At 41.7% G+C, this 123,189-nt stretch overlaps 3 protein-coding genes and 1 long non-coding RNA gene across 5 annotated transcripts in view; 1 reads left to right on the top strand and 3 right to left on the bottom strand.

Moving 5' to 3' along the window:
• Nucleotides 9,938-17,839, top strand: VIM (vimentin). Its single transcript, XM_021387803.1, has 9 exons — nt 9,938-10,575; nt 10,667-10,727; nt 14,255-14,350; nt 14,491-14,652; nt 15,121-15,246; nt 15,873-16,093; nt 16,188-16,231; nt 16,645-16,730; nt 17,218-17,839. Exons 1-9 carry the CDS (start codon nt 10,031-10,033, stop codon nt 17,257-17,259), a joined length of 1,383 nt encoding a protein of 460 aa, XP_021243478.1. The 5' UTR covers nt 9,938-10,030; the 3' UTR covers nt 17,260-17,839.
• Nucleotides 28,809-81,607, bottom strand: ST8SIA6 (ST8 alpha-N-acetyl-neuraminide alpha-2,8-sialyltransferase 6). 2 transcript variants are annotated; one of them, XM_021387852.1, is made up of 9 exons: nt 81,321-81,607; nt 81,017-81,112; nt 71,490-71,588; nt 65,830-65,916; nt 57,774-57,918; nt 53,684-53,796; nt 51,329-51,421; nt 47,821-48,293; nt 28,809-34,764 (listed from the first exon to the last, which is right to left on the bottom strand). In XM_021387852.1, exons 1-8 carry the CDS (start codon nt 81,413-81,415, stop codon nt 47,825-47,827), a joined length of 1,197 nt encoding a protein of 398 aa, XP_021243527.1. In that variant the 5' UTR covers nt 81,416-81,607; the 3' UTR covers nt 28,809-34,764; nt 47,821-47,824. The 2 variants fall into 2 exon arrangements, with proteins under 2 accessions (XP_021243527.1, XP_021243526.1); XM_021387851.1 differs by lacking the exon at nt 28,809-34,764 and adding an exon at nt 41,952-43,394 and having other exon boundaries at nt 81,321-81,605.
• LOC110394145 lies at nt 81,668-87,341 on the bottom strand. Its single transcript, XR_002435388.1, has 3 exons — nt 87,285-87,341; nt 86,019-86,106; nt 81,668-85,242 (listed from the first exon to the last, which is right to left on the bottom strand). It is a non-coding gene; the product is annotated as an uncharacterized LOC110394145 (long non-coding RNA).
• Nucleotides 115,413-123,189, bottom strand: part of HACD1 (3-hydroxyacyl-CoA dehydratase 1) — a 16,946-nt gene continuing 9,169 nt past the window's right edge. The window contains exons 6-7 of the mRNA XM_021388201.1: nt 122,005-122,183; nt 115,413-120,843 (exon numbers count right to left, since the gene is read on the bottom strand). Of these exons, the coding sequence (XP_021243876.1) occupies nt 120,761-120,843; nt 122,005-122,183 (262 nt within the window). The 3' untranslated portion in view covers nt 115,413-120,760. The remainder of the gene's footprint in view (nt 120,844-122,004; nt 122,184-123,189) is intronic.

Below are 123,189 nucleotides of genomic sequence, written 5' to 3'. Positions count from 1 at the left end.
CTCCTCATAAGGCCTGTGCTCCAGACCCCTCACCAGCTTCGTCGCCCTCAATTTTCTTAACTTGAATGTATTCAGAGTAAAATATGCATTAAGTAAACTGATCATTTAAAGAAATTCTTTTAAAGCCAGTGACATCAGCATATGATATCAGCATTTTCACTGAGACAGTTTTGAGAGCTCCTGCCTCCTAGCAACTGGCAGCATTTCCTCAGTTTAGAAGTTTCCGAAGTTTGCCCACATCTCTGATGGTTGTTATGATACAGGTAATCATGTCAGATCTGAAACTGTTGTCCTGGTAACTAGTAAACACATCCAGTGAAATAGATGCATGTGGTAAGAGGAACATGCAAGTGAAACCACTGCAGTTTTCTCTTATTACAATGCTTTAGAAATGTTAAAAATGTTACAGTTACCAATGGTGCAAAATAGTATCATGAAAACATTCAAGAAATACTACCCTGAGATTTCTGTATTTCACTGTATTGGCAGCCGAAACATAAAATTACAAACTGTGGCATCTTAGACCTTCTGCAGTTAGAGCCAGCTGCAGGGAGCACTGACTAACAGGCCAGCCAGGTGGCTGTCCACACCCGTCTGTGGGCAGAAGGCTGCCGCTCCGCAGTGCATGTCACCGGGTTCTACAGATGCCAAAATGCTGGAGCCATATGAATTACAAGTTTCCTTTGAATCTAATCCCCCACTGTGAGACATGGTGGAAACTAGTAGATCTATACTATGAAGTGTTTGTGAGCATTTCCTCTATGAGCAAAAAATGAAGAGAACAAGAAAAATCTCTCTCTGCTGACATACCAAATGTTTAAAACTGCATTTACAGTCATCATCCAAAGCTGTAGTTGATGCAAACATTATTGTTGATGGCTGAACAAACAAGGCTTTTCGTGTCCTAATGTCTCATATAACCTACTAAATACTTAAATGTGGGTCAGGAAAAGTACACAGGCATCTCAGCTGTCTATAGGAGAGGCTCATGTTCTGGATCAGAAATCACTGTGGCTAGGAAGGAATGCAAGGCATGACATACCCTTGAGATGCAATCATTTAATTGAAAAAAATTCACAGAGAGCATCTAGCATAGATTATTGTTTCCATAACCATTGGCCCAATATGTTACTCATACTGAAAACCTTTTGCAGTTAGTTGAAATCGAGCTTTCTAGAGGTAATATTTTGGGAGGGACTTTATCAGACTTGGTTTCTGAAGAAGTGATGCTCGGTAAAGTTTGCTTCAGCTACTGATGTGGTGGAACCCCGCTGGGCTGTGCCAGTATGGCAGTGAAGCCCGCGGTTTGCATTTATAATCTCACACGTCTGCAAGACTAGAAATGAAACCCACATTGAACTAGATTTGTTAGACACTCTCTACCCACTTCTGAAAACTCTATACAGGGGAAATTTATGTAACTGAAATTATTTAGAAAAGTCATCAAACACAAATATTTTTAACCCTTCTATTTTCAAATATATTAATGTCTACATTTCAAGATTTTATTTTCAGGCTCTGGAGATATGCACGTACTCTATAGGGAATAAAAAAGTAATTGCTTCTCCAATGAATTCTTTGCTTTTCTGGTGAAATAAATATAAATAAATCCAGCCTGTTTGTTATGGTTGGCCTGCAGTGGTAACCTTGGATGGATGAGAGGCATTATGTCAACAGAGCGTTGTTGACTTTCTTGTTGTACTTACACATTCCAACACTCTACAAAAAATAAACGTTAAAAAAAAAGGATAAAAAAAGGCCAGTAAGCAATATACATATATTGAAATCAATATATATCGAAAACTCTGAGCTCTACCAGGCCCACAGGGTCACAGTAGCTGGAGACAGCAGGCGCAGTGCCAGGCATTGGTGAGCAGGGAGTCAGTTCAGCTGCCCCCTCAGGTTGAGCTCATAGCAAGGGAAACCACAGCTTACTTGTGGGGCAAGAGGAGATGGCAGCAGCATGCCCGCTGCTTTCTCACAGGAAAATGGATGAGGGACAGAGGTAGATGAGTGCAGATGTGCTTCTTACCTTTTTGCTTAGGGTGGGAGTTTTAATCTCCAGCATCCCCACATGGTGTGCATAGTATATAGCGTACAGACTGACAAACTGAGAAAGACTTATAGCTCTAAGTTGATCACGCCTTTGGTCTCAAACCCATCTGGTGTCACTAGAGCTTTTGTATACCACAGCCTTGACTTTTTTAAAGAGTTCTCCCCTGCCACAACTTCATTTTTTCATTCATCCCCAGGTGAGGAGATCTGTGACTAAGCCCATAGCTGGCAGAGGCACGGGAAATGAGATGTCTTATGCTAGTCACCATGGCAGTAGGATTTCAGTAGTAGGGTGTTTCCTTCAGAGAGGAAGAAAATCTTTCATGCAGCCACAGCAGAGCTGTAACTGCGAACTTGAAACCACAAATGCACTCACTGACGACCGACTCCAAAACCTGCTCAAGAAGCTGAGCACTTGGTGCCTCAGCAGCACTGAGGTGTCTCCCACCCTTCTTACATTATTGGCACTTTGCAAACGAGTTACTCCAAAGCTGTTTAAAAGCAATTACAGGAATGATTGCAGTGTAAATATTCTCTTTCTCACTACATCTGTGTCTACAAATGTCTGTCAAGCATGCCAACAACTGGGTCATAGTTCTGTTCTAACAGAAAGCCTCTTAGAAAATAGCCTATAGATAAGAACTCGTTTGAAGAAACTGTGAGATTCTACAAATGTTAACTGAAATGAAGTATAAATTGAAAAGTTATTCCAACTAAATTATAAAAGTATCTCTTTTGGCTGCTATGTTTTTTGGATCCCTTTTTCCAATGCCTCAACTAAGAAGAAAAAGCTTTCGGTTTCCCTAAAGTTTGAAAAAAAAAAAAACAACAACATTTTTTAGATAAAGGGTTATGAGTTTAAAATGTTAATTTTGCTGAGACAGTCTGGAGACAGCAGTTCAAATAAGCCTAACCTAAATGGATCATGTCTAAATTATTTCTTTTTGATGAAGAGAAATCTTCTTGAACAACACACATGCCAGTATAGACTGGAAGAGTCAATTTTCAGCTGAAGGGAGTTGGGCTGATTTAAGGCTCCAGCAAACATGTTTCACATAATTCATGAGAGAAACACAATGGGATATTGTTGGAATTGTCTGTCAGGGACCCTGCACAGCAGCTGAAGTTCCTGAGGGTGACTTCATTGCACTAACAGTGCCAAGTCATACATAGCACTCATCTCCTATGGTTAGTACAAAGTTGTTCAAAAGTTAGAAAAGTAATGAATTTAAACTCAAGACATTACACTGTGCATAAATCCTATTGTCAGTACCAGTCCAAGCATCATGTATATTGCAGTACAAGAGCATTATTGAGAGAACTGATTTTAAGGATATATCTCAAGATTTCTCTTGACACCACAGGAGTTCGTTATTTTTGGAATACAACCATTGGCCAATGGCATTATTACCATATTCTGAGTAATCAGTCTTTGGAAGAGCCTGTCATCTTACCTATATCTTGTTTCATTATCTAGAAGGCTCTTTCATTATGCAGAGAGTTATCTTGTCGTGGTGTGCTTTGGACTTAGATTGTAGACTTGGTAACCTCCATGTCCTGGAGCTTATGGGAAATGTCTATTCCATGTCAAATAAGAAGCCACAAATGCTTGCAAAATTTAAGAGTCAACACAAATAAAACATCTACAAAGCAAAATAGTTGCCAGACCATCCTGCACAGGTATAATAACTCCATAATAATAATCATATACATGAGATGAATTACAAAAAATTTCAGATAGACATTGAATCTGTGTTTGTAATGGAAAGCAGGACACCTTTACACCCCCCAAAAATGGACTTCTCCACTTCTCGAGATACTTTATCTTTTCCTTCTACAGCTATATGAGTCTTCTTTAAACGTTTAATAAATTTTCTACTCCAGCCCTATAGCCCACAATATTTTTTTTTGCATACCATCAACTTAAATTTGGATCATCTTCCATCCTCAACCCCAGCCAGCCAGAGTGTATTGATATTTGATGATTAGACATAGAACTGGCACATAAAAACAACTCTTCTTAGAAACTTGGTCTCCTCTGCTTTGGGGTGTGTGAGCCACATCCTCCTCCTTTTTGTAAAAAGCTAACTAATCCCAGAGTGGCTAACACAATGTACAGTCAGTTTATGAGACTCATTGGAACCAACGATTTGGCACAAGAACTCGGACTGAGGAATCCAGCAAAAACTTGGCCCTCAGCTAGTAATGTTCTGCTTGTTCTGGGCATCTCAAAGGAAGAACTGAACAATTGCTGCATGTAATTAATAATTCCATTGCTGTGTCCTGCCCCTTCCTCATAAAAAAAAAATCACCATTTCCTGGTATATCATGGCAAGAAAACATTATGCTATTTATGCTTTTTGTAAGTGATGGACCTGGAAGAGAGAAAAGAATGAAACCACTGCCAAATTTAATTGTATTTTTTGGTGGTTTTTTTTTTTTTTTTTTTTTTGGCTGGAGGAGTCCTTTAAGCAGTTTCTTTTGAAATAGCTTGGACAGAAAGAAGTAGCAAATGTGTAAGTGACAGGGTTCATTAATGACACACTAGAATCACTTCTTTCAGCCTTTTCCAAAAGAGAGAATGGATGGATGAATGGATGACTCATCTTTGAAAAGGTTTGCAATCTCAAATTTAGAACAGACAAATCCATATGTATGGCTTCCCATTCCAAAGGGACAAATGAATGTTCATTCATGCTGTTGACTTCTCCCTGTGCCAACAGCTGACCACAGGGGTAACAACTGAGCACCATTCTTGATAGTAAGGTGAAGACATCAAAGTCAACAACGTGCCAAAGGACAGAAAGAAACCCCACACATTGTACAGTGTTATACAAATATTCTACTGAAGCTAAACAAAACTAAAAAGGCTTTATAAAGGGCCCATCATAACTTGAGTAGTTTCTTGGGAAAAAGAAATGCCTATATAATCAATAAAATGTACTTCAAAATTGTTTGCATTGATATCGATAGAAAACAAGTTATTATAGAAAAATCATCTTCACACAAACATTTACAATAGTCCTTCATTCAATTTGTGGTGCTCAATTATAACGAAAGATACATGAACAAGTTCCAATATTAGGTATAGGGGTGTCATGTGAACAGTGCAGAAAGCATTTCTCCCCATTCCTTCCTCAACTAATTTGTGATGAGCTAGGCAAGCTGTGCACCATAGGAGAACACTTAGCAGATGCTAGCTCTATCAAATCAAAGAATTTGAGGCTACAAGACCTGCTAATAAGCATTAGGTGGCAGAGACTGACAGAGTGGTCTTTCAGCAAAAGATTGCTGTTCTTGTCAGCAATCTGTAGCTCCTCTAGTTTTGTGTCAGTCTTGAGAATGAGTAAGGAAGAAAGAGCAATAATAATTATTCTCTGTCTTTCCTGTACTTTCTCCTGAACGCCTTAATGTTTCTTCAGGCTCTGAAAGCATAAAGTGAAATTCATTTTCTTCTCCTCAAGCCTTTCCTTTCTGTGCTCTTGGAATTATTATACGAGTATTCAACACGTCCTATGTCTTCTCTTGTCCCCACTTTCTGATTTGCTATACTGTAATTTAACCACAGTGCAGATTTCATTACCATATTCCTTATTTTCCACTGAGTGTGATTTGGGAATTTACATCTTTCTGCTACTGAATTTGGTGCCTTTTTCTCTCTCACAAAAAATAGGAAGATATGGGCCCTGATTATACCATGTTCATTTATTCTGATGTCTTCCTCAGTCTATGATTTCTGTTGCCCTTTCCATTGCCAAAATTTCTCAGTTGTGTGCTTTGTTTATTTCTGCACCTGTATCTACATGGCCATCCAAATACCTATTCTCTCATTCCTACTGCAATAAAACTCTTCTAAAAATCCAGTTTCTCAGAGCAAAAAGGACTTTCAAGTCTACAAAAATTAATTGGATCAAAATAACAGTATAACTACTCTAATTTAGACTTAAAATCCTCATGCATCTCTCCTGTTCTTTTGTCCTCTAAGTGAGAATTTTGCCTGATTTGTCTTTGGCAAAATGCAAGCTTCATAAAACAAGGAAAGCAAATAGCTGAAATTTCAAATTACTTTTTTTTTTTTTTTTTTTTTTGGAGACTCAAATCAAGACCGAAACACTTGGCATGTTCTGGGAATTAGTTCTGCTTAGAGTTTGAGGTTGAGTATTGAGCCTCAGAATATGCCACGCCTTTTGTCTGCTTGGAAAATCTTGGTCTTTATGTCCCAGTCATTGCTAAAGATACTGCTGAGAGTCATCAGTTAGTGCTATTACCATTAAATGCAGTGAGTCAGAGCATTCCAGTTGATTTCTTCTCTTTAAGGGACGGATGACATTAATTGTTATACCTATGAAAGAGCAGAAAAACTTCCAGTTCTCTGCTCTGTGCTGCTAGAATTGTGCATGCTATTTGAGACAACCCCAGGACTTGGGCAGAGGTGCACTGGCTTTGGAAATGATCACCTGATTTGGTAAAAGAGGGACAAAAGGATACAGAAAATACCCTGCTCTGCCAACCAGAAACCATAATAGAGGGGAATTTTATGCACAACAGTAATAATATCATGCAAGTGGGTGGCACAAGTCATAATCAGAACACTTCCCTAGTGATGAAAGACCCACCAGTTTCATATCATTCATCTGACATTAACATACAGTATTGCAGAGAGACGTGGTTGGTTTTGAGTATGTAACAGTCACTTCCTTGAAAAAAGCAGTGGATACTCATAGACATTTGCCGTGTTTTGTAACAATGACAACTACCATAGGCAATACAATTTTAAAAATAAATTTCATAAAAGAATTTTCAATTTACTTCCTGAGACCATAAGTTGTCAAAGAAGTTACACAGAAAGGGAGGGTTACGGGCCTGAACACTTAGGTGTTGGCAAATTTTTGAGTTCACAAACCCAAATCAGCTTCTTGGGGTTCTCACGGTTCAGAAAAAGCAGCTTTTCTCTGGGCTCCGCGGAGGTGTCCTCAGAACAATGTACAAAGTGCTGGATCAGGCTGCAGGGAGCACCGTCCTTTCCCGGGCCCAGCTACACCCAGCTCCCAGCCAGAGGAAGGGAACGCCCCAGCAGAACTGTTACAACCAGAATTTACAACTATTTATTTGGAAATAGGAACCTAGGGCCTTTCTGCTTTCAAAACCAGAGGAGCCTGAATATTCTCAAACCACAGCTGAAGGAGGAACTGCTCTTTTCACCAGAAGTTACCGCATTCAGTCAAGCAGCAGTCCCAGCACTTGTGTGTCTGAATATTATGGAGATTCCCTATTCAGCTGCTGCAGGACATTAACCCCCTTTCATATTCTCCTGTTGAAGCAGTCCCTCTTGTACAGAGCACGTTCAATATTCATGAACCCAGGGGAAGTGTGAAGGAATACCTCTGTAGGCCAGTGCCTTCCAGTCTTTGCTCCTGAAAGGACTCTGGGCTGCTTTATGGAACTCACAACAAAGGGGACTGCATTTGCATCGCAGGATGTTTTGGCTGGATGTCCTAGGTTTACAGGTCCTTATATACTTTCTGGGAGGAAAAGAATCATTTCACACTTTAAAACAGAACCCTCACTAAAAGTACAGGAGTCTGATTAATGAAATGATTCAAATCAGTTCAGTCGAGGTCTAGGATAATTGGAAAGCACATTCCAAAATGTGCTAAAAGGACTAAATTTCATTAGTTTCTTACTGCCTAAATCAAATTGAAAATTTTAAAAAACTGTGAATGCTATTATTTTCAGTAATGTTTTCAGAAAGAGATTTTCCAGAGAAATTTGTACTATCACAAGGATTTTTTCATTCTTAGTGTAACAGATTTTCAGTATAAAGCAATATATCTGCAGCCCCTCGGCTGCAGTTATCACCTCCCCTCTGCCCTCCCTCCTCAGCTCTCCATGATTCCTGCAGCTATGGTGAGATGCAGTCTTTCCTGACAAGTGCTGTGGAGATCCTTCTGCATTCAGAGAGGCAGGTTCTTATTCCCCATCAGGCTTGGGATGCAAATATGGACTACAATTACTGCAGCTGTACAAGGAACTTCCTCCATTTCTGTGTAAGTGACCTCCATTACCTGTGTAAGTGGCCACCAGAAAAGGTACTGTGGGGTTTACTATAGTCCTTATAACTGAATATCTTGCATATTTAGGAAAATTTCACAGAGAGAAACAGCAGTGAGGCAGGTGGCCAAGAGTACATATGGCAGCACTGACATAAACATACGAATATTATATCCAAAACAAATGGGATCGAGGTCCTGTTTCTTTACCAGAACAAACACCTCCCCGAATTTTAGGGGCAGAGCACTGTTGGAGTGAAGGATGGTAGTTGCATGTGTGTGCCATAAAGGTTTTGTGCAGCATAAACAAGTTGTGGGCCAATAAGCGAAGCAAATTGAGCCAAGTGCACCTTTAACAGCCCAGCAATCTGTGAGAGCTCCCGGCGCGCTGAGCGCAGCGTCTTCCCTTGGGGAGCTGCTTGCTGCCTGCCGCTGTACTTTTTGCCTGTGTTCCTTTACTTCTCATTGCCATCAGAACCAAACTACAGCAGAGAAAGGAACACAGCTGCCGACCAACCAACCAAAAATCTCCCACCACAACCTTAATAAAATACATGAGCTCCAATTCCTCCCATGAGGTACAATACCTGAAGGGCAATAGCCGACCCTACTGTGAGTTGGGGTATGGACATCACCTCACTCCCTGCCTGCTGCTTGTGCTCGGGTTTATCAGAACTCCCTGTGCAGGCACTGCTTCTGCAGGACTGCAAGTTAGAAAGAACTAAACCAGTGGTAGGATTACATCTCATCAGCACTGAAGGATACATCGCAGATAATATCATTGCATTGGGTCAGTCACTTTCTAGAGCAAGGAGGAAAATGGTGTCACCGATGAGATGCATCAGAGTGGGATTGTTCCCCGGGAACACATCTTGGGCTTTGGGCAACCTGGCTTTATGTTCCCTAAGAGACAGCGATCCCACCACCTCCCTTACACCGCTTCTGCATTCACGCTGGAAATGGTCTTGGGGGGGGATTTTACTGCTGCTCAGGTTTTTCCCTGCCCAATGTTATGCCATCGCTATTGGTCCTTATGTCTCACTGACAGCCCACTGATAGCACAGTTGCAGTAGAAGCACGAGGATTTCCGTCCGGCCTTTGAGGCTCTTTGGGGATCGCATCTAATGAGCAGTTTTCTTTGTATGAAATCTTTCCTCAGCCGGTGACCGTGTGCCTACAGAAACTAAAAGCAAAAAGACCGGTGGTTAAAACCGCTCCTGCCGCACCCCCAGTGCCCATGAGCACCGTGCCAGAAGGCAGAGCGCGGCCCCGGCTGCAGCCGTGGCAGTGCCGCAGCGCCCATTCGCACCGAGCGCAGCTCCGTCGGCACCGATGGCGCTGGGCGGGGCCCCGGGGCGCTGCGGGGAGAGCGCTGAGCCCTGAGCACAGGACGGATTGTGGGGGTGCCGTCGGAGGCAGCTAACCCAAACCCACAGACAGTTCATGTTTCTATCCGTCCGCTTTGGACGTTCGGCAGCCCTTCGTGAATAGGGAGCGCCTCTCCTCCCTGATGTCGGCGCCTTTCAGCAAGCTAAGAAGGAAGGGACGGATCTCGCACAAAGTTGCACAGACGCGTTTTTAAGCACTCGGCCCACGCTGGGAGCGCTGGCCGTGGCGGAGCAGCGCAGCCCGTCCCGACCTCGGAATCACTGCGCTGTCGGAGGGGCGTAGGGCCCCAGGGAACCTCGGCAGCCGTTCCGCGTCCCGCCGCCTTTGTCCCCACACCGCCGCCGCGGGCCCCCTCCCTCCGCCCCTCCCCGGGCCCGGACGCGGCCATTGGCGGCGGGCGGTGCGGGGCGGGGCGGTGCGGGGCGGCGGCGCCCCGTAAGAGGGGCCCCGGGGTAGGGCCGACGCCCTTCTTCGCCCGCCGCGCTCCGAGCTCCGCTCTGCTCCCGGATTACAAAGCCGCTCCGTTCCGCGCCGCCATGAGCTTCAGCAGCAGCAAGAACTCCTCGTACCGCCGCATGTTCGGCGGGGGCAGCCGGCCCAGCAGCGGCACTCGCTACATCACGTCCAGCACCCGCTATTCCCTGGGCAGCGCCCTGCGGCCCAGCAGCGCCCGCTATGTGTCCGCCTCGCCCGGCGGCGTGTACGCCACCAAGGCGACGTCGGTGCGGCTGCGGAGCAGCATGCCGCCCATGCGGATGCACGACGCCGTGGATTTCACCCTGGCGGACGCCATCAACACGGAGTTCAAGGCGAACCGCACCAACGAGAAGGTGGAGCTGCAGGAGCTCAACGACCGCTTCGCCAACTACATCGACAAGGTGCGCTTCCTGGAGCAGCAGAACAAGATCCTGCTGGCCGAGCTGGAGCAGCTCAAGGGCAAGGGCACGTCCCGCCTGGGCGACTTGTACGAGGAGGAGATGCGGGAGTTGCGGCGCCAGGTGGACCAGCTGACCAACGACAAGGCGCGCGTCGAGGTGGAGCGCGACAACCTGGCCGACGACATCATGCGCCTGCGGGAGAAGTGAGTGCGGGGCCGGCGCGGGGCTGGGGGCCGGGCGCGGGGAGGGCTCCCATCCCCCTCCCTCCCCTCACCCGTGTGTCGCTGCTTGCAGGTTGCAGGAGGAGATGCTGCAGCGGGAGGAGGCCGAGAACACTCTGCAGTCCTTCCGACAGGTGGGCGCGGCCGCCGCGGGGCGGTGGGGGGGCGGTGGGTCGGGGCTGGGGGCTGGCTTTGCCCGGACAAAGGGCGCCCGGCGCTGCCCCTTGTTCTTCCCGTTGTTTTCTTTAGAGGGGTGCCGCAGTCCGGGGCGGGGGGTGAGGCTATTGTCCCGCTTTATCCCGATCTGGCCGGCTCCACAAAAGCGCTCCGACGTGGAATCGCATTCTGATCCAATAGTTGTGAAAAGGCGCAGCCATCTGCGCGTCCGGCTGAAGGGTATTAATGGTTTCTATGGGATTCACCGAGGAATGCAGATCCAGGCATTATGGCCGGTGTGGTGGCAGCAGATTGAAATAATGGATCCCTTTGTGTCGGAGGGGAGGGTGCCGTGGGCTGCATTCCTACCAAATGTGTAATGGTGGGGGCATATTCCTAGGGGAGAGTTTCTCTTAAATACAGGCTCCTTCTCGATGAACCACATCGCTCTGCACTCTCAGAAAACTGTCAACTGTCCTAGATTTGAAGTGTTCATATCGGCAGTGTCTGCTGATCAGAAGCAGACAGTGGGTTCCTTGGGATGAGCTCACAGCAGCTGTCTGTATCCCCTTGATGTGCATTAAGAATGTTGAATTTAATCCTATGTAAGCAAAGATGTTAATGTAGGAAACTGCATCAGAATTCAGTCTCTGTAGGAAGCTGCGGTGTCACACGAACAAACCAAAGCCGATGTGACAGCCAGAACCAACTGTGCAGCCTGCGGAAAGTTCTGAGCTCAGGTTTTGATTTGTGCAAAAACAGCTCTCGGCTTGGATTGAGCGCTGTTTGGACTAGCAGATGTTTAGGAATGTGCCTTCTCAAAACAAAATAACTGCCTGAAAACTGCTGGTGTGAAACAACATTGCTATCACTCCTCTGAGCTGGAAGCAGCTGCTCTGTATCTCCAGACAGCTGGGCGCAGGCTGACGATCCCAGAGCTCTCCATAGGCAATAGTAGGTGTCACCATGCAGGAAGCTGTCGTTTGATTTTCAGCATTTCCCTAGGCAAAGGCTTCAGTGGTCTCTGAATGAGAGCGGGTGTCTTAGTGAGCGTGGGAACAGACACCTAGCAGGGTCTGGGAATGAGGTGTCCGCTGACATTTTGGGGGGCTGAAGGTTGAAACAGCAGTTCCAGGAACTGCCTTAACCTAGGCTGCTGCGTTACTAAGGCTGAGCCAATCAAAGTAGTTGTGAAGTCAATGCAGAAGCATTCATAGAATCATAGAATTAGCTAGGTTGGAGAAGACCTACAAGATCATCCAGTCCAACCATCCACCTACCACCAATAACCCCACTAAACCATGTCTCTCAATGCTATCTCTAAATGTTTCTTGAACACCTCCAGGGATGGTGACTCAACCACCTCCCTGGGCAGTCCCTTCCAATTTCCCTTTTTTGTTTTAAATTGCTAGAGTTCAAGCACAAGCTCCTTTGACTTAAAGCTAGTTTAGTTGTGCATGCTTCTCTAGTGCACTTCAAGGCATGTTTTTCTCTCCCTCCATCCGATGAAGCTTTGCAAAGGCTGCAGGCTGTTACGTGAGCTCTTTGCGCGTGCATCACGTTCATTGTCTGCTTCCCTGCCCATGCACTGTGGCTGTGTAACCCCTCAGGTTTACATGTAGAAACTGCAGATCATTGTTTAAATCAACTTGTAGCACAAATAGTACATGCTGCTGAGTTTGGTTTGAACAAGAGTATACCAATTTTTCCCTGCCGCAAAGGAGTAGTTCTAACATGCTGATTTTGAAGAGAAAGTATGCTTGAGAGTTACTGAATTTTGTTCTCTAAACAAGAGATGCATGTGACTGTCCTCACATGCTGTGGGGTGTCCTACATCAAATAAGCCTAGGGATTTGGTGACTACTTTGTGCAACAAAAGAGGCATCATAATTGGTGAGAAAGTTATGTACTGCAGCTTTGTCAGATGCTCTGACAGCGGGGAACAGATCTGAGCCCATGACAAGGCAAACAGGTCAGCTCCTGCCTAACAAGGGGTTTCCTGAAATAAGCGAGGATGTTCAGCCCTCCTATGTGGCTGCCATTAAAGAATCTCTTCAGATAAAATCAATACATAGTCCAATTACTCACATGCATGACTTAATCTTCTTTGCTCAGACTGTTAATAGCTTATTCATTTACGTGGCTCTAGAGAGTGCAGAATAAGTGCACTTAAGTAAAGTATAGTAAAATACACATTATGTATTGAACAAGCCTCCAGTTTAAGATGCTTTCGGTACATTAGAAGTTGCTAAAACTTCTGTAGCTCTTTGGTTCTGGAGGAAAAAAAAAATCCCCGTTAGTATTCAGACATGTAAAATCCAGTGGAAACACTCTGGATTTCTCAGTAGTCATGTAAACATGTTAGGTCATAGTTGTGTAACTTCCTTCTAGAATGGTCGTTGAGTTTTTTTGGGAGGAGAACAAATGAGTTAAGGAATTTTTTTTTTCTCTGAACTGGAAAACAGAGCCAAGATGAACTATGGGTGTGCAGCTAGAGTTGATAGGAAACTTTCATAACACATCAAAGGGGCATTTTGCTGGATAAAGAACGCTGCAGAATTCTTCTGGTGCAAAAAATCTGAATCCCTGAATTGGAATAATCCAAAGGGAGGCTTCCTAGTAGTCTAAAGAAAACTTTTTCTGTTTCGGAGGCGCTGTAATAGTGAGCACTGCTGATTAGGAATGTTTATGTTCTGGACAAAATACAGAACGGCTGTAAAGCAAGTTGTGAGAACATGATGCTTACGTTAATACCATATGAACATAACCAAGCAGCTGTGTGTGCGCCCAGGGCGAAAGGACCAGTCTTCCCCTTTATAAACTGCTTTACTTGTGTCTTTAAAATGAAAGAAGTTACTGATCAGTGGTTAATTTTCAGTTGTTTTTTGAACAAATTAACACTGCTCCCATGTAACATTCATGGCATATCATCTGCTGTGCCTTAAATGAATTTTTGTTGTTGATTAAGGCTATCTCTGTCCAGCAAAAGGTGGATGGAGTCTTTGCCAGCTAATGTGAGGGTGTAGGCAGCAGTGACTGACTCCATTTGCATTTATGCTCATGCCTTTTCCTCCAGGGACATCTGTCAAACTGCTTGGGGTAGTCTGCTAGACTTAACAGGGTGCTTTCAAGTTGTGGTCTGTGGAGCCAAGGGGCTCTGTGGTTCATCACTGAGGAGTCCATAGGAGATGAACAAGAAATTAAGCCCACTCGTGGGTACGTGGGTTACACTTTTAAGCCCCAGTGGTGTTTTTGGTATTGTCAAGCCACAAGAGCTTAGCACTGTCTTGTAAACTAAGTATGTGCTTTTGTCTTTGAGCAGGGTTTATACCCACCATGATGTGTGTTCTTGGTCATGGTCAGCAATATCTTAGCAAAGATGACATCTTCATATGCTGTGTAGTTCACAAAATTGTGATAAAGCTGCATGTAATGATTGATCTCCGAGGCCGGGGTAGGAAGTGGCAAAAATAAGGTTGCTAATTGTTCTTTTCTCTCTGATCAGGATGTTGACAATGCCTCTCTGGCACGTCTTGATCTTGAGCGCAAAGTTGAGTCCTTGCAAGAAGAAATTGTCTTCTTGAAGAAGCTTCATGATGAGGTAAGCTGAATAATGAGGTCTGTGTTTGGGCACTATCAGTCTAGTGAGCAAGTAAACTCTTCTGGTTCTGGTCCCAGGTCCTCACCTGTGCATGTTCTGTGTAGTGTTGTTTATTAACTCTGAGTGTCTATTTCTCTAAGGAAATCCGGGAACTGCAGGCCCAACTCCAGGAACAGCACATCCAAATTGATATGGATGTTTCTAAGCCTGATCTTACTGCTGCCCTGCGGGATGTTCGTCAACAATATGAAAGCGTTGCTGCTAAGAATCTTCAGGAAGCTGAAGAGTGGTACAAGTCCAAAGTAAGTAAAATGTGTTGTAGGATTATACAGGTGCAGCAAGCATTCAAGTGAATTTTAGGTAACAGCTTTGCTGTAGCACTCAGTGTTCCTTCTGTACTGAATGTTAGCACAGCCACAGAATAGGGTAGTCTTTAAACTCCTGGTCTGGGAAGAATACAGTTGGAAAAATCATTTGTGCCCTAAATGCGGCATCAAACTAATGGGCTCATTTCCTGTTCTTCCCTATTCTTGTAGCTGGAGGCAGTCAGTAAGTATGTACTTAAGAAAGGAATGAAAGAATGCGTGAAAAGATCTGAAACATAACAACTGGATAGGAATAGAAAAGTTGAGTGTAATGTTCATGTTCAAATATTTCAGGTATTAGAAATTCCCTGTAATGCCTTCAATTGCCTCCAAATTCTGAGTCTAGAATTAGTCTGCTATACCATTTTTGTGAAGTGTTATGCTGACCAAACTGGGTGTTTCCAGTTTGCAGATCTCTCTGAAGCTGCTAACAGGAACAATGATGCCCTGCGCCAGGCCAAACAAGAAGCTAATGAATACCGCAGACAGATTCAGTCTCTCACCTGTGAAGTTGATGCCCTTAAAGGAAGCGTAAGTAGACGATGTTCCTCCTGATGCAGCTTTTTAAGCACTATGCTGTAGTTCAGTGGATAGGTGTGGCTGCAGCTGATCTCCCATACAAGACAGCAGTGTACCCATACTTCCTGGAAAAGACTCTCTGGGCTCCACTTGTCTGCATGTACTGTGTAGTTCACTCGTCAGATTGCTATACTGAAGTGGTCTTTCTCAAGGTGTGAACAATACAGAATGCGCTATATGAACCCTGAGGGAACAGTGGAAATGTGCAGATCTTGCACTTTCTAGAATCCAATTGCCTGAAAGGCTGGCTTGAAATGGAGGTAACTGTGTATAGTACACCTGCAGATCCCCTCACCAAGTGCTGTCTGCGTGCTGACTTGTACTGTGTGTTTGGCTTACTGTGGGGGTTTGCTTTGCTATCTGGTAGAATAAACGTGAATCCTGTCTCATCAGACATCAGAGTACCACACCTTGACTTTGCAAGGGGAGGATAAGGAGATGACAAACTGGGGATATGTCTGGGCATTTTCAGAAAGGACACTGTCATTCAACTTCCTTTTTCTCTTTAAGTTATAAAGGGCCTTGACATTGGAAAGAGTGGGTGAACTGCAGTTGTACTTGACTTTATTCTCTTCCAGAATGAATCCCTGGAGCGCCAGATGCGTGAGATGGAGGAGAATTTCGCTGTTGAAGCTGCTAACTACCAAGACACTATTGGCCGCCTGCAGGATGAGATTCAGAACATGAAGGAAGAAATGGCTCGCCATCTTCGTGAGTACCAGGACCTGCTGAATGTAAAGATGGCTCTTGATATTGAGATTGCTACCTACAGGAAACTGCTGGAGGGAGAAGAGAGCAGGTAAAAATCACATGCAGACACTTACCTCCTTGCAGTTATTGTTTAGAGATTCTGTACCCTTGTTTGACTTCATCCATTTCTTCTGTTCCTTCAGGATTAACATGCCTATTCCCACCTTTGCTTCTTTGAACCTGAGAGGTAAGTTGTTTGATTTGGGTCAGTGTAGGCCGCTGTTTTTAATCTTTAGCAAAAAGATCATGGATAGTTCCTTTTACTGTAGTATTTGAACTGCTGTAAATGCAGTTGTATATGAAAGTCATTCTTACACACAACTACAGTATTTGCAGTTACTTAATTTTGGATGGGAGGTGGTACTTTGTTCCTGGGCATACACAAGGAAGTATCAATACATAACAAGTAATTGTTTTGGACTTCTGAAGCTGCTTTAAGAGGAATAATAAGAAGAAAGCTAGTTTATCGTTCATGATCATTCAAAGAGAAAAGGACTTTGTATACTAAACTGGGATTCTGAAAGTAGATACTGACATTCATCAGTTCTTTGAGGAGGCACTTCATCTAGACTTTTGGTAATAATACATTTTCTTCTGCAGAAACCAACATTGAGTCTCAGCCAATGGTTGACACTCACTCAAAGAGGACGCTTCTAATTAAGACTGTGGAAACTAGAGATGGACAGGTTGGTGGTAACTTTGATTTTTTTATTTCTGTCTCAGCTGGTTACTTTGCCCAGTGGCATAGCCTGGGCTACTGATTGGTGCAGCCTGTATATGGTAGACAGCATCTGGCAGTCCAAGCTGCATGGCAGAACACGCAGATGTAGAAAATATACTTCTGTGGAACAGACCACAAAGCAGCCTTAAGAATAGCTTGAGTGGCTGACAGCCTCTGTTTACAGGAGACTTTGTTTAGTTCAGTTGCAAGTTCTCAAGATTTCTCCCATCACATAAGAAAAATGTTGGAGGAGAAGCATTTATTAGGGGCGAGATACTGTATTTGGACTAAATTGAAGTTTAAATGGTACCTGCACAAGATTAACATCGAAACTTCTCATTTATAAGCAAATGCTGATATCTTTGTTCACTTCTGTGCTACTATTTGTTCCAGTTCTAACTCTTCATAACAACTGTCTCAAGCTTAATGCAAGTGTGTCTCTTTTTCAACAGGTTATTAATGAAACTTCCCAGCATCACGATGACTTGGAGTAAAGCTGAAGTGAAGATGCAAACTTAATGCAGGAGAAATTCTTACCAGCAAGGTTTTAAAAAGTTCATGTCTTAAAGGAAGAAACAGCTTTCAAGTGCCTTTCTCCAGTTTTTCCATGAGCGCAAGATTATTATGCTAGGAAATAGGTCTTAGATCTTGCAAACTGACTCTCCCCGAAGGATTAGAGTTTACAATGGAGTCTAGTTTACAAATAGCAATATCTTGTGCTGCAATACTGTTTTTAAGTATCTGAATTTAATAAAACCGCTTTTTCCAGCACAGTATGAGCAACCTGTCGCTACTTCAATAAATCTTTGGAAAATGGCTCTTGATGTGTTCTAATTTAACTTCATGACTTTCTGCAAAGCCATAACTTAATGCTGGAATTACTATACGGTTGACAACTCCAGTACTGATTGTGTGGAATATTGTTTTCAGATTAACTAGACAAACTGTCTTCCCATTTACTGCTTAGGTTTTGGAACCAATTAAAATGGAATATAACTGGCAGATGCATAATGTATTGATACTTCTTACCAGTTGAATAAAATGATACTTCAAGCTAATAAAAACTAATCTTGCTTTCATGTATCAGTTATCCAGTTGATGAGCTAAGAGTACTCAAAATACTTTAGAGCTAGGCTGGATAAAATATGGTAGATAAGTGAGACAGGCGTAGCTCATACACCCCCTTATCTGAGACAGCACCTTTGCAAAATAAACAGCTGACCTGATGTACTGACTTCACTTTCCAGGAAAGATCAGTTCCCAAAGGCTTGTCTGCATTTTAGAAGCTAAAATGAAGGCTTGAGCTGGAATGGTGCTTTACGGAGATAGTTGAAGGGAAAACAAGGAAAACAGCTTTCCTTTGCTGTGCTCTTTCTGGCCGCATAAGAGAGAGGAGAGCCTCCCTGATCAGTGTTTTCTGCTGCATATCAGCCCCCATGCAGCAGAATGGAAGCAATGACATAGCCTTTTGAGAGGCAGAAAGAGGTTTAAGTCCTCTGTGAACGGTATTAGAGGAAAATCTCTTCTGCAGAGCAAGATGCTTTTCCATTTAATGCAGTCAAGCTCCAAAAGTAACTTTTGTTCTGCATTACTTCTGTAAATTATTCTTTTTGTAAGCGTTGTCAGATCTCATGGTTTAGGGGATGAGTAAATAAGGATTGGAATTGTTCAATAAATACGAGTTGAGTTGCATTCATTGCTTTTTCAAGGTGAAGGTACAAAGGTTAAGTCCAGTGTTGTGCAGATGCTTTCATAAGAGCGTGGGAGCTGATCTTTATGAAAGATTATCCAGGCAAAAAAATAACACACAACATTTTTTCATTGGAATTAATTAGTTCTTTCCTTTGTTTCAGTGCATGACTAAAGCAGTGCAAGGGCTGGTGGGAGGGGGCAGTAGGAGTCTGTATTTTTATGCCATTGTCTGCAGCACCCAGCCAGGAGCTATGCAGTAACCAATATACTAAAGGGGAAGTTAGCCAGGGACAGCCTGGTGAACAGGATATTCTCATTGAAAAGTGAGAGTGAACCCAGCACCTCTCACGCTGTAGAGGTTACAGACACCAGACTGACTGTGTTACATACAGCTACAGTTAGGAGATGCCCTTTGTGATAGTGGTAGCTCTGGGAGTGTATGACAGCTCATTGTGAACACTTAACAGACATGAGTGCCTGCAGCCTTTACGGATTAGAGCACAGTAAGGCACTTACTTGCATCCTGCCCCTGGCAGCTTTGGGCACTGAAGAGCCCCTTTCTGCTGAAGCGCTGGGGAGCACCGAGGAGTGGCACTGCTGGGCAGGAGGAGCGGGCTCTGCCTGGGGACAGCAGGGACCTGTGGCACACGCTGCTGGAGGTCACCTGAGTTGTGAGAGCCTTTCAGATGCTGCTTTTGTCCCTGCCACCAGTTGCCCGGCTCACTTCTTTCTCTTGCCTTTGTTTCCTCACCAACCAGATAAAAGAAGCGACAGCATCAAGCCTGACAGCAAAGCAAAGGAGTTATTCCTGACTTTTTTGTGTTCAGGGTTACTCACAGCCCAGAGAAATATGCAATAGAGCTTTCAAGCCTGTAAATAAAAAAAAAAAAAAAAGAGAGAGAAATAAAAATAAAATCTGGTTGCTATGGGGATAGGAAGGCTGCAGGAGGCTATTCCAAAGCCTGCAGTCTGTGCGAGCGCAGTGTTCTCACGGCAGAAAGGAGAGTGTGTGGTGGCTGTGTAAACTTCAGTTTGACTGGGGCATGCCAGGCTTACGCTCATATATAACTGCTGTAAGCACCTAAGTGCTGAGCCAGCAGCTAACCTCAGACCTGTGTTCTCATCCTAGTGACCTCACTATGGCTGTGGGTCACCACCACTGCAGCTGTGCACAGACCCTGTAACGAGCATCAGGATGCTGCTCCCACAGCCAAGCCGCAGCGTGGACAGGCAGATTTTCCTCCCTCACTGAGTTGTTGTGAATGGAAGTCACCAGGTCGATGTGTGATAAGTAACAGCAGTTACTGCTAAAGGCTATATAAACATATATATTTGTAAATGTTGATATCTAACAAGAATTTCTGACACCACGTCCTTTCCAGTTAACCCAGGCAAAACTGATCCTGCCTGTCACTTCTGTTGCATTAGGAAACCCACACAGTGTCTAACTCCACCCTGTGAGGTGTACTCAATAAATAATATTAATCCTCCAGATAACCTTGGTAAAATAATCTTTAGTCCTTGTATTTAATTTATTTTACTTGATGTGGCCAAGAGCTTCTTGCCTTCTTCCCCTATCGTGCTGTTAGCACAGTCCCCATTCCAAGCCTATGGTAACATGTAACTAATGCACAAAAGCATGGTACAGAGCTGCTGAGGAGGGGTGATATTCAGTTAGTGGCATTGCTGGGCAACCCCTGCAGTGGGGCACCCGTGGCCCCCTGCTCTTCACAAAAGCCACAAAAGCTCCCAAGGAACCAAGATCTTCAGAAAACCATTTATAGGAGACCGCTCATCCTCAGCTGTGGTGAGAGTTCTGCCAAGGGGTCTCCATACCAGACACGGTACCCAGTTCTGACTGTGATTAGAGCAGTCACAGGGCTCATGCTCAGAGTCCAAGGTAAAAGTCATGGAACAGAATCATAGAATCCTTTGAGCTGGAAGGGGCCCTTAAAAGCCATCTAGTTCAACTCCTCTGCAATAAACAGGGGCACCTACAGCTAGATCAGGTGCACAGAGCCCCATCCAGCCTGACCTTAAATACGTCTCCAAAGACAAGGCATCCACCACCTCTCTGGACAACCTGTTCCAGTGCCTCACCACTCTTATTGTAACAAGCATCTTCCTTATTTCCAATCTAAGTCCCCCCTCCTTTAGTTTGAAACCATTTCCCCTTGTCCTCTCACAGCAGATCCTGCTAAAGAGTCTGTCCCCTTCTTTCTTACAGCCTCATTTTAGATACCAAAAGGCCATCCTCAGGTCTCCCCGGAGCCTTCTCTTCTCCAGGCTGCACAGTCCCAGCTCTCTCAGCCTGTCCTCATAGGGACGTGTTCCATCCCCCAGATCATTTTTGTGGCCCTCCTCTGTATGAACTCCAACAGGTCCACATCTCTCCTGCGCTGAGGACTCCACATCTAGACGTGGTACTCCAGACAAGGTCTCACAGTGCAGGGGTTGCTTATGCCAGCTGGTGTGAAGGGAGATGCCCGGGAGTGCAAATCCCCACATTCAAAGATGTGGAGTGGTTGGATAGAGGAGATCACTGATGCCCTAATTGCAGGTAAACATCAGACACTTTAATTGCAAATCAATTTACAAGGGAAAGGAAGAGAAGCTTGGATATCATTGAAATTTCTAAAGTCATTTGCATATAATTAACTGCTTTAATAGACATTTTCTTGAGTGCAGTCATGTATGCAGAACTAGGAAGTGCTAAAAATAAAAATCATATTTTTAATCTTCATTTGGTCCCTTTGTGCTCATGCAGAATAGTACAGATTTCAGCTGCAAACTCATGGGCCTTGTCTCATACCACACCACACTTCAGCAACCACTGAAGTGAGCGTTCAATAACTCAGTGAGGTGATGTTACAGCTCTGTTCCACGCATGGGACCACACAGAACAGCCACCAAAGCCACTCCTGGGGTCCTGGCTACTCCATGAAGAGCCCACAGGTGAAAGCTGGTTTTGAACTTTGGTCTACAGCAGCCAAACTTGTTGCCTCAGAAAAGGGCAAGCCCATAGGAGCCCAGTCTCTGCACAATGGTGTGTAATAGTTTCCATACAAACTCCTCAGCCTGACATTTTCTGCCCATCTCATTTTCAGAGACGTATTGCAGCTGTCTCCCTGTGGTGGGTTACACGAACTGCAGCCTGTGGAAATGTTCCTCTTGTCTGACGGATCCTTACCTCTAGTGCACTGTACAGGATCGTACAACAACAAATGGAAGCGATATGATTCTGAAGATGTCTCAGATTTAGTAGGCACCAAACAAAGAAGAAAAAAAAATAACTTTCAGGATGGAAAATCATGGAGGATTGACTCCAGCCAGCAGCCAAGCACCCACACAGCTGCTTTTTCCCTCCCTCACCCCAAGAGGGAGAAAATAGGAGGAATACAAGTGAGGGAAATTGTGGATTGAGATCAAGACAACTGAATTGGTGAAGAAAGAGAGGAAGAACCATGAGCAAAGCAGAGGAAATCATACAGCACCGCTACAGACAGCTTGATACTCGGTCTGTCAAGGGGCAGCTTGGAAGCCAAACGCCTTTCTACTCTCTTATCTCAGTTTTTATTGCTGGGCATAGAATCATAGAATCACCAAGGCTGGAAAAGACATCCTAGATCATCCAGTCCAACCATTCACATATCACCAATATTTCCCACTAAACCATGTCCCTCAGTACAACACCTAAATGTTTCTTGAACACTCCAGGGACAGTGATTTCACCACCTTCTCCCTGGGCAGCCTGTTCCAGTGCCTGACCACATGCCTGAAGAAGTTTTTCCTAACATCCTACCTGAATCACCCCAGCGCAACTTGAGGCCATTCCCTCTAGCCCTATCACTAGTTACAAGGGAGAAGAGACTAACCCCACCCCACTACAACCTCCTTTCAGGCAGTTGTAGAGATCAATAATGTCACCCCTGAGCCTCCTCTTCTCCAGACTAAATAATTCCAGTTCCCTCAGCCAATCCCCATAAGACTTTTGCTCCAGACCCCTCACCAGCTTTGTTGCCCTTCTCTGAACATGCTCCAGGACCCCAATGTCTTCCTTGCAGTGAGGGGCCCAAAACTGAACACAGTGCTTGAGGTGCAACCTCACCAGGGTTGAGTACAGAGGGATGATCACTTCCTTGCTTCAGCTGGCAACACTATTTCTGATACAAGCCAGGCCACCTGGGCACACTGCTGCCTCACATTCAGCTGAGCATCAACCAACACCCCAAGTCCATTTCTTGTACGGTGTTCCAGCCACTCTGCCCCAAGACTGTAGCATTGCCTGGGGTTGCTGTGGCCAAAGTGCAGGACCTGGCACTTGATCATGTTGAACTTCATCCCTTTGGCCCCAGCCTAGTGATCGAGCCTGTCCAGATCACTCTGTAGGGCCTTCCCACTCCCTGGCAGATCAACACTTCCTGCCAGCTTGGTGTCATCTGCAAACTACTGAGTGCGCACTCAATGCCTTCATCCAGGCCATCAATAAAGATATTGAACAGAACAGATCCCAAAACTGACCCCTGGAGAGCCCCACTCATGACCAGTCATCAGCTGGATTTATCTCCATTCACCACTACTCTCTGGGCCCAGACATCCAGCCAGTTCTTTACTCTGCAAAAGTGTATAAAAGTCCAAGCCATGGACTGCCAGCTACTCCAGGAAAATACTGTGGGAGACAGTGTCAAAGGCTTTGCTGGAGTCTATGTAAACCAGATCAACAGCCTTCCCGTCATCCACCATGTGTGTCACTCAGTCAAGGAAGGAGATTAGATTAGTCAAGCAGGACCTGCCTTTCATGAATCCATGCTGGCTAGGCTCGGTCCTCCAGTTTTCCCAAACATGCCGTGTGATCTCCCTCAAGATGATCTGCTCTATAACCTCTTCTGGCATGATGCTGTACAATATGGGATATCCTTTGGCCCATTTGGATCAGCTGTTGCAGCTGTGCCCCCTCCCAGCATTTTCCTTCTAAGCTTTCTTCTCTCCAGGCTGAACAGTCCCAGCTATCTTGGTCTATTCTGCTGTGTCAGATGCTTCAGACCCTTCTGCTGGACTTGCTCTGGTATGTCCATGCCTCTCGCAGTGGGGAGCCCAAAGCACTGGCAGTGAGGAAACCCAAGCACTGCAGATGGGCCTCACTAGGGCTGAGTAGAGGTGACTGTGCTCCTCAGAAAGTGTAGCTTCACTGTGCAATTGCACTGACTGGTCATGGAAAGGATCTATAGGCAGGGGTGACCTGGCAGATGGGAGGGTAGGTAAAGGCCAGAGCTCTGCAGTTAACTTACAAACAGGCATAACAGGTCAGACCAACTATCCAACTAGTCTGCTCAAGTGCTTGCTGAAAGCACTGGCTTAAGAAACAGGACCCCAATTCCTAAAATAGCCTTCATTTTTGGGAAGTCTTAACCCAGAGGCTTCATCCAGATAGTTTATAAGCTTGTCTGATCTATTTTGAAACATTCAATATTTTTTTCTTCTAACATCCTGTACTTTATAATTTGACAGTGAACCAAAGAAAAAAAATTTTGATGATTTTATCCTCACTTTCTAATCATTTTGTTGACTTGCCAGTAGTTCTTGTATTATGAAACATAGTAATCATTCATTTTGCATTCAATCCCTCCATGCCAACCGCCATTTGGCAGACTTCTCCAGCAGATCCCTGAGGCACCTCTGTGTGCTTCTACTGTTCACAGTGTCTTGTCATCTATGAGCTCTCATCTAGGAACCCTAAAATCCTCATCTTCTTATTTTAGTTTTGCTATAACCTATTTAAAACATGGTGACCAAGATAACAAGTAGTCTTCAAGACACATGCATCAGAGCAACACAGAATGACATAATGGGAACTCCTGCTTTGTGCTTAGTTATTTTTAAGGTAAGTAAAAATATCCCATCTAGAGTTTTGATCATTGCTCAGTACCGCACTGACATTTTCAGGAAGTTATTCACAGTGACTTGAAGTTCTATTTCCTAAGAACTAATAGCTAATTCATAACTCCAGCTACATAGAGTTATTTTTTCCCCTGTGCTTTGCAGTCTTTGACATTAAATTTACATCTGCTGTTTGATCGCCCAGTCAGCAAGCCAACTGCAATATCCTTCTGGAGCTTTGAGCTTGGCATTAATACTGACTGTGCTTCATAAATTCACAAAATCAGAAAACTTCATTAACTTACTATTCATTCTTTGCTAGGTCACCAAGGAATATACTGAATGGTAAAATCTAAAGAGCAAATGCTTGTGGGAGCACATCAACAGCTTCCCTCCTCAGTGAAGGCTGTCTATTACTGTAATGCTAAAATGCAACTGAAAGCAAAACAATGATAGCAGGGTAGCAAAGTCGTAGCAAAATCCTAGGCTGCAGCAACTGAGGATAAGCGCAAATACAGCAGCCATGAACACAGAAACAAAAGAAAGAATCTACCCACCCTTAAAAGGCCTCAGATACACAGGGATCTCCCTTTCTTCCACTTCCAACCCTTAAATGAGGTCTGGGAAGGAGTTGATCCTGGCTCCACCCCTTCCGGTCACTCAGGTACATTGCATGCACTTGGTTCAAGCCATGACTCAGCATTTCCACTCCAATTATTTGTGTCTTTTTTCCCACTTTCTGACTTGAAGTGGAGAGGATCTTCTCCCTGGATCTTCCCTCCTTAGAAATCTGCAAAAACTTCCGGCAAAATCTTCCATTTGTCTCACCCTTACCCACAAAGAATCACAGAACCATAGAACATCTCTGAGTTGTAAGGGAGGCACAAGGATCAAGTCCAACCGCTGGCTCAACACGGAACCACTAAAAATCCAAACCCAGTGACTGAGAGTGCTGTCCGAATGCTCCTTCAACTCTGGCACTTGAGGCCATGCCCACTCCCCTGGGCAGCCAGTTCCATGCCCTGACCAACCCCTGGTGCAGAACCATTCCCTGACCCCCACCTGCCCCTCCCCTGACACAGCTCCATGCCGTTCCCTCTGGCCCTGTTGCTGCCCCCAGGGAGCAGAGCTCAGCACTGCCCCTCCACTTCCTGTGAGAGCTGCAGCCGCCATGAGGCCTCCCCTCAGCTCCTCTGCTCTGGGCTGAGCAAACCCAGGGACCTCACCTCCTCATATGTCTTGCCCTTTATACCCTTCACCACTGTCATAGCCCTTCTTTGGACACTCTGTAATAGTTTTATGTCCTCTTTGTACTGTGGCACCCAAACTGCTCCCAGTGCTGGAGGTGAGGCCGCACAGAGCAGAGCAGACAACCCCTCCCTCACCCAGTGGCAGTGCTGGGCCTGGTGCACCCCAGGGCACAGTTGGCCCTTCTGGCTGCCAGGGCACACTGCTAGCTCACATTCACCTTGCTGTCAGCCAGAATTGCCTGACCCCTCTCCATGGGGTTGCTGTCTAGCCTCTCATCCCCCTAAACTGTAAACGCATCCAGGATTGCACTGACCCAAGTGCAGAATTCAGCAATTGCTCTTGTAAAACTCCACGCAGTTGGTGGTTGCCCAGCCCTCTGGTATGTCAAGATCGCTCTGTAAGGCCTCTCTACCCTTGAGGGACTCAATGGCTCCTACCAAAGCTTGTAAAATCCTCGCGGACATTTCCACTAGATTCATGAGGCATGACTTCCTCAGGAAAAAATGCATATGGAATTTTACACAGTATAGTTGCTCTTACAGTTTCTTCTGATGTTACGAGGTAAAAATATTAGATTTATCACTCTATAGATTTTGGCATTGCCCTGGAGCCTTATCAGAGTCTGAAGTTTTACTGGCCATTGACTATTCCTCCAACACTGGATGCATTGCAATGAGCAATTAGCACTTTCATGTTGAGGCACTTCAGACTTATTTGATGTTTGTCATCCCCTGTTTTTCTTACCTCTCTGTCCCTAAACCTCTTCAGTTTGAGATTCTTCATCTGTGACATGGGACTTCCTGACCTTATTATTAACAAGCTGTAATCATGCAGTATTTCTCCTATAGCCTTACCTTTATTGAGTAATCCTTCTGCCTCTTCACTCTTTCATTTGAAGCTGCACCAAGTTTCTAGTAGGCATAATGTTTTGGATGTGTGTGAAAGTACTTTTTATTAGCAACTTGCCTCTTGAGCTGGTATTTGATCTGGAAATTTACTTTTCATTTACTTTCCAGAATTTTCTGCTTTTCTCGTTGGAACATGATTTTTGTCAAATTTAATAGTTCACCTCATTTTTTAAGTTGAGCTGTTTTGCTGGGGTTTTTTGTTTGCTTTTAAGAGGGTTTTCAGCAAGATAAGAGGCAGTGTTCAGTGTTTAATATGGTATCAAAATGTCTCTTTGTGGCTTATCAACTTTCAGCCTTTCAGTTTCTTTTTTCTTTTTAATTTTTTTTTTTTTTTTTTTTTTTTTTTTTTTTTTTTTTTTAGAATTTGTGCTTATGTTTGATAAAAGCTTCCTTTTGAAGTTCAGCTTGATTGAAGTGGACTTCCAGGGCATTTTTCCTTCCTGGTTGGATATTAAATATCAGTACCTGCAACTGCTATGCCCTCGTCACCACTAACCTTTCACTTTTCACACAGGGTATAAATTACACATCTCTCTTTCCTTTGCAAGATGTATTCTTAGCATTTCTCGCCTTTTATCCATAAGTATCTAACCACCTTTTCTTTCATGCAGTGCAGCTCCAATGTATATAATTGAACTTGAAGCAACTGCTTTGAACATTGTGTCACCTATTTTAGACTTGAAAAAGGGCTTTCAGATGAAAGCTTATTAATTCTCTTCCCCAAATTTATTAGATTGTCTAGTAAAATACAGGGCCTCTGTCCACCCACCTTGTCTCAGGGTCCAGCATGGCAAGGCCTACCCACTGGAGACCCTCCTGCCCCCCATCTACCTGGCACTCAGCTCTCTGAGGGGAATGTGGGAGCTCTGGCTTTGAGCAAGTGTGAGGCCTGGCCAAGAGCCTTGCTTATGCCTTCACAGGTTGATACCTTAAGCACCAGGAAAGCAGCACTAGCTACAATGCAGATGGGTAACATGATGCCACCACTGACCTATTGAGTCAGCGTAACGTAGCTTAAGTCCATAGATACACCTCTCTACCTGGCAAACTCCTGAAGGACTGGGTAGTGATATCCCTACTGACTGCATGGTTACACACACTGTATGAAAATTTCATTTTTCCTCTCACAGGTGGGTCTCTACAGGAGGTTGCATTGCTTTGAAGGTGCCAGTGAGGTGGACCACATAAAGATGGCAAGTTTGGAGCATGGACTGGCACATTTTTGGGCCCCTTGCTACAAGAAAGACATTGAGGCTCTCTGGAGTGTGTCCAGAGAAGGGCAACAAAGCTGGTGAGGGGTCTGGAGCACAAGTCTTATGTGGAGCAGCTGAGGGAACTGGGATTGTTCAATCTGGAGAAGAGGAGCTCAGGGGAGACCTTTAACTCTACAACTGCCTGAAAGGAGGTTGTAGCGAGGTGGCAGTTGGCCTCTTCTTCCATGTAACTAGTGATAGGACTAGAGGGAATGGCCTCAGGTAACTCCCAGGGAATAACCTCCCAGGTAACTAGCGACAGGACAAAAAGGTAATGGCCTCAAGTTGAACTGGAAGAGGTTCAGGTTGGGTAGAAGGAAAGATTTCTTCTCCAAAAGAGTGGTGAGGCACTGGAACAAACTGCCCAGGGAGGCAGTGGAGTCACCATCACTGGAGGTGTTCAAGAAAAGGGTAGATGTGGCACTGAGTGACATAGTTTAGTGGTATAGTGGTGATGGGTTGATGATTGATCAAGATGATCTTAGAGGTCTTTTCCAAACTTAATGATTCTATGATTCTGTGATCTCAGCTGCCTGTGCTACTGCCCTACACTGCAGTGACAGCAAGATGCACAGCACCTGGTAGAGCACCAAGGCAGCGTGTCAGTAACTCAGCCTGAATCACTTTCCCCAGGAACTGAAAGGCTTTCCTTAGCTCCACCAAAAACATCACAGACATCTGCAGACTGAACCCAAACAGTATACCACAGTAATATGGTAGCTTCAGAATATGCACTAGCTGCAGTGTAAATAGGGAATATAAAGCTATATCTGGACATAAAAAGAGGCATAAAAGCATAAGGAAAACTGTTATAGTGCTACTGGTAGAAAGCATTTGACTAACTCCTAGACTGAACACAAAGAACCAACTATATTAGCTATTTTTCTCTTGAGGAACATTAGAGGCTGAGGCATGAAGTCAGTCTTCCAAGGGAGGTGAGTAAAACTTCCACCTGATATTCCACATCATCAGCCTCCATTCAGAGAGATGCACTTCATTACTTTGCACTTTGAGATATGTTGCCATTAAGGTGAGGTATTATGTGGGTAAAAGCCTACATGAATAAATCCTGCAGGGTTTATTTGCCTGTAGTCTGAACTGAGCCCTCTGGAGCTGTTAAGGGGATGAGAAGGAGGCAGCAGCAATCTGAGCTGAGGAGGTAGAAGTGCTGCAGGACTAAGAAAAGACTGGAGTAAGCTTACACATAAAAGGCTTGGAAAATCATTATTTTATATTAAGTTTATGCAAGAGACAAAGAAAAATACTTGGCTGGCTTTCCAGCTTTGTTCAATTTCCTTTCCACGTACACAAAGAAATTTCAAGTGGAGGATTTGCTTTTCAACACTCAAATATTATTTCCATTCGTCCAAGAAGCCCTCCCCCAAATGCACCATATATCACCAGGGACCTGCTCCACACTCCAAATGTTTTTTTCATGTAATAAATACTTGACATTTAGAAAAATCGCTTCAAAATTTACAGAGTGCAGTGCTCACAGTTTGAGATTACCCTCTAAACACCCTGAAGTGCCAGGCACATAAATACATATCTTTGCAAATAGATTCACATTTATTAGTTTTGCAAGTGTATTTTCACTTCTTGGAGATGGATGATTACTGCAAGAAGAAACAGCTCTGGTTTAAATTAAATAGTAAGTGCAGGAGAAAAGCTGATCAAAAGTGTTTAATTCTCTCCTTGTTCTTTTGATTTGTTTTCTGTCTTTGTAATTCAAGTTTCATAATCATGGCACTATACATCTAAACCATTCAGCTGTGCTTTATATCATGGTCCAACCAAACACTGATCAAGCTGTGAAACAGCAGCAATAAATGAAGTTTTAAGAGAGAAAGAAAGCTGTCTATCTGCAGTTCATGCATAGATTTCATCAGACAGAACAGAAATGATTCTCAAGATGTAGACATTACTGGGAGAGGACCAAACATCACTTTTCCCGTTTAAAGAGGGAATAACATGGGACAAAGTGTTTGGCCATCAAGAAATCAAGAGACTGCTTACTACTATTACTACATGGAAATTAAAAGATCCTTACAAAGGCATCCTTCCCTCTGAACAGCAAAGTTATGCCTCATTTCCAGGGACATGTGTGGAAAGGAAAGATAGAAAAGATTTCTGGTGGCCACAAAGTGCTTAGCGTCTCTTCTCACCAACAGGCCTGCAGATGGTGCACGTATTGCAGAGGTTAGAGTATTGATGCAGTTCATGGTGCCATAAAAGGATACAGCCTTAATCAATGAGCAAGATGATCCTTTCATCTACATTATCTGTCAAAAAGTTAAACCGCTTGTCCGAGTTGGATGTTTGTTGTCAGAGGTACATCAGCACCATGGTGGATGAGACAAAGGGCTCATTTCCAAAAGTTCACTGACAGCTGATGAGGGTCAGGTGCACCCAGACTTCTAGCTTTTCAGAGGACAGACTCCACTGGCCAGTCTTCTCTTCAGTACAGGCTGAGCCTTAACAGCTGAAAATACAAGTGTCCAGGGATCCTCAAGCATGTGCTCTGAGCCTATGAGTCAAAGGCTTCCAGCTCAGGAACTGCCTGTGTTTAGCCCCGTAGAGTCTGAGTCAGTAACCATGATGGCCATGCTGATTACAGATTTTTATTTTCATTTCATTTGGATGTGACAAAGCATTGTTTCTTGGCCAAATCAACACTTCAGTCAAACAAAAGTAGCTTGTCTTTTTTTTCTTCTGGCAGATGACAGATGAAGTTGTGTGGAATGGATCGAGGATGGAGGTCCTTGTTAGCACAGAATTATGCTGCTGCCTACCTCGCCCTCTGAGCATAGATAATCAGACTCAAGGAATATGCCACCCAAACAAGCTTCATGACAACCTCTTCATTAATGCTGTGTTACACTGAGAACTGGCACCCACCTATCACTGGTTTTGGTTCTCTGGGGAAGATTTAGCCCATGTCCCAAAGCCCCTCAGATTCACTCAGTTTATGTCTTGCTAATTAATTCATTCAAGTGAAGCAGTGACAATCCCTAAGTGAAAGCAGTATTACTTGCACTGCTAGATTGCCAAACTAAGCAAAAGCCGAAGTACAATAGGATTAAACTACTTTTAATGTATCTATTCAGGGATGCATAACAGTTTAACTACACAAATTCAGTAGTGATTTCAACAGTGAACATTTCACAGTGAAAAGCTTTTAAATTCTTATTAACTTCTCATGACTGTGACAATTGTTTTAAAGATCAAAGAAATTAAGTTGACTATGTTATTGACAAAGGTCCTGATCAACTTGTTCTCATTATATGCTGTCTCTACTTAGCTACAATTTCCATGGTCATGAAGTCTAATGTCACAGGTGTAGTGATCAGACAAGCTCATGACTACACACAGATAAGGCAGGTGGTGGCTCATTTTAGGTTTGTACCTACCTACCCTTCACCAACCCTGTGGGCCGTGGGAGTGAAGTATCTAACTGCAGAAATCATGCCTGAGTTTTATAAACCCGTGAGTCTACGGCATAATTTACCACATCCCAATGTAGATATCTAAAATAAGCCAGATGAATTATGCTCCCCTTCTCTCCATAGACCATGACCATAGTCACATGAAGATCACCTTTGGTGTCAAAATGCATCTGCTACGGTTCACTGCTAGGCTATACAGCACTGAATTCCTTCTCTGAACCATATATTCCTCTTCTCCTTTTCCTTTCCCCTGGTCTGAGGTCACTTTGCAAAGATCTTTCATCTCAGTTGATCTCTTGCTGTCTGGCTTTTGAAATTAATATCCTCAGCAAATCACTCAGCTCCTGCAGAGCACATACAACACAATCAGTATAATTACTTCACGTCACACCTCACTTGTCACTTCACTCTAATGCACTGCAAGTAAGATGAACTTGAAAAGTGCTCTAAGTTAATGTTCTTAGAGTTTCTATTTTAGACTCTTATAAAAGATGTTAAATATATTCAGAGATTTCATCCTAGAAATTATTATCCATATTATAGAACAGCGAGCAGGGCCAACAGAGTTCAGAGCTCTGTAATTAAAGCACTGTTAAAAACCATTCAATGTAGACATGAAAACTGTTGGACAGGAACAATGGGACTCATCTAATAAGTGTAGGAATTTGTAATGTAGAAATTTACATACCAAGTAGTTACTCTGGCTATGAAGTAGCATCTGGTCATTACAGACCATATTGTCTAGCACACAAGTCATCCTGCCTTGAAGTGGAGACTGCAGTTGGTGAGACAAATCTCAGACTGTTTCCCTCTACTGCCTCACTTGTCTTTATGGCAAAGTGAGGTGCCCAAAGACAGCCACAGTGTCACAGCTGTTAGATCTGCCTCCTGCAGCTGCCATCCAGAATTTCAATGTTTGTCTCTTTGAAAGGAAGTTATTCTACACTAGCTTTTGATGAAGAACAGTGTATTTAACATTAAAGTACCATAATCTTCCATTTTAGGTCATTACCCATGTCACTTAATAATGATCCCTCATCTTTCCTTCGTCACATTTCTCTGTGATGTGTTGTGCATGAGCATATCCAAAGGATATTAAATCTGGTCTCTTTTACTTCTGTTCCAGTGTCTCAGAGAATATTTTTGTCTTCTCGGCAACCAGCTTTCAACCCTTTCCTGACAATGTAACTTAAAATTCACTTAAAATCCAGCTAGGATAAGACTCCTTCATTCCTCTTTTATATCATAACCCAGTTTTAGGATGTTTACCAAGGCAGCATGGTTCCAGCCCAACTCCTTCCTCTCCTATTGGCAACTCACATTGGCAATTTCTGCCTTTCTGAAAGGAGCTTTAGGCACCCAGCTGCTGACCAGTCTGGGCAGGAGTTGGTGACAGCCCTCAAGAAGAGGCTGGGCCAGCACAGTGTTAGATGGCAGAGAAAGCACAGGGCTGCCTCCCCTGCAAACAGCAAATTTTGCATAATGTATATTTATTTGTTCATGGCGAAGCTCGAATTGAGGGACCATTACTGAGTGTTTTTTCTCTGGTAAAACTCCGTACATAGTAAAAGAGCAATTTTCTTTCTTACAAAGGAGATAAAAAGCTAAACAAAAGAACTAATGCCACTGCAGGTTTAGAGTTACAGAAGCAGCACTGCTTTTACAATAAAGTCCAATTATTTCTGCCCCTAAAGTCTCCCAAAATGCCTAATAAAGTAATTTAGAAGATGAAAGTTTTTCCATTTCTAATACTCATATCTTTTTCCCAGCACACCCAGTATTTCTTCCTCCAGTAACAGCAGCAGGATGTGACCTTCAGGACTAATTCAACTTTGATTCGCTATACTGCAGAAAACAGGCAACAGCTTAAATGCAGTCCTTGCTGGGCTTTCTCTTTTTACACTTATATGATAAAAGAGTTTCATCTGCATTTATATACTTGAGAGCTAAGGCTTTCATTACGGCATCTCCATTTACCAGATGGTTCCATCTATCAGTCCACACAGTCTGTGAGACCCTACCGCTCCCATCTGCTATGAATTGATTGGCTCTGGCCACAGAGAGAGGATGGTACAGATACTTCATGCAGGATGCAAGAGACAAGCTAAAACATGTATGTGTATCTCAAATCCCAGGCACATTCAGACACTACATCAAGGGTCCCCAAAGAAGAGGCTCTCTTCACACTCTTTTTAAAATACTGATAGTCTTCTTTAGCCCATATACGTATTTTTGCAGCTGAGGGCTGCGGTACGGCCATGACCCTAGGTATGCTAGCCCACGGCCATGTCTTTCATTGTGTGGACGGGCTTTTAGCCATTCTCTTCTCCTGGACTAACCCAATGAACGTAAGTGTCTTTATATTGCACCATCTTAATGTGACACTTTTTACCTGACAGTATTTTGAGGGCGGAGGAAAACCTAGCCTGGTTTTGGCCAATCTTGCTGCACAAAGAAAAATTCTGTCTTAAGTCTTTTTAGCACCAATGACTGTGTGTTTCTGATAGCAGGACTGCCATCTTCATGTGAGATGCCCTCTCCGCAGGAGGATGGTTTCTGCTTGCTGTGAACTAGAAGCAAACTGTCTGACTATCTGACTCCAGGGCACAGCCACTTCCTTCCTGCTCTCCCCTTGCCCAGCCAGCTTTTTGCAGACTGCTCCCTGTCTGAGCAGAGGATGAGGAAGAGGCAATGCCTTGGCTAGGGCAGCACTCACTTGTTCTGTACCTGGACCAAGCAGCCCCCACCACCAGTCAGTGCTGCTCTTTTGGCAAGGAATGGCTCATCAGCAAAATATTTGAGATGGTTAAGATTATTTTGAGATTACTTCTTTCCACAGCAGAAATTACACTTCTGCTTTAGAAATATTTTGGTTTATGTGGACATATTTGCATCTGTATACTCATATACGCAATTCCAGCAAAACTCTTTGTTTTTGTTCATCTATGTAAGTCTGACACACTCCAGGAAGGAGAGAGGTGACAACCACCTAGATCTTCATCTTTGGACAGAAGCCACTTGGTGGTCTGTGATGTCAAATAAAATCTTTCAGTTCTAATCCTCTCTTCTGGCTGTAATAAAATTTGGCAATTACAGTTCAGTCCCTAGAGGGCCCTACAGGATAATACTCCACATCACAAAACAGCTGTATGTATATATTTGCCTTGAGTTGATGAGACAGACAGCTTCTATTTGGAGAAGTCACAGTAAGTAGCACAGAAGCTATCTGGTCATATTTTGCCTTGAAGAAAAAGTAACTGCAGTGAAGGAAAAGACTTTCTTCTGAAACTCGTATGTTCAAAATTCACTCACTACAGGTATCTGTGTATGTGCTCTATGAGCAAAACCTTGAGGTCTACTAGATATGTGTCTACTACGTGTGTACTTGTGATCAGTACTATCTATGAAAATCTTTTACGTGACTGCTTTTAACATTTTCAGATTATCACATTTCAAAGTGTTCAGTCACTTTTAGGGATATTCTTCAAAACTGATGGCTCATTTTAGAGAAAAATTGTAATTTTTTTCTTGTTTAGTTCCTTTTCTTGTTTGATTTTTCTTCAATTCATTTGCTGAAATAAAAAAAAAAAAAAAAATTATTTCCAGTCATTAGAAGTAACAAAAGAAGATGGTTAACTGTGCTGCCATACAGGAACAGAGAAGACTGGTGTGACATGAAGGAATTATTTAAAGAATGTAAATTTGTAGATGTATCCCCACCCCTTCCACCTCTCTTTAAGCATAGCTTGCTTTTTTCCTTGGATGTTTTTAACAAACTGTCCATATTTATACTGACAGTTGCTAACACTTCTGTGGAGAAAAAGACATCTTTAAATTTTTAAGACTCAGGAATTCAAGAAGGAAAAAATAAAATCACAATTATGCCTAAGTCTTTATTTCCAAACAGAAACTGCAAAAATATTCTATTACAGAGCAAGTAACAAGTGCAGAATTCCAAGTATGCATTATAACAGTGAAACCATTGCCTCCTTGACAAAAAAATCATTAGGCACTTAAAACATGAAAACAAAGCATAACTTAAACCAGCTAACAGATGTCTCAACAATACAACTTTATCTTGGTTTTCTGTAATAAAAGCACACACACATTTGAGGGGCTTTCCATGCCTCCTCCTAAATCCTGTGTAGACACTTCTATGTTAGGCTGTACACATGCTACCAATGTCCAAACAGACAATATCAAGCTAACATCTGAAAACATAAATAATTCAGCATTGAGAGAATTTTAGGGTACCTTTTTGGAAATAGCAGCTGCAGAGCCTGTGCTAGCAGCTCTACACAGAGTTTGGTGCTCAAGGAACACAACGATACCAGCTCCGTATCGTATCCGTATACCAGCCACAGGTAAGCTCTGCTTGGACAATGGCATTGAAGTGATTGGAACAGAAATGAATGCAAACAGTGCACCTTTTGAGAGACAAAGAAACCTCTGGGGGAAAAAAAGAAGCTACTGTGGAAATTACATTTTGACACGTCTCTGAAAAGAAGTAAACATGCACTTGGCATCCCTTAGCAATAGTTCCACGTAGAACCTTGCCATTTACCAGTCTCCTTGCTTGTATTTCTTGATCTAAATCAGAAGCAGAGGTGGTCTCTTAGCCTTGTCTTAGAAAGGTAAATCTAAGAAAAACTGTCCAAAAGACTAATGAAAATACCCTTCTAGAAGTCAGTCAGAAAGCCTTACAAATGACTTCGAGTTGCATCATTGCTATTTTAGGGTTGCATTAAGAAAACCATTGCAAATAAGTTGAGGGAGGTGATCTTCCCTTTCTACTCAGTCCCGGGGAGGCCACACCAGGAGTGCTGTGTCCAGTTCTGGGCCTCCAGTACGGAGGCATGGAGCTACTGGAGAGAGTCCAGCAGAGAGCTACAGGGATGAGTAGGAGACTGGAGCATCTCTCAGGAGGAAAAGCTGAGGGAGCTGAGCCTGTTTAGCCCGAAGAAAAGGGGATCTTATCTAAACTTATAAATATCTTAAGGGAGGGTGTCAAGAAGATGGGACCAGACTCTCTTCAGTGGTGCCCAGCAACAGGACAAGAGGCTACAGGCACAAACTGAAATACAGCAAGTTCCACATAAATACGAGGAAACATTCTGTACTGTGAGGGTACAGAGCACTGGAACACGCTGCCAGGGGGTTGTGGAGTCTCTTTCTCTGGAGATATTCAAAACCTGCCTAGACATGATCCTGTGCAATGTATTCTAGGCATCCCTGCTTGAGAAGGGGGCTTGGACCACATGATCTGTGAGGTCCCTTGCACCCTCAGCCATTCTCTGTCTGTGTGAGTGATTATATAAATTTCCCTGCAGCTTACTCTGGTAGAATAAAATGCAGTGAATATTTTAAAATAAATTTAATGCTAGAAGAAAAGAACATAAAGAATATTAACATAAAGAATAGATCTGAAGCTACTATATAAAATGTGCATACAAAACACACAGAAAATTCAGCTACTGCATTTCAATTTCACAGTAATTTAGGAATTATTCTGTACCATAAGCACTACCAATAAACACAATAAGAAGTAGAAAGGTTTTTTTAGGGAAACAGCTCACAGCTGAGCCAAGAGCTGAAAAACCTAACAGGATGCTTACTTGCTGTGACAAAATCTCCCTTTGTCAGGGACTAAAGTGAACACTGAAGAACTAAAAATCCATAATCTTGTCTTAGACTAGAATATCCTGTCCCAGCCATTAGCATTATTCATTCTGATGGCCTCTTGCCATGGAACCATGAATTAATGGTGCAATCATTAAAATACTTCCATCACTCAGTTTTCTGAGATGTCTCCCTCAGTGGAAAGAAGCAAGAAGAAATAGGAAGAAAAAGAAACCAGAAGACAAAACAGTGTCAGGTGCAGCAACTTATGTGGCATATTATTCTGCTAAATCTACCTCAGAATTTAGCAAAAGGCTAAATTATTGATTATTTATTTGATGGCAATGCAAAAATGACATTCCTTTGTGTATTAGACGAGGAATAAAAGAAGCTCCAGCAGTTCTGGTATCTGCAATAGAGAAGCACTGCTGGAGTGTTTTCATCCTTAAATCAGTGTGTGCCAACACTGGGCACTGAAGGGCAGTTACTACTCACACACAGGGATGTTAGCTCAGTAAATTGTCATACATCACAGTAATAAGTTTAATTAATGCATGAAGCTCCTTGGTCTACAGCAAATTCAGACTGATGTAATCCTGATGGTTTAAGCTCTTGGCATATTGCTCAAATTTGCTTGACATGAAGAGCGTGCTGAGACCACTGTCCTGGCTGGACTGGTGCATGGCCACCCCAAAACAATGGGTAGTTCCCTTGTGAGCCAAGGCTCAGGAATAGGAAAGCATTCTGCAATGTGACTTGAGGAAAGAGACTACTAAATAACAGTAATAGTGCCTTTGTTTTGTGGTATGCTGCAGATCTTTTTATGCTCTGTTTAGCCATTATTATAATTTAGAGCCAATTAAGAAACACTTAATATGAGCCTGATGAAAACCTGGAACAAAGCTTAATATAAATTTCCCACTCATTGTGCCTTGTAGCTGAAAGCCTCAAATGATTTCTCCAGAGTATCCCAAGCGATGAGCAGCCTTTAGAACTTTGAAACTTTGAAACTCAGAGAAGGATGACTTTCCTCCCTAAAATGATACGATCTGAAATCAAGAGAGCCAGGCTTTATGGAGTAAAAGCACAGCTTCGGTGCTATTCTTGACTAGCAGACCTGGAGAGGAGAAAGACCAGCTGCTGAAGCATGGTCTTTCTTTTACATGAAGATAAAGGATTACCTGGCTGTGAATATTTGCAGCTAAGATGTATTTAATCAGCAAATTCATGTGTAAGAAATTTACTGCTTCCAAGGATTACAGCACACAAGTGACTAATCAGCTGTTTGAAATAAAGCTGTTTCAGAATAAAGCACTCCACAGGATAGTTCTTGGGCTTGATCTTGCACATATCTGTGCACACAAGTGGACATGGTCTTTACAGACCTGAGATCCCCTGGAGGCACAGCTGTGTGCATCTTCAGGATCTCACTCCACAGATTTGTCACAGGAGAGTGACAGGACAGAGAAAGATTTCCAGATCAAACATTCTATGAACATGGCCATTTCTGGCTGCAGTTCTACTACTGAGTCCACAATGGGTCAAGGTCTATGTGATTAATTAACCCAGACCAACTAACAGATCCAAACATTTGCACTGTTCAAAATCAAATACCACATAGCAACAGGATTCTTTTATTTTTATCTGGCAGTGTGGGGAGGCCACAGAAGGTGCTGGGCCATCTGGATCACTAAGTTTCTCTTCCTGAATCACATAGGATAGAGAACTTTGTCAAGAAGGGCAAGCTGCCAGATGTCTCACTATCATCCAAAGGATGGGAAATCAAAGTGAGATTAACTGCTCTCAAAACTGCCAGCCTTGCTCAGCCCTGATCTCTGCAGATGTTGTTTGAGATGAGCAGAGACTGAAAGCACAGGTGTGCTGAATTGCATGCAAGGTTGTGCAAGCTTACTGCCAGTGAACTGAGAAATACTATTTCCAGCCAAAGTTCTTCATTTCTGAACACACTAATGGTGGGTGACCACTCTGTGCTGCCGTCCTGCCCCCCAGAAGCCTGTCACATCCCCAGCAGTGCCACCTCCCAGCTTGGCTGAGGCTTCAGGGGACGGCTGGGCCTACTCAAGAGCTGTCTGGCACCAAAAGGGCCCCGCTGCGTTCCCCTCCTTTGCTTTGACTCTGAAATTCCCATGGCTCTGTTGGCATGAGACAACTGTCTTTGTTGCCAGGTTAGGTTTTGCCAGCTTGAAGTGCCAAAACGGCTCAGTGCAGGAGCAAGCCAGTGCCAGAGGCCACATGGAGGAAGGGCTGAAGCACAAGGGGACTGGGCCACAGAGCCAGCCATCACTGTTTGAGTTGCCATGGAGCTACAGCCCAGATTTTAGCAGCTCAGGTCAGGCAAGGTGAATATCCCACCACTCTGCCTTCTCCGAGACTGAAAACCAAGCAATCTTAAATGCATTTTGCTGTGCTGTGTGCATAGCAGCTTTTGATTCCTGGCCATACAGAACCACTGCAAACACCACACAGAACTACATAATGTTCCCCTGAGGGAGATGAAGTAACCAGCTCCTGGCAGCACAGGATCCTAGAGGAAAACGCAACACTACAGATTTGGAGGAGAAAAAGGAATAAAAGTAGACAAGCAGGATGTAATCTAAGGATGCTGCGAACTTGTCATGTGCAAGGACACTGTCAGCCTCTGCAAAGGTACAGTGGAAATATTAGCACATTGTTGGTGCTTCTATCTTTAGAAAACTATTTAATCTCTGTATTCACTCCACAGTGTGTGACCACACGGGAGGCTCACAAACCTGAGAAATGATTATTCCTCAAATGGAGGAGAGGAGCTGAAAAGCCCTTCCTAACCCTTGGTCAAGAGTCCTCAATCAAAACTGCTCTCGGCTCATTCTTGCAAAAATGTCACAAACATTCCCAGCCAGGTACAAATCCTATTTATTCATCATTAACCTGGCACAGATGTAAAATAAATGAGAAATAATTTGTTCAGCTGTCAGAGAAAACATCTTTTACCGCAGTGACTGGGATTCAGCAAGTCTTGATTAATCTAACTGGACCTTGTCACAGAGAGACGCTGCTGTTAGCTGCCCAGACTGTGCACAAATTAACAAGAAGTAGCCATCAAGCACACAGCAGCAAGGGCTGTAATAAAACCAAGTGTGAGATCTGCACTCCTCTGATGGGAAGTGGATGAGATGAACATCACATAATAGCTTCGTGTCTGGAGCAAGGCCTGAGAAAGCTACATTAAAAACACATTCTGTACTCCACATAAATCGCTGGCAGCTTAGAGACCATAAAGGAGCGTGCCTTCAGGTCACTGGCAAGTTTAAACTTTGCTAAAAACACAAAAAAGTCAAGGTGTCTGTCCATGTCATGGAACTTTGTTTTCTCTCATTTGTGACTGATCCATTAAATCCTTCAGTTTAGACATGTTTTGTCGAGGAAACTGGAAAAAGTTTCTTCTTTTCAGCTACATCTCTCTTAAAATATATTCCAGTAAACTTTCGACTATGTGGTACGAATATCACAGCTGCACAGAAATGTTCCAGACACACGGTAACTCCAACTCTTCGTGGTGTGTCATGGTACACTGTATAGATTTAATCACTGAGATAAGGTAATACAGTGCTATCAAATACCTTTGCAAAAAATTGTTTCTCAACTTCTCTACTTATACAAAATCAGGTTTTCCACTATACTTATGCTGAGTAGTTCATCAGATTTAGTCTGAGCACCTCTTGTGATGAAAGGCTGAGGGAGCATCACCCCTAAGTACATACAAAGGTGAGTGCCATGCTGCGTACTGTCCTCTTCCTACACAAAGCACAGCAAGAGTCCAGGGCTATAAAGACTGATCAGGGATCTACCACTACTGCCTAGCTGCAACCACAACATCCACATTACTAAACTAAGGCTCCGACAGGTGCTTATTACAGCTTAAAAATTTCAGCATTTCAGAAAATGGAGCTCTTGCCTGGACATAAAGTCTGCTCTGATTTACATGGCAAGAAACATTCTCAAGCACAGAGGACAGCTGTATGCCTCTGTTAGCAAACCCTCCTTGTCTCCAAACAGAACAGTAGTTCTGACTCTGAAACTCTTTAATGCTCTGCTGCACATGTGGCACTGATATCTCCCTGGGCTGAGCTCAAGAAAATGGAGCCAGCCAGGACAGAAGAAAAGAAACAGTTTTGGGAAGGAATGAAAAAAATCTTTGGAGTCCTCTGAGATAATAATCCACAGGCTGAACAGAACACAACAAGAGGGGAAATGCTACACAGTCGAGATCACCTCACTGCATGACACTAGGCAGGAATAAGTTACAGTCTTCGCCTGAGTACAGGTATTTTGTCTCCTGGATGAAATATCAGGTGGTTCTCAATCTCCGTTGTTTCTATCACTCAAAGTACGAGTACACCACTTTTCACAGCTTCATTACACTCAGGTACAGTCTACGTGAGTGATTTATAGCATAGAAGAGCTCTTCTTGGAGTAAATTTATGTTCCATGTGTAATTGGGGTCTTGCAGCAGGCAATCATCCACCACACTCGTAATGTGGATGCAAAGTCTAACAGCAGCTAGCTCTGCGTGAGTGGCAGATGCCGTGGCCAGAAACTGGCACAAATTCCACTGCTAGTGAGGACAAAACATGGACGTGTGGTGCTGGAACCAGAACGGTCTCAGTGAATCAAGCCCTTGTGCTCGCCTCTTCCAGCCACCAGCTGGTAAGGCAGCTGTGCCCATCAGCTCAATTATGACATCTTTGCTTCTCTTAAAAGCCCTACCAATATTCAATGGTCCACTTGTGTATCGGTGGTGTCATTCAACACCCCAAAGAACTACCTTTTTTTTAAGTCTTGTTTTGCAAAAAAATGAACTTGGTGCTGATATACGTAGCTGGGTTTAGGGACACTTTTGGGTAGGGGTAGTGAGATTCTGATATCATCTTGGAAATGGATCAAAATGCTGAACATTTCTCAGCTAACAGACCTGCAACAGTAATGACTGATTCAAACATTTTTAGAAATATTTATGTGATTATAAAACTGCTGCAAGTTAAGCTTTCAAATATTACAGCAATATAGAAATGCTCTTATAAGATATCAGTCTAAAAGATATTTTATAAGGTTCAATACATTTAAGTAGGTTTTTTGAGTGTTTTTTTTTTTTTTTGCAGAAATAATCCTCAATGAGTGGAATACTGAATGCTCTGTAAACTATCAGTTGATTGGGGATTTAGTGCTACTGTAGTAAGATGAGTTTTAGTAAGGAAAAACCTGATAGTATCTGACTAAAAGGATAGGAAGGACACTTTATCTTTGATTTGATCATTAAGTAGACTCAAAAAAAAAAAAAGCCTCTTGCAACAGAAACTGGTTACTACAATTCTTTTTTCTGCAGTAAAAAAATGTAAGCAGTAATATACCAGCAGCCACAGCTAGAGGAACAAGTGTCTGTAGCTCCCATTAACGTTAATGTGATTCTTTATTTCACTTGTGCTCATTGCAGAATGTTGTTCCACTGGACCACATGGAAACTTTAAGCACAAGAACTGCATGGGGTTTTAATTAAGCGACTGTGGTTTTCTTTCTCATATGTCCCAGAATAGGAGAAGAGTTTGGGGTTGGCTCTAAAAGAAATGCTCTCCTAACGATGCTCAGTGCAGTTTCTTTATCTGTAGTCACATAGGGAAAGGTGTTATGCTAGGTGAAAAAGAAATAGAAAAAATGGTAGGTCTGGTACAGATCATTTTTTCTAGTGAATAGTCCATCTCGTATGTCAGCACAGATATGGATCTGGGATTGTAGGAATGTGTGCAAAGTCATGCCCTACCAGGACTTTGGGGAATGCAGCATGAAACCCAGTTAACTGTCCTCATTTGGAGTTGAACTGGAGCTTATACAGGAATACAAGCAAGAAGAGGGGTTTAAAAATAATTATACAGCTCTGGTTCCTTAAACACTTCTTCACAAAATTAACATAATTCACAGGAGTGATCCCATTGCATCTACAGCATTACTCACTGGCCACAGAATTAAAGCACATGAACTACTTGACTATCTCTAACCTGAGGGATTTTTTTTTTTTTTTCATTTGTGCACCCTGGGACAAGCTAAGAGTGACTTAGCTCTGAATTAATTACTCCACTGTAGCTCTTTTCATCATCTTTCTCATGTATACAAACACTAGTGTGAGTAAAGCATTCACTGCCAACTTGGGCAGCTACCACACAGCAGCTATTGCCCATGTTCCATGATACTGATTAAAACAGAGACCTTACATCAAAATAATTTAATGATACTTTAAGAAGAAAAACATTATGAACATCATATATTGCCACCATCCTGAGATTGTGCTTTGCTACAATTAAAACCACAGTCAGAAGTTTCAGAATTTACACATAAATGTTATTTTGTATTAAAAAAAGAATACTTAAGAATCAGAAATGTAGCAGTCAATGTGTGAAAAATCCTTTTCTCCCCAAATGTAAAATATTTATCTATTGTAATGACGCAGTTTACAGCTCACAAAATCACATCAGATCAAATCCAACATCGAGTTGCTAAGATATACACAAATTGTCTCCTTTGGATCATCACCCTGGAATTAAAACAATAAAACATGTTACTGATATTATTAGTACAGTAGGAAAAGCACTTTTTATATTCAAAACCAGCCAATAGCTTATTCTTCTGTGTATGTATCTCACCTTCTTCATGTGCTTTTTCAGCTTTATTACAAACTGGAGGTTGCTGACATTTATTACACAGGCTCACAAAAGTCTCCTGGCTAAGCTGGGCTGCCAGTGCCCAATCCAGCTCAAGCATCTGCTCTTTCTAAAGGAGGAACGCTTCTTTCCAGCACCCCACCTGCACCACCCTCTGCAGCTTTCTAACATGAACAGGGCTGGGCGCAACCACATCCACTGCTAATCTGAACACGGGTAGCCTTTAAATTGTATTATCTTAATCATACTTTGAAACAGCTAGAGAATGAATTTATTCTGTTTATTCAACAGGCTAGTTCTGCTGCTATAAAACACAATAAAACCCTCCTAAATCTGTACAGATTTTTTTTCCATTTGATTTAACATCTAATGTAAATTCTAATCTGATTTAATCTTTTTTTTTTTTATAATCTGGTGGGGTTTAAATAAACAGAAGCAACTAATCTCCACTTGTTTCGTTACTGACATTATTCTTATTGCACTTAGCTCAGTGGCTGAACACATGAGCAAAATGTATACTTTAAAGCTATGTGGCAGGGGCACTAAAGCAGAAGACCTTTTTTTTAATGCTGCACACATCTAATAATTTGATGCTGGATAATATTTGGGGAGGCTGAAATTTAGCTGCCTGGCAGGAATCCAGATGTGTCCTTATTTTCAAAATGTGATATTTTTCTCCTTAAAAGTAAACTGCGATGTAGCTCACGTGTCTCCAGCTACACTGAGACACTGCAAGGATAAAAGAATTCCAGTAGAATTTAAGCTCATATTGGTATCCTACAACTATAAATGGGCTTTTTATAACAATTATATTTATAAATAGATTATTTATAATGGTATTTATAACTGATTTGCATTTCCAGGAACTTTTAATATTAACAAAATACTACATGCTGGCAGGGTGGCATAACCCGGTTATGTTTGATGAGAAGAGGATCACGACTAAGGAGGCAGGCAGCCACCTGCTTTGCACGATGCTGCCCAGCTAGCTCCACCTCAACTGGAAGGCTGCATGACTTCTCTCCCTGTTACAAATAGATGGCTTTTCTTCATCTGCTTGCAATTAAAAACCCAGACCCAGCTGTTACTTTCCAGGTAACACACAGTCACACTCAGCTGAAGGTTCAGCAGCCCTTACGCTCTAGCCACCAGCATTTCCCTGCTCAGCCTCTCCTCCTGCAGCACCTTCTGCTCAGACAGTTGAGCACTATTCCCTGCCCCGGGCTCAGGGAGTCTCAGTTCCATTCTTATTCACCATGGTTCTTTTCTGCTGCTTAACGCTGCCGTGCTGTATGTCAAAGCAATACATACTCATCTTCCCCACTGTCTCTCTCTAGCAAGCAGAAAACCTGATGGTTTCTTGGTCAGATATTGTTTGCATTTTAACCAGGCTTCTGAGCCATCAAATTTTTGCCAGTCTGATTAATTTATCATCTGGCATTTTTTCTAATCAGATTTTTCTCTCTATTTTTAAACAGGATTCAGGCCATTTCCCCGCCCTGAGCCCATGTTTACTTGAAGCTAATGACATGCCTTTCAGGCTTATCAGGTTAAAGCAATGAACAAACAAGACTTCTTCCTTCAGCTGCAGGGCCATAGCAAAAATGATTCTGTAATTTAATAAAAAATAATAAAGATCATTATTTTAATTACATTTTGAGATTTTGCTGATGTCCCATTTCCCATCTTACAATCTGCGATAGGTATGCATCTACTTTTGCGAAGACATGCATTTCTGTTGAGCACAATCTTAACAGTGCGGGAGCGGATATTAAGGCTGATGGAGTTTCCCACATTGTTCAGAACCAGTTCTAAAGGACTCTCACACCTGACAGTCCCTTCTATCCAACAAGCAAAGTGCACCTCTGCAATGGCAAGAATGGCAAGCAACACTGCAGAAAATATTCATTGGGATGCAGGTATGCTCTCCCTGTGGTGTTCCCTCCCTGCTATCTGCTTGCAATGCAGGTGCTTGTAGCACAGCACTTCTTATTCATCTACTTCTTATTTACAGCAGCAGACTTGTGTTCCAGTAACATGTGAGGGAAATTCTGCCTGAGACCTTCGTGGACACCCAGTGATATAAGGAAGCTTCAGCTACCCACTAACAAGGAAGTGTGGGGAGCAAGAGTAACATTAAAGAGAAATTGAAAAGAGAAATGAGATTGTTCAGTTTTTAGAAAAAGTCATCTTCTGCAAAATATACTCTTTATAGGATTTCAATTATCTTGTATATTTGATAATAGTAGCAGAACGATAGCTCATACTGAAAGCATTTAATTTCTTTTTATTAAAGCACTAACTTTTCTCTTTGTAAATAGAAGCGATTAACACAGTGGAAAAAAATCTCAAGGCAGCACAACTTATCCTTCTGGTTGCTTTTTCCTTTACAGCTCATTTTGCAAATTTGACCACAAAAATCATTTTCAGTCTGCAAAGCATGGACAGCATTTAATTAACCCATACAGATGCTTAAACATTTTTGTGGCTTCTATCTACTTCTCTCTGGATGAAAAATTCATAAGGAGCTGCGTTTCATTTTGCTATTTGGTGTAGTTACTACAATTAAAATTACATGGAATGTCTCCAGTGATTTATATTGCAGAAATAATAAATACAATGGAAACTGCAGGATATAAACAGCTTGGCCACTAAGAAAAATACATTATGTATTTCTTAACCTTTCCAAGATGCTGCAACCTTTTGCAAGCAAAAAAGCTTACCTTAGCCACATGAAACCTCATGCACATACACCTCCTTTTAAATAATCTCCTACCATGGACTAGAGACAAGAACGGACTCCCCAGATAGGCTAGAAGGGACTTAGAAACTATTTTATTTTATGCTAATAATACATGAAAGCAGTTTATTTTTCTATTTCTTCAAAGAAACTTACACCATAAAAGGTTGTGCCTTTTTGGTATTAGCAATCAGCTAGTTTAAAACTTAGCAGTCTCTGACTACAAACCAACTGCGAATGTATCTTTGACAGCATGTTTTCTAAATAGCATCAAAAGGTACTTTCAAACATATTTCACAACTGAGCCATGAAAAAAAAAAAGCCTTTAGCTTTCAAACTTTCTGGCTTGAGCAAGATGATGCTATTTTAGCTTACTGAAATAGAAATACAGTAGTAGGATTACATCGGTCCAATTAAAGTCCACTGCATGTGGTGGTTTTACTGTACAGTTCACTTACTGTTATATTAACTTGAACCCTCTGGGAAAACAGAGTTGAAAGGCAAATCTGATGACAGTATTCTGAACTGGGGAATTTCTGAGTTAGCTTAGAAAATGAAGAAGTACAGGCACAGAAACAAGCTACCCAGGGCAGTGGTCACAGCCACAGGCCTGCTGGAGTTCAAGAAGCTTTTGGACAATGCTCCTAGACATTGGGTTTGCATTTCAGGTGGTCCTGTGCGGAGCCAGGAGTTGGACTCAGGGACCCCTGTGGGTCCCTTCCCTTGAGACATTCTATGGTTCTATTCTAAGTGTCTACACAAATAGGGAAAATCAAGATTGAAAACATGCAGACAAATATTTTCAAAGTCATCTGTAACCTGTACGTGGTAAAATGGGTGAAGGTCAGGGGCCAGACTGTTTGCTGTATTTCTTTAAGGAAGTGCACAGAAGGCAGAGGACCAAGGGGAATGGAACAGTTTGAAAGAACAGAGAGGGTATGACACTTCACCCTGTATTTGTAACTCCCAGATTCCAGGTTCCTTCAAGGTAAAATGCTCAGCAAGATCTGCTGTAGTGTACGGCAGCTTCTTCACTGCTGTCCACAAGCTGCTCTCCAGCCCAGGGCTGAGACAGCATACTGCTCTAAACAGATCTTTCCCTAATAAGAGGGAATGAGAGGGAATAAGAGTGCATACACATGCTAGTCCTACATGGGGCCAACTTAATCCTTACTTTGGCCTCTGTATATACCTGGAAATACTATGTCAGGATTAGATGTCTTCTCTTGTTGATTACAGTACAGGACTGCCTTAAATAAAGTGATTCACAAAGGACGTTGGTTCAAACCAAACATAGGTTGATGGAAACATTTATCTGAGATGAGGAGACACTACTGACTGACTGTGAATTGCAGTGATACTGCGTGTTTAGCTATCCTCCCATCTAAAGTTCACACTTAGAAAGCATTTCTCAGCTCTGCAGTATATTATATATATCCAATCTTTTTCATGAACTCAACATTTGTTGATTGTAAGGTAGAAACATCTCCTTAAGGAGATGTTTTGCTTTGATACATGACTTAAATAAAGACATTTAATGTCATAGGAATGTGACCTACCTTTTTAGTCTGATTCACATTTACCAAACTGCAACTTCAAAATGCCTTTGCCATGAAGCTGAAGGATCTGGTTGTATTCTTTGGGCATTGCATGGAAACCTGGTTTGGGCAGCTGATTGTCGTAATAGTGGTGGCTGATTGGCATCTTTTCTGTGGATTTTGAGAAAGGCCAGAAGCCGTAAAGCTTCACATTCTCACACAGCTCAACAGCAGCACTAGTGATCATAAAACCAGATGACAACCGGTAGGCTTTCACACCCTTAGTTCTCCAGAACTGGGCAAGACTTTTCAGATAGGTGGGGTGAAAAAATATTGCCCTTTGGGTTGCTTTGAACTCTTGCAGAGTGTGATAGACTTTAAAAGAAGTAGCTGTGTTGCTTCTGAAGGAAAATGCTGGCAATAAAAGGAAAGCATCTCCATAGACCGCAACGTTCTCCACAAATTCCGTCTTCTTTTCATTTAGTTTGTTGTATCTGCCAAGTACAACATTTTAGGAAAAGAGTGAATGGAATACACTATGAAGTAAATATATTACAGACCAAGACTGTATAACGGCACTTGCATATAGGAGTTGTAAACTCTTGTGTACCAGCTCAGCTTGTCTACATTGTGAGTTTATGATAATCTGTTATATCTTGTCACATGCTGTAAGGAAAAATCTGGCTCTTTTGTATAATAAGAACATATTTCATATGATTGATTTGGCAACACAGGGGTTACTTGAGAAGAAAAATTCACTGCTAATGAGACTAGGACCTGTTTACAGAAGTGGTTGATTCAAAAAATTTTGAAGGAGGATTCAAAAAAAAATTATATATCCTCTGCTTAAGGATACTTCCCTAATGGTACGTACTACATGTATCTGTGAAAAGTGTTTCTTCCACCAGCATGTATACAATAACCCCTCTTCAAACCTTGGGTGTCTGCCTTGTGTGGAAATACTATTATGCACATGAGCAGTCTTGAAGCATTAAAGATGAGCTGGTGCTCAAGTTTTGCAGGGTTTTAGTTGCTTTTGACATGCTTTTAAAACAGCTGAAATATAGGTGTGTCTATTTATCTCCTTTGACAACAAAGGGAGCAATGGTGTTCTAATTTAACAGATGAAGAAGATTTATCCTCAGTTGCTTTGGTTCCCCAGCAGTCAGCAAAGAGACATTTTTCCCACCATTGAATAATGCAGTGCTTCCAAATACTGAACTTTTCAGAGTGATACAAGACACAAGGCTGCCTCTCAATTAATTTTATAGATCTTAGTTGTCTGAATCGTCTGAACACATGGCACTTGCAAAAAGTCCTCTTTTTCTGGCAGCTGCCCAAGTGAGCAGTGTGCTTTCACCTTTTATGGGTTACCAGAGATCACTGTTCATGAATGGCTCTATTTCCAGAAAATGGAAAAAGTATTTTCATTTCTCTTAGCAACTTGAGCTTGTTCAAACTCTCTTCTCATGCAGAACTTCCACACAGAGGACAGCAGCTACTGCTATTTTCATTCAAAACTCTCACTGTAGTTAACAATTGCCTCTTGCACAATTGAACCCGTGCAAAGAGAGATAGAACCAGTCTCAGTCTGAAGGGATTTAAACTTACAGCTTCTGCTTCTCAGAAAAATCCCATTATCAGCAGGCTCTGAAACAGAATGAATGAGAGACTCTCAGCCCTTCCTGCTCAACCTAGTCCCCTGTGTATCTAAGAGCTATGTAGTGAAAGCAAGCAAGAGTCCTGAGCTTATTGCTAAGGGTGAACTTCTGCCCTCTCTTCCCAGAATTATCTTTGTTTCTACTCAGTGTAATATGTATAAAAAGCCTTCAGGTCAGAATCGAGATGTCTGTACTTCCTTCTTAGCTAGAAGCCTGAACTTACTTTCCTTTCAAGTGTTGCTGCTATAAGGTGCGGTGTAGCCCAGCTTCATTAGGACACACAAGAACTGTGTTTGTTTCCTGCAAGAGAGTCTGTTAACTTTTTGGCTTGCCTGGCCCACACTGAGTGAAGAGGAATTGTCCTGGGCTGATGTTTTGGTTGTTGCTGTGCAAGGAGTGCACACCCAGGGCCAGGCCTGGTTGCTCTGCGTGGAAGAGATGCTACCATGATGGCATGGGGTGAGCTGCCGGACAGGCTGGGCTGGACAGAATGCAGTCTGGGGGCCAAGGGTTGGACAGGCCTGGAGTACAAGAGGTAACATCAAACTAACTCAGTACTGAAACACAGAATTAGAAATCAAAATGAGTTAAGTAAGAACAGGACTCTTAGATGAGAAAACAAAGATAGCTCTGCTAATTGCAGGTTGCTTCCTTGTCCTTTCCTCCTTCAAAAGCTTTAAAAGTCTTCTCTGACTATTTAAATAATCATTTTTTTCAAATCCTAAAGGCCTCTCATAATCTTATATCATCCTCACACAGGCTTAATTCCTATTTCCTTCAGTGCAAGTCCTATTAACTTCAAGGTGGCTTAATCTGGCTAAAAAAATGAGTGTACCTGTGGCAGGGGACTATGGTCAAGGTCACAGAAATCATGCACTAGGTCAGCAGTCACCAGTCACCAGTGAAGCGGAGTCACTGGACCAACTTTTCTTTTCTCAGATTTTAGTGCACCCCCACTAACATCAATGGGCTAAATCTATTTTGGGGCAAGCTATAATTCATATTCATTTGTGTTAAAAAGGGCTTGGTAGCCATCGAAGCAGTTAACTTATAGCAAAAAAAATCATTTTATATCTTGAAACAATGGCAAATGCCTATTAGTCATTTCTATGCTTACTGTACCTTTTCTTCTGTCTTCTAAGAAAGCAGAAAAAATCAAAACAAGCTTTGCCTGATGTCTATTTGACAAATACTGACACGACAGACAATGAGACACAGTAAGATCAGTAAGCAGTATATAACATGCCACGGCAGTCCTTTTCATAGATAAGCTGCAGCTCCAGACTGCTGAAGATGTCTGAAGACGTTGGATTAGTCAGTCTGGATGTATTAGATTTTCTTTTCATCAAGGAAGTAAAAAAAAAGTGACCAGCATGGATTGAGTAAACAGATTGCAGAAGTTGGGTGTCTGTTTAGGAAATATCCTTCATCAGAACAGCTCTTCAGCACATTAACTAGGAGCACGTGTTTACAGTCCTACTGATAGAGCTGGACACACATTTCCAAGCTTTCCTGATTTATTATTGTAATTCCTTTCTTACACTGGGGGGTCATAAAGGTCATGGAAGGAAAGGAAGCAGCTTGGGCTTGCAATCATCAGTTTTGCTTGGTCATAAAGTTTAGACTGGTGCCAATGAAGTAACTTGCTAATCTGGGTATTGCTGACTCCTTTCTGCTACAAAAAGGCCAAGCTTAATAGATTTCTATTTAGAATGGTACATATTTTACATGGGAACTAAAGCTCATTAATGAAGTAATTGGTATGCACTGTTCTCTGTGTTGGTATCTCAATGGATTTTTAACAAAGTCTAAATCACGTCAAGCAATTATACAATATTGCACAGAAACAGAATTTCAGTATTACTTACTTCTGAGCTATGATACTTGGATTAACCGTCACAAGGTTTGTTTTATTGCCGACATCTTTGCTAATGCTTCCCATTGTTGGAGGGAGGTTACACCTGAAATTGAGAAACATTTATTTAAGCAGATGCCCATTAGAAATGCTTCACAGTATTTATTTGCAAATTCCTCTCTTGTGCAGTGACACTTTGATGTCAGCTCCCAGGGATCCCGAAGTACTTTACAAATATTAAATAAGGCTTACAGCACTAGCACTTTTGGTAAAAAAATAATAATAATAATAATCTACCTTACAGATGGTGAAAATAGGGCATAGAGAGCTCATTTTCATAAATCATCTCACAAATCAGAGGCACAGTTAAAATCCCATAAGGAGACAGTCTATGAATGCCCTATGTTAGCTGTCTGAAAATATTGCACCTCTTACCTAAACAATGCATTTAATCTGCAAAGTTTTCTATTATTTTCTGTCTAAAAGACTGATTGATACCAATCCCTCAGTTGGCACAGCAATGCTGATGGCTGCTTCATGAGATAATAGCGGAACTTGCCCAACTGCAGAAAGAGTGGTTTCGGTTATAAGGTAAAGGAGATATTCTTTTGAAGTCACACATTTAGGTTTAGCATGTTAGCATACAGAATTCCCACTTGTATTAAGATCAGTTCTCTAATTGGAAAGATTTTTTTTTAATTATTTGAAAAGCCCATATATTACTCAAAGACAGGAAAGGAAACAAAGTCAGCGAGACCATGTGATTGGTCATCATTGAGAGAAGTATTTTGGTTAGTGTTTCCTTGCAGAAACAATAATCTCTCACTTGCACTGGAAGAGTGGGCCAAACTTTGCTCTGAATTTGCCTATTTTTCTCCACATTCTACAGAGAGAGCTGAGGAAACAGGATGAGGCTCTGAACAACCTGATCTAACCATAGACATCATAGAATGACTTGGGTTGGAAGGAACCTTAAATATCATCCAGTTTCAACCCCCTGCTGTGGATGGGATTGCCATCCACCAGATGAGGCTGTCCATGGCCCCATCCAGGCTGGCCTTGAGTGCCTCCAGGGATGGGCACCCACAACTCTAGACAGCCATGCCAGTGACTCACCACCCTCCGAGTAAAAAATTTCAACATATCTATCCTAAATCTCTCCTCTTTTAGTTTAAAGCCATTTCTCCTTGTCCTGTCATTATCAGACCACATAAAATGGAGGTCTCCCTCCTACTTTTAAACTCCCCTCAATTTCTGGAAGACCACAATGAGGTCTCCCCAGAGCCTTCTCCATGCTAAACAAGCTCAGCTCCCTCAACCTTTGTTCATAGGAGAGGTGCTCCAGCCTTCTAATCATATTTGTAGCCTCCTCTGGATCCACTCCAACAGCTCCACATCTTTCTTGTGTTAGGGACTCCAGGCCTGGAGGCAGTACTCCAGATGGGGCCTCACAAGGGCAGAGTGAAGGAGGACAATCCCCTCTCTCTCCCCGCTGGCCACCCCTCTTATGAAGCAGCCCAGGATACAGTTGGCCCTCTGGGTTGCCTGCACACACTGCTGGCTTGCATCTAGCTTTTCATCCACCAGAACCACCAAGTCTTTCTCTGCAGGGCTGCTCTCAATGAGTTCTTCTCCCAGTCCGTATGCATATCTGGGATTGCCTTGGACCACGTGCAACACCTTGCACCACTTTGCAAGCCTTTCCAGGTTCCTCTGGGTGGCATTCCTTCCTTCTGTTGTGTCAAACGAACCACCCAGCTTGGTGTCATCAGCAAACTTACTGAAAGTGCACTTGATCCCACTGGGTGTTGATCACACCTGTTCATTGCAGGGCAGTTGGACTAGATGATGTTTAAAGGCCACAGATCCCTTCCAACTCAAACAATTCAATGATTCTATGAAAAATTTCTTAAATCTGATGCTCACAGAAGACAAATACTGGGGCAGTTAAGTAACTGCATTAGTGACCCAACCTATGACTAGGTAAACCCACTGGCAAAAATAAACATGGTATTTAACAACAGACTTGTTTTTATTTCAGAGGTTTTCTTTTACTCTCTTCTCCTTATTACAAAAAAAAAAAAAAGTTCCCTCTCCTTAAGAGAGTTAATTGAAAAGAAATATCACTTTCTCAGATAATCAAGTTTCACATTATTGGAAAGGTATCCTTGTAATTCTGGATCATATATGTATCCACAAAATCCCTTCTTTACTAAGGAAGCAGAGTCCTTAAATCTATAAAGCTGAAGGAGTATCCTTTGAGAGGTAGATCTCTCCTCATTGCTACAAACTGGCATTGGCATGCTTCCAAGCCTGCCAAACTTGTAGAAATGCCCAACAGCCTTCAGAGAGATGAAGCAGCTCTTACCTAAACACAAAGTCAGAACGATCGATTTCAGCTCCACAGCTGGAATTTTTCAGAATGCCTCCATTTCCAACCACTGCACAGTTCTTGAAGGGATAAACTGAAAGAGGAGAGGACTGCAAACAAATAAAAAGACACAGTGTATGCTTAATAAATTTTTTGATTGTTTCTTTGTGTCTTCAGTCATTTGTCCTTGCAGCTTTAATCTCGTAAATCCCAGTGAAAGCATTCACCATTTAGCAGACAGCATTGCCAGGCACAGACGACCAAAAGCCAAAAATAGTCACCAACAGACTGAAAACCGCTACTTCTGTCTTCAGTATTTTGATGGTACAGTATTAGACCATTAAAACAGGATGAATATAATTTAAATTTGTATAATGAAAAAAAAAAAAAACAGTACCTGATTGAATCTTTGAAAAGCTAAGGAACTAGCTCCTAATGAAGATAGCTTAAATTCTCCCATTTTCCATTACGCTGAAACAGACCGGGAGTTGTCACATAGTCATCGACTGTGTCAGCTAATAGAAAGTTACCTTGCAAATGCTTATTACTTTGTCATCACTCAATTATATTTGAGGTAAAATTATGAATTTACTGGAACCTGAGGGTGCTGCAATGGCTAAGCATGTGCCCTGTCTTAACTCACAGCGAATCTGACTGCTAAGTGAAGCAGCTACTGTTTCTGGCTGTTCATCCTCCCTATTTCTCTTCTTGTTACAGGTTGCCATCTTACCCCGGGGAAGCTGAATGAGACATAAGTGCATCCACTTGTGAATGAGCACAGATCACAATTTAGCAAATTAATGTAAACTGTTGATTATTTCAGTTGATATTAATTTAGTTGGTTTTATCCCAGGGTCTCCAAAACATCTCATACATCTCATTCAGTCTCTCCTGCTATGGGAGCACAGACATTCAATAGAGAAGGCCAACGGCAGGGCTATTTCAACTGCAGAAACTGAATCTACATGCAAAAGTGAGTCAAAACTTGCTTACACAAAGCATTATCCCTCTTCATAGTCTCAACAACTTGCTTTAAGAAAGGCACAAAGGGGAGCTGTAATCAACAAGGTAAAAAGAGCAGGGAAAATGGCAGATGTCATGTTGCCTGGCAACGTATCATTAAACATGTTCAAATATCTTGTTTAATTCTGAAAAGACAGTAGGAGAACACACAGGACAGGCAATTGTGGCTACCCTAGCAAACATACATTAAAAAATCCTACACTTTTTCTTTCATTTGGAACCACTGTCACCTCCTCCATTTCTTTAGTGATTCACAGCAGCATAAGAAAGCACTAGGCTCATCACACAAATCAGGATTGCCAAAGAGGGGTAAGAGGGCTCCCATTCACTGCTAGTTTGCAAAATTAAGTACATCTTTATGCCCCTCTGTTGTGGTTCCTCATATCTTCTCTGTGGCCATACAAGTAAAATCAAAGGATGGCACGTGGTGTGTACCCACTAAATCCTCTCTCCTGAGCAGGGGAATGCTTACTCCTAATAGCTAAGATACTGGTCTGTACAGGTTAGGAATAGGACATTCTGTCTTTGAATTCCCAGAACAGTTTCTCCACTGCTGAGACACAGGCCCATAAGGAGGAAGTGAGATTTTCTCCGTATTGTTGAAGGAGGGTAGCCACTTCATCCATCACTGTTTTCTTCATTATCTTTCCAGAGCACTGCTGTAAGTGTGCTGGGATATGATGATGGTGTGCTCCATACAAATTTCTGCCACAGATTGCCAGCACCTGACATCATCTGGATCTTGGGATAACTGATCCTTGTCCAGGTCAATATTATACATCACCTCCAGCATGGCTAATTCCCTCAGGTACTAGATACGTTTCTCCACAGTGGTCCATTTGCCTGGGAAATGTACCATGTCTTCCCTAGGGTGAAGGCTTGAGTCCCTTTTCCAATTACTTTGTTAATGACCCCTTCTCTAGAAAGGGTTCCCAGCTGCCTGGCTTTTATGCCCGCTAAGACCAGGCTACTGGCCCCATTATTCCACAATTGGAGCAGCCAGGTGACAATACGATCGCCTGAATGACAGCTGAGGTCTTTTCACATATCTCACAGTTCACCCACAGTTAGGAGGTCAGACTTTTATTGTCTCCTTTATGAATGCTGATTCTTTCTCCTCCTGTCCTTATGATAGCCCTGCTTCATCTTCTTCCACCCTTGTTTTATTAGGATTTTCTTTCCTTACTGAATGAGTTGACTTTTGCCATTTTTTTGCCTTTTGTATAGGGGCAACTGATACTGGCACAGGTTGGTTCTCCAGTTGAACTAGAAGGCCTGTCAGAGAGGTTGGAGTAATAGCTGGGCCTACTGCATTGTCATCAAATCCAGAGACCTCTTTCCCTTTAGGGTGCTGTATAGCGTTGAACACGTTTCAGTAAGAATGGACCAGGTCCCAGCACACTGCAGTGATTTTTGCCTCTCTAGGATTGCCAAGGCAATGGCATACCTCTTCCAAATTTTTCAGGATTCTGCAGTTGTTCAGAGGTGAAATTCCAAAACACTGAGGGTGCCCACTGCTTTAGGTACCCACCCATATCAACCCACACTCCCAGCCACTCATAACTATCCAGCCTTGGGGCAGACCTCTGGAGGATATTCATAAATAGTTGTTTAACCTTAAACAAAATCTGAAACACGTTAAGTAGGCATAGCATTAGGAGCATACTGATTTGAACATTACCACTTGTCTCCACCATAGCCTGGCTCCCTGAGGAGACCAAGTAAAGAGTGAAATTATTAATAGTTTCCAAGATACGGTTTCCAAAGCATGAAGATTACTGAAATATCAAATACAAATATCAGGTTAGTTTCCCAATCAGTGTTACAGAAAACGATAACCTTAGTCCAGCCCCCAGAGATGGCAAACAGTGTGACAAGGATCATATATAGCAAGTAATATGGTTCCATGAAAAAACTCAGACACCTCTCCAAAAATAATAAAACAATAACACTGTGACCAGCAACTATTAAATTACTGTCACAATTGTTACAATTTTGTTTCAACAAGCTCTCATCAAATCTGTTGTCATCTCAACCCTTCAACCCTCACACTGGTTGCCAAAAGAACTGTTGAAATTTAATCCAGCAAGTTGCTCAACACCACATAGTCATTTGTTCACTCCTACCCAGGTAGAATAAGGAGAGGACTAGAAACAAAATAGAACTTGGGGATTGAGATAAAAACTATCCAGAAAAACAGAAAAAGAAACTGAAAACAAAAATGCAACAATAACTAAATATACATATATGCAATTACCCAACAACCAGCGCTCCACCAACAACACATAGTCTCACCACTTGCCAACCAACACACAGCCAATCCCCATGCAGCAACCACCCCATGAGCCAACCCTGCACCCATGCTACAAAATAATCCCAGGCCTAATTCTGGTCCCCTGTTCTGCCTCTGTCCCACTCTCCTCTGCTGCACCATAAAGGCAGTGGCTCTTCCCCACTGAGTAGCTCAGCTCAGCCCTGGTTGTACTCTTAGCACTCAGCAACATCAAAAGCAGCAGTGCAATATTAACAATTTCAGCTGAAACCGGGACACCTTTGTCTGGTCTAGATCTTACATGTCTGCTAAAAGACCCTAGCTCCAAAATCTAATTCCTTTGCTCAGTCTGTATTTCTGGCAGCAAAGGCTTCATCTCATCATCAGATTTATCCCCAAAACAGCCTCCACAAGTGACAAGCCTTAGCCTTCAGGAGAAATGGCATGGGAATACAAGGAATATGAAACGTAGCTCAAAACTGAAATGTATTTAAAAATAGGAATGGAAAAAATGCAACCTTCCTCAGTTCTTCAGCCCTGAATTCAGCTGACTGCCAAGACAGGCAGCAGCGTGGGTTCTGTAGTAACTCTACCTACAACCAGATCTATGATGTGCTGTTCATGCCTATACCACTGCAAAGGAAGGCTAAACAAAAGTCACACAAAGTGAATGAGGAAGTGCATACAGGGTGAAGGGGCTCTTCCAGAGAAATAAAAGAAAGCAACTCTATTACTATTCCAAAGTATATATGATACTGTAATTATAGTAACAGGCAAGGATACAGTTCTTACCACAGGCAGCATTCTAAAAATGTCTTCCGTAATGAGGATGGTCTTTTTACTGTCCACTTCATAACTCATGTTACTTCCCAGTGGGGTGTTGTTTTGAGAAGCAATAAAATTGTGAACTGCATTACAGCAGGAAGCTAACTCTGACCTGAAAAAAAAACACAAAACAAACCTCCTCAAAGACAGGCAAATAAATAGAGACAAAGTGGTAGAGAGCTAGATGACTTAAAACCAGTTCTAACTAAGCACCAGAAGCGTGTATGAGCCCTCTATAGCAACGTCATTTCCCTTGACTTGCTTTGGAAAGCAAGTCCAATTTCACAGCAAATATTCAGAAACTAATCAGTTCAAGAGAACCTTCTCTTGAATGGCAATTATTTAAAGCTGTAATTCCTGTAAGCTAGGTGCATTTCACAACATGTTTTTTAACGTCATTCAAATAAAGGACAAAGTATTTCAAGCAACAAGTGTCTGTAGATTACTAATAACCAGAGAAAATCTTTATTTTCCCAGCAGTTGTTCAGGTGTCATCTAGCTTGGGTATTTGCAGTCATCAGTTTATATGAGCTGTTGTACTGAAGACAACAAAGGCTGTGAAATTTCAAAGTGAGAACACTGTCATGACAGTTCAAAGAACCTACAAAATACCTGCAATATACCAGTAAAATTTAAAGGATTCAGCCACAAACAGTGGGGGGTATTTTATCTATGCTTCCTTATGTAATCTTTTATAATGGGCAAGCAATTACCTTACAGTACTGCATCGGGGGCTCTAGAACAATGGGTTTCTCCAGGCTTTTGACAATCCAAGTCAGTAGCATCAAAGTGCAACAAGGCATATTAAGACTTATTGCAATCTTTTAGAAAAGAGTGGTTAAATATAGCTGAAACAGAATGTGGTGAAGGGATATACTACACTGGTGAGCCCTTGAACTCTTCATAAATGAAGTATGTCATATATGTCTAAGACAATGAAATACAAGGCTGAACCTGAAACCCAGGCTGAATACACAAAAAAATGTAATAGATTTTTCAAACAAAACATTTGGAAAGAGTCAATCATAAAAACATAACAAAATCTGACCCAAAATTAGTTTTCCCTTACAGGAATTCGTCCATCTTTAGGAAAGTATAAGGTCTGCAAAGCAATTAAAAGATTCATCCGCTTCTCCACACTCTCACCAATTCCCATCTCTTGACCAAGCCTTTTTATCTTTTCTGAAATTGAATTAAGTCTCTGATTTTACATGTGGTCAATTAAACATGCAGCAAATGTATTCTTAAATCACACTATAATCTCGGAGTTCTATGTTTTTTCATGTATACTGGAATGGAAGATTTCAGAGAGTACAGCAGAGTTATCGATCTGTTTAGTGTTAGGAAAGCTATTGATTATGTGCTGGTGTGAGATTATGTAAGAATAAATTGACCTTGCAGGGTATTTCATTTGTGTTTTGGCTACGTTTTGTTGTAGTACACAAATGTGTTAAGCAATACTGTTACATATGTTTGGGTAACATTCTAAAAATTGTTCCTTCCAAGCAAGAGTGGGATTTCATATAATCTGCGAGAATGTTTTACTCCCTTTTCTGAAGAGATATTAAAGCAGGAAAAGGGTAATAGAGTTCGAGTGAAATACAAAGCAGGAGGGTAAACTACAGGACTAGGTAAATGGGCTGATTTCAACTGTTTCTTTCAAGATCTAGGGTTGAGGGTTTTTTTTAAATAAAAACTTACAAATATATTGGTAGGACTGAAATGGTGTGCTGGCTATATTGTGATATAACATCCAGATTTTTAAAATCATATTTTATACCTAGGGGTTTCCCTTTCTCTTCATTTTCAGATGCCAATACGGTTTGTCAGGAATGGTATTCCCATGAGGAGGCAGGGCAGAGCCTACAGCTACCACAGTACGAGACTGCTCATGAAGAACTGTTGTATCACTTTGCCAGGCTCCAAGCTATGCAAGATAGCCCCGAAACACAGTGCCCAGAGGCTTCTTTGAAACACAGCATCTACTCAGCCCTTCTCCATATCCCCTTTCCCTTCCTCCCCAGCCATTTTGAGGGCTTTTTTAGCTATTTGCTAGCTTCCAGCAAAAAAAGGACTTGCAACTATTTGGAAGAACGGCAGATTATTTGCCACCATGGGACTATAGCCCAAATTAGAATAAATCAAGCTTAGAAATCTGTAAAGCAAAGGGATGTGGAGGTGTAAAAACAATTACAGCTTGCGCCCGATTGGGCTCTGTAATTTGTTGCACTAATGAAACATTTCTTTTAAGTAGAAAACCTTTGAAGAATACTAATATAATAATTAATATTCAAGTTACCTAGGGAACCTGAGACTCTACTGACTGCAGCTAGGAGAGCCTTTGCAGAGGAAGCCACCCAACACAGATTTTTTTCTGGAGCTTTAAGAACAGCGCTTCCAGGCAGCTGTGAGATTTTCTCTGTTGGTATCCCTTTTTCATGCAAAGTCATTATCAGCCTTCTCCTTATTATTAATTGTTATGATTATTACAGAAACAATGAGAATCTTCAGCCCTCCAAAGAATTAGCAAAGATTTCAATCAACATAGAACAAGTGATTGTAAGAAACTGATGAAAGAAAGAGCCAAGGAGATGAAAGGAATCATGATGAGAAGTACTGGATACAGCACTCAGTGAACAAATGGGCGGTTGTAAGTCCATTAAATAATAATTCATTTCTGCAACTGTTCAGCACAGTTTTCTTGTGCACAATATCACAAGCATTAAGTTAATCATATCACAGCTTCCAAACAAGAGGACAGCTATCTTCTCTGAGGTACAGACAGCCCAGCTACACTCCAGAATACTTTTAGAAGTCCTTAAAAATTTTGTTGGAGTCTCTATCACTCACCTTACAACTTTTGTTGCCTCCAAGTCTATAAAAAGATATACATACGTAAACGTCCTATTTTGTTAACTGTGAAAAGCAATGGTTAGCCCCATCAGAACTCTGAAATCAGACACAAAACCCTATAATGCATTCAGTTTAGAGAACAGTGATCTCTGCTGTCACCGAACCAAATTTTCAGATTGTAAATCTGAATATTTATTCATGGCCAGGCATTGTGTATCGATAGGATATACCTACCTAATCAGGTGTGACACAAAGAGAACTATTAAGCATTTAGAGAAGAAAACTGATTGATGATGAAGTTGCCCGGAGTTTTGAAAAATATAACACAGTAGGGAAAAAAATGGAGATGGCCATTGTAAAAGTATTAAAAAATGCAAAACATTGTTCTAAGTCAGGCATGTCCAACCCTTCGGCCATGGGCTGCATGCAGGCCATCACTCAGCAACAGCCACACATTGGTGTGTGACTGCACTGGGCTGAAACCAGGACAAGGGGAGGGTGCAGCACAGCACTAACTCAGGTTATGGCAAATCACTGTATGCATTTTGATACATTGGCTAAGCAGCGTTGTGAATAGTGAAAAATATGCAGCCATGCCTTCTGTTTTGATAAAAGAATTTGAGATTAGATTTCAAGATTGCCAAAAAAAATCATAAATTACATGTGAATTTTCAAATGGAATGTATAGATTTGGAATCAGATAATCAACTCAAACTTTTGATCATGTCTCTATCCTAGAATTTTATAAGCCCTCTCTTAACAGAGAAAGACTCCTCACACACAGTCACACCTTATTCATGTCATTGCTTTCCGGCAGTATGTACATTTGTGAACAACTATTTTCAAGGGTGAAGCACAGGAAGAGTAAAATTTTATCAAAAATCACTGACGAACACCTTGAGAACTCACTAAGAATGGCAACCACTGTCATCAAAACAGCCCGATGCATCAATTTCACAAAAACAAGGTCAAATATCCCACTAGTTTTATGCTTTTGTCACTACCTTTTTATGTTTTAATACAAAAATATTAAAAGAATAAGTTTTGTTACTTATATACATTAACTATATTATATATTTTGTATGCAGCCCAAGCTGATTTCTCTTCACTCAAAGCGGACCAAGCAAGCCAAAAGGTTGACCACTCATGTTCTAAGCAGTAGGTGTCCAACAAACATCTGTACAAATGCATGTTTGTTTGCAGAAAGAGTATCATATCACTCCTGTTATATAGCGTTTGCACATTATCCATGTCATATCTATTCATGGATCTTCAGCTATACTTAGTCAGGAATTGAAAGACCACATAGAATAGATAACCAAACACAAAGTAAGAATGGCAAGTATGAAAAGCCTGATGCTAAGAATACTTCACACCATGGTTTTTAATATCATTTGAAAAAAGGACAAAGTGTTTCAAGCAACAAATGCCTGTAGATTACTAATAACGGAAGAAAATCTTTCTTTTCATAATAGCTTGTTTTATTTGTCACCAACCTTGGGTATCTGTAACCATTAGTTAATTTAAATATTTCTCTATATGTCAGTAGCATGTATATAAATGTTGAAGAATATCCCTAAATCACTTAGTAGGATGCCGTTAATACCAGTAAACTAACAGCATTGCTAGGTCTTCTGCTATAAATACACCACCTTTTCTAGCATTCATTTTTAGGTTAGATTGGAGCTCTTTAGCAGTGGCTGGCAATTATATATGGGGCACTCTGAATCTTAACTGGATTGTGGGAACAATGAACCATGTGTTTCCATGGGCTTCTCTAAGGGCAACCCAAATCTAGCCATTCAGATATCAGCATTACAGGTACTGAATTAACTGTAGGTCTGAGAGCCAACAGAGGCTGGACAAAATCCACCACAGAAGAGAGATATTAAAGGTATTGAAGAGGAAGTCATGATTTGTACTTGCCTCATGATTCTTTTTGACTTTGAAAAATACATGGGTAAACAGCACACAGATGCCAAGAACCACTGACCACTGCCAGATAGCAGTGTCTAATGCATGGGAGCACGCATGCTGGAGCAGCTTATTAGACAACATTTGGAAAGAGAGAAAGACAGCTCTCTGACAACAAAAGGAAACAGTTTGCACAGCTGCATGGCAGAGCTGAGCTGAGCTAGGTAGGGGAGTGTCAACCTGAAATCTCACACACTGCTTTTTGTACAATGCCACAGCACAAACACTGTGCCTTGTGAGGACCAGAGCTCTCAGCTCCATCCTTTCTGCCAATACATAAAGGCAAGTATTTCTTCCCTTTCCTGTATTGCAGTTCTAGTTCATATTCTGGATTTTTTTTTTTTTTGGCTTGGATCTACTGGGAGTTCGGTTTACAAGGAGAAATGATGTGTATTTGTTGGCAAACAACAATGTCTTGTAGGAACACAAGAGTTTCTGCATTGGATCACATATTCATTCACCCCACTACTACTGTGATAGTAGCCAACAGCAAAAGCTGCAAAGGAAAACACAAGGAAGCTTCTTTGAGAAATTCGCTACCCCTGGGGAGCTTCTTTTAAACCTTATAAATTAGAGGTTAGTTTATGCCCTGGAGCATAAAATATTAAGTCCCTTATAAATATTCACATCTCTCCCTTAAAACTTCAGCATAATACCAAAATGTTCTGCAATTGACACCACACCTGAGAAGCATGTAAGTGTTCACTCCATTTAACAGATGGGCAAACAGGGAAAGAAGTCAAGCAGCTTCTCTGCAGTCTAGTCAGCAGGCAGATTTCTGGTGGCATTGCAGGTGAATAATGTGACAGGCAGCTTCACGCACCCCTCCTGAAGGTGGCTAGCTGTATTACTCAATTCCTGCTGCACAGCCCCTTTGAGATTAATTTCCTCTTCTGCAAAAAGTGTGTGTTTATCTACCCACTTAATGAGATTTTTAGAATTGAGTAACATTTATATTATACAATTATTATGCATTACCGATACTAGACAAAGTTAGGAAAAGGACAAGATGCACTGCCAAAGGATTATTAAATCATTAATTTCACTGCACTTCTAGAAGCTCTGTTCCCAATAGAGCTCTGTCAATGCATCATTTCTCAGCTAGAGAGTCCTTTTAAAGCCAGTTCCAGGCTCTTGTGCTTAAGTCTGATAAACACATCTGGGAGTGCAGTAAGCATGGAGCGTATACTGATTTAGTCGGTAAATTTTATACCAAATTTCCTTTGCTTTTTTTTTTCTTCTTCTTCTTTAAAAGCTTGTATTGACCAACTGCTAGGAGACTGGAAGCCCTGAAAGTCTCCAGTATGGTCTGGGAGTGAGGACAATTGCAAAGTTTTAATATCCTGTTTCCAGAAAATGAGTCTGAGAGAACAAAAAAAAAAAAAAAAGAAAGAAAAGAATTATGCAAAAGTACACATCTTTTGAATGATAATCATCAGCAAAGGAGTAGTACCAGTCCTTAGTCATATAGACAGAACATTTGAATGATGTCAAAGCAGGTCAAATTTCATAGAGGTTGTCTTCAGAACTCCAATACAGTATGAGTTATTATATATGAACTGGTTAGTATTCTAGCAAGTTTAAATTTAAAATAGCTTTGAAACCCTAACAGCAGAGCTTCTGAATGTCAAAGGAGTAACAGAGTTTGTCCAGCTTGTGCTGAACCATGGGTTGGAAAAAATATTTTTCACTTGGTGTTAGAGCTAAGTTAAAGGTAGCAAGCTCATCTTAGTGTAAATACAGTCCACATTTTCTAGATGGCTTAGTGCACCCCACGGTTCGCTCTTTTGATTGATTCCAGTACAATTACTGGTTGTATAAGCCACCTTGGTCACTTATGACCCAAACTCCTAGCCAGAAGGCAAAAAGACAGCAAAAGAAATAGTAAGCATCTTGAACTTAAAGTCCAACAGTCTTATATGAGGGTTTAGACAGAAAGCGTCATGTTCCAGTCTCATAGGCCTGGAAGATGTAGAAGCTGCCCCAGCAGATGGGAGACTGTGAAAGCAACAAATGAGAAAGACGCCAAGCTGGAAGAGGGAGAGGTTATTCTGACATCAACTCATATACCTAGCACAGACAAAGAGGCAAATTGCTCTTAAGTGGGGGCTGGTCCAGTCAGAAGGAAGAGAAGTTAAAAAAAAATAAACCAGAAAACAAAACCCCTAACTGCAGCAGACAAGAGTAGTTTTACCTCTTGTCAGCTCTGTACAAAACACCTGCCTATTCTGACACAGAACAGACTCCTTCAACAGCTCCTCATCATGCTCCGATATCTCCATGCTCAGCTGAAGGCTGCCTGAGCTAACTGAAAGTTTTGTAAACCTTAACTCTCTGTAATATACCACTGAAACGCAGCAAAGACAGCAATTTATGTTGAACAAAAAGCTTTACTTGAGCCCCTCCTCACCACCAAACTACTTTTTCCACTAGTGTCACAAGCTGAGCGTGTAGGTTTTGTTTTCAATGCTAGCCAGTTCCAAAGAGTTGAAAGATAGGAGAGTTTACTCATTTTTAATGATCTTGACAGAATCTTAACTCTAATCCATGCGACAATGTAATTCAAGAGAGTATTTCCCCCTGGAGAAAATAGAGTTGGCATAGGGAAGCTGTTCTCTAAACACAGCACGATGCATTTCCAAATGAGTGGGGAAGCTTTTCAGAGATAGTTGTCCCCACTGAGCACGTACTTATGTGACACCCTGAACAAGGACAGATTTAGTCATGTGCTTACATGCACGGGGGCCATGGCACACACAGTCAAAACTAATGAGTGCCTGGGGCACTTCTGCAGTAGAAGCAATAGTCGTGGGGTGAGAAACACACTGCTTCATTACACTGTCTTTTACCAGAGTGCCAGTTCAGATGGATAACATCATATTCATTTTCTTTAATACCACAGGATTTGAGTCAGCAATATTTTTAATCCATTCTAGATAAGTTAGTTAACTATTCATTATAGTGGAGATAGGTGAAATTCCTTTATTTGTGTAGCTCTTTTATCTTACTCCGTTTGCACAGCTAAATTCAAATAAGCAAGAAGAGCCCTAGCATCAAAAGAATAATGGAAATTTATAACTGCAAATGCAGCCTGAAAGCAATACAAAATTATCTTTTCAAAATGGAAGATCTAAATTTATTGCTTGTTAGACTAATCCAGGGTAAACAGTTTTCCAAATGAGACAATTAAAATTACCTGAATTTTGCTGATTCTTCTGGTCTCCTTATCCAGGTGCAGTTCTGCAGTTTTTTGACTATGTGAAGATAATAATCTTCTGGATATCTAAAACAGGCAACAACATCAAACACTAGAATATATATGTATGTATATTTAGAAACAGTCTCTAAAACATTCAAATGATGCATGTATTAATAATAATGTGCACGGTGCATATATAATAGTTTGCTTTTAGAACTCCATGACCTATTTTATTTCTGTAATTTGTAACAGTACTGTCCTCGTTTAATTAGCATGACCTATTAGACATTGTTTCTTAACAGTGATGTCCTAACAAACTTTTCAGACACTTGCAAGTGCTGCTGTTTCAAACTTAAGTGTTCAGCCGTGTATATCTTGAAGGCTTAGACCCCTCAAAAATTATCCCTTGCGCAAAAAGTCCAAAATACAAAACCTCTGTTTCTTGTGTTTGTTGTTTTAAATTTCAGAATGTTTTGACAGGCAGTTCTTGCAAATAAAGACTAAAGTTACCGTTTTCTTCCACTCACCTCACGCAGTCCCCTAAGCTCAATTCAGTCATCTTATACCACAAAACAACATTTGCAGATATAATTCTTCCCTCAAACTATATCTTAAAAACAAAAAATCTGTTTTACCCCACTAAGCACCAGTGGGGTATATATAACCAAAGAGTTTTCTGCTTTTTCAGTGGCTCAAGAGGTTTACATTTGCCCACATGTGAAATACCGCAGAGCACGCAAGCCAAAAGAATGGAGACACTTTTTCCCTGTTAGGTTCAATGCTAACAGTTCCCCGATTTGTGCTTGGTTCCCACTGCAGCTTTTTAAAAACAACAACTCTGATTTGAAAGGAGGATTGGGCAGATGGAAATAAGAGAGAATGTGGATGTTACTGCTATAAGTTCTACAGGAGTCACGTTTCCAATAAACATCTGCCTTGTACTATTTCAGCAAAAACAGCTTAGTGTTGGCCCCAAACCAAATGATCATCATTTTACTTAAACTGGAACTTAGAAGTGCATATTTTGAACAACCTTACCAAAAAAGACTGGGAAGGCAGGAAACCTCACTTGTTTTTAAATGGAGCGTGAGAACTGATAAAAAGGAAAACCAAAAGGTAATGGTGGCTTGCAGCAGAAAGGCACTCAGCACTCTGAAAGCTGTCTTCTATTTCTGTATTCAGCATGTTTAGTACCACAGCTTTATGGTAAATGACTGAAAAAACAGACCCCTTTTTTTACTGTTTGTTTGTTTCTTCCATAAAGCTCTTGCAACTGCTGGAGTTAACTGGTTTGTCTACCCTACAGTAAAATCACTTTCCATTTCCGCATAGAAACAGAAATTTTTCAGAAGAATCCTGCTTTGGAATTGGTCTTTGGCTCAGGTTTGCACCCGTGACAATTTTCACTCTGCACGAACACCAGGAGCATTTATTTTCATTACCAGACGTAGAAAACTCCTACAGGAACCACATCATTTTGTCCAAACTAATTTTTCTGAACCCTTGCACCATTGAAGGGAGCAGGAAGGAATGGGCCAAAGTGGGAGCAGAGTGCAATTAGTTTCACTGCAGCTGCAGCCACTCTGACCTTGTGCAGTGCATTCTTTCTCCTTCCAGCTCAGCTCCACATCTATTCTCCTCCTATGCCATGCCTGGTGCTTGCACGACCCCCACCCTGCTCTACCAGTTTTTGCCCTGCTCAAATGCCTTCATAGGCCACTTTAATTCTCTACCATGGCAAAAAAAAAAAAAAAATAAAAAAAAAAAAAAAACAAAGACAGAAAAAAAAAAAAAAAAAAAAAAAAAAAGCAATCCAGAATTTGTTTGTTTAAAAAAGTAAATAAAAAATAAATAAAGCACACACCATACACTTTTTATTCTGCTTTGGTGTGTTTAACTGTATCAGGAAAGATTCCAGCAAACTCCATAGGCAGTATAAAGCAGTGATGAGAGTGGAGAAACTGGGAACAAGGCCTTCCTATTTGGGTAGCTGCCTGCTGGTCTGTTCTGCTGGCAGCCTTGCAGCTGCAGCCAGGGAAAATGGAACCACTTTCTTACTGAAGCAGCTACCCAAACTGGCTCCTGTCTGCAGGGTCACACAAGTGCCAGCAGCAGCACAGGGCAGGACAGGCAGCACATGCAGAAGGGGAGGGCAGGGTAGAGGCACAGGATTAGGACAGCCTAATGTCAAATCACCCATCTGGTTTTACTCCTTAGGGCTAAACAATAAATAAATGTTAGATGCTGGGATTTAGGTTAAAAAAAAAAAAAAGATAACAGGATATGGAAAGTTATTAATACTATCATTATCTAGGAGAAAAAAATATAGAAAAAAAGCAAATTCTAGCCTAAAGATATTGATAAGATGAATATCAGAGTCAGAAATGAAAAGTTACCAGGAAGATATAGCATTGACTGACAAGTTATTAGCAAGTCACAGAGAAACATTTGGTGAGATGAAAAATAAAAGCATCTTCTGCACTCTAGTATTAAGGCCCCACAAAAAGCATAGGCACTCACTGTCAGAAGCTGTGAGGGCCTTCTAGTACGTGTACCAGAAGCCGTGTACCTGCACTTAGGGCAACACTACCTGTTAGAATGCAAGAACACTTCTCCCCTTCCACTGCTGTCTGCTGGGTGGAATCCCTCTCAGAGGTGGCCAAAGACTCAACAGTTCATAGAGAAGCCACCGCTTCCAGGTCTGTACAAGAGGGAACACTCCTCTGCTGCCCTGTGCCTCTGGTTGTGTTGCTCCTGTGACCTACAGACACCACGGTCTGTCAGATCTCACCTTTGCCAGTGCTGGCTCAGCACCACAAGCATCACAGATACCTCAACAGCAGATCGTGGGGACAGGACCTCTGCGAGGCTGCTGCAGTCGCCCATCCCAGCATAAGGCTTCCATCCTGCCAGTTTCATGGGATGAACTCTACTTGAACATAGGCAGTATTCCAACAGATATTTAATTTTAAAAAAACCCTCAAAATGAAGCTCTGGGATTTTCTGCAGCTGAGTTTACAGCCCCAAAGGCTTAGTTTTCCTCTCAGAAAAGCCTATTTTACCATTTCCTGCTCTAAAGGAGTCTCAGGGACTCACTCCAATGGAATCAGTCCAGAAAGACCATCAAGACATCATTCCATGGCTCTGCTGCAACCTAGACAATCCTCTTCTCCACTGTTTCATTTTAAAGAACTGGAACAATACATACATTTTCAGTGGCGCCCAGGAGCTAACAGTACATATTCACTGATGCTAAAATAACTTTATTACTACGATAAAAAAAAACTCAGGTAAATTAAGCTATAACAATATGTGGACAAGACAGTAATTGCAGTGCTGAGAATAGTGAAAGAAACATGTTTGGTCCTGTTTTTGTCTGCCACCTGCATCCTAAACATTAAAATAATTTGCTGCTGTAGGAAACTGACTTGTACTGTATGAGCCTGGGTAGCAAACAACAATTGGAAGGGTTTTATGTCTATGGTAATGGTCAGGTATGCATCAACTGTCTACATTAACTGCAGAGGCTAAAGTGGAATTATGCATACTTGAGGCAATGATGAAGTATCTTCTAATTTTCAGCAGGTAACTAAAGGACATCAGCAGGGACAGCAGTGGTGAGACAGTAAGGAGACAATAAGTAAAATGTCAGAACAGAGACAGATGTAGCCCCACTGGTTATTGCTGGAACTATACTTGAAAAAAAGCCATTTGAATTAGAAGGAAAATCGAGCAGCAGGAATGAAAAAGGGAGATCTTCCTCCCTGGTGGCTTATGTTCAAGGAAGAAACAAATAAAAACACTAAAGGAAAAGCAAGAGAAATGGAGGACCTCTCGTGCTTTTGGACACTTTAATACTACAAAAACAACTATCAGTTTTTAAAGCCCTCGGGAGACTGTACACAGAGCTCACTCTAGGATAAAAATGAAAAGGTGCCAGCAGAACTCAGCATTTCAAGCTCTTTATCACCACCAGCACAAACCTGTTATACTTACATAGCATTTTTTACTATCAAATCATCTGACAAGCTTACAAGTAGTAAGTTTTTCTGGTCCTTGCCAATTTAAGAGGCCAGAGAGTCCAGAATGTCCCTGTAATGTATTTATATACCATGCCTGTGGTCACACATTAAAAAAGCAGCAAAGATCCCAGCAGCTCCTCTCAGTGAAGGACAATGAGCTGCAATATTCACAGCATAAAGCAATCCTTTGCTCCTTCATTCCAAATACCAATTTCTCTTCCCACCTGCCCAGTTCATCTTCTGCATCATTTAATGGCTCAGCTCCTCTTTCGCTATCCATAAAAGTCTGATGCTTCCTCATTTCTCCTACAAGCAGCTTCAAAATGTTCTGGATGTGAAAAGCAAGTCTGCATTCCTGCAACCTCTACAACTTTCTAATACATGAGAAAAAAAACAGCATTTATACTGCCATAGTTGGATTTTGGAGGCAACACAGTGACTGGTTGTCCTTCTCTTGGTATTAAACATACACTTCAGCTATATTCTTTGACCTCTGTTTCAGCTCTTACTAGCAGCGCAACACTAGCATGGTGGCCTACCATCTTTCAAAAGAGTTAAAAATTCAATGATAGTGTTGCTGATGAGAATAGCAGTGGGAGGAGAGGTTTATAGAGGAGAAAAAGAAATTGAAACAGTAAAGATAGAAGCTGGGAATAGGGTGACTTAAAAACAGGTGAAAGATCCAAAAATGCAATGAGAAAGTGAGGAGGAGCAGAAAAGTCAGGAGCAGCTTTAAAATCACAATTTAAAAGTTCCTCTTTAATGTTAAGGAAATTTTGACTTCTACAGTCCTTTGAATGGAGAAAAGCACATAATTATTTTTAGCAGAGTTCTGGCTTCTCATTCCATTCCTCTCCTCTTCATAAATGGAGTAAAAAATAGCTTCCAATTTAAAAGATGCCACAGCACTTAATTAATTTTAAGCTGGCACCTGGTCCTAATGGGATGCTCTTCTTACTCACAACGTTATATACGTTGCTGCATCCATATAGGCAAGACGTTATACGTTAAAAGCAATGGGCTGCTTCTTTGACTTCCACTTTAGTAAGTGGGAAGGAAACTGAGCAGGGGCACTAGCAAAGACTTTTTTCCACATCAGGAAAAGGCAGAACAGCAAGTTGAAACCAGAAATGGATTTGGGGTGGAGAATTTTTGATACATCTAAAATTGAATAATTAGTTTCCTGTGAACTACTTATTATAATAATGAGTGCAATGACTCAGTAAGTTTTTATACTAGTACATTTCTATATTTACTCTAGTGAACACAGTGAAAAGAACCATTAACTAATGTTGCTCGTAGCAGGAGTGTTTGCCAGTCCGGAAGAGGACACTCAAGGCTAAAATTAGGTCTCACAAATTCTGGTCTACTTTTTTATAAATATCTTGGAATAAAATGTTGCTAACTGAGAATGAGAAATCTTGTTTGACTTATGATTTTTATTTTTTTTAAATCCAACCTAGAATAAATCTAACAAATGTGAAAGAAAAAATGCAAGCAAACATTGATTGAACAACTTCAATTTGCTCTTGCGCAGTTCCACATTAAAATCATCAAGAATTACGTAGAAGAAGCAGAGAACCTGTTAGACTTTTATTTAAAACAAACAAAGCAGAAAGCATAGCATGAACCTACCTTTTCTTCTTGATTGACGATGACAAAATGTTGTCCTGAATTGCCTTACATTTCGTATCCAGTTCAAACTGGTAAATTCCATCCTTATTAGCAGTTGTTCTGTTAAAAAGGTGGAGTGGGAGAAAAAGCAACACACTTTAAAAAAAGTATTTTCTGACAGAGCTGCTGCATTTTCTTTGCTGTGACAATAAGATGAATAACTGTTGATTTAGCTGAAAACATTACCAAAGAAATTTTATTCACTTCCACTGTGAAGCTCTTGCATAAAAGGAGGCTGCGCTGCTAGTGACTACAATGTATTTGATTCTTTAAAGAAACTCTGTTTCATAGAGTGAATTATATTCTCTGCTTTACATGGTAATCAGAAAAATGTAATTAAAAAATAAATGAAACAGGAAGCCTCTTGAACATTACAAAGATATTTAAAATATTCATATTTAAAACATTTTAGCAGATGTGATCTCCTAACACTGTTCATGAAATGAAATACTCAAAATCAATATAATATACACAGGAAACACCTCAGGTGAGGTTGATCTTTTTACTTGGACTTGAATTTATTAACTTGAGATTAATACTTACTCCCTTGTTTATTCTTTATTTATACAAAGAGAACAAATATTTGTAAAAGGAACCAATGCAAGTGCCAGACAGTAACTCCCATTGCCTCATTTTCACCAAAACCCTGTGCAGTCCTCATGCTCTGGAAGTCCTGGTAGAAGACTGAGATGTAGATTAGTAAATGACTGAAATACCAAGCTTTTCTCCATTCACCCGAGTTCACCGCGTATCTAGGTTTAATCTCATATAATCACCTTCTTCTTTCATCAACCATCTACTGAGTGTATCGTCACTTATCATGAAGTCCTTTCCTCCACCATTTCTATGTTCACTGTTCCTCACCACCTCCACACCCACCCCACTGCTTACAGAGCACTTGGATACTGTGGCCTGTTTGCCCAAACCAGAACTAGAAATGCAGGAGACACAGGTGCTCTCCTTCATACCTGGGTGTGAGCTGCAGCAATGAACAGAGCCCATTTCTAGAAGCACAAGGGTCTTCCTGCTTCATACGCAATACAGTCTGCTTCTGCATCATAATTCTTTTACTAACAAGGTTCAAAACTCATCGATTTAACCTGCTAAAACACCGAGACCACATATCTATGACATTTCAGACAAGCAGCTCTTACTTGGGAAAGATGCCATTTCAAGTCACAGAACCACAGAGTGGCCGAGGTGGACAGGGCCCTCTGGGCCCATGAGGCCCAGCCCCTGCTGCAGCAGGGCCACCCAGAGCAGCTGGCCAGGCCGTGTCCAGGCAGCTTCTGAACATATCCAAAGAAGACTCCACGCACAGCCCCTGGGTACCGGTGATGGTGCTCTGGCACCCACACAGCACAGAAGTGCTCCTGGGTTTCAGGGGTAACCTCCTCCAGCTTGTGACCACTGCCTTTTGTTACACCATCGGGCATCGCTGGAAAGAGCCTGGCTCCATCTTACATACACCCTCCTTTCAGGTATTTGTATACATTGATGAGTTCTGCCTGTACATCCTCTTCTTAAACAATTAAGATCTTAAACAATTCAAATGGGAAGAAGCCTGGCTGAAGAAGAAGGAGCAGAATAAATATTTGTTTATTCTGCTACCAAACTGCCTGGCATTTTCATAGCTATGACAAGGGAGGAAAAGTAATAAAGCGCCTTTTCTTCTCATTCCATTGCCCATAATTTTCCATAAACAGGGAGCAATTCACCCAGGAAGCAGGCTGCAGAGGAGAGGGGTCAGCTCTCACTGTCTTTCTACCATCAAGGAGCTCTTCCCAGCATACATCCAGTGCCCCCAAGGAATGATGTAGTCTGCATGTCCCTTGTTGAGGGGAACAGTAAGAACACAATGTAAACCTCTGTCCTTTCAATTCTGCAGTGACTATAACAGACAGTAACAGCTGGCACTACCTGCTGGGAGCTCCACCGCTGATTTCACATCCAGCTTCTTATCTAATTATTTTTCAATGAATGGCATACAAATGTGAAAGCAGAAGGCTCTCAAAGCACACAGTTCAGGGGGTCAGGTGTACAGCTCCACAGATCTGACACAGCAAGTGACAGCAGATGCCCTGCTTACAACCCAGGTACATGGGTTTACTGCAACTTGGCCCAAGTGTTTCTGTGCACACAGAAGCAGCAGGTGGACCTGTACCCAAACAACTTTAGTTGGTACTAAATCATGTTTCCTCTGCCATACTTCTCAGCACGGTGAAAATGATCCTTCTGAAGGTGCAGCTTAAAGAAAATAATGAAGCTTAGCTGTATAAAAAGTACCTTAAAAAAATAAAATAAGAATGATTGTTATAATAAACCAAGTGCGTATTACTGATGCAAATGGTCTTTCAAGACAGCTGAGGAACCAAGACAGCAGATGCTGGCTGGAGAAGTGGCCACAGACCTCCTGGGTCACAGCTGGCCAGAGGAGAGGCCTCTAGCACAGGGTGCTCAGCTGGCAGGAGCTGTCTGGATGCCGGGGCACCTACAGGCACAGCCAGAGGACAACCAGCTTGCCACAAGCAGGATTTTGCTCTGTGCAGGGAGTTGCTCCAGGATCCTTATAGCTTCCTGGTAATTTATGTCCTGAGGTCAGCGGAGGTAGTGAATAACTTTCTCTCAACCAAATAAAAGCTTTAATCAACAGACTTTTAACATTTTAGATTCACAGTGCTGCGATCAACTGAAGCAAGTTGTCTTGTTTATTTCAAGTGTAATTGTTTTTTTATGCGCACATTTACAAGACTTGAAAAATTCAAGAAGGAAGAAGTCAGATAAAAAAAAGAATGAGCAAAATAAATTACAGTTCTATTTTTTTTCATTAAATCAGTTTTAAAGCCGTCAGTGGGGGAAAAGCAATAAGGAGCCTTCCCTTTCCACAGCCCATACAAAGACTGGTGAAAATGGCACCAACATGATTTTTCACCCAAATTCTTTATCCATACAATGCAGGCAGAAGATAGATCACCAAAATGTTTCTTCTGTGTCTTCTTCCACGCAAAATTAACTCGACGCTCTTTATATGGTGCAAAAAGATACATAAATAAAACTATTTTTTGCGAGACATGGAAAACAGTGACTTCTTCCAGTAAAGGTGAAATTTCTGAATTCCTGTTTCACCATCAGGTTGGCTTCTGCTTCATGTGAGTGGAAAATTTTTGCATTCAAACATTAAGGGGTGTGCAAGTGGCATTCCAGACTTCTCCTGCATTATTCATAGCAGAGTTATGCAGACATCAGACTCAGATTAGATTTCTCATCACTTAGGACAGTCATGCTAGGCAACATTTATCACTAAATGAATTTATCTAGAGGATGACAGTCTCTGTACAATATTGAGAACTACACTACAACTTTTTCAGTGCAACCAGATAACGTGCCTCACAGGTTGGTGACATGCAGCTCATTTTGCAAACTCTTAAACTAAATGAGAACTCAAAGGGAAAACCATGTTATATTCCGTTGGTTTGAACATGAGAAACAGACGAAATGGCCATTTCTGCTAAAATTCCCTTAGAGTGCTGGATGTTCTTAAAGCCAACTTTATTGACCTAAATATGAAAGAAGGCTTTTTTTTAAAAAAAAAAAAAAATCATATATGAAGAGCTTGAGGGCCACATCCTTCCTATTCTAGGAACTCAGAAAGTATACCATCTGTACTTTAATAAAGCCACAGTACATTAAGATCATGTGCCATATTTATCAGCTTGTTGTTATTCTATATTTTACTCACAGGAAGACAACATACAACATTTCCTTAAACTGCAAAAATCTGTAAGACATGGACTGCACCCACTTCCATGCAATAACAGACTTCTCAGCCTGGGTCCTGAGAGAGTCACTTGACACAAATAAAATATAAGTTTTAAAAAAAATCAATGGGAAATGAATTGCCCATAGTGAATAACCTCTAAGTCTGCGTGTCCACGTCAAGAAGAACCTCTCTTCCCCTGGGAGAACGGTGATAAAAAACGAAAGGAAATAGGGAATTAGGAGAAAAACAGTCGTCTGATCATCCCATTTGTAATCATGTTCTAGCAACTGGACTGGAGAAGCAGGTTGCTCAAGGATACTCTTAGAGACTGAGAAACTGTATGGGAAGTGCAGAGTCTGTTTTGCTGCACCTATAGCATTCAGTGCTGAGACTATAAGGGATATGCAGGGAATCACCTCAGTTAACATGGAATCTGAGAGGAGCAGTGACACAGCAAGAAAAAGAAAAAGGAAGCCCTTTAAAAACAAACAAACTCACCCCGCCCCAGAAACAACAACAATTAGAGTACGAAAACAGATGGATATAAAAAGGATGGAAAAAAAGACGGACAGAAGGAAAAAGGAAAGGAAGGAAAAAATAGGGGAAAAAAGGAAGCATAGTGCTGTGAATTATACTATAACAAAGACATGCTCTGGGCTGAAAGGCCAGTTCTCCAAAATTCCTACAAAAACAGCTGGAAAAATTGAAAGAATGTGTGATGAGATTTTCAGAAGAATTTTAAACTGGGCTGTCTGACAGCACTAGAAGAAACAAGAATTTCACCCCTAATTTCAGATAAGTCCACACTGAACATCAGAGGGAAATCCCACTAACTGGCTTTATTTACTCTTCACCCAGCAGAACCAGATGCGTTTTTCTTTTCCTCTGTCTTCCCATTCTTTTCTCCCTGAAACAACACAGAACCTCTTAACTGTGTTCCAGTTGAGCTTCTCTAGCTAAACAGGACAATTTCTGCATGCAAAGCTGTACATTTACATCCTTCTGGCATTGAACAACACCATACAGATTGTGAATTCCTTCTGAATTACTTTCTCCCTTGAAGAGACTCATTTATATTTGACTCCCATACTCAACTAGTTGAATACCAGTTGTCAAAAACATGTAACACATACTTCCCTAGGAAGTCTGCTTTTTGCTGCTATCTTTGACACCACTTCAAATGGATCAGATGATACAAACATAGTGATGCTTTTAAGGTTCACAACACCTTGATTAATAAGGCAATACACCATTTAAATGCTTGGTGAAATGGACTATAAAAATGGCTCTATCAAGCCATAGGAGTAAGAATTTGTCTTGTAACATTTATCACAGTAACTGTGAGAAAGACTGATCCTACTACCCTAGTTCAAATTCCCGGAGGTTTTGCTTATCTAAGGAATGCTAAATCAGGTCTTTAAGACAAGCTGCACTCTGAAATTATTCGGCAGACCTTCAGTGCATTCAGCAGCATTATACACAACATCAGATATTTTTTATTTATAAAATCCATTAACCGCATGACATGCAACATGACAAGCAATATCCAGACTCTCATAGTAGGTAAAGTGAAAAAAATAAGATACTTACACCAAAATGATGTTACAACAGTACGTGATAGACAGAATGACAGAGCAGTTTCACTTGGACCAAGTAAACAGGAACAGAAAGAGGCTGGGAAACCTCTGACCGCTGTCAGAACGTAAATATGTCCTGGCAGCAGCTTTCAACTGAACACCTATTCATTTAGACGGCACTAATACATGAGGCACGCATTAGAAATGTGCTCTGAAAATATGTTTGTATGCATCACTTGGAAATAAGGAGAACGAATACTTAGTGGCAAAATTAGTGAAGGGCCACCACTGCTGACTAATCTAAACCGTAGCAAATTGCTTGTGCAACATACTATGCTACTGTTTATAATCTCCTTAATAGTCTGCCTCTTCTTTCCTTTCTGCCTGCCGGAACGCAATATTTTGACAGGAGACAGAATGTACAGGTCTCTGTAGCATAGTTAATTAGGTATAGTTGTTTATTCCCTGGGCCTGCATAAAGATCTGCTGCTGAGGGAGGAATTGGAGAAACAAGAATTGTGAAACACTGTATCAATACTAACTTGTTTACTCACAGCTCCTCAATCACTTCCTCCCACTGCTCAATTACCTCAACAGTCTCTACACTGCGCTTGCCTTGAACCTGCAAAGACAGAGTAAGATAGGAAAATAGTAAGCAAATGCCCTAAATACAGACTGCTGCCTTGTTATTATCCATATATAAAATGTATATACATGGTGCTTGAGAAGACTATTTTCACCTTCCCTGTAGCAGCTGGCATTATTTATCTGCTCTACATGCCACAGTACGAAAGGAGCTAGAATTTCAGGTTTAACATAGCACACTCTGGGCTTCATGACATAGACGGTACTACCCAGATCCTCTTATCACAGACATCCACTTCTGAAGAGCACTAGCAGCCCTGAGCCTTCTGTTTTGCTGTTAATGCTGAGATGACACAAACACATACACTGTCAAAAATGCAGGCAGAGAGAACCAAGTGCCTAAAGGTGGGACAAGTGCAGGATTGCTCCTTCTGGTTGCACCGTTGTCTTATGCGAGTTTTAGCTGTACTTGCAGTTACAGCTTAAAGTACGAGGGGATGGTATAAGGCATAGGAATGATGATTTGCCAGAGAATGACAATACTGCAATTTAAATGATACTGCTTACATGGAAAAATCTGGGGACTACTAAAGAAATCTTGTTAACACAGGTTGTGTTTTCAGTAAGAAACCCTTCTAGCAGATACAGATCGTGAAATAAGCCCAAGTCAAAAACTGGAAATCACATGGTAGAAGCGGTCACATTGTTTGAGATTTCTAATGTTTAACAAGGAAAAGAGGTATGAATTATTCTGTTAGAGCCAAACCATATCCTCAAGGTTACTAAGACACAGATCTTCAGAGAACTTTAGGTGCCTGGTCACCATCTAATTAAACACCACTGTGCATGACAGCTGCCTAGAAATCTAAGGCAGTCTGAACCAATCTCCTGCTTTTCACCCTTTCATCTTTCAATTTCATCCTTGTAGAAGAATTACTCAAACTGAAAGAGCAGATTAGCTTACATTATTGCAAAGCAACAGTATAATAGGGGCTTGGAGATTCTTCAAGAGACATTTGATTACAAATATGCATCCAACAGCAAAGGAGATCACAATAAGAGCAGAGGTTAGTTTGTGAGTCTTGAAAATCATCTAGGCTACTAACTGACCGGAGCTCAACAAGGAAAGTGCCCTTTTTTCCTTTTTAATTTCCTCCCATCAAAGTTGGTGACAAAAATGTTTGCTTGCCAGAGAAATAAGTCCAACTGATAAAGTGATCAGAGTCTAACCTAACACATATGCACACTCTCCTGTGCAAGATGGGATACAGCAACAAGGCACTGCTATTCAAACCTTCAGGGTATTTTAGGAGACCTACACTTGGAAAGTGTGCACCGATAGACTGTTCACACGTTTTAGCATCACCATACTAACACTGCCTCATTTGAAAAATTCACTAATACCTACACAACCTATTTCAGTTATGGACTCTTTGCCCTCTTGCTACACTCATGGATGCTGCAGCAGAATCCCACTGAAAACTAGAATCTAATTGCTCTTGCCCACATCATCCACTTCCATCATGGAGAGATTGGTCTGAATCTCCTGAACGAGTCCAGATGCTCTTTGGATCGCATCTCCCCAGCATGGCCCTCAGCCAGGCCCCGTCCAGCTGTTGTCTGGATCAAATCCCTCCAGCATGGCTCCCTGCCCACTCCAGCTGCTCTCTGGATTAGGACACAGCTCCTGGTCAGTCCAGCAGCTCTCTCTCCTTCCTCAGATGCCAAAAGCACCACAGACTACTGTCAAGACAACCTATTGAGCACGGCCACCCATGTGAGAAAGAACATCCCCTCCTGGGTTCCACCAGTAAGCCTTCCCTCCAAAGATACAGCTATAGGAGTTACAGTGAAATGAAACTTTTCAGACAAATAATCTACTTGCTGCATTTCTGCAGTCACTCAGTCACTAAAAACACAATTTCAGGCTGAGGAAAAAATAGTTCCAAATTGGTGTCAAAATCCTCCAAGCAGTTTAATGAAAAACATTTATTTAAAATCTCACGCTCACTTGCCTTATTACAGAGATTACCAACTGACCCATACATGCCATGGATTTTCAGCCCTCTTCAGCATGTGTTGCTTCCACTTTCTTTGCTCCAGTTATGAGTGCACTAAGAGCAGATGGGAAGTGGCTAGGCTCTGTTCTCTGAAGTGCTCTTTGCCAGCATTTCTAGTCAATTTGACTCCACGGTTTAGCACACAGAGCTGAGTGGCAAGAGGCTGCAGCTCAGAAACTAGCTGGGAAAGGCAGAGTACGGGAAGATGATTGCAAGGGGGAACCACAGACATAACACAAAACAGGGTAGAAACGAGAACAGAGTGACAGCTACAGAACCCAAAGCAGAACAGAGCACATACAGCAAAACCAATAAACAGTAAGGAGTGGAAAAGAAGGATAAAAAGCAGAAAAGGAAAAAATGAACACAGGAAAGAGAGGCAGGCTAGAAGAACGTAATGGTAGTTAGAAGCCTGCAAATGCTCCTGTTCCTTTTGTTTCACTCTAATTTTGAATGGCATTTTAAGCTTACAGTAGTTCCCAATTTTGAGGCATGGAGCATCAGTGCTCTCACTGGAAACGTGTGAGAAACTATATGTCGTGATGGTTATTAAGACTATTGTCCCTTGGATTCACTTAGGGAAAGCATATGTTATTTCAACCTCAAATTTCAGCTAGGTTGCGTGAAACGTTGGTCTCAGTAAGGTTAACTGCACTGTCACCGCTGACTTCAATACAGCCAGGACATCACGGTTTCAGTTAAAGACCCAATTCACAAGTTCCTTCTATTTTTTAACTGGAACTGTAACTTCAATGAGGTCATATAAAGCAAAAGAGAATAGCAAAATATTTACAAACTATTTCTTACACAGCAACAGCTCGTGTGCAGATGACTCCATCCTCTTCTGCACTATTACTTTTCCTATGGTGTGTGAAGACTCAAGAGAACAAAAACATTGCTGTTAATGTCGATAACTGCTCGCGCAAGTTGTTTGATGACTTATTCTACCAATTATTTTCATATGAAACTTCACAGTATGAAATAACAGGCTGCAAAGCAAAGATCTGAGTTGATGTAAAAGATCAAGGCATGGGATCAGATGGAAGGACCCCTGAGAAGTAAGACGCTGTTCAAAATGAAAGAGCCTACATATACCTGGTCTTTGGGAGAAATATGCATTTTTAATACGCATTCCAAAAATGATAACAGTGCTATCCAGCCCCAGCTTCCCGGGAAGGAGAATAAGAGATACCTGGCACACAGCATCCAGGACTTTCTACATCGTGTGTTAACAAAACTGCCACACGCAACAGCTTGCCGGGTTCAAAACCAAAGACAGAGTGATGGCTGTCATTAAGAGGCCCTATTAGCAAATAATATATTGAAGTTAACGGGAATTTTCACTTTCTCGGACAATAAGCCCCTACGCTCCCTCCGATTGAGCCACTCAAAACAAACAAACAAACAAACAAACAAAAAAAAAGATGCATGAACTGAAGCAAGGGCAAACGCGCACCTTCCCGAACAAACCGCCCCACCAGCAGCCGGCAGCCGCCGAGCCCCTACCTGTTCTCGGTCTGAGGAAGGGACGTTAGGGGAGACCTGAGGGCTCGCACCACTTTCGGAGTGACAGTCGCTACCTCTGCCTCCTCCTCCCAGCCCCTGGCAAACAAGACGGGATAACAAAAGTTGTCAAAGCCGGCGAGAGCCGCCACCGGGCGCCGGCCGCTCCCCGCCGAGCGCTGCCCCGCCGGCCGCCGAGCCGCGAGCCGAGCCTAGCGCGCGGGATGGAGCGGGCTCGCCCCGTCCCGCTCCTTCCCCGGCCGCCCCCGGGCTCCCCCGCCCCAGCGCGAGGCCCGCCGGCCCCTACCTGGCTCGGAGCGGCCGCTCGCCGCCCAGACGCAGGAGGCAGCCGCCGAGCAGCGTGCCGCCCAGCGCCGTGGCCAAGGCGATGACAGCCCGCATGGTGCGCTCGGCAGCAGCTCCCACCGCAGCTACGGCCGCCCCATACTATTTAAGGGAGGCGGCGGGGAGGGGGAGGCGGCCATGGCAGCCACGGGGGCTCTCTGCCCCGCCCCTCGCCCGCAGCCTTGCGCCGCCGCTGTTTTCGGCCCGCTGTCGCCTCGGCGCCGTGCCGCCGTGCCGCCCGAGGCTGCGGGCCCTGCCCCGCCGGGAGCCCTGAGGGCAGGCGCCGCTTCCGCCCAGCCTCCCCTCGGGCGGGCGCGCTGCTGGCTGCCGTGGGTGCTGCTGCCTCGGCCGGGCGAGGGGGCGCGGTGCGACCGGAGCTTGGCTGGAGGGGGCAGGCCCTGCTGGGGGTTCGCCGAGGGAAAGCGGGCAGCCTGCCCCGGCGTCTGGCACAGACGGCTCGCTGTGCTGTGGCATCTCTTTATGTTATGTGCAGATAACACCGAGGCCTGCTCTTTATATATAAAACACCTTCACAGTGTTTTCAGTAAATCTTTGCGTGGCAAGCTTGCATGTCTTTTTTTTGAGTAATTGTGCCCTTAGCGTTGCTCTCATGAGGCTGAACGCTAGTGAAGCCTAGTGAAATGACAGGACTCTGTTAATGAGGCACCCTGTATTAAAAGAAGAGGTAGTAGGGATGCTACACCTTAAGGCAGCTGCTCAGTCACAGTGAGCAGGCTCACAGCTCACATCTGCAGCTTCTTCCATCTCCCTCCTGCATTCTGTATCTGCAAGCATCCCTTCTTGCCATGCTCTGAAGCCTCATAATCCTCTGACACAAAGCTCCATTGCAGTTACATAAATGAGAAAATGAGGGATGTGGTAATGTGTTGGGTAAGTGGCTGGATATTGCGGTGAGCTGCAGTGTCCAGTGGTCCGCCAAAGGAGCTGCATGGCACCTGCTGTGATGCTCTACACCAGGAAATATCCAATTATTTGTTTTAGGGCAGTTGTGAAGTCACCAGACAGCTGTGCTGTGGATGCTGTCAGGGAGCTGGAGGGGCAGCAGGTACTTCCTGGCTCAGCACTCAGAGCCCACAGCACGCATGGCTCCGTTTTCCTCCTGGCTTTACAGTCCTTGGTCACAGTCCAAAAACAAAACACAGCATTAGGGCTCCTGAAGTCCTGGAGAAGCATGCTGTTCTGGTGCTGTCGGCAATGGTAAACATCTTGAAGAAATTTCACCTCCTTTAAAAAGTTCCCCTTTTCAGGCATGTGCTATAAGCTTAGTTGGCACCATAGGTGAATATGTAAAGGCATATAATCAGGCTTCTCATTGTAAATAAATGTCTTTGCTGGTTAGCAGATACCAGAGGATTCTGGTCTACAGTTGCCTCAGAAAAGTGTAAAGGTTTCTGTTCTTCAAACTACTTTGTTATTTCCATTAAATACTGCATAAAACAGTAAGTTTTCCACTTTAAAAAGTCTAATAGTACTCCATATAAGCTGTGCAGGAAAGACAACTAAGCATTACAGTCCAGAATACATATTTTTTTCCACTCTTGGTATTATTTCGCTGTGAGAGTACAGTTTTCCCCTGAGTTCTGAAGTATCACTGTCAGCTAATCCATGGGAAATTTAGTGATCTCAGTAAGGAAGTCATATTTCAGGCTTGAGGTCTGTCACCACCACCAGTCTATAATACCAGCAGAAATCTTTATTTTTTTCCCCTCCAGATCAAAAGGTTAATCTGTGTCATACTAAAATTCTCACAAAGAAAAGGAGAAGATTATAAAACCTATCTGTATAATTAGACTTAGCAGTTGGGGCTTGTTGTTTACAAACAACTTAACAGACATTTATTGATTGAGTGTCACAGTATCCGTAGATGTTATCAGCTTTAGTTCTCTGTCAGAGCAGCTCAGGAGGGAGGTTTAGTGACCTACCTAAAGGGTGAGAAGAGAATCAATGATGAATCCAGAATTCCTAAATTCAAATCCCGATTTAATGATCATATTTGTCTCCTGCATTGTGTTGCCACATCAGGAGCAACAGTATCAGGTAACCTCACAGAAGGGACAAAAAGATAAAGGCAAGATGTCATGTAGAAGACAACGTACACAGAGGCTGCCCCACACCTTCCTGACAGCTGGAAGCTGCCACATCTTGGCAGCATCTCCCAGCTTCTGATTCCCATTGGCTTCGAAGTCAGTGAGAACTGATAATTGCTGGCTTGCACAGGAGGAAGAGATCACTAATCATCCAGGTGGTGTCACAATGACTTTTTCACCAAGATCCTACAACCTGACTTAGCTGCTAATTTGGAAAAATAAAAGGTGGCCTCGGGTATCATCTGTGAAAGGCTGCTTACCCCAGGTCAACCAGATTGCATCTGAGGAGTCTGGTGGTGATGCCTGTAGGGCTGCATGGTCACATGGTGCTAGTTTAGCCTTCTTATTTCCAGCAGCTAAGTCATCTTAAGAAGCAATTAATGTTCATCAAATGCTTTCCTAATGCTGCCTTATCATCTAAGGAATGGCTGTCACAGGAATATTAGCTGTTGCAAATAGGAGGGGAGGTAACTGATTATCAGGAAGAAGACAAAGTCACCAAAGATATTCAGTGAGACTGGAATCTCACATCACAGTAAAGCATAGGAGACTCCAGAGCAAGATGGAAGTGAGAGGCTGCTATTTGGGTATTCTTAGGTGTGATATCTATGGGAGCGGGCGCTGTCAGCAAAAAAAAACAAACAACCTCAAAGCCCAATCCAAAACTAATAAGTCTTTTGTGTGTTTGCTAGTGCTATTTTTTTTTTTTTTAAGTCTTTCCTTACTACTTTTCAGTATTTTTTTTTCCACATCTTATAAAATAGGCTTTATTAAAATAACCTAGTAACTAAATTCAGCCAGCAAACTCTATTGAAATCTGCCTAAAACAAGTGAAGTTTTAGCAGTTACACGTACCCCAGTTTTGTGACAGTCATCAGGAGCGTCAGTGACAACTCCTCCTGTAAGGCACTGTTTCCTCTCCACAGTCAGAATGAAAAGAGGGCACATGCAGAACATTTCAAGATGTTGAGCATCTTGTAAGATCTCACATTGCTGGGAGGACTTGCCTCCTGTGCACAAGATGAGTATGATTTTCACTGTTGTAAACTTGACTATTCTTTTTACGTGTCAAAGGAAAGTATTGCTTGTGCTCCACCAGATTCTTCTGTTTAGCTTAACAGAGTAACCAGCTTCCACTGTTCAGCAATCATGCTCCTGCCTGAAAGCAGACAAACACCCATTGTCTAAGATGCACCTCATACCATAAATGAACTTGAGGCCAGTAACTGTACTGAGAATCAGGGCTCTATTGCCAGCAACCATGCAAGACTCCATCCAATTAAGGGCACGGCTGGCATTCAAATGCCCATGATTGTAGCACAATCCAGTGTGTATGTTCTTCCTAAGGAAGCTAATAGGGAGAAGCAGATCTGAATACTGATGAGATACAAAGGATGATTTTAATGCAAAATTCCCAACAACTTGTAAGTTGTTAACCTGAAGGTAGGTATTTTTTCCTGTTCTCTTCCTAAATGCACTCAGTGAGACTTCTTAATTTAACACCATAAGGAAGGCTGTCAGTCAGGTGAAAACTGTGTTCTTCTGGCAGCGGTGGGTAGCAGACTCACGGGCAAGGGGCATGCAACGATCTGTACCTAGACCCTTTCCTAGCTTCCATCAATCAGGGTTTAGTTGCCTTTCATGGATTTTTCTTCTATAATTGTGTCTAATTGCTTTTTAAAACCATGTAAACTTCTGGCATCGACAGCAGCTTGTGTCAGTGATTTCCATCCAGTTTGAAATCCTTCCCATTATGGTTGCCCCAGGAACAATTTCCTAAGAAAAATTTCTATTGTTATTTGGAAACTCTAGTTCCCTGTGCTAAAGGACATGAAGCACTAAGTATTCTTTTGCAAGGAATTTTGTTACACATAGCACAAATCAGCACTGTTCTTAATAGAAATTCACAGCATCTATTGCTAGAATCAAGACCGAATTATTACAGAGCATACTGTGAGTGCAAATTAAAAATAATGCACGACACTCAACCAAATCCTAATGAACCAATGGCACAATGTCAAACCCATCAGGAATAGAGACTTCTAATGCTATTATTAAAAGCCCAAACAAACAAAACAAGTAAATCAACCTTGACAAACACTGTTCAAGTAACTTTTGCTTGTCATAGATCAGCGTGCAGACTGACAGCACAGCCCAAGCTGCCTCAAAGTGCCTGCACAGTGGATGAGGGCTGCGCGTCCACAGTGGCACATAGTGCAAGCATTCTCCTTGGGCTGTATGGTCATCAGTTGAGCTAATTACATCAAGCTTAACATTTCTTTCCATTAGCAAAGCTGGACAACATGCCCAGCTGCTTATCTGTAAGAAAATCTAATCTGGAATCACATTTATTGATATGTGAGTGTAAAATAGCAATGAGAATGAGAAACCACAGTGGAGTCAGATCATCCTTAATGGTACAGTGGTCAGGCGGTATTGTTTATGCTTATGGAAAGCCACAGTATACAAAAATAAATAAATACATGATCTAAGCAAATAATGGTGATTACTTGGAAGAAGAAAAGAGAGGAACAGCTGTCTGAGGGGCTGACCTTTGGATGGGAGCATTATCTACTGAGTTTGTTCCAAGATGGTGGCCTGATGGCCATCTCCAGGCTGGCTCTTTTGGACTGTAGTGCACTGAAAAAAAAATACAGAACTGCACTTTGTTTTTAGCATTCTTGCATTTCTTTCGTTGAATTTCATATAGAGTAAATAAAAAGGACACATGTGAATATATGGGGATAGATTACTTGTTGGTACTAAAGAAAACAGCAGACGTGATACAGAGCAACTTAACCTCACGGGTATAAAGGAACCTGGAAACAGGAGAACAGGACCTCTGTCTTTAAACTGAGCAACAGCCATTAACCTCATTAAATGAGGTTAAAAATATGACCTCCGAGACTGCAGCCTAAGCCTATTTCTACATAATACTGATTCTCCCATTCTATTCTGCAGTAAAAAGCACTGAATGCTTCATAGAAACATCACTGCTGCAAATCCCAGATTCTCCATTTTCCATTATCACACACTTTTGAAGCCATTTTCAGAGTTCTGCAGTGAATGCTGGTAAGGCTGCAGTGCCAGCAAGGTGCCAAACGGGTGCAAGGGTACTCAAGTCCCTGTGCCTGCAGTGCTCATGCACCACAGAGGGATGTAGGTTCTGATCAGGGCTCATAGCCGCAAGGTGCTCAGCAGGAAACCAACATTCCAGAGGTCAATCAGGAGAGGAGCAGATAATGACAATGCTGGAGAGCCTGTGAGCCAGCTCAGACTCATTAATATTTCTGTTAAACTGAGGCCAGTTAACTTCTGGTTAAGCATGTAGCAAAATCGTGCTTAGAAAAAGCTCAGTATGTCTCCACAATGAACTATCAGCATGAAACATCAGGGCACAGGAACACATCCACGCTGCAATAGGGAAAAGCAAGACAGTAAAGACTGTCAGAGCACACCCTGGGAAGAGACATCTGAAAGTAGGCGCACTCCTCTTGCCATTGGGACAGCCTTCCTGGTTCAGGTACCTCAGGAAAACCAAGCCCAGGGAAAAGAAAAAAAGCCCAGACAACTCTTTACTTGTGTTTGTCTAGTAATGCCCTGAGCTATTTACAAACTGGAACTGAAAGCCTCTACCTCTAAACAGAAATAAGTCCAGGCAACTCCAACAACCAGCAAGGTACATTGACATATGGGAAAGAGTAATGCAGTAGAAAGCATAACAAGATGGCAAAGCAGTAAAGTCTCAGGCTACAGCGAGATGATCTGCTTAGATGTAATAGCAGTAGGTACAGAAATAACAGAAAGAAACTGCTTACCATCAGAAGACCTATAAAGTCATCAGGTAGGCAGGAATCTCCAGATGAGATACCCCCACCCCCCAACCCTTAAATGAGGTCTGGGAAGGGGTGGATCCTGGCTCCATCCCTTCTGGTCACCCAGCTACACTGCATGCACCTGAGCAACCCTGGGCTGGCCCTGCCTTCCCACCAGGTGCTCAATCACTGGTTCAAGCTGTGACTTGCATTTCCACTATAGAAGTCTTATTGTCTACTGGCATTCTCTCAAACGTTCTTATTCTCTCATAGATATTCTGAAGTAACTTTCTGCCTGAATGACATTGGTTGAAAATCAGAGCCCAGGATGGGCTAGCACCCACTAGGTTCACACTGGCAGTGGAGCATGGCCAGAGCAGCACTGCTGCTGGGGTTGGTGAGGGGAGGGTGAGCAGGGCTGAGGCCAGCCTGGGACTGGGAGAAAGTGAGAAGCCATGGCCTGAGCTCTGGCTAGGGAATGCAGACAGTGCGAGATGCAGCTATGGGGTCTTGAAGTTCTTCCTTCCCCCAGCAAACCGTCTTGTGCTGAGCTCTCCATCTCTGTGTCCTCAAAACTCATCGTGCTACATACAGCACTACATCCTGCTGTACATAAATACAGTCTCCTCCGTGATTCATGCAATAATTAAAAGCAACAATTATTTTAAATGCTACTTTCCCCACTTCAGTAAATAGGCTGGTATCCGTGCATCAGCAACAGACCTTGCTGATCATGTCGCACTCCCAACTTGCTTTCATTAAGCTCTGCAAATATACTGCAGTTCTCGCAAAATCCGCGTGCTGGGTAAGCCAGAATCTCTCTTACGGTTCTCACATATCCACTTATGTATTTGTCTCCCTCTCAATTACTGTACTTCCAGAGAAAGCACATTGTTGTTTATTATTATCCAGTGCATTCCGTGTCCTGGCAGGAGAGAATTAAGGTCTGGCAGAGGAGGAAACTGAACGTAGCCCAGGAAAATTGAGTGCCATCTGAGCAGAAGGATAAATAAATACTCTTATGTTTAGCATTATTTTACAAAACGGGCATTCAGTACCCTGCTCCTAGGTGAGACTTCTGCAGCACATGCTCATTTTCCATCCACCTTCATTTTAACCTTGAGGGCTCTAACACCCACAGTACTCATTTAGAGACACACTGCTTTATGTGCCATCAGAAATGCCCCAAAGCTAACAATTTCAGCTAATGCAATTAATTTATTAAGTGTGTAGTTTACATGTCATGTTTCTGAGTCATTTTTATTCAGTGGTATTGGCATAACTGACTGTCAGATCTGAGACAGTTGGTTAAAACATGTTAGTGTTAGGGAGGATGATCCAAAGGGGAGAGCTGGGGGTGCTGGGGGTTATGTGGGGGCTCAGTGCGGGGGGAGCCCGGTGGCCCCCAGGGGTGTGCTGAGCCCCAGGGGTGAGGGGAACAGTGGGGAGGAGGATGAATGGAATTTTCATCAGAGAGAACGCTGATGCTTGAAGTACCATTATGCTGCTGGGAGATGTGCATTTTAAATACTCACATTTAAAATCCTTTGCTTTTAATTTTCTGTTTGCATATTGCATGAGTGTGCATTTGACCGAATAGCTGAGTGTGTGTAAAAGGAAACTCTAAAGCAAGGAATCATCACTTGAAACCTGCAGCTGGAGAAAATTTATTCCAGCTTCCCAGATGTGCTCAGGCTCAGCTTGGCTGTGTTTAAGTGCACAAAGAACTGAGCAAGCAGGCAGTATGTGCTTTTATTGATAGCTGTTGGGTGTAGCCATGAGAACCTGAGTTCATCCTGCTGGCAGCAGACAGGGTAGAGCAGGCAACAGCAGGCAGCATGCAGCCCCTCTCTGTGTCATCCCAAACCCACCTGCATCTTCCTCTGGAACAGGGGCTGCTTGAACCCTGTACTGCTCCTTTACTCCGTCCACGGCTCATTCCTCAGTAGTGCCTGTGGTGCAATAGTTGTGTGTAAAATGGATCATTTCACCAGACTGAGACCCCAAATTCAGTCTAGATAGGAGTAACTGGAGCTAGCTCCCTTTCTCAGAGCTGGAGAGCAAATGATCTGCATTGAATTGCATGTCTTCAGTTCTGTGGCACACTTAGCTGCTAGTTGAGGATTACTAACACGTAGTGGCAGGGATCTGGAAGAGCCACTGTGTGTGTAGTGTACAGAGACCTGCAGGACAGGAACCAGTAGTCGTCCTGGGCCCTGTGGTATGTCTGCCACAGTGATGCACATTGGGATCCAAAGAAAGATGATCTCTGAAAATTAAAAGGTGGAATTCAAAACTGAGACACACTTATTTGTTCAGATACTGCATTGTCTGTAAAGCTGCAACACAGCTCCATAGTTCAATGTTTTTCTCTTTAACAATTGCTGAGCAGCCCCATAATAAATAATGTTATCCTCTTTACTGTCATTTTACATTTACTGAGCATATAATTTATCTAGACTCGTAAAGATAATGCACGTAGCTTTTAATAAGCATAAAAATAGTTCAGGGTAAACAAAAGAAAGACTGTGTGGCCATGGGAGTGCTCTCCCAGCAGGCAACGAAAAGATGCTGCTTGATGTTCCACAGGAAACTGGGGAAAATGGGCACTGGCCTGGGAATGTGGAGATCTGCTCTCGCAAGGCACCGATGTGAATCTGTGCCCTAGACATTGCCTGGCTGAGGCCTTGGGGCTGATGTGAAGTGAGGGGCAGTGCTGTCCACGGACGGCAACCTCCTGACCTGCAGCAAGCAGTGGATGGGAGAGAAGGGATGGGAGCCCTGTTTGCCCCAGTGTCTGGGTGAAGAAGCCCTGGAATGGCAGAATGATCTGCAGGGTGGGGACACTGGAATCAAGGCACTCTTGGTCTTTTCTGGCTAGAGAGAGCTGCCGTTATGTTTTTCTGACGATGGCATCTGCACTCACAGGTCAAGGTAATATAACAAAAAAGTGACAGAACCCATTTGACTGTAGTGACTTATGCTGGAATCATAAGGTTAAGACGGTATAATATTTGGCAATTTGTGTTAGATTCCTGATTGCACATTTAGCCACCTCTGATATTTATGCACAGTATTTTTTGGAATTAAGTAAGTTATTAAATATAAACTCAGAAAATTAACTTACCATGAACATTTTCTTTTTAAATAGCCTACAGATACTATTTTATCCTAGGCAGATGAAATCTAAGATGAATAAATGATATACGAACAAGCTGATTTTGCCAGCTTTAGGTACAAAACTTGTAAGGACCTCTGCTTCTAGGAGAAGGTGCAAGTGATGTATGTTTCATGAAAACATCAACCTCATTAGATCTAGCTAGTTAAAAGATCTTGAAAAAAATAAAAATACCAGTGACATGACTGGAATGCGATGGCTGGGTTTCATGTAATCGGGTACGGTCATTTAAAATATACACATCCACATCTGAATCCTTCACCCTGGCTTAAATTATATTTAAAAAAAAAAAGGTAGTCGATTCTGGGGAGAAAATTACTTCATCCAAAAGTGAATGTATATAAGCTCAGTCTTCTTACCATGCATACAAAAAAAAAACAAAACAGAGAGCAGTTCAGCTACAGGTGAGATAAAGCCCTCCTGCCTGACAATGGGAGAGATTTAGGGGAATTAAAAGCATTCCTACATTGATCTGAAAGTGCAGACTGTTTCCTTTATTTGAATGTTTTGTGCTACAAGATGTCTGCAAGTTTTAAGTATTTTTTGCTAGCCTGGCACATAACTTCTTTTGAAGATATGTGGTCAAATCTTGTCCCATTTTAACAGCTGGAATGACTGTGAAGGTCTTTTCCAAACATAGATGATTCTATGTTTTAACATGGACTAAGCTTGACAGTTCTGGCTTTTAAATGCACTTGCATATTTAATTACTTGGGAAAAATAATTCACAGAGACTTGGTGCAATGCATGCACTTCATGGATATACTTCTGCAAGTTAATTTTTCAAATTAAGCATTCACTCCCCTCTGCAAAACCCAAAGCTAGAGATCCCTTCTTTATCCCATTTCAGCTTCTGACTTAAAGCTATTTAATCCACACAGTTAGGGCTGATTAGCAAACACTTTGGAAACTTGAAGGAAATGGGATTATCTTGCAAAGCCACTGCAGCACCAGAGTCCCAGAAAGGAGTTAGGGATCCTCATGACTTCTCAGAGACTGCATGACATGTGGCAGGATGCTGGAGTTAGGGCTTTCAGTTTTCATGGTAGAACCATAGATTCATAGGATTGTTTGAGTTAGAATGGACACCTAAAGGTCATCTAGTCCAACTCCTTTGCAATGAACAGGGTCACCTACAGCTAGATCAGGGTGCTTCAAGCCCCATCCAGTCTGAGCTTGAATGTCTCCAAGGACAGGGCATCCACCACATCCATAGGTTATTCTACATAAGACTAAGTAATGGAATACGAGATCAAAAAGTAGTGAGAGTTTTACTAGAATTGTATTTCAGACATTGCCATCTGTTTGCTAACAGCAGCATGCCCTCTCTTTTTATATCCTTTGCCCTCTTGGATATGCTTATTAACATGAGTTGTCCTGTCAATGGATACCGTGGTACATTCACTTGGTGCACCTCAGTTTCCCCTGAAATTGGAGCAGAAATTCCTCTTAATCTTCCTTTCCCTTTTCTTACAGAGAATGGCCACTGCGCTCTCCCCACTTCACCATCTGGACTGCAGCAGGCTGGGAGTTTGCCAGCACTTATGCTGAAATCAAAAGGGATTTGGCTACTAAATTCCACGGAGAGCAGAATTAGTGGGGAGAGAGTATTCAGGGAAGTCCTAGCCCCTTCAGAGGAACACATTAGGGTTGGGAAGGGCCCTGGCCCTCTGAATTCAGATGGTGCTGGAGAGTGGAGTTTGCAGTAGTTGTGTTAAGGTCACACAGAAAGTGCTCACTCTGGCAGTGGGGCTACAGAAAGCCCATTGACCTCTAACTTATTTTTCCCCCAGTTATCAAATGCTCGGAAAGAATATTGCATTTAATTTTTATTTATACCCATGAGAGAGAAAATGTTTAATGAGCGGCTACATGCAGTAATGTGCCAGAGACCTAAGACAGAAGCAAGTCAGTGAAATCCTGTGTTCTGTCAGGCTGAGCATGCTCCTTCAAGAAAATAAGCTGCCAGCGGTTTTACTGTGCTGAGCCACAAATGTGCAATGTGATTTCGACAGATAAAGCTCTCAGACGGAGCTCACAGAGCCAGGCACGGCGATCCTGGAGACCCCCACGGCCTGGTGAGCCTGGATTCCCCTGCGGCCTGGTGAGCCTGGATTCCCCCATGGCCTAGTGAGCAGGCCCAGCACTGCAGGCTGTCTGGTGGTAGGAGCTGAGCTCCTTAAAAGAAAGGCTGGCAACACTGTAAGGACACAACCTTAAGCTGCAGTAAAATAAAGAGAGACGTGCTCTAGGATTCCCAGAAACTGACAATTGATTTGGAGCCCTGCAAATGAGCTGTTCCTAAAACCCCAAACCCTCCTATCAATCTGCCACAATAGCTTTTCTATGCTACATTTGAGTCATTGTATTCAGCTAGAGAAGCAGAAGTGTTCAAATAATTTCCTTCATGGAAAACATTAAAAGCTCTTTAAAGATCCTCTTTCTTAAGTAACTTTTCTGTGGAATGGGAACTGTTAATTAATGTAGATGATGCCATCTCAGAAAACAGTGAGCTTGGCTGCAGGAGGAATTTGTTCCATGCTTCTCCAGCCACTACCTTGTCTCAAAAAATACTTACTGAGGAGCCCTGATAATTTGAAATAAAGGTTATCACAGGATTTCTTCAATGCACCTGAACAAAATAGACACTGTTGAGCTGTCTGATACTTGTTAGTCTATGCTTTATAGGAATATATTTTCTTCTTATACCTGAGCTGCAATCAGTAATAGCCCGTGATGTAGCAACAGATTATGCTGCCACGAAATTAAAAAAGCAAACAGTTTGGTCATGAGTTGGCTTCTCTGCTCACCTAAATTAAATTAGATTAGGAATGATTGCCATTCCCTGGGCAGAATTAAAATGATAGCTGTTTCTGAGATCAGGAAAATACTCCCTGGACAAAATCTGAAGAAACTGAGGGATGCCTAGGATTTAATTATTCATCTTGTGATACTCAGTGTTTTTCCCACCACTCAGTCACCAGAGTCATGAGGTTCTGGGAAGCTGAGCTTTTTCTTCAGAAACTAAATTCTAGGCCTTTAAAATTGCAAAGGGAGAAAAGAAAAAAAAAAAAGAAAAAAAAAAAGGAACCTCTGGAGTTTTAAAGAAATCCAAGAGAAAAAAAGATTAAATGTTTTGAAAGAACTGCTGTGTTCCTACATTTTTTGAAAATTTGTGCTGGACAATATCAGCCCTCTCTGTCTTCAGCAGATCTAAACAACTGATACTGTTCATGGAGATAATTTTTAAGCCATATAGCACCACCTTGTTCATAGAGGAATGCCCCAGCGCACCAGGATAGGGCAGAGAAGCCCCAACACTGCTGCAGCATGCCCTGGCATAGCTGAATGAATGCCTCCTGTCAGTGGCTGATCTACACAGACAACCAGGTGTACCTGCCCTCAACCAGCAAGCAGTATTCTGTATTCAGAGAGCAAATTTTTAAGCCAGGCTGACTCAAAATGGAGCAGTTCTGTGCTAACACACCCCATCCTGACAGCTAGGCTTTTGCCTCCGGAATGACAGCTGGACAAGGACTGTCAGATGTTTAAGGTGATAACAGTGGACAACTTAGGGCTTAGGGTAACCTAGTTCCCCTGTCCAACCATGTCCAAGAGGAGAATTAGAAGGAACTGTGGACACAGACAGAAGGCTTTCCCTTAGCGTGACTCCTCAGCTTGCAGCAGTCAAAGCACTTTGAAATCTCCGAGTTACTGATGATCTGCAGGCTGTCTTGTTAAAAAATACCTCAGAGATTTTTCTTCTACCAATTTGTCGAAACCCCTTTTGCCCTGTGGAAGTGAACCCCACTCTTGGGTTGGGCACGGTGCAAAAACAAAAAAAATACTCTGTGACTTCGTTTGAATTAAATCTCTGATAATTTCACCACATGACCTTCACAGTGTGAAAATGGTGACTAACATTTTCTCATTTATCATACTATTACCAGTCAATGATTTAAATATCTTTGTCTTAATGTTTCTAAGCCGATGTGCTGTTTTCTGTTCTATTTCTTTGCATCTGGAAGCAATTCTCAAAACGTGAAAAAAAAAATTAGGAACATAACATATGAAAAAATCCAATTTTTCCAACATATATTTTTAGGATATTTTTTCATTGTATTTGATAACTAATTTGCCAATACTACAAGCTACAGTTCTAACAAGCTCTTTCTTGCACAAATTCAAGATTCAATAACAAGATTCTGACAATCTTTCCCTTATGGTTGAATGAAACACTGAAAAATAGCCATAGAAAATGTCAAGATAAGTCGATCTAAACAACAAAAATAATGTTGTATAAAGGGAAAAAGCATTATTCTGGATTATATCTTCTACTTGCAGTGGGAAAAATGCAAGAAATGTCACTTCAAGGTTTTGTGGAAGAGTCTAATTTGAAGGAACTATTTATAGGGGCTGCATATTATGTTAATTTAGTTTCTCCTGACGTACAAAGGCTTCCTTTGAGAGCTTTTGTAGTAAGAGAAGGAAGAGAGCAAGAAAGGGAGAGGCTTTCACAAACAGAGTTATGATAAAAGCTGCTGTCATTATAACAGATCATCAGAATGAGAAGGAAATGGCAAGACACTGTTCATCACTTTGAGAAATGCTGATGAACGGGTCATGGTTAGGTAGGACTACCTACAATATTTACAAGGAGGGCTATGTTATCAGAAGAATGCAATATTTCCTCTTTGCAGGCTGTTTACAGACCCAGCCTGCTTTCTGCTACTCTATTTGTTATTTGCAAGATTTCATTCATACACCTCACTCAAAACAGGAAGAAAAAAATCATTTATATTTGAGAATGAATTTCACTTCACTGAAATTATTTTTCTTTGCGTAAACGGGATGAAAAATTTTCAGCTTGTGGATTGTATGCAAACAAGCTGTTTTAAGTGGGTTACATTCATTGTACTGAGGTCACTGATCATGCTGTTTTTTTCTACTGTACGTCTATATTCATGAAAAACAAGCTCTTTGAAGTGGAAAAACAGACCAGAACTGATGAACTATTGACAATGAATATAAATAATAGATAGCAAACAGAGAGGATCTGAGAACCATAGCATTTCAGGTTATGTTTTGGTTTTGATGATTTAAAAGGGATAGTGGCACAGTGGCCATCTTCACAGGTTGTTTTACTCATAAAACTCCCAATTTTTTCAGGGAAAAGAAAATCTTTACAATTGAATGCCTGCAAACAGCAAATATGATATGGATAGAGAATAAATGTTATCTCAGAAATGATGTGTTCCTAGACACTGCTTTGTGGTCAAGGTTTTTTTACTGCCACTGCAGATGGCAACCAGCTACTGCTTGGCCTGCCCTCACCATTAGAGCTCCTCCAGAAACATGGTGCCAGAGTAGCTTTGTTTGAAACAAAAAAAGCAAATAAACCATTAGAAATAATTACCTTGAAACTAATTCTGATTTCTTATCTGTAGCAAGGCATGTTCCCACTCACTCATACCAGCATCACTAACCAGACACAGAACACGAGTTGCTGTGGAAGCATCAGGGAGAACACAGGTACCTAGAGAGGCAGGCCAAGTGCTTGCGGGCAGCACTGCCTCTGTGAGGGCACAAGGCACAGGATTACTGGAGAGTTTTCCAAACTCATCGTCTTCACTCCAAAATCACCAGGCTACCAACATCACCATACCATGTTTTGTATATCACCTAGGCAGTGTGGACACCAAAGCTGAAAGCAGTGGCTCAGAAGGGCTGATGTCCACGCAGGTGCTGCTGGCTGTGGTGGCTCCATGGACACCATGGTGTAGAGAGCTCTGGCAGCTAGTATAGGGCTTTTCTGTGGTGTGCACTATCTGGTGTTGTCCTAATGTCATCTCGGATTTATTATCTGATGATCTCACGCAGATCACATCTTGGGCAAGGAAATCTCCTACATTTAGATCAGATATAAGGATGTATGGGAAGTAGTCTCACCATTGCTTATAATTCTTTTTCCTAATCCTAGTCTACAGTTAGCTGGTAATGCATAAAGTTAGGGTCCTCATCCTCTTCGAGATCTGAGAGAGAAAGTGTTCATTCATCAGTGGCTGCCAATTCAACAATACCCATTGAAACGTCATCATCACATTGAGCTGGCAGCTTTTATCAAGACTACAGAGTCAAAATGATTTGTTCTGGACGGGTGCTTCATTCAGCGTATTTGCTTGTCTTATCATCTCATCCCTCGAGGCTAAGGACACAGCACATCCAGATTTGCATCCAGTTATTTACATAACTACTAAGAATAGTAATAATCTTCAGCTTCATAAGTTGTCATAAAGTGCCCAGACAGTGTCACCTGCACTTGGACAAGAAGCAGTAAGCAGCTCCAACTTCTGTGGTAAAACATCCTTGTATACTTCCTTGTATACACAGGTTCTGCCCTTCTGATGTCCTTTTCGTTGAGGTTCAAGTGGCTGTGCCAGGTTCTTCCTGTGGCAGTAATGTCAGCGAAAAGATGGATCATCTGCTTCCTTAAGCTTAGGAGTTTGGCTCCCTCGATCTCCACTACACACAGCTCTTAGTGCCTGATAGTCTAAGTTTAGTTATGGCGGCAGCTTTCATGTTCTATGTAACAACTTTGTCTTCAACTAAGACTTTATTGAACTCACATTTCAGATTTGTTTTATCTACTTAGTGTCAGAATACTATTTAAATAGTATCTCAGTACAATTTGAAATTAATGTAAGAAGGATCCAGGCTTTAATCCTGAGAGCCCAACAAGGACGTGGCTCAGATGCCAGCTTCAGAATTTTGCAATGGGAAATCGCAAGTGTTAATACATCCCCTCCCATTATAGCAACTTCTCAAGCCTGGGCTTCTTGAAGAATCATAATCCAGATTCAGAGAAACAATTTCTTTCTGCTATAGCTCCTCTGGATTTTCAGTGCAAACAGATAGAACTGAATTGGAAAAAGCTGACATTTCTAAACATATCCAAGTAGGAAATGATTCAGTAATTCCAAGGAGAGGAGCCAACTGTGAAAGACCATATGCAATATGATCTATCTGGAACCCTAAGCCAACCTTTTGTTTTATGAGCTTCTAATCTTCCTATTTCAGTGTGTGGTGCTTTCCTTTTTCACCAGAAGATTTTGATCCCATGCTGGTTATTTTTGCATTGGGTAGGAAGAATTTGCATTGTAACTTTCTAAGGATCCCAATACAAAGGAAACTTGGGGTCCCTGCCCTCTGCTTGCCCCAAACCCGCTGGATGCCCGTCAGCCTGGGACAAGGCAGCAGCACACAGCTGATGTGCACTGCTCATCACCAATGGAGCTGCTGCTATTTGAATGATAAGACTTTGACCTTGGAATCAAAATGTTAATTTGAATTTGTTGCAGGAGTGGTCACTGAAGTATGCAGGTCATGTGGACTCTTTTATAACAGCCTATTTTACAGCACGTTGAGTCACGGCATCCTCTGTGAGAGCAATCAAAAGCATGTTTTACCTAATAAGGAAACTGCTGAGGCAAATGAATATCTGTACTGTTTTCCAATACATTTCACACCAATAATTTTTTCAGTTTTATGAAGCATGATGTGGTTATCTTTGAGATGGGTTCAGTGTACCAGTGCTTGACTTTAAACAGAAAGCCACTGACATCTCTGGGCAGATGTGTACAGGCACTCGAAAGCCCAGAGCTCCTGTTAGAACTGAATGACACGATTCATTTAAACCTCCCTCTTGTCCCCATTGCTTGCTTCTCGCCACAGAAATACCTACTTCTTCCGTAACAAAATGATGTTTTCATTTGATACATTTGACGCTTTTATTTAGGAACCTGCTTACCTGTGCTGAAGTAGTTTAAGTTTCACGTGAGAAAAAATGAAGTCCAATTTCATTTTTCTTATTTCTTCTCCATGCAGTCTTCAGGCTTCTCAGGCCTGATAGTGTAGTAGTAGATAGCCTGTAGTGTAGAAGCTGAAGATGTATCTATCTGGCGTGCTGGTTGAAGGGCCAGCTGCAGTGTTTGCTCTTTAGATGATTTTGCATCATGACTCTGTACACGAAGAGCATTCCATAAATTGTCAATATTAACATTAAATACTTCCTAGTCTTCTCTCTGACATCTGCAAATCACTCTTGACTTCCTTATTAGCATTAAATAATGCCAATCTTCAGTCTATCATCTAAAAACTGCTAGTGGATTTTTTCTTCTTTAAATTGCTGCTGAATTGCCAAAAAGAATGTGTCATTCTACATCTGCAAGACGATAGTAATTTAGAGTGGCACTGAGATATTAATTAATGGTCCATGACTGAAGCATGGAGTACAGATTTTTTTGATTTCAGATGTATATCAACACTCTGGCTTTTGTACTGTACTTTACACATCAATATTCAAGTCTCCCTCTTTGGATCACAGCTTCCCTTGCCAGCAGCCATGGCATCAGTCCTAGCTGCTTGCACAAAAAGTTAGGAACAGTGACATTTAAGCCTAGCAAGTGTTGTGTTTCTTTTCATCATAATGGAGCAATCTGTACGCTCTTGTAAAACCTGTTCTTTTGCCCCTTGAACATCCTTTTCATAATTACATTATTAGAGATTCTTTGTACATGATCAGACTAAAAAAAGGAAGGACGTTCGCATTTTACCTTACTTCTGATTTGATCTAAAAAAATTATCTTTATTTTTCTGGAATTTTGCAGTGCTACCATAGCAATTTCCATAGTGTTACCACATCACATCTTACTGAACTGGGACTCTTTAGTTGCTGGGTGAGAAAGTCACTAAAAATGTCTACAGAAGACGGTGCTGAAAGCTGAGCTGGGAATATTTTTCCACTCAGCTCCTGAGTACAATTAGAATATACATTAGTGAGGAATTTAAAAGAGAAATAAAGCAGGGGTCCTCTTGGACAACACAGAAAAACAGTTACCCCCAAAATGTTATTGGAAAATGATAGAGTTAGTCTAAACACCATCACAGACTGTAATCAAACAATTACTCTTTCCTTTGCCTGATTATTTATAATGTTGCTGTGCTTAGTTAGACGCATGAAGTGCTAGGCACCACATGGCTGAGAGAGCAAATCGTTCTCATAATATGCACAGTCAAGTCTTTCTTGTGCTTTGCCAGTAAGAACTGAGTAAACACAGAGCTTGTGCTACTCACCTTCTCATACCGACTGCCTGGATCTCCGCAATCCTGCTGAGCCCTGGAGGATGGAGCTGCTGGCACACTGCCGTGGCAGAGTGCGTCCATGACATGGCTGCAGGAGCCTCACGCAACAGCCTGCAAAGTCCTTTCCGGGTCCTCTTTGTAGAGCTCGGTTATCCGCCCTCTGAGCACAAGAACCCCAGCCTAATACGTGTGTACATCAGATAGAGCAGAGAGCCAAGGGCACAAATCCTTTGCAAAGCAGAAACAAAGGGCATGAGACTTCGCACCGAGCCCCCTCCTCTGTGCTGGCAAGGAGGCTCTTGCATCACACTGACAGCCCGCCAGCAACCAGGGCAGGATTCCAGGCATAGGTTTAGTTCTTAGGATGAAAGGTGCCGTATAAGTGTCAGTCATCGTGTTCCCTGTTGGCACGGGGTTAGGTGACTCTTTTTATTACCGAGGCTATTCCTAGAAAATGTAAGTGCCTTAGAAAGGGAGAAGGGCTCCAAGTACAAGAAATCTTATAGTCTGTATAAGGGTGCCTTAGGTATCTCAATTAAGTACCGATGAGATCCCGAGTGATTAATGACCAGAGGAAATAGCAACTGGTTTATGTTACTTGTGGTGCAGTGTCACCCAAGAACCCAGCAGGGGGATCAGAGATCTGCTGTGCAGGCCACACATGCAGGCACGGGCGACCAGAAGCTTTTCCAGACAGAACCGTCAGTCTCTAGTATTTCATAAACTGAGTAAGAAAGTCTTCAACATCCTGAAGAGATAAGTCTAGAACAAAAACTATTTTTTTTTTCCATGTGTACTAATTCACCTATTAACAAACTTTCCAGCTCATAGGAAAAATCTGCACCCAGCTGGCACGTATCCTTCTATGTCCTTGCACATTCAAAAGAAGCTGCATCTACACCAGCAATTTACACTCTGAGAATATGTTTTTAAAGTAAGTCACCTTGCCAACTCCATTTTTGTTTGCTTTGTGGTGTGGTCTCAGGGTGCACAAGCTTGATTGCTTTCAGATTAAATTAAAGCAGAAGACGCTTCTGGACTGTACCTAATGTGCTCCTGGTGGCTGCAGCACATTAGGTACAGTCCAGAAGCATATCTTCATGCTTAATTTAATCCGAACCTCCTCCGCCCCCTCTCCACACCCCAAATAGCGTGGACATTGGATCCCCACTGCCAACTGTTTCACTCTACGGGCCTGCTCCTGTTGCACGGCACTGCTTGCCAGTGTGGGCGTCCATTCAGCCTTGCCAGCACGACTCATGCTGATTTATGCATCTGATGATCTGCTCAGCAGTATGGGTCCCTGCAGCTTCCGATTCACTGGGAGCATGTCAGCGGACACGTCTTCAGGCCTGCAAGCTGTAAACTTCAAACTCCAAACTTACAGCCACATGTCAGGCTGGTCGTGCGTTGCTCCTCAGCTATACCCACACTGCCCCCAGCTCCTTCCTTCGTGATTCCCCACAACATTTTCTTATCGTTTCTTTACAACTTTGGTGGCACTCAGCCCTATTCCTTCTTGAGATATCGTTTAAAATCATTCCATGTATCAAAGGATAGAGAAGTTAGAATCTATTGAGTTAGCAGGCTTGAGACCAGAAGAAATTCTGGATGTGGACAGACAATTATTTCACCTATTTCAGTTACCCACCTACTGCACATCTGTTCCTATCTTCTCTGCTTTTCCATTTCTTCCCAGAACAAACAAATCCTGGAGCAGACTGCTTCCTGAAGCCCAAGGATTGGCTAAATGCCCAAATTCAAAAATTGCTTTACTTCAGACAAAAAAGAAAGTCATCAAGGTAAGGACTTGAAAACTCAGCTATAAGCACCTGTTCATCTCTTCATAGATGAAGTTCAGTTGAGTGCATCTTGATTCTAAAATTGTCCTGACACTACTGGGAATGTTGGCTCACAGCAAAGGAAATGAGCAAATGAAGCAGCGCTGCCAGACGCAATGCTGTGAACATCGAGCGTGTTGGGAGCAGAGGGACGACTTACTACGCATTTCACGGCCAGCAACAGATTTTACTGTCATACTTCATTTTCCACGATGTTCAGACAGAGGAAGGATGCATCAGAAAGAGTACGCACATCTCACCTGGGGCTGCACAGAGAGGGGATGCCTGTTCTTATATTTTCATGCACCAGGACAAGGTTTTCAGGCTTGAGCAAGCTGTGGTCACTGTGAGAAGGGAGTTTTGCTGCTGCCCTCCAGAAATAATATCCAGTAAAGGAGGTGCTAAAAACTCAGTATGAAGACAAAGATAAGAACTTCACTAAACAAGAAAGTTTATTAAATATGTGCTCATGGAGTCTGAACAGAAATCCCAAATCCATTTGTCCCAGGCTCCTTCAGAGAATGCCAGTGGCAGAAAATAGGACAGGAACTCATCCCTGATTCAGAGCTGTTAGACACTCTCCGGAGCTCCTAACTTATTCTTCTTTCCTGTAAAAATCCAATTTTAAAGACCCAAACCAGGGAGGAAAATAGAATTTGAAGCTGTTCATCCAAGGGGAGTGTGGGCTATTTACCCAAAGGCAATGACTCAAATTCAGGACTCTTTGCAAAGTCCAGAAATTCAGACATGAGCAGTTGTTGGCACCTGGCTTTCTCTGAACTCTTGGCTTGACAAAACCAATTTTTGTTTCCCATACTCAAAAACTAAAGATTTTTTGCACGACAAAGTTTGGTTCTGAAGCAAGAAGCTCGAGATTCCCTGCTGCACGCTGGTGCAGTGGTCAGTGCTGGGGGAAGAGCTATCCCTCTGCTGCTGCAGTGGGGAGCCAGGGGCCTGAGAAGACTCCTGCTGAAAAACATGGCTTCATGAGAAGGTAGGCAAAGAAAACCTGTTAGTTCAGGTTTTATTATAGAACAGCAGAGCCCCGTGAAAGGTGCAACAGATCCTTGCTTTGTGCAGTGATCTAGAGAAAGGGTTCAGATGCAGCCAGGTGGAAGAGAATGTTCTTGTTTTCTTTCAAAGTTTACCCTTGCTTTTGTTGTCCCAACTCACTGTCCTTAGAGACACTCAGGGCCCAGAGCCTTTTCAGGTCAGTTTTCTTATTTACTGTCATTTGCTGACGATTTCAGACCCCCTAGTCCCATTCACCCTCAGATACCTCCTGCTGCTATTGTTACCTATTGGGAAAAGAAAAAAACAAAAAAAGGATACTACCCCTCCTCTCAGACATGTTTTCCCCAATGAGATTCCCTCTACAGAGGTTGTCTCTCACATTGCTCCCACACCTCTTGCTGCCAGTTGTGCCTGCAGAGCCTCTGCTGGGTCCTCTTTCAAAATGACTGTGATTCTTAACTGGGAAAATAACTGGTTGTCTCTTTCATCTCTGTTGTCTCGGGGCTTTCAATAATCGCCTTTCCAGCAGTTGTTTCTTGCTGCTAACAACACACTCGCTGCCGGTCGTGTTCGCTCTGCAAATGTAGAAGGGCACCTTTGGGGAGCGGCTATGAGGGCAGCCCTGCCATTTTTCTTGAGCTACGTGAGCCATGGAGCTCTCGTGTGCACAGACCTGTTCCCCACTGGAATCTAAGAGGCATCCATCGCCAGAAGCACAGATCCTCTTCACAGCCATCTTATAACTCAAGTGTTTTGTTTCTCCTTCCAAACAGTATTTTAACAAACAGCTGAATATCACCTTCTGAGAAAGGTTTTATATTTTACCACAATGCTATTACTTCTTCTGTCAATAACTGAAATAATTACGTGCGCTTTTTCTCATACAGCCATGTTACTGTTCGTCAGTGTCCAGAATACTTCTTGATGTTGTTTCCAACGTATGGGATCAAGTGAACAATTTTCCCAGCGTGCAGATGGTTACAGATCACCTCTCACGCACCTCAGGACAAGGGGCCACAGCACAGACTGAAGGACGCCGGCTTGGAGCAATACTGCTGGCGTCAGACAATGTGCAGGCGGGCTGAGAGTGGGCTGCAGGGCTTCCTCCCCTCCCTCGTGTACTATTTCTCTGCGGTGTCTTTATTTTTACCTTTTGTTGCAATAATGACTCATTGCTCTTAAAAGCTGTAACGCAGAATTCTCCAGCAGCTCCCAAACCAGGGAATGCTCCTTGACGCAGGGAGTGGGAGAGTAAACAAAATCAGTCTCCAAAATAGAATGGTTAGGAAAGAAAGAAGCAGCAAATGCAAGTGTTTCATGGAGCAATTTGCCAGAAATACATCAAACAAGTGAAAAAAACTCAAGTGACTGTCCCTGTTCTTTGGGAAGGCAACAGGAAAGAAAGATGGCCCTTAGCTGTGTATTTTTAAAGTATTATCAGGAGAGAGGCAGCAGGTTCTCATGTGCGCAGGTTTGCACAGGTAAGCGTTGTAGCGTTGACGTCTGTGCCAATGACCAGTACACAAGGAGATACTGATAGGATATATCACATCTGGGAGGAAAAGAGGACTTTTGAGAGATATCAGCTCTAGCAGCAACCAATCTGAGTAAAAAAAAAATAATCAACCCAAGTACGGCAGAACTGTAACCCGTCCTATCTCAAAATACAGTGTATGATGTTATACTCACTGTGCCAGAATAAACTGTAATAGGGATCAGATATCAAAATCAGGGGGGGGAAAAAGTAATCAACGATCCTGATTTAACCTGAGAAAAAGGAAAGGCTATTCAGCATTAGCAAAACAGAACCAGATGTAACTTCAAGAGTGAGAAGGAAAAGAAGGTGGTATTACAGTACAGGGTGCTACCAAACCCAAGGGTAGGGGAAACATATGAAATGCAAGGATTTTTGCAGGCCAGCACCCAGACTTTGGACAAAACTGCTATATCTGTGTGTTTTGCATTGTTATATTTTGCAAGAGCTTGCATTTCTGGTGCCTATAACAATGTATCTTTAAAGAAATAGAGTCCTTCTCAGTCTCCAGAGTGAAAAAGAATTTTTCAAAAGGGAATCATGAGCAGAATATTACCCCGAGTGCTGGGGTCCCTATTAAGAACAAGTTTGTCTCAGCTTGCTAATGGCTTCTGAGCTAATCTGAGATTTCAAAGAGAAAGCCTCGCACTGCAGAGCACTGGGCACGGCCGTGCTGCGGAGGGTGTTCAAGGGCTTCATGCAAAGGGTAATAACATCTAGAAAATTCATTTTTGTGGAATGGAATACCGCGTCTGCTCTAAGGTGGACAAGAGGTCAAATACCCATTCTCATTAAAAAATAGAAGAGTCCATGCAGACAGAAAGCAAATGCACAGATAAAAAGAATGACGGACAAAATAAAGGTGTAGAAGCGGCAAACAAAAGGTCTAATTCAGAGCAAGCAGACAAAGGACAGAAATAACAAAAAATGCTGTTACCATTAACAATGTAAAGAAAAGAGTCTTATGTTTTATGCATAGTGCTCAATACAGCGTGAAATGAACTTATTTGTGCTAAATATATATATATCGGATCTGGACTATTATTTCCACTGCTTAGAAGCAGCACTGTGACAGTGCGAGACCCCAATCTCACACTGATCTGCTGGCCTCCATATACAAGCTATGGTGGTGATAAATGCAGTCCCACAGCATTATGATAATTTCATGTGCTTTTAAAAATAAGTATAAGCCACAGTCCAAAACCTGGCTGGAAAACCTCACTGAAATCACTAGAAGGACACTGGAGGAGGCTGGGGAGAACAGAGCAGGGACTGAGCAGAGCAGTGCAGGGAAAGAATGGAGCATGTCTGGTGACCACGAGATGCTCTGAATCCGCACCAAGGAGTCACTCAGACACTGGGGAGGCTCCTGGCCACAGTACTGTCTGCACATCCTGATTTTAAGCAGATTGCAGCCTGACAAGTGGGGGATACAGTTCTCTCCCCTCTGCTACAGTTTCCTCTCAACAGAACCATGTCTCAGTTACCTGTTTTAGCCCTGAGTTCTCATGGATCAACTCCCAGAACACACTATGGAATGGAAAACTAAATTAGATTTCCTTCAATTTAAGGTACAATCTCAAAAGCAACAGGACGGGTTGCTGTGCAAGCTACATTTCCCTGTGCCATACACTCACTGACAGCAGTGGGATGCCCCGGGCCTTGGGCAGTTTCATGCAGATCGAAGTGTGCTTATGGCAGAAAACTGTTTCCTCAACAGATAGGATTCTCTGTTTCCTGTGCATTTCAGAGCATTTCCACTGCTGACCTTTTAAGAGCTCCCGTGATAAATTGCTTGGAGGAGCAGCCTTTCTGTATCTTTTTGTCTCATTAAGATGTTAAAGTAGACTTAGTAAGCATAGCATTTGGACAATACCCAGGCAGCAGAGATGACCTCTCTTCTGCTACCTAAACAGAACTGCAGACAGAGCGTAGTTTTCTTTAGATGTACATTTCAGAGGGATGCTAAGAGGATTTCACAGCAGGAGGTTGGGGATTGCAGAAAAGGATGCTGCAAGTGAAGGTAATTCAATTGTTCGCTCTGGTTTTGGAGCAGCATGCCCATTTTATCCTCTCAGATGCTCTCAGTCCTTCTCTGACTTTTAGAAGTTAATGGTATTTACAACACTATGAGTGCTTAGGAATGAGACATGATTAACAGCCACTCTCAGCCTGAATTCCAGTGGATTTAACCCACTCACCATTTCACCACAGACCCAGGTACTCCCTGCTGGCTTCTGCCTCAGCACCTGTGTCTGCTCTCATGCTCCTGAAACCCTCACTTTGCTCTCGTTCTGTAGGTACAAGCTGGAGGGAGGATGTGGGGCAGGGGCCCATTCAGAGCCTGCTGGTGGCAGGGCAGCTGGCTGTGAGTCCAATGTGGCAAGGAGCTGCCCAGCTCCTGGTGCCACCCTCTTTCATTCATTTGGTTTCTCTATACAAACATTAATTTTCAAAATAAATTTGTCTTTGAGACATTACTGCCTCTTTTTGATGTGGCTGAAATTCACAGCTGGGTTGAAAGCCACTGGAGAAAGGGCAGGATTAGGCACAAACAGAATCAGTCACACATGCATCATGCCTTAAGAAGTCACTTTTGATGCAGGACTTTGAACCTTCTGGTAGACAAAAACTTTGAAAATATGGGGCTGATTTCCACTTTGATAGCTCATTTGCAGTGCTTTCCTCCACTTGTTCTATCTGCGTTGTTCCAGCAACACTGCTTGCAGAGCCAGCTGCAGCATGCTGTCTGTACAGCCAGAGGCTAGTGTGGATCTCACCTCCACACAAGGTCAATATCTGCAGCCCCTAAAGTGCCTGTTTCTCCCTCTACAGGGAGTTTTGGGTGTCCACTGCGGCTGCAAACATCTGCACCATAGAAACCTGGTTAGGTGAAAGGAATCTCACCTTAAAGTCTGGTCGGCTACTGCCCTTTCATATTACTTCCAAGGAAAAAATATTCTCAGAAGAATGTAAATAAGAATAAAGAATCATGACAAGTCATTTTAAAGTGTAATTTTGCTACAAAATTCATGGATTCAGAATAAATCTTTCCTCTCAGTAACAACGTTGTCAGCGTTATCTTGACAGGATGCTATCATTCAGCTTGTGATTGCTGAAGTTCCAGTGGAGTAAGAGAACTGCACTTCATTAAAATCCACTTCTCCATACAACCACTGCCAACACCATGAGCTGTCTCTGCAATTAAGAAAATGTAAAATGATCCCCTGCGGAGAAGAGTACAGTAGCAATGAGGGATACAGTCAAGTCCAACCCTAAGCCAGCAAATAATTTTCTTTTTACAGCTTCCCAGAATGGACTTGGCAGGGGATGTGAGCACATAGTGAAGCACAACACATTGGTGAAGGCAATCAAACTACTGCTCTGCCACACTGAAAGGCATTTCACTACCGTACTCTACAAAAATAGATTCAATATTTATTTGTGAGTATACACATGTATATGAGTATGACTATATAAGAATGAACGTGTTTCCTCCACAAAGGAATATTTTGTAGCTATACTGACAGCTCGGAGCAGTCACTGTTATCCAGAGTGGCCATTTCTGCCCCTTTCCCTCGCAGAAGGAACACTGCTGCCTGGTCACTGACACTGCTTACCCTGGCAAACGCTGCAGTTCATAATATGTTTTTCTGCTGGATTCTCATTATCACACATTCTGATCTGCCTGAGGCAGCTATTAAACCCCTTGTCAAGTTGCAGCTTACATTTTGACTGTGAATCATATCTTCTTTTAGCTCAAATTAACGCTGCATTTCGGTACTCTGAAATAGATACCGTGCAATTAAAGCGTTTTCAAAGCATTAATTGATACTTATGGCAGTAGCTGATTTTGTTGTTTTGTGTCAGAAATGCCGTTTGTCTGCAGACACTGTATTATTATTATTGTTTTGGTGTACCCCTTAGCTTTATGTTCAGTAAACAGCACCAGCTCTTTGTGAAGACAGTGTAATGTTCTCAATGTCAGAAGGGACTCACACATAAGAGAGGAAAAAAGAATTGTCGTTGCCATAGCCTTAAACCAAGTAAGGCTGAATACAATGAAATGAGAGTTGCTGTACTTTCAGTTTGAAAAGACACAATCAAACAAACAACAATCTAGAGAAATGTAATTTAGAAAACTTAATTCAATATAGAAAAGAAAAAAACATACATTTTATGTGCATAAAGGGTTATGTATCGGTTGGTGTAATGCAGTAACTTTCAAGGCAGAAAGCCAATTCTCACCACACGGCCATGTGGTCCACTTTAAGTGTCAGAAAAATCTGGGAAACATGGAAACCTTGGTTTACCTCAGATATAAGATAGGCATATTTCTTTGGAATGAGTTTGTTTTTACTGTATGCTCTTGTCAAATCCACATTCCTACCCTCTAAACTGTTTCTGTAGTCTGCCCTTCCTCTGTTTTCTCATCCAATTTCTTGTCTGTCACAACACTGAGCTTCCAAATGTGTTTCTTTCAGCCAGTCACACTTCCCAGAGGGCACAGTGCTGAAAAATGAGATGGGTGAACAGTTAGAATGGGGATTATTTTAACCCCATCTACATACTCAGATTGAAAGCGATGAACCAACACCAGAGTCCCGATTCACGGCAGGGGCTATGTTTTCTTTGAAGTTCTGTCCCCATAACAGAGGCGAGCTGGAGGGTAGCTGAGTTTGAAGCCAAAACCTCCTGGCTCCTCTCCCCTACAGATCAGCAGAGGTGGATCTCAAATTGCTGGACTGGTAGCAAAACCCTGGCTACATAAGGGATTTCCAAAGGATTCTTGGAAGTAGCTTTGTAGGTGTTTTAGACAGATCTTAAAGAATATTCACCCTACAGAGCTGAGGTAAATCGAGGCTCACCTCCTGTTACGCAGAATGAACCAAGTGCTCCTTTGGACTTGTGCAGTACAAATGCAGGCATGACTGCCATCACAAGGAGCTAGCTGGTGCCTGGCTCAAGCTCCCGCCACTGTGTTCCAAATTCCAAGTCAAAGGCACCAGCAAATAGATGGGCTCTCATTCTCCACTGCCACAATATGTCAGATATTTCCACTCCATGCCTTATATTGGGATGAAACAAATTAATCTGGGATAAAAGTTGGCATGGTATTAAAATGTCAGCGGAGGGCAAAATTAATACAGTGGAATGTCTCTGAATGTGACTGTATTTTTGGGACCATCTCAAGTCTGAGCTTAATTCTTTGCCTCTTCTCCCCAAAGGAACATTCTCTTTATTATTATTTATTTTTTTACAGGGCAGAAGACCAGGAAATCTTTCCTCCAGATTTAATGACCATGTGCTAAGCAACTGAGAGCTTTTCTGTCCCTTGCTCCCTGCAGTCACTTTCTACTCCCCTAGTTGGCAGGCTCCACTCCATATTGCTCCATCTACAGCTTCCTTCAGCTGGTCTCTCTAAAGCCTCCCCCTGGCAGCCGGCAACTTCTCCACCCACTGACCCCATTCTGCCAGAGCTGCCGTCCCGTACAGCAGCTGTCTCTGCATGGGAGGCTCTGCCGGCCCGCTCACAGCTGGGGAGGTGACATCACTCTCACCCACCTTCTTCCATTCTGCTGTCTATACCCACATCTTCGGTCTCAGACAGTGGTGGTGAGGTAGTTGGGATTACATAGATAATGCATTTTTGGACTGAAAAATGCATTTTAATGAAACAAGAGTATTCAAAAGAAGTTTTCATCTTGAGCTGGTTCAGAACACAACCTCCTTTTCCAGCTTTGTTTTTCTAAAATTCTTTTTCTGAAAGGAATGTCGGTATTGCTAGTGTTTGCATAAATTCAAAAATAAAAATATCAGCATTTCTGTTGTGGTTTAACCCTACAGGTAGCTTAGAACCACACAGTCATTTGCTCACTCCCCTCCTTCCTAGGGGGATGGGGGAGAGAATGAGGAAAAAGTAGAACTCATGGATTGAGATAAAAACTGTTTAGTAAGATAGAGAAAAGGAATAGGAAAAAAGGATAATAGATATGACAGTTATATATTCAAATATGTGTTTCATGTATATATAAATACACACACACATACATGCATATAACAAGTGTTGCACAAGCAATTGCTCACTACCCATCGACCAATGTCCTTTTACTCTCCAAGCAGTAGCAGGCCACCCAATGAAATTCCCCCCCTTTTCAAACTTCCTTCTGCATGATGTCATGTGGTATGGAACATCCCTTTGGCTAGTTTAGGCCAGCAGTCCTGATTCTGCCCCCTCCCAGCTCCTTGTTCCCCTCCTGCCCCCTTGCTGGAAGGGCAATAGGAGAAGCTGAGAAATCTGAAATGTCCTTGGCTCTATACAGCACTGCTCAGCAACAACCAAAAACATCAGTGTGTTATCAACATTTTTTTCTCCTAAAAAAAGCATAGCACCACACCAGACACCATGAAGAAAAACAACTCTGTCCCACATGAAACTAAGACAATTTCCCATGGACTACACATTCTAATTTTGAACTAGTTGTTATTAGGAAAGCTCTTCAAACAGTTGGGTCCTCAAGCTTGTGTAAGTCAGTGTAATGAATCATAGAATCAGAATCGCGCGAGTTGGAAGGGACCTTTAACGATCATCTGGTCCAACTCCCGTGCAGTGAACAGAGACACCTACAGCTAGATCAGGTGCTCAGACTATACCTATAGGATAACTGCTATTTAGAGCTCTGTATACTTAAACAGTAATTGTTTCTCACTTTCCCACGGAAGATGATTTGCAATGGGAAACAACACTGGTTAGTCTGAGTAGTGCTCTGAGGGCTTTTACTGTTATCATGAGACTTGATTCTCTTCCTGTGGTTTCTGAAAGAGACATGCTGAAATGATAGCTTGATTGCAGCTGACTTTGAAGCATGAATAATTATCTCATTCAACGTACACCTGTTACAGGTCTTGGAGTTTCTAGTAAATAATAAAGCAACTTAACCGATCTTGCAGTTTGAGGCTTCCAGTTTTTATTGTAGACACCACAGATTTGAAACAAAGCATTCCTTGGTAAAGATAAAGTAAATGTTTAACATTATTAAAACATGAATAATATCTTACCTCAACTAGAGGAAATACTACTTGAGTTCTAAACATTTTTGAGTACAACAGTCACAGCCACCCAGGGAAACAGGAAATAAACATTTATGAAAGATCATAATGTGAGGGATGCTGTGGGCCTGTGATAGGAGATTAACCAAATAACAATAAAGTTAAAACCACCTTCAAGGTAGAAATCTCGCAGTATTAGCAGCAGGTGCCCTGAAGGTTTAAGTACCACTTCCAAAGTGAAGTAGAAGCATCTTAAGGCAGAAAGATCACTCCCACAGGCCTTGGCAAAGAGAGTCTGTAAGCAGCTTCTCAGCTTGCACTTACTTATAAAAGAAATACTCCTGAGCAGATTCTCCTCATAATTTTTTCAGAATCAGGAAACTTTAAGAGCACTATTAGTCACCAACCTTGTCACTAGTGCTAAGAATCGTCAGCCTGGTATTCCTCCCATGATTGCCACGAAAGACTGCAGTGAGGAAGGATAAGTTCCATGTTTTGAGCATGGCGGTCTGCCTGCATACCTAGTATTTCTCTTTCATACATATTTCATGTAATGAGATTTCATAGCATGGAATAAATTAGAACATACAGACCATGCTGAAAAAGACGGAATGAGAAAGTTGGAAGACAGGATCAAATTAGCTGCCAGAACGATTTACAGATGGCACCTGAAACCCTGAGCAGCCTTACTTCTCCTGCTTGATTTCATGCTCTCCACATGGAACCAGATCAGTCTAAGGAGCTGTTTTTTCCAAGACATTCTTGACACCTCAGAATTAAACATCACCAAAACTCTATGGGAAGGTGTTACATTTTTTTAACATGTAAAAACCAGCATCTGCAAACAGTGCAATTGCAGGCACACAGTGTGCCCAGAGATGAAAACCAGAGCAGATGTATAAATGATACAGCTCATCAGTGAAGCACGGCTCATGTGTCCTCTCAATACCAAGGGCTAAATAGCAAGCTTGTTCCAGTCACAAGCACAGCAGCCTCCAGGAGTGACTCTGACTCACAAACACATGGTCTTGCTTTTCAGTTCCCTAAACACAGATCCTACATGCTATCCTCAGCACATGCCTGCAGCAGGCCACTCTTTGCCCCACATATTGTCAGCTCCTGACATACTGTCACTCTCTGCTGGCTCTGTCTTCTGCCCTCTAATGCCGCTGGTGGTTCACGTGCTGCAGAGCAGGACACAGTGCCAGACCTTGCAGTGTGAAAATTAAATGGGCCACAGTTGTGCTCAAAGGTGAGAAAGAAACTTTACTTAAAACAGAGAGGTGACTGAGTTAACTCCAACAGCATTTTAATAGCTCTAGGATTGTAGCAAATGTTTAAAGGACTCAGAACTGAAAAAAAAAAATGCTGCTTTTTACAGGAGATCTTTTGATTGTTCTGTCTCCCAATCCTGCACTGATCAGGATGCAAGACAAAAATGAAAGCATGCTCAAATACAGAATGCATTGAGAAAGATACCTGAAATACAACTTCACTGCAGATGGGAGGTGAAATCACTATTGTCTTTCCCACAATTGTTTGCAGCTATAACTAATGATCAAGAATGTGGACAATGAAACTGCCATAAACTAAAGGATGTCACACATGCCAACCGCAGAAATGTAGTGGCTCCATATTCAGTAGAAAATGTCATAATCAGGTTGTAAGAAACTATACAGGTGGAAACAGCAAACAAACAAACCTCCCAAACTTCTTCCTACAAAGCAGGCACTGTTTAGGAGGTGATCACACTCATAAAAATATTAGTATTGAGTATTTTCAGCCTGCAATCACTGCAAGAAGGTATTTCTAAAGAATGTAGCCACTGCACCGATTTAGGAATACCGCAATGTAGTGTTTTGCCAGCTGTGCACCACTGCTGGTCCATAACAAAGCAGGGCACTGAGAAAACAGAAAGTTTTCTCAACCACACACTCATTCCCACACAGAGACAAAAAAAAGTGGGAAAATCTATATAATCCTTCAAAAAGTACCTTCCTTTTGGTTTCATGGCAAACGAACAATGTCTTGGCAACACTGTCTAATAGGTTTTCACGATGAGACAATCATTCCATTTGAAAGGGTTGAGAAAAGGAGAAACCAGTCCCACTTTTTTTCCGAGCTGAGTTGCATGTGACAGTAACAGATTTCTATCAGGAACTAATTATGTCTACTCATTTTTTTCAAAAAATCTTCAGTACTAAGTATGAACACAGTGGAATTCATCAAATAATAGACAACAGCAGTCACTGCCTATGGATCAGAGAGAAGTTCTGAGCTATTTTTACTGTCTTGAGAAAAGTTAGTTTGTTCCTCTGCTTTATTCCTGTTAAAATATTATCAACTTTCTAAAGATTTAATACCAGCATCTTTTAGTAGCTGTGCATTGTTCTCTAGATTTTTAATTCCTTTCCAAGCACAATATTATTGTAGTAAGCACAGAGAACAAACTAATTAATTAATCCCCATCTGATTTAAATTACTATTAATGCTTAGAGTTGACAGAATATGAATATGTTCAAAGATGTTCCTATCTTGTGATTAGAGGAAATTTCTATTTATGAACATCTAGAGGAATTTTTTTAGGATCTTTTTTTTTTCTGAGAGAGAGACCCTTTCGTCACTTTGCTGGCTCTGATGTAGAGACTGGACAGTAGAACCAACTGAAGTCATCATAGATAACTACCATAAAAGACACTTCTGAAAAGAATTATGGATTATTATTCTTAGCAATATCACCTCACTTTGAATACAGAAAAGTAATGTTACAGTATTTGTTTTGAATTAGCTGCAAGGGTCAGCTGCAAGATCTACAATTTTGTCTTTGTCACTGAGTGAAATCTTGACATTGATGGCTTTCTCAGAATTAATTTACAAAATAAATTGTAATCTGTTGTCTTTGGGACTCAAATTTGTTTCTTCCCTTCATGAAGTGAAGGTCTATTCCATTTTACGATGCAATTTCAAACACGATAGGTTAAGAGGCATGTGCACTTGGCTACACACCCGGGACTACACACCCACTTCAGAGGGCAGGAAAGTGCTTGCGGTGTGAAGTAGTATACTCATCTGAATCTTTTTTAGCTTATTATTTGTAATTTGTTCTACTGAACCTGGAACAGCTACTTAAGGGCAGGCAAAGTGCCATTTCATGAGTGCAGTATGAGCAGAGGCCGCCAAGAGACTGCATATGAAAATCAAAGTTGCTCAGTGACGGCATTCCAAGCCAGGAATGTCAAAGCAGCTGTGAGGGCTGATCTACCCTGCCTATTTTTAATTAGATATGTCATTGGGCCTAAATTAATTTCAGAAATAAAAGATACTTCTGCAGATATATGAAGGAAGATTCTATGACTCCACTGAATTCAGATTTGTATAATGCAACAGCAGTGTACTGCTGGAGACTTTCTGGTCTTTCGGTGCATACCACAAGCACCAATGACTGGTTCACGGTACAAAGCTGTGAGGCAGGTGAACCACCATGCAACAGCACATGCTCTCAAGGAGATGCTAACAAGGAAGCTACTGCTTACTTTTTCCTGCTGAGTCGAGATTTATACAGTATTCACGAATGGTTATGTCCAATCACACTCTTGTTGAGATCAGCAGACACTGTTCCATTCGCTTCTACAGAAATCAGACTCGTTTAACTTTGGTATGGGCCAGGAAAAATAAATCCTGTCTTATAAATTTAGATTAAAGTCTATTTCTGCAACTTTCAGATTAGGAGATCTTAGTCTCCATTACAACAACTCTGACTAACAGGATTTAGCCTTTCTATGCTGTTAAACTCCTTCGGGTTACAACCACTTGATTCCTAACTCAAAAGAGGTAGATGTGAATGCTCACATACTGCCTTATATTACTGTCATGGCAACAAAATCCTTCTAGCTGCAACACCGTTGTTATTCATGCAGCAAAGCACAGACAGAAGATGTTCACTGCCTCCACCCTCAAAAGTTAATATCACAAAAAGCTCTGTTCCAAAACACTGGAATACCCATAATTGTAATACCTATTTCAGGACCATTGTAAAGCAATTGTCTACATACATGTTGACAGATGCTATATGCCTTTTTTAATGCCCTATATTGTTCTGTCTTGTTAAGAGAAGTGAAAGCAACCTACTATCCACATTTACCTATTTTAATGGAATACATTTCAATATAACAAGGAAGGCTAATGAATAGTAAATATGTTAAAACCGAGATCTCAAGATTTGTGAAATAATTCCAGATACAAAGGAAAAAAAGTATTTGTAGACTGCTATCAGTTTGGCATAATAGTCTGAACTGCTGAATGAACGGATTTTACATGCTATCGCACCAAAAGAAACCAACACAAAAAAAACCAAAGTACCAAACAAATAGAACACAGTTTAAAACATCCTTTAATCGATGATGAATTTCTACAGTGCTACAGTATTAACAATCTCCAAAACAAATATCCAAATCTCTAGCTCAACAAATCTTATAATCTCTGCAAATAAATAAGTTATTAAAAGTATCATATTGTGTGTTTTCCTGTCTGTGTAAACTGCTAGTGATAACATACTTCAGGAAAAATAATAATAATGAGCAGCTGCAGTGCATTTACACTTTTAAGAATCTTTAAGTACAATCCTATACATGATATATTTAGATAAATATTTCTGTACTTATGCTTTTACAAAGCCATCAACTGAAAGGACATAAAACACATTCAAGACTGAACAGAGCAGCAAGAGAACTGTGAATAAAAAGACGTTTCAGCTGATTCACCGTAAGAAAGTAGTATGCATTTACATTTTAGAGCTCTAAAACCATTAGCAGCTGCAGACTTGATCTTGACAGCAAGTTCCTATAAAACAGTTAGAGTCATCCAACATTCAAGTTCTATACAGTTTATCTTGATACAGACTTATGTTCACTTTTCAGACTAATTCACTACTGTGACCTAAGAATTCACTGGATAAGTCTTCTGTATCTGGCAATAAGGATGAATCACTTATCAAGATCTGTAAAACTTTCTGTCCTACTGAAGGCACGCAAGATCCTTCACCAGTGAGTGAAGTCACTCCAGTCACAACCAGTCACCAGCTTACAATACCGGACACTGAACCAAAAGTACCAAACACTATTGAGGTGTTCTACCATGAAAGCAAGTTTGAGGAACTATTCTTGGCAGATGTTAACCTGCCAGTTTAATGGCCCTGCAAAGCTTAATAGGCACAAATAGTACTGAAGTTGACTTGAGCAAGGGAACACAGACTGAAGAGCTTTGCAGAAACACAAGGTGTTTGTTTCTAAAACAGTCATTACAACAAACATGGATTAAAACATTGTAATGGGCTACAGTTTATCATCTATAAAAATGTACGTTCATTGTGAATTGTAAACTGCTCATAAGAAATACATTACCTCCAAACACATTTTAAAATATATATTTTGAAATAAAAATTAATTTTCAGGAAAGCTTTCCATCTTCTGTTGATTCAAAAACACATTTAACCAATCCTTTATAAGGAACTGCAGCCAGTTTGCCTGCATAGAAATTTTGATTTATGAAGCCCTCCTGTCTCGTGCAGAATACTTATTTGTATATTTGTATTAATTTTGCTTCTTTTTTTCCCTAAGACAGATTAAGCAAAGGCTCGATTCACAAAAACTGCTAATATAGCAGCTACTTTAAATTACAATTCACTGTAATGGTTCTAATTTATTTTCACTCTAATCTATTTAATAATCAAGGAAATATCCAATATCCACTAAGATAAGCCAGTATGAAGAGTGCAAGTACCACAGTCAGATCAGTAGCTAGACCTAGATTTAAAATGCATGTATTTACTTCTGGATAAGAAAAGGTAGGCTCCTTCTGGTCACAGAAAAGGTCTCCATTCAATTCCTCCTTAACTAAACAATCTGCCCATTATCATGAACCTGGCTGAGTGTTATGTTATGAGAAGCAGCATACTGCACAGTTTCTCCAAGACTGTTAATTTTGAGAAATGCTATTGACAGCTGTGTGATATAGCTGTATTGGAATACCAGCAATTAAAAAAATACGTGCTTATAGATGCAGACATAAACAGCTGAGTGAAGCACAAAACCTTTCTGCATCACACCCTTTGTGCACAGAGATCCTCTCAGCTGATCCCATTAGTTCCTTATGCAGAAGGTATGAGAGCATGTTTAGCTGCCTCTCTTCTCAAATCCTGCACAGACAGAAGTGAGAGAAATGACGTATATCAACCACTGTTCACAACAGCCTCAGTGATCCACTTGGCAGCTAATGTGCAGGATGCAATTTCCCAACATTATACCCCTTTGTACTGGCCATATCCTGATGTCAGGATTTGGCTTCCAGACATGCAGGGCAGAGCTGTTAAATGAGGTGATTCACCCAGTCTGTCCTGGAACAGCCTTTCCCAGTGTATGTTTAGGGGAACCTCAAGAAATCCAAAAGTTTTCAACTGGAGTTTATTAATAGGATCATGTGTTTATGGTACCACCAATAATAAGAAATGTCACTTGATAATTATAAATCTGCTTCCAAATCCCTGTTCCTATGTATTGTCATGAAAAAAAAACCCAAACAACTTAAGGACATTCTTTGTATTAATCTGCCCCAGAAGGCGTATATAGCACAAGTAAGAAAATACCTTTACACAAACAATTTGTTAAAGAATACATCAAAACATTACAGACACCAGTGTTTGAATACACACGAATCTTTCATGAACAGGAGGATTTCAATGCTTTAGAAAACTAGGAATATTGCAGAGAGGAATACAAAAAAAGTAGGTGGCAAAAATAAGCTGGAAAGAGAGCACCATATGAAAATCATACTTAAATTTTTACATCCATTGAACAAGCTAATTAAATGTTTCACGGTGTTATGCTGAAGTTTAAGTAAGCTACAGAGGATAAAATCCTGGCCCATATAAGTCGATGGTAAGAGGATTGTACTCAGAATTGTCACTACCCTAGAGGACAGGCAAAAGGTATACACTGAGGCTTCAACGCAGACTTCAATCAAAAAAGAAGAGGAAGAAAAGATGATTTTCTTTTTTTTTTTTTTATTTTGAAGTCCATGACAAGTAAACTAATCTACATGACAATCTCTCTGGTCTATGCAACACTGAATGCAACAAAAGTAATTTTTAGCTTTATTCAAGAATCATTTAGCAAGACTTGCTGAAGTTGTAAATTACCTTTTAAATTCTATCATTACACTGTTGCTTTATGAAAAAGATTTTAGCAAACAGTGCTGCATTTTTTCCATATACAAAAGGATATAAAAATAGATCCTAGATTGCTATATGATAAGAGCCTTTAGCTGCAATGAAAACAAATGTAATATAGCTCAGGTACTCCTGTCATTACAGAAAGAGTATCTCATCCAATAAAAGATTTCAAAATCACATACTGAAAGTATCCACTGCATTTTCAAGAAATTGATAGCTATGGTCTTCAGTGAGCTGCCCTGACAGTTAAAAAAAGAGAGACACATAACTTAATCTAATTGCATTTACTCATATTTCATCACACTCTTCTGCTTGCTAACTGAGAAATATTTCTAAAAACTGCCACAATGCTTGCTCCTCATGGATCAAAATGCAAATAAAGTTTATAAAACTGTATTGTAAGAATGTGGGACAAATACAACTGCTAGTCTGAACGTGTAACACAAGTACTTTGTTAATCAGTATTGTACATGTAGTTTATATTTTAAACTTTAAATACTTAGCTACATATAAAACTGAGAAGTAGTAAGTTAACTTATAGCACCTTTGTTCTAAAAAATATAAAGATTATGCTTTTTAAAATTCTAAGGAATACAGTTATCGCATCTCAAGTCCACACTGCACCTATCATTTAAAAGAAATCTAATTTCTATGTAGAGAAGACACGTAAATGTGAAAAATTTAAGGCACAAAATGGAATTTGAAACTTAGGGATATAGTAAATCCTTGCTTTTTCATCAAATTACCTAACACGTCAGAAAAAACATGTATCTCCAGTTTTCAAAATAAGTTGTACTACTGTAGAATCATTGAAGCTAAAAATGGAAACTGCCTATTCAAGTATGTAATTCAAACTCCTTCCAATGAAACATTATTTTCCAGTACTGGATTACATCTAACTTAAAGTCTTCCAAGGAATTGTATGCAGTGATAAGCTTTACTGCATCATTCTGTCACCAAACTGATTTCTCTGGTAGGATCTTTCTCCTGATATTCATTGGATATACAATCAGTTCTAGTTACACTTTCATACTAACAAAGTCTCTTCCTTTTACATGTATTTGTCACATAACAAGAAGTTATACATACTTAATGACTCAACCTTTCTGACTTCTTACTTCAACTAATTTTTTTACTGTTCTCTGGCCTTTTCTTGAAGATTGACTCAAGTCTTCACTCCTGAGCTACCCAAAATATAGGACAGTACTCTAGAAATGACCTCAGCAGTCACAGGAGTATTCTGATATCCAACTGCCTGATGCACCTCTTCTTGCATATATCACTGAATCCTGAAGCAACATCGTTGCCTATGCTATTAAGGCTTGTTATTACATTATTACTTTTCAATCTTTTCTCTCTCTCACTAAGTATCCAAGTTTCCCCAAATGCATTACCTTTACTTTGGTTCTCTTATGCTGTGTCCAACTCCTGTCTATATTCAGTCCACATGTTGGACTTCTTCCACTCAAGTATCATACAGTGTCATCTGATTGCTTATTAATATTTTGTAGATCCCTCTTGCATATTATTGAGGATGTTAATTAGTACTACATAATTCCATTATAAACAATTAATGGGGAGGGAGCAATTAAAATTGCACAATGGGATGATTCAAAGCACAATTTATATTTTAAGGCACTATTTCAAATATATTTTATCCCTCTTCGCTAATTATGGGAAGTAAATACCTCACTATAGCTTCAGTTTCTAAATGCCATACCATCATTTTTCCACATACATAATTAGAAGTAGAATAGGAAGCACACTGACAATCAGTCTTCCTCTGCATATGATTCCCGTTCCAGCCACTGACCACAGAAAGACTGGTCATGATCACTCCTCAGCATAAACTTTTCACCAGATAATACTGTATCTATTATTTGACATTTCTTTTCAATTAGAAATGAAAATTCAGAGAGATCTAACTTGCACCAACAATCAAGGATTCAGCTCCTTTCAAAAATCCTTCTGGAATTCTACAGTGTGATCTTGTAACTCAAAGAATGTTGAACACACTAAGAGTACTTATAATTGTAAAGGTATAATTTAAAGTACAACTTAAATAACATTTAAGCCCCCTAGCCTATGAAACACATCATTACCTAATTTATGCTCTGTTTTCCAGAAGACACACTTCCAATACAGCTCATCAGCTCTCCTTCTGCTCTTGATGAGGACTACAGGTCATAACAAACCTTTCACAATAGAAAGCACATTAGCAAACTATTCAATTTGTTAAAGCTATTTGTCAACCTATTGAAAATAAGAAAACAATATGTTTGAAGAAATGAACAATTAAAAATCAAAGTGAATCCAGAAATGAAAAGGTAATCTGATGATGTATTAATGGTATAAATAATACAGTCCATGTTATTTTATACACAGTTGTTTATTCTTGTTCCATGTTTTAAAACTTGGACTCAGAAAAATCACAGGAAGTTTTGTTTTTTTTACCCTTGTTTTTCCATTAAAAGCACCATAGTTACATGGCTCGATTCAATCGTCCTTTTCTACAATCACTTCTCCATGAAGCACCTTTCTTCTCTGCCGCAGCATGTGTAAGTAGAGTTGTGGAAATACTTGATCAAAGCATAAAAGAAAGCAAATTAGATGAAAAAAAACATCAGCAGATCACATTATGGAAAAATACACTTTTTCAGAATGAAGAACCAAGTAAAAATTATGGCACAATGTGCCACAGCTGGTCAAGGCAAACAACAGCGAGTCGTGAAATTCTCAGAGAGTTTGAAAGAGTAATTACTCAAAAGACAGACAGTGTCCTCTGAACGAATACTGTTTTTATGGATCTTCCCTTCAAAATTTCTTTGTTTGAGCCATTTGTTAGCAGCACCTGAAGTCTTCAAACCTGTGCTAAGGAAAGTATGTTTGAACACAGATTTTGAGGAGGATCCAAATTTCCCCTACTTGTCCAAGTGTGAGAAGCTCTGTCCTTCTCCTGGACCTACTATATTACCGTTCTTCTGATTCATTTGATCATTATCTTTAATGCATAGAAAATTGGATTTATTCCTGAAGCATGAAGTTATGCAGACATCTGTAAAACTGTTAGTAAGCTATGATAACTTTTGTTTACTCATATAAATCTCTCTTACTGGCCTCCATGACTTCTTGCAACAAAAAAAAACTTATAGCTTATCCACGCAGTCAAAGTACAGAATTTTTAGCCAGTTTCTCGAAGAATACATTTTATGGATGCACAACACAGCTCCTTTTAACTTCAGTTTTCCTGCTCCTCAATGCATCCCCCTAATCTCTTCCTTTGTTTCTAGCTTGAAATCTTGTAGAATTTTGTTTCAGGTTTTTCCAAAGCATGCTCAAATGGTGATTTTCAAAGCTTACACATAAATGGATACTAATAGCAATAAGAAGAAGGCAAATCTCGAATCTTGCAAGAAAATTTTTAAGTCATTGCTTCAAAGCAGCAGAGGCACTAGAATTTCTCAGAGACAACTACAGACACTTCTGTATTTAAGAAGAAAGTATTTTTCCTCATCCACGATCTTAGAATTTTTTTTTTCAGTGAACCTTTTGAGATGTTCTGAAGTAGATAACAGAAAGTAAAATTTTGGTTTAAACAATGCACAGCAACACTTGGAACAACAGAAAGCAGGCTTTTAGAGTAGAAGTCATCTAGGAAATTTAACTGCAGGCTGTGCTGTCTGCATTGATGATGACTGATTATTACATTGTTAGTACTATTAAAGTTAATTAATACTTACATGGTATATAGGAGAACATGACAATAATAAGGAAGTAATAGTAGTCAAAGGAGACATTGTATTTGTTGGGAAGTCTCAGTGAATACATTCCTGTTTTCTTGACATAAGGTAAAGCAGCATATATAGTCAGCAGTTCACCTGCAACTCCAGCAGGATACAAAATGATAAAAAAGTTGTATCTGCATTAAAAAAAAAAAAAAAGAAAGAAAAGAAAAACACCTTGTGAGAAATTCCTCATGAATTTAAAATTGGTCTTGCTACTATTAGTGGCACAGCAGTAGGTTGGAGTAGTTCCTACACTAAAATCAAGGACCATATCCTGAGAAGTCACAGAATAACAACTTCAGTTACTTTTGATAGAGTTATTTTTGTTTACAAAGAATGCATTACTATGTCTTTTTATTTAAAAAAGAGAAATATCAGAATTTGTGCACGTCTGCCCCATACTAAATAGTCAAAAATCATTCTCCAAATTTGTACTCTCCAATACTGTTGCTTTTTTTAAATATGTACTTCTTCATTTACTGATCTTGCCTCTGTTGTCAGAGATGGGACTAAGACCTGAACTGGATCCCAAATTCAGACAATCCTATGTATCCTTGCCACAGCACATGCACACTAGGTCAATGCTATTTATCATAAATTATTTGAAGAAACTGGAAATGGCGAGAAATATCTGAAGCCTGTTTTACCAATGGGCACTTGGGAAACTGAAGAAGCAGTAGTAGTAACACTGATAGTGGTAGTAGTAACACTAACCATTAACAGAAACTAAAAAATGAAAGAAAATGAGAGAGCCAAAAATGTATCAGATCCATTTCAAAATATGCAAAACATGTTCAAATAAAGGGCAAATGCACTGATTTTAAAGAAAATGTGGCTTGAATGCCATAGGTCACATAAGTGCAGACAAAATGAAAAATGTAATCAGCAGGGTTTCTGTTGTCCATATGTACAGTGCATCATGTAGATTTAGGCTCTTCAGAGCAACAGCTCTGGAGCTCACATGGGGGAACAGCAATGAGAGCTATCACACGGAGTGTGTAAGAAGTGTACTGTGTACATTCCATGACCAAAAAAAGAAGAGATCCAAAATGGCAGCAGCTGAATGTGAAATCCTCTTAGGAGCCAAAGGGCTTAGAGGACTCATAGGTCAGGGAGCGGATACATGAGGTATACGTAGGC

The sequence above is a fragment of the Numida meleagris genome, chromosome 2 (assembly GCF_002078875.1).
Source record: "Numida meleagris isolate 19003 breed g44 Domestic line chromosome 2, NumMel1.0, whole genome shotgun sequence".
NCBI lineage: Eukaryota > Metazoa > Chordata > Aves > Galliformes > Numididae > Numida > Numida meleagris.
The sequence above is the reverse complement of the archived record's forward strand: the minus strand, read 5'-3'. Positions and strand labels throughout refer to the sequence as shown.

Bases quoted from the DNA above. Each gene is read 5' to 3' on its own strand.
- VIM (XM_021387803.1), top strand. From the start codon at position 10,031: ATGAGCTTCAGCAGCAGCAAGAACTCCTCGTACCGCCGCATGTTCGGC. The intron at 14,351-14,490 runs GTAAGCTGAATA...TATTTCTCTAAG, and splicing joins TGAAGAAGCTTCATGATGAG to GAAATCCGGGAACTGCAGGC. The intron at 14,653-15,120 runs GTAAGTAAAATG...GGGTGTTTCCAG, and splicing joins AAGAGTGGTACAAGTCCAAA to TTTGCAGATCTCTCTGAAGC.
- ST8SIA6 (XM_021387852.1), bottom strand. From the start codon at position 81,415: ATGCGGGCTGTCATCGCCTTGGCCACGGCGCTGGGCGGCACGCTGCTC. The intron at 81,113-81,320 runs GTAGGGGCCGGC...CTTGTTTGCCAG, and splicing joins GAGCGGCCGCTCCGAGCCAG to GGGCTGGGAGGAGGAGGCAG. The intron at 48,294-51,328 runs GTAAGTAATACT...TGTACTTGGCAG, and splicing joins CCAAGTATCATAGCTCAGAA to ATACAACAAACTAAATGAAA.